The sequence below is a fragment of the Netta rufina genome (assembly GCF_964035555.1).
Source record: "Netta rufina genome assembly, chromosome: 5".
NCBI lineage: Eukaryota > Metazoa > Chordata > Aves > Anseriformes > Anatidae > Netta > Netta rufina.
The window spans coordinates 8018267-8162445 of NC_140128.1; the positions used below are offsets into that span (position 1 = coordinate 8018267).

General features: G+C 41.4%; 2 protein-coding genes across 8 annotated transcripts in view; one reads left to right on the top strand and one right to left on the bottom strand.

Moving 5' to 3' along the window:
- Window positions 1-9726: 9726 nt before the first annotated feature.
- On the top strand, window positions 9727-108374 carry MPPED2 (metallophosphoesterase domain containing 2). Of its 2 annotated transcripts, none has more exons than XM_084287636.1 (7): window positions 9727-9844; window positions 14021-14264; window positions 43850-44031; window positions 65726-65951; window positions 102607-102722; window positions 104848-104961; window positions 108192-108374. In XM_084287636.1, exons 2-7 carry the CDS (start codon window positions 14137-14139, stop codon window positions 108308-108310), a joined length of 885 nt encoding a protein of 294 aa, XP_084143762.1. In that variant the 5' UTR covers window positions 9727-9844; window positions 14021-14136; the 3' UTR covers window positions 108311-108374. The 2 variants fall into 2 exon arrangements, with proteins under 2 accessions (XP_084143762.1, XP_084143763.1); XM_084287637.1 differs by lacking the exon at window positions 9727-9844 and adding an exon at window positions 10399-10439.
- A 32791-nt stretch (window positions 108375-141165) lies between these two features.
- Window positions 141166-144179, bottom strand: part of ARL14EP (ARF like GTPase 14 effector protein) — a 6362-nt gene continuing 3348 nt past the window's right edge. For 5 of the 6 annotated variants that reach the window (XM_084288441.1, XM_084288439.1, XM_084288440.1 and 2 more), the window contains 3 exons: window positions 143853-143983; window positions 142874-143097; window positions 141166-142108 (listed from right to left, as the gene is read on the bottom strand). In XM_084288441.1, the coding sequence (XP_084144567.1) occupies window positions 142026-142108; window positions 142874-143097; window positions 143853-143983 (438 nt within the window). In that variant the 3' untranslated portion in view covers window positions 141166-142025. Of the gene's footprint in view, window positions 143098-143852; window positions 143984-144179 lie in introns of all 6 variants that reach the window. The other variant, XM_084288444.1, reaches the window with a different exon arrangement.

The following is a 144179-nucleotide window of genomic DNA, read 5'->3' on the forward strand; positions in this document are numbered from 1 at the left end:
AACAAAACAACAGTAATAAACCAGTATAGGTATGGCCTGGGGTGTTTTAAGACACCACCTTTTGGATCACTTCTTGGGCAGTTTACGAGCATGTTTTTATGTGGTTTCCATTTTGAAATCCAGATTTTTTAAAATCCTGAGAGCCTGACTCCTTTTTCTGCGAGTCACACAAAGAAGTAGGTTTTTGATTCCAACATGTGGAGAATCCAGAGTCCAAAACCTTGGAGATCTCTCCTGCCAGAGGCTCTAACACCTGCTATCAGAAGGGAGCAGCAGAGCTCCCCGTGGTGCCATGCTCTGGTCACTCTTGTGCGGGAGAACAGAGCTCCTTCAGCGGCAATGCCGCTGAGCTTTCCTGTAAACACGCACACACGTTCTGATGTGAATATAATGTAAGGGCATAAGCACTCTTACAACAGTGTAGCAACAACAAAATGCAAGAAAAATGAAAAAAAAAAAAAAAAAAAAAAAAAAAAGGTTAAGCAGCTTGCAGACTGTGGCAATCTTGTTGTTTGTGAGCTTTAATCATTGATTTTTGCTTTGTTAATTTGGCAGTATTGGACGTAGTAATTAGCGTTCTGATCCAACAAGTATTTGGGAAAGAGCACCCCGACGAAAATCCATCAGATGAGTGAATGTTGGAAAATGACCTGTGCACAGTTACTCAGCTTCTGAACTGAAAGTACTAAAGCATGAACTGACAATTATGATCTCTTCCTTTACTGCTTTTGGCTCACAATGTTAATTAAAATGGAGAACTCCAGATAGGAAGAATAATTTACCCACGGAAGAACTTGCGAATATGTTAATTTTCTTTTTAAGTTGATAGTACACCACAGGTAACTTACATTGGAAAGAATGGAAAGTGTTCCTGAAACCAACAAGGAGGGATGAGGTAGTACGGTTTAATAGGCTTTGTTGCATAGAAATGGCTGGCTAACTGCTTGTTCTAAATAGGAAAGCATAACTGTCAGGCTGTTGGTTTATCTGGCATCTCGGCAGACACATCAGCTACTCTCAGAATGTTTTCCATCCAGATTTGTTTTAGAAACTGTAGAGTTTTGTAGGCTTAGCCCCATGCTGAACATGCCACTGGCCTTGTGGAGAGCTGGGATCTGAATCCCTTCTTTTTCCTTTGTCTTTTCCTCTGTCTTTTTTATGTTTTTAATTTTTTCTCCTCATTTCTCCTTTCCAGAAGTGAGACATCTCCATGGACACGTCATTGTGACAGCGAAGGTGCTCCAAAGAGACACTGTGACTCTGCTTCTCTCAGCCACTGTCAAAAGCTGTGTGCAGATCTGAAAGTGCAACAGGGATCAATGGGAATCCAATGTGGACAAAAAGGTACCCTGGTTAAATTCAAAGTGAGTTTCATAAACTGATTTTAGAAACTGTGTTTCTTTTAAAACATATCTTTCAAACAAGATCACAGTTTTGAATTTGCAGTAATGACATCACGAAAGATAGAACTGCAGCCAATATTTCTGATAGGGAAAAAAATATATGTAAATGGTAAATTTAAACTACCCTGACAGAAGAAGGCTTCTCAAGTGCAGAGTTTGGATTAACAGTAACTGACAGAAAAAATGACTTTTTAACGCACAGATTTTAAGATCACCTTATGGGAAAAGATGATACTAAAACCCATGGCAATCATGCATAGATTACTTCTGAAACTTGCATGTATTCCCAGTAAGTCCTCTCTAGATTCCATTTACCCTTTTTCTACTAAGCTTCCTGTCTGTATATGCCCCAGTAGAAAGAAATCTTCTAGACATTTACTGGCACAACTTTCTAATTAGGTTTATTGATAATTAATCTGCATAAATCCATGTGCAAAAACATCTCGTTATCATTCCTTTAAAGCATGATATAGGGTGTTTGTTTATAGATCTTTTTCCATTTCATGTTTTCTGCTCTGTGCATGCTATGGTGAGATTGTGGGTATAGCTTTGTTAAATTTTCAAGTCAGTCTGTGCTTTAAAGAAATTAGTGCTTGATATATATGGCTGCATTGATGCTGACATTTGCCATTTGTACATAAAGATGTTATGACTGTAAGAAATATTTTGACACAAATATTTTTGTTTACAATGGCACAATTTTTATCATTTCTGTGTCTTTTTTTTTTTTTTCCTCATTACTTTCCGATTCTTGTCCAAGCACACTGCTCAGTGGCAGGAGGAATAACATATAGCTTGCAGACCATCATCTGCATTCTCTTTGCATTAGGTGTAACACTGGCATGAAAATCAGAGCCCTTGCTCCAATTTTTCCAGCTGTCTCTGTCTCCCTGTGATCTTTTTGTACAAATCTTCTGGCAAATCTTTGAATATGCAAGCTTATGTCCCTTTCTTGAGAGTGCACGTGTCTCAAAACATGGGTACAACTGAACAGAATCTTCATTTATTTATTTCCAGTACTTCAAGTGTGTTTAGTGATCTAAGCAAGTCCTTAAAACATGTATCTTCCTCCTGTGTCCTCTTGTTCCCAGATTTCTATGTTTGTCTGGTTTGTTTTCATTCAAAATGTACGAATAAAGCGATATCAGGATCTTTCCACTGCCATCTTCAGGTCTTTATTTATAGAGTGCTTTCACAGCTTCAGGAATTGTTAACTTTTGGGCAATAAATGTCATCTTACTTCTGAGGTTACATTTGTTTTATTTTTCTTAGCAATATTATTGCTTGAAAACTGTAATATGTTTTCTATTTTGGTCTTTTTCTGTTGCCCCGAGGGACTTGAGCTATTACTAGGATTTGCATTGGCCATGGTGCTGTTCTTACTCTGCACATGGTTACGGGTAGACAGGCGGGAGTGCCAGGGCCAAACATGGTATTCTATTGGAAGAGCTCGTGCCAAGATTCAGGCTTGAACAATTTGGAGGAGACATGATGTCACTGTCTCCATAAAGTGAATTTGGACAGGAACAGCGCATTGTATTTTGGGTATGTGTTTCAAAAATAACAGTGAAAATAACATCTTGTATGTTTCCCTAATTTCTGCATTTAGTCTCTGGTTTCACAGCCCTTGCTCTGCATTTCTTGTGTCCTAGTAATATTTCTGTTTCATTATTTTTCAAGCAGAGTTTGATGACACCGATTTAGCAGTTTCTCACAGTTCACTGCCTCAGTTTTCATCAAATTATACTTCTAGTTATACTAGACACCTTCATCATCAATTTCCATATGCCTCAAAGACATGCAGGGGCCAGTTTGCCAAGGCTGAACTCAAATGCTAGACAATAACTGGAATAGAGGATTTTTTTCCTGGGGCGTCTGAGTGTAGAATCCAACAGCACAGGATCTTTCAGCAGTGAACAAGCAGTTTCAGCCTGTACGCATTCAAAATCTAGACAATAGCTGCTATGCAATATTGATTTTAAAACATCAACTCAAGTGACAAAAATGGTCATTCATCAGAGATTATGCCTTAAGATCTTATCTGTTTCTTTCCAGAAACCTATCTTACACTAAACAGACCTGTGTGTGAATTCAAGCTTCGCTCTTTCACCATAGAATTTGGGCTTCATAAGCATCCTGTGTGAGTATCACGGAATTTGATTATTAGGGTAGTTAACACATAATGAAGACCTTGGCTTCAGGCTCTAGGTTTCCATGTGCTTTCAGATCAACAGTGTTGTGGACATTCAAAGTGATGAGACTCCTGAAAACATGAAAATGTTTTCCTTCCTTTAGGAAGTCTTGTTCTTAGCTGCATGCTCAAAACGAAAAAGATCTTCATATTGGAATGCCTGTCCCCTTCTAAGGCTTTTCACTATAATTATCCTACAGTTCCCTACAATTTTCTATAAAGGGAACACACTCCTGGCCCAAAAGTAATTTGGAGTCCATAAACTGGAACTAGAATTAAGTGTGCTGGAGATTATGGTTGTAACTTCTGTCAAAAATGTAAGTTAATTATGCAAGGCATGAAGTGAAGCTGTGGTGTTTGTTTGTTTGGATGTAAAGAGGTTAACTGTGAGTAACTTGACAAAAGTCATCAGCAACAGCTGAATTAGCAGTTGGATCTGTAGTTTTAAAAAGAAAAATTCAAGATAGCCTAGGAGTGATATTCTCTTTTCAGCATTGCCATGTAGACTTCTTAATTTGTGCTGTGAGCTGAGGTCTGTTTCAGTTTTGCAATTTGCTTTCCATGTGGAATTTTGACCGATGTTGAGAATTTCATAGGTAGCTTTCAGTACAATGGGGACCTTCTCTCAGGAACAGAATGATTTTTCTCCATCGACAGAGTTTCTACTCATCTGTAGAATGATCTGTAGATCTGTAATTTGCAGTGTGCACTTCATGTGATAGAAACCCACTTCACTACACATTGTCTCTGAAATCAGAAGGACATGAGTAGAGGGAGGGTGTAGTCAGGAAGCTTCCTGATATTGCCTTGACTACTCAGAACTCCTGGGTATGAAGTTCATCTTACATCTCTGACCAGAAATGCACTGTGGACAGTCTGCCACAGGACGAAGCAATGTGTGTGATGAAAAGGGACAGCGGTTGTTGAGTAAGCGAAAGTTCAAGCAGAAGAGAGGTTCATCATTCTCTCTGCTGTAGTAGCGAATGCCTGTTTCCTGCCAGAACCTGAGGTTTGGGAATTATTTGGTACAATGGGATATGAGTGGCTGAACTGCAGTAGGAATAAACTGAAGACTTTCTGATGCATTGGCCTGGGCTGAATACATTGTAGACCAATTAGCTGATAAAAAGATCACTTGAGAAAATGTCATCTACCTTCTCCTAAACAGGTAAATCAATACCCAACAAATAGGATGTTTGACCACCTCACATTGCTTTCCTTATTTACTGCCACAGCTTGTTGACCAGAAGGTGAACACCAAAATCTTTTCCTTGTAGCGTGTCCTGAGCCTTCACTATCTGGGAGCAAACCTAACTGTTCCCGCAGTAATATCTTTGTAATAACTGCCATGCATCAAACAGTACTTGCATCTTTATGTACATACAAAGCTGAAGTCGCTGCCTGCTCTGTTATGAAGGAATAAATCACCCAGACATCCTTCTCAATTTTGAAAAATTTCAGATCCCCCCAAAACTTAATAGGAATGGTTTCTTCTCTAGCTACCTTGACTAGCAGTTAGACTGGGAGATTTTAGAAGGGCAAATGATTCACCTACAGCTTTTTTGCATCAGTTTTTATTTCTACAGAGAGCAAGTAGGAAAGTTCCAATCAAATATTTAATTTAATTTAATAGGGGCAAGGCGGCAGACAACCATTATCCTGTGACAATGTTCTGGTCCATCGAATATAAAAAGAATGCCCAGGGGACAACTGATGATATTTCCTTCAGTAGTCTTACTTGATGCTCTATCAGCATTATAATGATGTGTTCCTCTCTGTCTGCGGATTTCTGACAGAAGGCTTCAGTTGTACTTCCTTAAGAGAACTGTCCTTTTGCTGAAAAAGCTGGGGCACTTCTTTGGAGGGGCCATGGTTTCTTCCTCAGGATGTAGTGTTTGCTGGAGTGCTGAACTGGTTAGTGTACGGGCCCATATAGTGAGAGAAAAAGTCAGATAAAAAAATGGTAACAGCAGAGCCTACAAAAATCTAAAGCCAAGGAGTATTGTATTTTTTTTTTAATTTTTTTTTTAGGGTTTAATTTTTTGCTAGTTCTATTCTTTGATTTTCTACGTGAAAGCAACTCCAAGTGATACAAGAACAATGTGTATCTTCAAAGCTCGAATCCTGGTTTTGTTTGCTTGGTTTGGTTTTACATCGGGTACTGTGTTCTTCTGTTGGATGCCTGGTGTTGGGCAGCAGGCACACCAAATACTTGATGACTTTCAGGCTACAAATGGAGGAGGAGAGCAATAGAGAACTGTTCATCTATCCAGCTACATTGTGCAAGTTTGAGATGTAGTATTTGCTCGGTGGGGCATAAAGGCTAAGCTAACATGGTGTTCTCCAGTTGTCTTCTGTTCTGTACTTACTGGAGAATTGTTGCTTCAATGAGGGGAACGAGCCTGTTAGAAATCCAATTTTTGGCAGAATCGCTGCAGCGTGTGGTGAAATACGCTCAGTCTAGTGACTTCAGTGTAGGCTGCCACCAGTGGATGCCCACTGGATCAATTTCTGCTTTCTTAAAATATGTATTGTCTAGCGCTGTAGGTAATTTACTAGTGCACCACCATGCCCCAGTCTCTGAAAGCTGAAACTGAGTTCTCTCTGCAATACAAATGAGAACCCTCATTGCTGTTGTCTTAAACTGGCCCAAAATCCAGGTAATGCATGTACTGAAACCAAACCAAACAAAAAAGAAAAGAAAAGAAAAAAAAAAAAAAAAAGGCAAGACCAAACAAACAAAAAGGTTGCAAAAAAAAAAAAAAAAAAAAAAAAAAAAAAAAAAAAACCCTCTGATACTGTGTCCAGACTCAGAGATAACGTGGATCAGTGGCCTTTTTCTGAAACCATAACATAGTGTGCGTCCCTCTTGCTCCTGCACTGCTGACTGGAGTGCCCCGTGTTATGGTAGTGAAAGCTTTCAAGAGACTGTTTTGAACTGGGCTGGGGAAACTGAACTGCTTTAAAAGCTTATTTGGAGGAGGCTTTTTTGAAAACATTTTTTTTTTCTCATGTGGTTTGTGTCCTTAAAGAATGGGAGCAAAAAAATAAATGGTAAAGGAGTGGAGGAGTTGTGGAAACAACCTCGAAGTAGCACTGTCAGTCATTTTATACTGTGAAACATGGGCTTGTAATCAGCTCTTGCTTCCTTGGGTCAGATGTTGGAATATTCTTGAGATACCTTACTCTGTGAGTAGCTTCAACACATGATATGCAGCAAACCATGGAGCACAGTAAGGCACCACATGATAGGGTACATCCTAACCGGGTAGGATCTCGGTCAGGCTAATACTGCAATCATAGACTGATGTCACGATGTGCAGTTGGAAAGTTGTGTGTGTGTGTTTTTTTTTTTTTTTTTCTTTTCTATGTAAAAGATTAAAAGGTGTCCACAGATATTTAGGGAAGGTTTGTCCAAAAGTGAAAATCAAAGTGAGACAGGCTTCCCTAGTTCACTCTGAACTGCTGTGTGTGTATCTCAAAAGTTTATAGTTTTTTTCTTGTGCTTGGCAGAAAGTGGAGATGATAATACCTATGAAAGTACTATCAGAGATTGCAGGATAGGTTTTGGAGAATCTGTATGCTTTTCACGACACTGTAGCATTTCATAATTTTTAATGTGCATCAGCTGCATCTGTGCATTTGATGATGCTTGCCTTGGATTTGTAAAAGAGAAAGAAAAAAATCCAGAACAAACTGAACGTGACTGCAGTTTCATGTATAATACACACTTGAAACGTTATGAATAGGAAGTATTAAAGTAAACAAAAGCTGCTTGTTCACTATTTTGAGTTTCACCCAACTAGAAAAATCAGTCCTGTGACACAATAAACAGCTTCTTTACTTTTTAATTTTCCAAATTTCTTTGAGATCCTCTTGTCAAGTGTGTATTTGTTAGTAAGTCCATGTTCCAGCCACAATAAAGACATTTTCTTTTTCTGTACTTACATACTTGCATTTTGAGGCTGCTCTTTTGAACTAGAAAGGAAAGGCAGCAAAATAGAACTTTTTTCCTCAGAAAAGCCTGTAATCAATTTAAGGAAACAATTTTTCCCTCTTGTAGCAACTCCACAGACAATGCACTGCTAAAAGTGGGTAGTTTGGAACACACAGTGTTCTTGGGGAAACTGAAAACAAGCAGTTTGTTAAAAGGAAGAATTTCGTTATGTGCTCTTGTCAGAAAATGTTTCTGAGTTTGTGGAGTCGCTTATTAGAAACAGTGCTCCCAGTGCCTGTGTTACAGCTGAACGTGCAGGATCGTGAAAAAGGTGTGACCTTGGAATCAGGACCCACAGTTGATTCATGGTGGCAAAAGCCAAGTGAGGCTAACTTTGAAGCCGTACACTTTATTTTATGTAAGGACTAGTAAATTAGGTAAATGCTTGTTTCAGTATGAGGACACCGAGACGCTGGGGTAATGTGTCTGATCTGTCTCTGACTGTACAAGCTATCAGAGAGGAGGTCTTTGAGCTTTCAGTCACCTTACCCATACTTCCTCCTCATTCTTCCTTCTGTGTCAGAAGCTCACATTTGTAGTGCTGAGGGCTGTGGATGCAGTACGAAGGCAAACACAGGAAAAGTCCTGCTGCTGCGGCTGCGGAGAAGGGGCACAGCCGGTTCTGTACAGAACCCGCTCACCCTCACTCCCCATATTTTTATATTGAAGCAGGCAGTGGCACCAAGGAAGCTATCCTGTCCCCTTTGTGTCCTCAGTTGCTCATCCTGCCCCCTGCCTCGTTGCAGCACAAGCGTGTGTGCAGTCGTGAGGTGGAGGGGTTGTGGAGACGGATGGGTGAGGAAACGGGCTGCGTTTCCCCAGCGCTGATCTCCGTCCCAGGTGGGGTTCCTTGTTCTTGCACAAGGGCTCATGCAGGGACAGAAGGTGGCTGAGTGCTGGATATTTTCCAGCAGCATCAGGGGCAGGCAGTTAAATATATTTGTGAAACTATGGCCGCAGCCTCCATGCCAGGCAAAGATTCCCTGAAAACATTGCTTCAGTTTGGTGAGGAGGACGAGTAACTGTGGGCCGTTTTGTCTGAACCAGGAGAGGAGGAATTTCCCTTTGCTGGTTCACAGCGTTTACTTCTATTAAAAGGGAAAATGGCAATAGAAGGTCAGAAAAATCTGATGTCAAATTGGAAAAAAAGAAAAACAAACCAAACCAAAACAAACCATGCAATGTATTTTTTTTTCCAGGCTGATTTTTCGTAGTTTGCTGTGCTTCTAGAGGGGACCATCCATCCTCGTGGGTTTCTGTCTGACAATACCCCGGACCCTTCTCATTGTTTTCAGCAACAAAGGAAAACCTGCCGAGTTGCCATGCATATCCAAAGGTTGGTCAGAGTCAAAATTATTTATTTAGCCTACGTAGGGCACAGCGTGCTTTGAGCAGCCTGCTAGGAGCTTTCATTTTTTTTCCGTCAGCTCCTTTTGGCTGTTTTTCCCTTGCCCTCTGCGGCTGTGGAGAAGTCTCCCTTCCCATTTGTTTCTGGGAAGTAGGAACCCCAACACGGCTCCTCTCCACTTCTTCACTTTGTCCCTGTTGCGGCTCTTGCCACAAAATGTGGATTTTGAAAGGAAAAAAAAAAAAAAAAGGAAACAAACAAACAAAAAAAACACCAGCAGGCTCCCTGAACACGCAGAAACCCCCTGCTTACCCTCATCCCAAAGGGTATCGCTGCCGGGCGCTGCTTTTTCCCTCCCGGCGGCCGAGCTTGGCTCAGCCACCTCAGGAGCCGGCTGCGGGGAGGCGCTGCCCGCCCGGAGCCCCGCGGGGGGCTGTGGGGCCGCTGCCCCTCACCCTACATCGCCCCCCAGGGTTGGGGCTGGGGTCGAGCCCCGGGGCCCGGCCGCTGCTCGGGGCGGCCTGTGCGGCCGGGCTGGGCGGGGGGAGGCTGTGCCGCACTTGGGAAATGGAAATGCAGCAGCGATTCCTCCCTCCCTCCCTCTCTCCCTGCCTCCTTCCCTGCCTGCCTGCCCGGGGGGGTGAAGTGCAAGGCGGCGGGAGGAGCCGTGTGTGTGTGTGTGTGTGTGTGTGTGTGTGTGTGTGTGCGTGCGAGCAGCGCTCCGTGGCCGCCGTGTTTCCTGGTGCCTGCTCCCTGACCCCAGTGGCAGCCCCGCTCACTGCACCGCGCCCGGCCCCGCTCCCGGCCTCCTCCCTCAGCCCCGGCCTCGGGCAGCGCCGAGGGCTCAGCCCCAGGCTCTGCCCCCGCCGCCCCATGGAGCGGCCCCGCCGCCCGCAGGGAAGAAGGTGAGCGGGGACCGGGGGGGGGGGTGGTTGGGGCTGGGAGGCACAAAGCGCCGGGTTACAAAGCGGCGGGGCCGTGCCACCGGCGGCTGCGGGGGGGCGGCTCCAGCCTCATGCACACAATGACCGGGGCGAGCCCGGCGTGACCGCCCCCGAGCCGGGTCGGGGCGAGCCGGGGGTGCGCGGCGGCGCTGAACCGGCCCTGCCCGGGCCGTGCCCCCGCTGCCCTCCGCGCCCGGAGGGGAGGCCAGGCCGAGCCGAGCTGGCAGCCGGCCCCCCCCCGGTGTCCCCGTCCCCCTCCCCAGGCGGTGCAGCCCCGCTGTATGGACGGGGGGACACACACACACACACACACAGCGCTGCAAACTTTGCTCGCAGCAGCCGGCGCGGAGCGGAGCCGCGGGGATGGCGAGGCGGGGGCAGGGCAGAGCCCCGCAGAGCCGGGCTGGGGGCGCGGGGCGGGGGCTGCGGCACACGCCGGGACGGGGCCGCGCCGGAGCCATTGGCCGCCCGCAGCCATCAATCAGCGGGGGGCGAGCCCGGAGCCCCGCGGGGCCGCGGCCGGGGCGGCCCCGGGAGCCCCAAGCGGCGGCCGGAGGTGTGGGGAGCGGCCGGGGCCCGGCGGGGAGGGCGGGGGGGGGGGGCGAAGCGGGGCCGGCCCCCCGGGCTGGGGGGCTGGGGAGGGGGGAGGAGAAGGGGAGAGAAGGCGCGGCCCCCGCTGCCGTGCCCGGGCGGCCGGGGGCTGGAGCCCGGAGTTGGGCGCTAAGTGCGGCCGGGGAGCGCCGCCGGGGCGAGCGGTAACGAGGGGGGGGCGGCGGGGCCGGGGCCGGGGCTGGGGTTGGGGTTGGGGCTGTGCCGGCAGCCGGGGGGGCCGGGGAGGCACCGCTCTTGCAGCCGAGGGGGGTGCGGTGCTCGCAGCGTGCGCCTCCATGGCTGTGCGCGGAGCCTGCGCGGGCAGTGCGCCCGGGGATGCAGCCCCGCGCTCCGAAACGACCCCTCGGGGCATAGATCGCCTTCGGGTCCCGCTAGCCTGCTGTAAAAGGAGCTGCCCCTAAGTTTGTGCCGGCCCTTGTATGGGGAAAGAGGCTCGCAGCGGTTCGCACCTCGAAAAGCGAGCGGATTTATACAATAGCGCATCTCGCTGTCAGTCCAAACCCACGCTGGAAAATGATTGTTGCAGCCGGGGTAAGCTGTGCGTGGGGAGCCGCAGCGGGCTGCGATTGTTTACGTGGGGTTTCAGGCCGGTTGTTCGTAATCCAGCGTTAGCATATCGAGTGTGTAAAATTGTTTCACTTGACAGATGTGAGAAATAATGCGACTTCCATTCTTTGCTACTCGTCTCTTGCATGTAATCGTCGAAGAGTGATTGCCTTTGGAGAAAGAATGGTAGCGATGCAAAGTAGCCTTTTTGGTTGTTTGTTTGTTTGTTTTTAAAACCCTGGGCCTAAAATATATTTAAAGTTGAGAAACATTCAGGTCCTTTTTGCTATTTTCTTCAGAGAGCTCATTAAAGAAGGTATTAATTAGGCACTTCTGCTAGGTGGGCTGTAGTACGAAATAGTGCACTACAGGGAATGTAGAGAATTGACACAGAAGTCAGCTACTTTTTTTCCAGTCCGGCGTTTGTTGTTGAATTTCATTTTAAAAAGATGCTTTGCTTGGCTTTGTCTTGATTCAAGTAGAGAGGTTTATTCTCAAGATTAAAGACTGGCATAGTGGGAAGCAATTGTAGCTTATATGCTTAAAATCATACAAAAGTCAACTTTAAAGTATCTAATAGAGCTATTCGAATATCCTCTTATCATTTGTTTTATGCCGGCTGTGGTAATTTCCTTCTGTAACACAAAGGTTATAAACCTTGTAAAAACGCTTATTGTCTTTATGTATGATTCACTCTTACAAACAAATTGGATTTCTTTTTTCCCAATGAGTGAACTATAATGTAAAACTTAATGCTCTGACCTTTCTTACACTAGATTACTGAAAATAGTGTGATTTAGCTTTTCTGAAAGTCCAGGCATATTTTTGTTGTTGCTTTAACATGTTATTCTATATAGTAGCTTTTAATTGCAGAAATATAACATGGATGCGTAATTTTCATACCACTTAATTTATGCAAACGCTGAAGTTCTTGCTGCCTAAAAGAAAAACTTATTTTTTTTTCCTGGGAGCTTTGATGGCGAGCATTCTTGTTAATGACAGTCATTTCTCCAACAGGAAGATGTTTTCATTTGTATTTACTTTTCAGTGCAGGGCAATTATGCTGTTCTGTGTTGCACACTCCTCGTAGTTTGTATCTCAAAAGAATTACAGTGCTTGGAACAGGACTGCAATTTGAAGCAGGTGTTGTGTTTTACTGTTATGCAAAATAACACTGAAATATAATTGTAAGGGAAATTAAGGAAACAGCTGCAAACCTGGTATGGTAACCACCACATTACGATTCGGAAGCAGTTGTTGCAGATATCTTAAAACACGGCCGAGATTTAGTTGAATAAAGCTCACCTTGCTGATTTTTTCCCCCTGAAACTATTGTGCTTGGTTTTAGGAGAGTGGGTTAGTGCAAAGGCCAGACCACAACCTTAGTTACTGAGATGGACTGACTGGCTCAGCAATGGCTCGGTTTTTAAATGGGAACTTCATGGCTGAGTTTCATCTTGCGTTAAAAAAAAAAAATAATAAAGAAGATGAGGAATAGAACCCAATTACTGGAATGAAGGTTGCCGAATGTCTTAACCCAGCTAACATATGGAAGCCTACGTAGGCCTGAGGTTGTAAAATAATAAAATAAATGGCCTATAGCAGGCCATCTGCCATTTGCAGGGCATTTTTATTGTACTTCATGCCAAACTGGAAATTAGTCTTTGTATTAAAAATATATTTTGAGTACAAATCAAAGATTCCAAATGTTTAATGCTACACATGGCAAACACATTTCGATCTGGGAGCTAAGAGAAGTCCAGGAATATCACACTGGAAAAACATTGCTTAGTTTGATGCCCAGGGATCAAATCATCCTCTTTTTCTTATCTCTTTGTCTTTCCAGCAAGTGCTGGCTTAGTTTTATAAAGTACGCGCTAGATATAAAAATGTTGCTATTGTGTGAAGCAACTAAAGAGCAGATCGAGTGATATGGGGTGCGATAATTTCACTGAAGTCGTGGCAGCGATGGTAGTGTGCAGCAGCTGAGGGTCTACCTCATGAGCAATGCTTTTAAAGAGTTGCTCGTCTTGAAAGTATTCTTCAAATACAAGCAGATCAATTTTCACAAAGTCCTTCCGAAGGCAGGCAGCTGAGGTAACCTTAGTTTATCGATTCAAGAAATTGAGACTCAAATTGTGTGTGGGGAACTCGACAGAGATCAGATTTGGGGAGTTGCTGGCTCTTCAGCTTATCCTTTTATTGTAGAAGGCTTCCAGCCATAGTGCAAAATTATATTTAAGAGCACTTGGAAGAAGTGAAAGATCAGGATGCCTGTAGAGGCAAAAAACCTTTCTTTCATCGTATGCAGAAATAGTTGTGCATGAAATTGCTCTGAAATTTACTGGACAAATCATTTCTGTCTGATGATGAATCCAAACCAGTTTCATTGCTAGTGGACTGTAACGTGGTCATTCTGTTGGGTGTTGCCTAGATGTTAGCCTTGCTGCAGGCAGATAAATACATTGATGCAAAGGTATTTGAATGCACCTTTTGCTGTGCAACTGTAGGTTTTTCTGCCTTGAGTCGGCTTCCCCAAAGTCCGTCAGATGTAACTCATTTTGTAAAGCTAAAACAGGGCCTTGAAAACAAGTGTGTGTATTTGCGGAAAGCCATTTGTCCTTCAGGAAACTAGGTCCACTTGTTAATTTTCATGGTTGCAATTAGCACAAGATGTTACTTAAAATAAAGGATAGTAAATACAGAGTACTTAAGTGGGGCTTTCCACACAGATGGATTTCTAGTAAATAAAGCCTTATTTTAAGTATTATTATTTTTTTTAAATCTATGTAATAGTGATGGAGTTAAACGATGAAGGGGTGAATACAGTAGTGAATAGTAACGCATAGTGTTGGGTGGTGTGTACATAAAAATAAAGAAAAAAAAAACCTCTGGAAAGGGGGAGAGGACAGAGTAATGGCTGTGCCTGCTTATGTCTCCTTCAAGGTTTTAGCAGTATGCGCTGTTCTCTCCTCACAGAGGTCTGCGGCGTTGATGAGGAGCTGCTGGGATTTGGGAGCTGCCGGGAACACAATGCCCTGCCCCGCTCTTGGCCTTGGGAAGCTGTGAATTGCTCATGTCCATAAGGAGGAAGGATGGCTCATGGAATTCCTTCACAAGGCAAAGTTACCATAACGGTGGATGAGTACAGCTCCAACCCAACGCAGGCGTTTACACACTACAACATTAATCAGAGCAGGTTCCAGCCTCCACATGTGCATATGTAAGTATTACTAACGTTGCCTCTGTGTGTGTGTGTGTGTGCGTGTGCTTAAATGGAGAACTGCTGCTGAAGGAGTGGGCTGAAAACTGGAAAAATTGGTTAGTCACGTTAGCTCATAGGCAAAATGGCTATCGGCTTTCCGCATAGCATGCGGGAGAAGTCCTGCTCCATCAGCTCCTGGAGGAAAGCTGTGTCCCGACTTCCAGAAGCGTCCCTCGGCGAGGTTCGGCGGGGTACTGTACGGTTTCTGAAACTTGGCACTTCGCTGATCGCACTGTAACTTGCCTGAGGGACCCACGGCTTGAAAATTTCAGCTCCCTTCCCCCGCCCCTTACACTCAGCTGCGAAATAGGCCTAATTGGGACTAATTGTCCCCCCTGATCACTGAGCCCTTTGTCCTCCTGGTTGTGAGGGGAACGTGTGCCGCATGCTGCGCTCCACGCAAGCCAGGGCACAAAGGAGTGGGAGCCTGCTGAACAATTGCTCCCAAGAAATACAAATACTGTGGTAAAATAACGGGCATGGCCTGAACTGAAACCACCACAAGCATGGGAAGTGGCGAGCTCTGGGCCGCCTTACCTCACCTTGTTATTCTTGGGCATTGTGTGACTGGCGAGATCGCTCTGCTGCCCGCACCTAGGCACAATGGTTCCTGTTAAGCTAAGCACCGGCTTTAAGTCTGAATTTCCTTCCCATTGTTTCGTAGGTTTGATCTTTATCAGTTATTTCTGTTAAGGTTCTTTTTCTTTTAACATTAATAGAGTGAAAAGCACTTGAAACTAAAACAAAGAGGACATCTCTTGACCTCCTGTGTGCCATTGTTAGTCAGGATTTTGAATGATGTCACACTATTGAATTTGATAAGGATTTTGCATAATAAGAGTGAAAAAAGTTGTAGGGTACTTCATTGCATTTTTGTTATGTAGAAGCCTACCGGAAGAGTCACAATGTAGGAGTTCAGCACCTTCTAATAGGATTTCATGTGGTTACAATCTTCCGTAAAGGAATTTTCCCGAGGAAGGATGCTGGAGGCTCTGTTGTGCATGTGACTGAAAAAGTTTCTTCATTAATTAATTTGATTTATTGCTGCCGAGATGCTGTAACTCTGCCTTTAGGAATATTTCCATTTCTTATTCACTGTTCAGATCTTTTGTCAGCAAATTTCTATTGCGAGTTTTGCACTCCAGACTGCACTTCTGACTGACGTTAAGCACAAATTCTGTGGAGAGAATGAATTCAGAGCAAACAATAGAGATTTAGAAAGCAGTTTTAAAGAACCCCTCCTTATTGACAACTGACTTCAGTGGGAGCTGGTTTTAGGACCAACTAAGTGTGGTGTTCAGCATTTGAAGAATTATTTGCGCTTTGGTTCAAAAATGCACAAATAACTATACAACCACCTCCCTAATAACTTGTGTATGTCTTAAATGGTATTGATTTGACAGACATTTTCAAAAATGTTTTACTTGTTTAGAGAAGTTGTACACTTGACAAATGCCGAAGCTCTAAAGTACAGCATCGTGACACTATTTAAAAAAAGAGTAACTGAAATACTGCAGCATTCTTAAATTCCTTAGTTTGGTTTCAAGGGTGTGGCATATGATCTTTTGGTCTCCCTCTCTTAAAAGAGAGATGAGAACTTGAATGAAAGAAGATTAGTCTGAAAGAGTTGGATCAAAGAAAATGTTGCAGTACAGGAGGTGAGTTGGGGTGTAGGTCTGGATAGCAAATTATGGGTTTTGGAAAACCTCTTGAGGAAAAAGATGATAGGATCATATTGAGGGTCTAGAGTTACGGGCAGACGAAAGCAAGAAATGAAGATACGACTAAGGGTAGGGGTTTGTGTGATGGTAAGAACAGAGTTATTCCTGAGTCGGAAAATTTAGAGCATGTTGTACGTTCAGAGGGGGGACAGGGTCCTTACTTGCTCCCAGTGTTTTATAATGGAAGAAGCATTGTGCATATTTCTGAGAGAAGATACCAAATAAGAAACTCTGAACAGAAAATGAGTAAAAGCAATATTGACAAAGAAACCATGATCTATTTTTTTATCATGTTGTACCTTTGCTAATGCCACATTGCTGCAGTTGCCAGGATTGTTTTCTATTTTGCTATCTGAAGGTAATGCATGCACATTTATTTATTTATTTATTTTTTAAGAAGAAGTTTGAGGAGGTCTTCTTCCGGTGAAAAAATAATTTAAAAATCTCGGAGTATTGAGAAATGAGTAAAACAACATAGAAACCGAGTGCTATGACATGTATGTAAATAGTGGGGCAATCTATTGCTGCAAGGCCCTGTTGCAAACCATAAATGAGTGGCTGGATGCAGTTTAAGGACATCGTTATTTCCTAAAGGAATTAATTTCTTAAAAAGTCTTTTTTTTTAATGCATATGCATCTTCACATGCAAAGGCAGGAACTGGATTCTTGGCATATATTGAGTCATTTCTGTCTCTAGTATTCATTGGGCCAGATTCTTATCTCACATGAAGTAAATTAAAAGTCTTGGAATATCACCAGTGTAAAACTGATGTTTAAAGAAATCCTGGAATTAGACTTCCTGTTCCCTGAGGCGTATCCTTTCTCCTGCTTTCATTTAGTGCCTTTCACATGATAGTGTCATGTAGTTTAATCAGCAGGGATATGGTTGTCTTTTTGCTGTCTTTATATGTATTTTTACACTAGCGTTTCTCTGTGAACCCCTTTAAGCGTGCCATCAGGTAAATATCAGTATCTTAAAGCTCCCTGTGCTTAGCCTGGCAGACAGTAGTTTTGTGAGTTACTTGGACTCTGCTGTAGTACAAATTTTATATCATTTTGTCCAGCCTTTCTATTTTATTTCTGTACTAATTAATGTTTGAGCAGGTGCTGTGAAGACAATTTTTACTGTAAGTTTATTTTGGCTAAAGAGATACCATCTTAAATTTTTGAACGTCTTGAGGCGATGCCCCCACCCGCAGGTTTCCCTAATTGTCTGAAGATGTTATTAAATGTTTGCATTTGAATATTTTCACTTAGTTTTAATTAACTGCACTACCTTAGTTCCCTGTTTTAAAGGGCAGGTGTTAAATAATAACAAGGATAATGCACCTTTCTTGGCTTCTTAATGGTTAGTATTCTTCAGGATGTCTTTGTACTCCCCCATTTTTTGTTAGGAAAATGCCTCTTGCTCCTTCGGTGTGGTGCTGCCCTCTCTGTTCTGCAGCACGACTGACTTAGAGGGCTTCAGAATGAGACTCTACAACTTTCCAGTAATCACCACAGTGGATCTTTAAACCATTTTAATTTAGCAGAAATCAGTGTGGCTTGGTTTTGCAGAACCTTCCCATCTCACCTTTTCCTCCTCCCCCAGGCCAGTGGAAAGAAGCTGAGACGAAAATGGGACAAACCTGAATTGAAAATAGTTTGCTTAAGTTCAAATCATAGGGAAGAACCTTCCTGTCGGGTACAACATCTAATCACTTTCAGGGAAAAAAGGGGAGAGTGAAATAAACATCTTGGATTTGTGGTAGGAAACGCCTCTTTTGATGGGCTCTGCTGCTGCTGGTAGGCGTGCTGTGAAGGTGAGCCAGCTGTAGCCCAAGCTGCTGCAGGCCCATCCATTTAGAAGTCTTCTAATTAAGTTCATTAGCTTTCCTCAGACTTCACCAGAATGGCTTAGTGGCTTGTTTTTAGGATTCTCTGAGTGTACGTTAGTACTCCGGGACGGTTTAAGTTCAGTGCTAGGGGAGTAAGAAAGAAAGAGGTTTCAGTGCAAGAGGAAGTCTTCGAAATGAGTTTATTCACGCGCGGAGATGCGTTGAACAATCTGTAACTATATAATTTTATTGCCTTTTCTGTACTAGAGCAATTCCCTCCGTGAATATTCTTACTTTAAAATAGAGTATAAACATAGCATTTTATGTTAGTAGAACTTTATATATAGTTGAATAAAGTACATAAATGTGTGAACGTATGTGAACGTGAGATATAATAATGGTAGTAATATAAAAGTGTGGCTGTATAGTCACAGAAGAAAAAACTTTCAACTGTGGCAAAGCCTTAAACAGTTAAAACTCCAAGATCTTACCAGACTACTGACCTTGACAGATAGGATCTTGCAGATTTTTTTCTCTCGGGGAAACCATCCTGCATTTAATGGGTTTTATAAACTCCCAGTGAGATTAGCAGAAAATGTGTGTGTTCTGTTGGTTATGTTCTTAACTTTTCATTCATAAAAGGTGTGTGATATTCGGGGGGCGTGGGGAAAGACTGACACTAGTAGAACATGGACTTGTTTGATGTTTATAGAATAGCGGAGTCTGTACATGTAATAATATTGGTTGAGAAAATACAGATATTCAGTCTAAGCTATCTGTCTATTACCTTGTGTGGCTGGGCTCGTTATTTCAGGTGATATTGAGGTGATGAGGGAATCACAGCTTTGGTGCTGACTGTTGCTCTCAGTAAAATAACGTTTCTTACAAAAGCATATGTAGCTTCTGAGCACTGTAGTTGCTTTTCACTGCTTTTCCAAAAAAGTTGAAAAAACTTTACTGCCACCAAACAAATGATATTTAAGCTCTGATACTGGAAACAGGAGTACATTGAACAAGTGTTGTTAAAACTTGAGCCTTACTTCTGTTTCACAGTGATTTTTACGGGGCCTTTGGCTCACCATTAGCTTACCTTGGTGCAGATTGAGTCTCCCATCCCTCGCTGGTCCCTCGGTGGATGCTGAAAAGCAGCAGTTCACAATGTGGTGCATTAAGTAAAACAAACCTGTTTTTCTTAGCCCACCAAGCAGACAGCAGCAGCCATTCAGCAGCTGCCTCTGAAGCAGCTGAGCTCTCCCTGCGCCAGTGGGGATTCCAGCAGAAAAGAGGGGAGGACAGCTGTAGGTGAGAATCCTTACAGCTGTCCCAAAATAAATAGTCCCCACTCAAGAAGAGGACCATTAACTGATTGCATTTTCTAGAACAATGGAAGCTGAGTTGCAAAGATGCTAATTTTAATTGTCATTAAGAAAATGTTTCGCTGGAGCGTGTGCATGTGTCTGTGTCTCTGTGGGCTTAAATAATGGAAGATTTCTATTGATCTTAATGATTTTAAATGACGTATTTTGCAAAATCTGAGCATAAGATACATTCTCAATTTAAATTTCAGATGCAAAATGAAAAACTTATTTTCATGGGTGTACACTTTAATTACGTGTAAAGCCTTTTGAGATGCTTGAGTGGAGCATGCTGAAAGTGAGCATTGTGCAGAGGTGACGTATGGCATGCAGTTTTGTAATTAAAGCTCAAATTTAGCCCCCTTATACAGTGTTTATACAGTGCAGTCATATCATGCTAATCTCTCTTGAAGAATTGATTAAGTTTCTGACCTTTCTTTTTGTCACTGTAGAAAGGACCCATACCGACCTACCTTTAAAAATACTTTGACGTCCCTGGAAGACTGATGCTCTAAAAGTGCCAATATTATTTTAATAAATGTAGGACAGGTTTAAAATAATGTTTTGTCACCAGCTCTCTATCGGTTACTGTATTCCTGACGTAGGTTGTCCTAAGATGGAGGTGAGATCTGGTTTAAATGGGTGCTAAAGCCGCTGACGGCCCGTGCTGGTCTCCACACCTACTGCAGTCATCCAGGGTCGCAATCGGGCATTCCTTCGACTTCCTCATTGACAAAATCATGTTCCCAGGACAGCACGTTGTAGGGTCAGTCTAGCCCCTGTGGTAAACCCTGAGAGGGAGAAAGAAAGCGGTGTGTTTTTTATGCACACGTACGTTAACATTCTTTCATGCTGTATTAATTGTGCAAAGAAGCCTTTGGTAACAAGGCTGTTATTAGTAAGTCCTCGTTCCATTAGCTGAGCACTACAAATGGAAATTTTCATTATATGGTCTGATTCTACATTACGGTCTTTCCCATGTCGTTGCTCCAGTGTTCAGTCATAATGAGTGACAGTGGGCTCTGGGAGTCACGGTTATTCACAGCACACAATTAGTCCTTATCTTCCAGGGGGTTTGTGGTGTGATCTGACCAAGAATGCTTTTTGCAGTAGTGGTACCCCGGGATCCTGTGCCTGAGGGGAACTGCTCACCGAGGGAGCGCTGTGAGGTAGGTTGACAATGTTGTGATTAAACACCTCATGATCACAACATTGCACTGTCACGGGCAGCGTGTCAACTTCATTTAAAAATGTAGGGCAGTATGGAAATGAAGGCAGCGGGCTGTAGGTTAACACCTGAAAGGTGAGGGTGTCACCTGGTTGGTGAAACAACCTCGAGAGCATAGATTTCTTTCCAGTCAGGGAGTCAAGACTTCACAAACTTTTCAGGCCCATCTTTGTTTTGGCCTCATGGTTTTCACCTAGTGGCAGAACAAGGCCAGCCCTGCCGTGTTCCCGGTGACAGGTGGCTGTTGGAAGCCCAGGGAAAGTGCCACACCTACCTGTGACACATCTTGTTGGTTTATTTTACAAATCCTTGTTTGACTATCCGGCTAGACAAATAAACAAAATGAAAGCCCTGCAAACAGTGCAGATTTAGAGGTTTATGTTAGATGTTAAGTGACTATACGCAGCTTATTTGCTTATGTTTGATATGGGAGTATGTCAAATAACGGTGGTGAACATGGACTTTGTACTGAACGTTGCACAGATACCTTGGAGTTTCCATTTCTGATCTCGAGCTGCTGTAAGTGGCTCTAGGAGTAGAGTCAATTGCCAAGCATGGGTATGTGTACAAAAATTTGGGAACAAAGGAGTCAGGGGTCAGCATGTTTCCTTCAGAAACAGAGCATTTGATGAGTTTTGGTTTAGAACTCTGTAAAATGTCTCGGCATAACGTGAGACAGTAGATGCACTTCAGCACAGCTGAAATTCAGAGAGGCAGGGAGATTTCTTTGAAAGATGCATCTCTTACAGTGAGCTGTGGATTTGAAGAAATAATAAAGTTTGGTGTAGGGGTTACCTGTGTAGTCACAAGCAGTGAGTGCTAGCTGAAAGAGCTGAATGTCAGTCTGGTATGGAAAAATCATTCCCTTTTATTTCACACCAGGTTTTTCCAGGTCCCTAGAAATGATTCCAGTGAGTTGTCAGCTTTGGTCCTGGAAGCGTTGGCTTGTTGTTCCCAGTGGTTTGAACTGTGCTTGGCATCTACGGTTGTAGTTTCATGGACTTCATCGTGACTGCTTCTGCTTGCAGAAGGCCTCCTACTGGCTTTCTCATCTTCTTCTGTGTTGTGTATGTGCAGAGCAGTGCCAAATAGAAGAAGGAGATAATTTTGCCTGCATATGTACCTTCATGTGTTTCATAGAAGGTATTTCAGAAGATACAAAGAGCTTTTTTTTTTTTTTCTAATGGCATTTGAAGATTCAGGTCATGCCTGTTTACTCTCAGTTTTAATATGGGCTGTTAGGATTGCAATTTTTAGGTCTTGTTTATTGCAGAGGGCAAGTTTTTGTGATACCGAGTTTGGTTGTTTTTAATTATAGAGTGAGGAGGCTGGGGCTAAAATGTGTATGTGTATAAAACACTGCAGTCAAAACACTTCTATCATGTAATAAATGTGACTAGACTTCATTTAATGATTTTTATGTTGACGTCTCTTTCAAACAAGAAGTCAGTGTATGATAGATAATCTTATACCCAGTAACGTGCACGGTGCTGGTGACATGCCAGGAGCGGTACCAAGTGGTAAGAGCAGAAAACTGCAAGCCTGGATTCTGAACAGTGAATGCTGGGTACCTCGAATTGTACCTTTTACTTCTCTCTTGAAAGGTTGACCACAAAGCTTGGTTTTATCCTCCACGCACCCGGAGGTTCCTCCCAGCACATCAGCTCTCTGTGTCCTGCATGCTGTGCAGCATGAAGGTCGGCCAAAACATAAACGCTGGTGGATGAGCATTGGTGTTGTATGCTGCTGCTGAAGCTTGCTGCTGGGGGCCAAGGAGGAAAGAAATGGTAGAGAGGATGGCTGAAGACCAAGTCAACCCCTAATCCCAGAATCTGGTCACCCTCTTCATAGCTCAGAGGGATCCAGCCCATTTCTTGTCCCGTAGTTCAGGCTATCAGCAGATAGGTAGCTCGCTAGGTGCGTACTCCCCATGGGCAGGGAAATGCCCCTGTTTTTATAGCGGGCATGTTTTCTACATACACATTATATTGAGGGGAGAGACAGGTAAGAAAATCACAACTCTCCTGTTTTTTACCAAAAGATTATTTAAACGATTGTGCTACGGTATCTTGTAAGATTTATTTGTGTCACACATCGAGGACTTCATATAACAAGAGCCCTTCTTCCTTGCATGCTGCTTGATGTAGGGCTGCAAAGATTCCAGGAGATGTTGGCAAGAAAAACCAGGACTCGAGGCTTGCTCATAGCAGAGTCCCCACTTACTGTACTGGGCATTAACTTCTCTCCAGCACATTAGACTTAAAAGCAGACAGCCATTAAGTGTAGCACTCCCTTCCCAGGAGGGCAGCAGATGGAGAGAGGATGGGGGAGGGAAGGAGAAAGGAGTATGATAGCGGGACTTTATCTGATGGATCTGTAAGCCAGGAAACTTGCTATTTACCACGTTTACAATTTCTCTGGTATAAGGAATTGAGTGTAGTGACTGGGAGCATCAGGGTCAGCACATTACTCCTAAATGTTTAGCTATTGTAGCATTTTATGGGAAGTAAAAGGTGCTGGTCCAGTTTATCTTCCCTCATGCTGATTTTATATAGGGAGCACAAAGGAAAAAGTCATTACTTTTTAATTACTCTAGGTTTCTTTGTTTCTGTAAGCACGTTCGCTTTTGGTTAGAATTACCAAAGGGTTCTCTTTCTCTCCTTTGAATGGTGAAGTAATTTTTGGGAAAATGAGAATTGGTCAGAATTGTAATTTTGTGCGGTCCAGCTTGTTAAGTAAAGTGGAGCCCAGTCCTATACTTTTTAAATGCAGGGCTCAGTGACGCTCTTACTGCTTCCAGAGGGGCAGTACCAGTTTCTTAGCTGCCAGGCTAAGTGACGCCCTCAACTTTAAGCTATGGTTCTTCAAGGATTACATTCCTCTGGTTGTTAATGGTGTGTAGGTATAAGATTGTGATAATTAAAATATATTAAAGAGAGAGGAAATTTTGTCTTTATGATTTGTTTGTTTTGTAAATTACAAATCAGCCAGGCGTTCACTTTTCCCTACTGGTGGAAAGGAAAGAAAAAATTAAAACTAAATAAACACAAAATTGCAAACATTTTATAAAGAACTCAGGTATAATCTCTGCAATTACTCTGAAGTTATGTATTTTTTTCATTTTTATTATATTTCTCTTGACATCAATGGGATTTTTCCATCATCCTTTTAAGCAATGCTCACAGCTTTGAAAGGAAGGCTTGTTTATAGGAACAACAAATTTGGTTCTGTTGTTATTATTCTATACCTTGAAAGTAAACATGTTCCCGCTTAGGACATGCTCTTTGGGTTCCTGAGGGAGAATTACGGCTGATACCGCATTCTTGGATCTTTTAGATGGCATTTTAATTGTTTGTACAAAGTTCTTGGATGGTTTTTCTGCTAGAAATGTTGCAGTATAATGAGGCTACACAGATGAAGTATTGCAATACAAGTTTCAGGCACCCTGCGAGAATTAAAATGATGATGATAATCCTCTAGGGGTGGTACGCGTGCTGTTTTTTTGTTTTGCTTTTTTCACTGTGACCTTTGACGTGTTTTGCTAGGCTGCTTTGCATTGCAGCTTTGTGAGTGCCACTATGTTAATGGAAGGATCACACGTACTGTTTGTCTCAGAACCTGATACATCAGCTTGGCAACAAAATGAAGACCTTTAGCTCTTAGAGTTTTCATCATTTATTGTTAGTTGTCTATTAGCATAAATTCTATGCCTTCAAGAAAAGAGGGTGTTTTTCAAGTGGATGTAAGTCTTGGTTTTCTCTGAGCCAGAGGAGAAAGGAAATCCTGATATCGGTTTCAAGGAAATTAAATGGTCTATTAGGAGGGTTTCATTTTGTTTTCAGGCTTGTTCATTTCAGTTGTCATTAATTCAGGGCATCTTTTCCAGAAAGGAATCCTTGCACTCAGGCTAGATTGGCAAGAGGAATATTAAGTTGAAAATTAACTTTGGATCACCTGGCTTTCTTGGTGGTCTGTTCATAGCATCATTTAATGCTGTGATACGCACGAGTCATCATTTTCAGTGAGTACTTCTCTTAGAGGGTTTTTAAGCCATCACTCTACAGAATGGGAAAGACCTTTTATGACTCGTCTTATTCAGCGTAGAGTTAAAAGGGGTAAACTGAAACACTGAGTGAGGAAGCTGGTAGAAGTTTTTCTGATTCAAATGAAATTGAGGTCTGGATGAGATTTGGTACAAGAAATGGTGATTTTTTGGATATCCAGTTATTAAGAGGCAATGCAGTTTCTTTAGGATCCAGACACTTGTCCAATAAAATGCAAGACAAATGTACCGGAGGTGACTAATGCAGTGGTGGTAAGCAGGAAGCAGAATAAATGGAAGACGAGAAACAGATAGCTGATCTCAAATACTCGGGACTAACCAGAGATAAGAAGTTGGCCTAAAGTATAGTTCTCAGCACACCTTGCAGCTGTATCTCATTTGCTACGATTTTACTGTCTGCGTATGTGTTTAAAGGCAATCTTGCCCTAGCGTGAAACATAGAAGTAATGCATGACACGTTATTGCTACAGCATCGGTATCAGAGCCTTTCAGTTTTGTGTGTTTTATTATTTTCCTAACAAAAGCTTTTTTTTAGATTTTGAGCTTCTGGTCTTATGCCTTGTAGTTGTTCAGAAGGGAATCTCGCCGTCCTGACCGAGAGGCTGTACGTTAACGTACTGAGGCAAGGTCACCTGAACCTTTCAGTACTGTGCCCAGACACTGATGGCTTTAAAGACGCGTCTTTTTTTTTTATTATTCTTTACATTTTTTCTTCTGCTGGGCTTCATGCGCTTGTGAGAAGTGTCAGTGCACTGAGAACAAATTCTTTCTCCACGTATGCACACAGAGCTATTGTCGTTGCTGTTGAAGCTTCCCTCATAAGTTCCCCGCAAATGACTCTCGTTCGCCTCTCACCTGTAGGGACTCGCCGTGGAACCGAGAGGGAGATTAGTGTCTGTGCCCGTTCAAACGAGAGCTTCTTCAGAGAACATCCATCACAGTGCTGGTTTGTGTTATGTGAACGTCTTTACATGAACGAAAACGGAGTCCTTTGTGGGTTTTGTTTTTTTAAGGCAGCAAACAGCTGTTGAGTTGTAACGTTTCTCTTGTCTTGGGTCAGATTAGACAAAAAGCTCTAAATGAAAAATCAGGTGTCCTGCTATACCTATCCCGTGAGGCACCTCATCTTAAGCTGTATGCTGTGTATTTGTAGTGCGGGGACAGTGCTGACCACTACTTTCAAGGAATGTATGGATGTTCTCCTGTGTTTTCCAAGCAGAAAAAGGCAGAGAACTAGGTGTCAAAACAGTGATTTGCTACCGATGGCATAATTAAGTATGTTATATGTTAGCTACAATGGATGGCGACCTGGAGTCACCATCCCCAGCTGTCAGAATTTGGCACCCTCCTGAAGACAGGAGCGGATGAATGGAGCATGAAGAAGTTTCCTGAACTGCACGAGTTCATACGTCAGTATATTAATCAAAATGAAGGCCAGCTCTAGTTTACTCGAATAGCTTGATGTGAAACAGTGATGGTCCAGAACCGTGCTGTATGGGCAGCTGTATCTGAGAGAAGTATGGAAGAGAGAGGGAAACTGAGGCTGTCCTTGTTTAACTTGCTGCAAAACATGGCTCGGAGCAGGAAATGCCACTTGGTAGTGTCAGTGCTTGGAATACTCCAGCACAGAAGTTGCATTGGGCAGGACTTAAACAAGTGTTTTTAAATGCTGATCTCACCTCTGCTGCTATTTTTGGTCCAGTCCACTACTGTAGCAGGGTTTTGCTACACACATGTGACTACAGATGTGACTGCATCTGTGTTTGAGCACGTCAGGGTTCTGGCCTGCTCTTGTTCCCTCGCGCTGGGGACGTTAAGCATTTTACCCCTTGCCACTTTGCTGCAGTACCTCCTGGATGTAGAAGGCATTGTGGCTACTGCACTCAGTTGGAAGCTGAGATTTTAATGATGTTGCTTCAGTGGGTTGCAGATCTCCTAAGTGAAAGGACCTTCAAAACCAGGTGGGTATAGTATTAAAGCAGCGGCTACATGTGACACACCAAAAGATGTTTTCTATTTGTACTCCTCATGCTGCTGCCTGTGTTTGTGAAATAAAGTTTTCTGATTCATTATGCAGCTACACTTCTGTTTTCTCCAAAGAGCCTTATGACTGTTTCTGGGATGTCTTCTGTGATGTGTGATGCAGCTGTGATCTCACAGTGACCTACCTGGCAGCTTAACCAAGTTAGGAGTTCAACCGTGCAAAGCAAATAAAAACCTTACTCATTAACCCCCGTGTATCTTCTGATAATTAGCAAAAGTGGCATGAGTAATCACCAAAAGACTTGAGGCTGAAGTGAGACGTATTAGCAGGCGTTTCCCTCCCTGTGAGCATCTTATTTTGGGATGTGATGGGGAGACCCCAGCCCACATGTGCAATTCAGCCCAGTGTATTCCGCGTTATAAATATGCGCCGGATGCAGGGGAGAAACGCAGCGCATTCTCTCAGGATGCTGTTAGGGCCAAGCTGAATCTCATTAGGGACAACTTCAAAGATCAGTTCCTCATGTCCATAAAAACAAGTGTAAATTATCTTCTGTGAGCCTGCTGTTAGCAGTTGCACTGTTACATTATGCATGATTCTAGACTGCACATGGTACGAACAAGCTGCACTGTGTGCCATTAGTGTTTTTCATTTTCATGTAAGCCTTGGAATTTTGCTATTTATTGGTGTTATTTTGGCTAATATACTATTTGACTTAAAATCTCCTGTTATATTAGCTGTTAGTAGTGACACAACGCCTGGAAAGGACTTCTAAGGTTCTCCAGTGCTTGTGTTTTTACAAGGGGGTGGCACACAGACAACTCTGTATTGACAGCTTTACTTGCTTCCTCATTTCCTCCCTGCACTCAGTAGGAAAGTGGCTGCTCCTGACTCCGGGAGTGAATGAAGAAGCTTTCCGTGATGCTGCTCTGCAGCACTTGACCTAAATATTTATGAAAATAAAAAAATAAATAGGGTGGAATTCATTAACGTAATGTGTTCACTAAGCTACTTACCCCCTTGTATGCATTCAAAAGGCTACTTTGTTGTGATCGCTGGGGAAACATTTTGAAACTGTGAGGTGGGACCTCTGCACGGAAGTTCTGAGGCTGGTTTCATTGGACTGAAATTTGAGTTGAAGTCTTTGTTATCTTTGCAGAAACATTCAGATGTTGTGGAATATATTTTTAACCCGAGCTGCGTTGATAAAAAGGGCAAAATCCTCCCTCCCGCCACATGCCACTAGCTGCGTGGTGCAGCCAAGCTGGCGAAGCATTTGCTCGTCTCTTCTTTCCCCACCTAGCAGCTCCAGCACGTCCTGCAGCCAGCAGCCCGCTCTGCTCAGCGCTGCGGCACCACAGAGCTGCTCTGCTGCCTGCAGGGTGCAGCTGGGGCTGCGTTAAGCTGCTCAGAATAAAGTCCCAATAACATCTTGGCACGTGAGCTGGGCCAAGCTGGCGCTTGCTGGATTCATTACGGCGGTGGGTGTGTGAAGCCGTGGTTTTCTGAGGGCTTTTTTGCCCCCCGTTGTTCTGCGGTGGAGCTACTGCCAACGGGAGCACCTCTGCTCCACCTGCGCTGCTGTTCTGCTCTCGCCCATCCCTGCCCTACGTGTGGCATGGCCAGGAGCTGGGAATCATCCCTGCAGGGAGGGGAACACACGGGAAGCGAGGCAGCAGGAGGGGCTGAGTGCCTTGTGTGGGTGCCTTGTGTTGGGCGGCCTGGAGTTCGGTGTGTGGGTGAACGGCCAAGCTAAAGTGAGGCTTCTCTGTAATTCCCAAACACGGCAGGTGAAGAATTTCCCACCGTTGTTCAAGGCTACAAGAGTAATCTGAGGTGGTTTCTACATGCCCCGACTGGAGCTGTGGGGTGGCCACCCTGGGCATGTCCCACTGTGGAGGTCCCCCGGGGCGAGCTGCAGGCAGCCAGCATCGTTCCCATTAAAGCTAAATCAGCAGGATTGAGTGGGTGACAAATGGCTTTTGTACCATGGAGCCATGCACAGGGTGATCTCGTCTCCGTGAAAACCTTTAATCCTCATACAGAGCTCCTACCTGTGGCTCCCCTGGCGTACAGGGCAGTTAGTCTGGACAGAAACCAGATCTATTTTAGTGAAGTTTGCTAGTGGAGTTCTACCGTTAATCATGTTAACAAAGCCATCTAATTCAGGACACAGGTTATGCTGGTAAAAAAGCTTTTTTTTTTTTTTTTTTTTTTTAATAAATTTATTTACCAGACCTTTGACTGTTACAAAAACATTGCAAACATAGTTTTCTCGAACTGACATCACTTTCTAGTGTGGTGTGAGAGAGGAAAATTTGACCCTCCTTTCTTTTTGTTATTAACAAATGAAGAAAAGTAAAACAAACAACAACAAAATCCCACACCGTATATTTGTTTCTATATGTGTGTGCGTATATGCATACACGTATATGTTAGGTGATGCTTACCTGTGGCCTGGAAAGGATGTTTACATGCAGTCATGCCTTTGTAATGTGCTGTGAGCTTGCTTCCTTCTGACCTTCTTTTGACTTTGTTTTGGAAGCCTGTGAAATCCGACGTGGTTTGTTATCTCGTGAAGGAGTGATCAGTTTCATTAGAAGTTCAAGACTGCCGTGGGAGGAAGTCTTCATTTAACATCATTGTTTAGGTCTGACTCTGTCTGACCACAGCAGACAATGTTGGAAACGACGATAAGATAAGAAGTGGCAGTGATAACCGTGCTGTAGGGTTACTGGCAGGGCATGAAACAGCATCTGGCTGTGGGATTTTAGGGGTCTGACTCTTACTTGTAATGGTTGATTGAAATGTTCTTCTCGTGGAGTTGTCAGTTAATGGGGCATCCCTGGCAGTGTGTCCCCCTGGAAAAAAAAATGAAGTGGTTGTAGGAAAACAACAACAAAAAGGAAAGACTGTAAAGTTGAGCTGAGCACAACTATATTTCATATACAGGATGTCCACTTGCTTCTTTTGAAGCTCAAATAAGTACATGAGGTACAGGGATACAATTTAGTTCAAGGAGGATAAACAAAATGGATAAAAAGGGAGTAACAGAAGAGCATAGGTGGTTAGAGCTGAGAAGATGGGGGGAGAAGTGATGTGTGAAAAAGGTTGCAAAATACAGCACAATAAAGAAACTGGTCAGGGCTCGTTATCTCAATATATATTTAAGTTAATTGCTTTTCTTTTTCCATTCATTTTGTTTGTTTGCTATTAATTTGTCCGTTTAGGAAGTCTGTTTCCCATCCAGGCCTAATGCTGTCTCTGACAAAACGAGCTGTCTAGGATTTGAACATGCACTACAAGATTAAACAGCGTCTGGAAGTAGGGAAAATTCTCATTAGACCAGGGAGCTTCTTATTTGAGCCTCAAGAGGAGAAAAAAAACACTTGATTAGCGCTTCAGAAAATGGCTGCGTCAGTCCACCACGGAGCTGCTGCCGCTGGGACCAGCCCACAGCCTTCGTGCCTGCTGTGCCCAAATGCTCTCGTTGCTTTACTCGAGTTTGGGCTCTTCTGGCAGCCCGGTGAGCTGAGCTGGCTGATGGAGGTGATGGGGATAGAGGTGATGGAGAACTTCCAGAGCTAGTCCACGGGTGGTGAAGGCGATGATCTTTACAGGTTTCCTGGCACAAGTTGTCCTCTTCCGTGCATCAGGGTCTGGTGGGACAAACGTGAAGAGAGAATCGTGGGCTGGGAGCCACCAGGGAAAATCCAAGAGCCACTGGGCCCTCTTGATAAACGCTTCCTTCTGTTTTGTGTAGTGACTTAGTGGGGCGTGGTTTGTGTGCACATAGAGCGGCCTGTAAGGAAGGGTGTCGTGGCACAGTGTGCCACTGCCGTGATGTTCTCTGCATCAGTCAAAACGATCATTATAAAAAAAAAATCTCTAACGTTTGACACCAAAAACTTGTGATCCCTGTCACTGTAGGTAATACCAACGAGGGGGGAAGCAACTAGAAGAGATGGCTTCCAGTATAAAAGGCGTTTTTACAGGAAAGCCTCTGAATGTGTTCCCGTGTGGTTCCTGTCTGTGGGCCTTCAGACAGAGCCGTGCTTAAGGCTCTGAATTCTAGAAGGAGCCAGTCGTGCCCATTAAGGATGGAGTTTGTCTCAAGCCTTTACAGCCAGCAGAAGATGAAGGAGCTGAGGATTTTGTAGGTCACAACACACCGGTGGAGTAGAACTAGATCGCATAATCAATTGCAGAAGGGGTTTCTGGAACAGACTGAAGTGTCTTGCCAATTTTGCCCTTAAGGGCAGTGCTTGTTATGAAGCAGGCTGTAAGTCTGGTCTTGATTGCCAAAAAGGTTGGAGGGGGGGGGGGGAAGGAGGAGAAAGGTTGCAGGAAATTAGTCACTTCAGTCAAAGAACTGAGAATCTTAACTGCTAATTTTGTTTAATATAGATGACTGCTAAAGTACCGATGTGAACAAAATAGTTTCTCTTAGCTCACATTCCTGTACCATTACGGTCACTGTGAACTTTGGCTTCATTGACTTCAGTAAGCACAAGCACAAGCCCTTCGTGCTGTCCAACTGGAAACTTCAGTGACGATGCCAAAGCACAGAAACGTAGAGAAAACTAAAAAAAGAAATGGATCCAGATGTAGAAGAAGAAATGGTTAAAATACAGCTGTTCGCAGGTTTTAACACCTTGTTCTTTTTGTCTCCGTGAGCAGCTTCCTGAATTAGCCTATTTTCTCACTTAAAAAAAATCCCCAGTTATAAGGCTGTCAACGATGCTGGGAAACTTTAGTTTGTTCCCTTCTCCAAAATGTTTAGCAATGATATATATATATTTTTTTTTCCCTGAAAACTTGCACAAATGTTTTTGTTGATGTATTTTTTTCTTCAATTCTTCATAGCCTTGCAAAGCCGTCATGGGATTTTGTCATATTCTGTGCCTAGAAGGTATCTCCTCCTGCTCCATAGTGACAGGGAAGAGAACTGGTGCTCCATTTTGCACGCTCAGAGAAATTACTGTGGATGGGGAAGTGTGTACAATTCTGCAAATGTTCTTGGTCAAAGCAGAAATGGGTTTGGTTGTTTAAAACAACAAAAAAAATGCCCATTAGTATAGCTGACAACGATTGCACCCTGATAATACTCCATATATTTATGTATTTTGTTTTTGACAGCTTTTGCAGTTTTATTGTGAATTCTGAAGCAGCTGGAGCTCTTCTGAAAAACTTATTATCAAAACACATATAAAAAAGATTTAAGTTTCTTTTGCTTGTAAGTACTAGGAGGAGAATGAAAATGAAAACCAAGAATAAGCGTGACCATGTAAGGGAAAAATTATTTCAGTAGTTCGAAGAGAAAAGGCTATTCTGCAGCTGCTATTCTGGAATTCCTCCTGGTGTGGACACTCATATTCTCTAGGAAAATTACTTAAGCTAAATCAGAAAACCGGACTGTGCCTAATAAATAGACTCCCTGGGGAGTCATATAGGAAAAGCTACGGTACTTTCAATTCACACAGCCCGTCTTAATTCAGGGAAACCTCCTCACGGTCTCAAACTTTAAGAAACCAGAAGATGAATAAAAACAATGAAACAGACCCTTTTGCATATATATATATATATATGTATATATATATATATATATATATATATATAAACTCATGGTTTGGAGGACCTGAGATGTATGATTTCTCTGTCTTGGGCTTGTTAATGACAAGTTTGGTGGAATTCACCCCCGTGTGTGAGACCTTACGTATCACTGACTGAGCTTAGATGTTATGTTGCTCAGTTTGTGCCTCACCAGCGCACACAACAACAGGATGAATTTCACCCACCGAGGTTATTGCCATCTGAATGTGAAACAATGGCTTCTATTTGAAAGGAAAGGAAGTTTCATGATTTTTCCATGTCTAAAGCGTTGGCTGAAACAATGAAATTCCCTCTTTTGTTTCGGAGTGTAATCAGTGAGATTGCATTTGCATTGCTTGTAACTGAGTCGCCTAAGTGAAATTACATTGCCCACATCTCATTTCGTATCGTAAAATGTTATGTGGTGCAGCCTGTTTGCCTTCTTCCTGGAGCTTTTCATGGTGATATCCTTTCTCTAAATTTCAAAGCTACAAAACATTTGCTTTTTGCATTTGGCATAGGAATTACTTTCTGCAGAGCACTTCTGTATCTGCCACATGAACCAAAATTTTGATAGTGAACAACATATGGATTTGGAAAGCAGATTGCAGCGTTTTCAAGGTCTCATGTTCTGTTGCATGTTAAATGGTTCCTGAGCAGGTTTGTACAATTAACAACAACTTCAGTCATGCAGGGTAATACCTTACTCCCATTCACAGATAGAAACAATATATTGAAGGGGTTTGAGCTTATTTGGCTTTAGAATTGACTTGAGGATAATATTGAAATGGAAATAATTCTGTAGTGCTTCCCTCTTTTCCCCTGCCTTTGTTACTGGTATAGAAGCGAAAGTAAATGCATTTTTAAATTGAGTTTTCTGAAAGTATCCCTAAGGTAGATTTATATCTTGGCTATAATTTGGTTTTGCTTTTATTTGATTTTTAGGAAGGTACATCTTTGAGGGGAGAAAAAAAAAAAAGGCTTAACACGGAAAATAATTGGTAAATGCAGAAGTCCGTAACAATTCTGATAAATATGAGCAGCCAAATATTTCCACTGAGGACTTTTAATTCATTGTGTTTTTTATGACAGAAGTAGAAGCAAAACAAAAATGTTCTTATATAACCTGTAACACTGTGGTTACCCGCAAAACCTCTGCTTGTTAACTATGCTATTGATAAAGGCTCCTGATGATACCTATGGCAGTACTTCTCATAATACTCCTTGTTTAAGTGTTATACATGTCAAATAAATGCCATAACCAAGTTACAGTGGTGGTGAAACAATGCTCATTGCTGGGTTTTATCCTTAAGAATTTTTCATTTTGTGTAAGAAGACATTGCTGCTGAGTTCAGCAGCATCTAGCACAGAGGTTCTCATTGCTTGGGAAAGTGTGTGAGCACACCGAATAATGAGCAAGGGTTGAAAAAGAAAAGCAAAAGCGTCAGAATGAATCGCGCAGTTCTAAGGAATATCTTCAGCTGAAGCTGCATTCATTCAGTGTTCTGGTAGTGCAGACGTGAGGTTTTATTTCTCTCTCCCTCTGCTATAACTTTTATCTACCTAGCCTTTTTTCCCGCAGACTCATGTTTGTATCTCGAGATATTGTGGAACGTACACTATTTGACCTGCGGTTTCCTTGTCATAAGTTGTTTAATCCTGGGGAGAGAGAGAGGAACTTATCTGGTACAATCTTTTTGAGCTGGGAATGTATTTGGCACAATCTTTTTACAAAGAAAAGAACTTGCTTTCGGTATCTGCAGCACGGCGGGCTACAGCCCTCTCCATCGCAGTCACCCAGGAATTGCAGGCTTTTCTTGACTGAATCCAATTCTGCCTGCGACTAGGTTTCAAGCTAGACATGTATTTTAGGGAGATGATGTTAGCTGTAATGAAGACAATTAGACAATTGCCCTAGAAAGTTAAAGACAGATAAAAGTGCAAAAATATATCCAGTAGGATTTGGTGCCCAAAGTCTTCTTGCATGTTTCTGTGTCTCCAACAAAGTTTTGAGAGCGTGCTTAGGGCCAGAACTGAAAAAAAAAAAAAAAAAAAAGTAAAGGAAGTAAATATGAGTTTTTCTATACACCCTGGGACTGATGGAGTCTAAATCTGGAATTCCAGTTGAGACTGAGATGACCGGTGTCAGAATTTATGGCAATGGAATTGGTAGCAGCATAGGAATAATATTAGGTCAGCTGTGCGACTATATACCATGCAAGCTTATGTAATTTCAGTCAACCGTTTTATTGTGCGGAGTTTTTTGGCAACCAGGATGCTGAACGGGAACTTGTGTTTTAAGGTTCTGTAGATGTTGGTAGAAGTTAGTTAGTAATCTCCTCTCTCCATTCCTATTAAGAAGAAAATGACTTTAGAAGGAGAGCTGAATTGCTGTCCATAGTGTATCATCTTCCCTGCAGAAGAATCCTTAAAACTTAAGAGGGAGCTAAAGGCTGAAATCTCTGACAAGGGCTGAAGTAGCTCATGAATATGAGTGGAAAAAAGCCTTTCAGGACAGCATTCTGAAGGGTTTACTTAATAGGAATATGGTGTTAGATGCCCAGATTTAAATGGAAGCATTTCATTACTAAAATCTTTAAAAAGTTTTTTTTTTTTTTCTCAAGCCTAGGTACAGGAGGGAGAATATACATCCTGGTGGAGATGGAATTTTTGTGTTGGTTCAGATCCACAAATGGATTTTGTGGATAATAGATTTTGCCAGTTTAGCTCCTTAATATACTATCTCATGCTGCAGGAAGACTAAGAAAGCGCTTAATTGAGTTGTTCGTGCTGCTCTGTTAGTTCACAAATGTACTAACGTCAGTGACAATTTCATAGGCACGTTGATGGCACCATATACCTTTAGTAATTTAAAAATAGGAACTGGTGGTGTTTGCCCAGCGTGAATTGGCTTTCCTTTGAACAGGCTCTTTGGACTGGGCTCCGTTGCCCCAGTGGGCGTTATATAAATGTGTAAGGCAGAGTAGCAGAGAGACTCGTGATCAGCACTTCATTTAGGAGAGGGCTAGCGCTTTGCTTGCATGGAGGTTGAACTGCATCCCTGGAGAGGGTGCTGCCTTCAGGTCAGAAAGCAAAATGATTGAGAAGGCTTGGAGTTTCTTCCTTGCGTAGTATGCTTAATGTGTGGATTAAAGGAGGATCTTTTATTTCCTAAATGTCGGCGAGATTTCTGGTAGCTGCTATATTTCAGACCAAATACATATTGGAAAATGCATACATAAATCAAAACCAGCCTGAAGTGTTTTTTTTGCAAACACTCTATGCTCTATGCTGTCTAACCACGGAGTATTCATTTCTGGAACACGAAGATGGGCTTCGGGTTAGGTGGCTAATTCTACAAGGTGATCAGTTCTCCTTGAAGATTTGTGTGCCTTCAAGTCCAATTGCCTTATTACATAGGAGTTATTCTCTATCGCTGAATTTATCATCTCCAAGAAAAAGCACTGAGTTGTGCTGGTGAGTTCTCTGCATTTTGGGACATTCTGGATTTCACTCTTAATGTGAATGGTCATCAAAACCTCAGTATATGCTTCAGTATTTCTTCTGCAGTAATTCTTCTTACACCAGGCTTTTTTGACAGAACCTTGTAAAAGTAAATGATCTTGGTAGTTCTCTACATCTGTCCCTCTGATGAAAATCATTGTGATTTTGAAAAAAAAAATATGGCATTTGCAATGTGTCGTGTTAGAGCAAAACCAGTTAAATTTACTCTATCCTGGAGATTTTTTTTTTTTAATTTTATTTTTTTGCATTTCAATGTGGAAAACTGACTTATGGTTGTATCAAGGGCTGAAGCTGTCTCTGTGGTTTCTACCCTAGAAGTAAGTCCACCTTGTTTTATGACTCATGCAGCTGAAAGAATTGGTGGGGCACCACACGTTAATTTAGCGTCACTCTTGCTGAGATATAAAAATGTGAATCTTTCAGATCTCATTGTCCTTCAAAATGGGATCTAAATTCGCATCTTTTGGGGGTTTGGGATTCCAGATTATACTTTGTGTGTGTAATGAGTCAGTGTTTGTAGAGCTTATAGTAGGGAAGAAAAAAAAAAGGCTTCAGTGTTCAAAGCTTCATGGTATGTCTTCCTAGCAGGTGGAGTTTTATCATCAATTGAGTTCTTTCAAGGTGAAGGGAAGGTATAATTTATAGCAGTCCCCCAACATGAAAGGAATGTGAGAAAAGTGCTTCTTAATGACCTGAAACCATACTTGGGTAAAAATAGCATTTTACTGTTTTATTTAAAGTAGAAATTTCTGCCTGGGCCTTAGAGTGATGCTGATACTGGTTTTGATATCATTTGGAGCTCTGTTTTGCTTTTGTAACCTTTCAAAAGCCACTTATGTTCAGATTTTTAAAAGTATTTCATTGACTGAAGAAATCTTGTTTGCAAAGACATGATGAACAGGACTTTCAAAACTGCTTAAGTAATTCAGTTTCTGAATTCCCATTTATACCGTAGGTACTTCAGAAAAAAGGCTAGGTGACTATTTGCACCTGAAAATCTGGATTTTACCTCCTGGTTTTATTACTGACCAGAATCTGGGATTAACTGATTTTAGACTCTTAATTAGTTATGGGTTATTGTATCAGGCTGTAACTTCCTTCTGCAGAGGGTTTTCTTAAGTTTGCCCAAGTTATGGCAGTGGTTAATACAGGTCTTCTCTGTTTAATCTCATAAATCTCACTGGAAGGAAAACAGCTCCAAAACCTGTAATAAAAAGATCCATCATTTCCCTGCAGCTATAATTGTTGGAAACATTAGCAGTAAGCTGCTGAGTGGTGCATTGAATCCTCGTGTGGGTTTGGAAATGTAATTTTTTTTTTCCACATCGCACCGAGACACAATTAATGGCATCTCTGAAAGAAATATCAGCCCTCTGTTTTACAGTTTCCAGAACCTCTCTAAGGTTTTGATGGGTGACATATGTACATGGAGGTTTCCAGAAAAGTTTTTTTTTTTTTTAACTCATTTGAGGTATTCTGCTCTTAAGATATGTGTGCCTGTACAAATTAGACCTGGCAATGAGAACATTGAAAGGTATTTGCATCCCTTTCTTTTTAGTCAGAGGAGAAAGCAGATGTTTTCTTGGTGTTTTACTATACTAGAAGATAGAGTCAAGTCAACAAAAGCACAAATACAATATATAATTTAATTAACATCTGACAGCGGTCAGCTAGCATAATACTGTATTTTGGCATTCCTTGTGTTTACCGAGAGGAAACGAGTATTTAGCTTTGTGTCATTCTGCATGTGTTGTATCACAAAATCAGCTCTGCTTATGTATATATAGTTCTCAGGCCGGAGATGTCAGGATATGCGTATGATGCACTGAATTTATACTGCAAGAAGCTGCAGACTATCCACCTTTCCTTTCAGTGGAGGATACAGCTAGACAGGCCCCAGATAAACTGCTTTTCCCTTCATCACAGTTTTTGTCGTTCACCTCTCAAAGTCAGGAGATGAGTTATAAATACTGAGAAGTTTATCCATTTGCCAAAGCATTAATAAATAGTCACTACAACTTAAAATATTTGTTTGAGGCCTGTTCTGTTTGGAATTTTGAAGTTTAAGTTAAAAATGACATAATTCTTCACTTTCTAGAGGAAATTTTCAGGACTGCAGCTTCTTTACACGTTCCTAGACTTGGATTGAGGGCTGGAAATTGTGGTTTCCACACTACCACAGGAGAGGTCTGTAGGACTGACAAACCAGAGCCCAACTGGGCCAGGAGAGGGCCAGCAGGACAAAACCCCTGGGACATGGGTATGGCGTGGCTGCTGGCATCCTGCATCTTCAGTGTGTGTGTAGGGGAGTGGTAATGCTGGGCACCGTCAGGGTGCTAACTGGAAGCGATAAGGAAATGCCTCAGTCTTCCAAGCTGCCTTACAAAATAAAATTGGGGAATCACGCCCAGTGCATGGTTTGAGTGCTGAAAGGAGAAGGGGGCAAGGCAGGGCCAACAGGGTGGCAGTGGACAGGCTGTGGGGGAGAGTACAGGCACAGGAAACCTGACCCACTGAATGAAGCAGCTTAAAGATTTTGAGTTAAGTTTTAATGAGGAATAAAGGCATTGTATTCATTCTGCACTTAATGCTGTGGTTTCTGTTTTTAATCAAACAGGGTTATCAAGTCTTCAGTAACACATCCCTATTCCTATCAGCCTGGTCAACTAAATGGGATGACGCTACGTTTTAAGGTTCATGTTAAAGTTTTGGGCCGGAGATTCTAGATTCGTATATTGAGTTTTTGTTTCAAAATACAGATACCCCGTTTGATCTTGATATAGTTCTGATGGTCTGTAACATGAGAAATTATGAAGTTGGCCTAATAGCCCCAAGATTTTGATTTTTAAAGAAGAACAATTGCACATCTTTTATTTTCAGTACATTTCTCGAACCTCTGCGAGGCATACAGATTGATTTCATGCATTTTTCTCCAATGAGGAGACTGATTGATGTATTTTGACAAAAATAATTAAGCCACAGGTCTCACATGATCACTCAATTCCAGGACTTGGGATGCACTCCAAGAGAAATAACAAATATTGCAATGTAACGAAGATGGGACTTGGCTACAGTGACAGTGCTGTAAGTAGAGTAGCAAGGGTTTTTTCACAGAAATTCCCTTTTTATTCCTCCAAAATTCACATACCAGAGTTAGTATGCACAGAGACAGAGGACTGAATTCAAAGAAAGAAAACGCTGTAGATGTAGAGGGTCTGTTTCTTTTGCTTTCCAATTTCAACAAAACTCTTTTGTTACAGCAGCTGAGGAGGGGGATCTAACAGCACTTAAAACCAAGTTTTTTGTAAGCGTTTTTGCAGGAAATATTTGGATTAAAATCCAAAAGTAAATATACTGAGCTAACTGGCTCTTTGAAAAAGTAATTGGTTTACAAATTTTGAAAATAGGAGTAGCGGGGAGGGTATGAAGATTTTGCAAGAGGAATCTATACTGTAAATAAAGCAAACCATGACTATGCATAGCAAGGATGAGTAGGTGATTTTATTAAAAAACTGATAATACAGATGTAGAACAGTTGCTAGATGGTGTGTCTCCAAATGACCGTAAACCCATTAGAGTAAGTGCAGTAACACATACAGATTTTATATGGTCTACAAACAGGAAGTTTGTGCTTTAGTTGATCTATAATGAATGCTAATTTACAAAAACCGAACTCATAAATTCAGTCGCAGGTACAACACATGGAGAAATCATTAACAGCTGAAAAACCAGCACAAGTGTGACAAAATCTGGGAAGGACATAGGCACTGCTGTCATAGGACTATTTTTCTATTTGCCGAGCCTGGGAAAGAGTCAAATGATGTGGTCCTTCGCAGTGACCTCTGACTTGTTCACCTGTGGCAAAGCCAGTGGTGGCAGGTTAAAAGGAGTGGGCTGTAAGCAGTAATCCTGCTGCTTTGAGGCTGGACGGTTCTGCGGAGGAGGATTTTTGTGCATCTGTGAATGTTTTATCCGGCATAGGTGCTGCATTCATCTGAATGATTTATTCCACTTTAGGAACAAGAAATTCTTCCTGGCTTAATGCTTAAGATTTTTATTTCGCTTTCATGGATGGATTGGTTTCTCGGGAATTATTCTATGGGAGGGGATTTGGGGCCTGCATATCTCAAACACCAAGAGAGCAGGAAGGCGAACAGGCTGCGCTGTGTGCTCTGCGCTCCGAGCACAGGCCTTGCAAGGGCTGGCTCACCGAGGCAGAGCCCGGTATTCTCAGCTTTCGTAGTCACCCATGCAGAATTATGCCTTGGAATCAAAACTTTCATTTCTCTGAGAAAAATGGTGCTAGTGTCTTCCCGAAGTTTTCTTTGAAAACAGAATGGCAGTGTAATTCTCCCTGCAGCTATGTCTCCTGGAGGGCCGTACTGCCTTGGCTGTCTCTGATGTACTCGCTAATTCTGCTGATTTATAAGACATCATTATGGGTAACTAGCGAATGGTTGAGCTGAAATGCACAGCTGATGTATTTGTTCCATAGCTTGACATCCTAAATCATGACCTTTGCCTTCACGCATGTGAAAGGCCCAGTGTTTTCCTCCTGTGTGTGGTTTTGAATTCAGCCCTCCTACCTCGCTGCCAAAATCTCCTTGATAACTTCAGTGTTAACGGTTGGTGTTTAATTATTGCATTTCCTATCAGTACCCGCTCTTAAAACATAAAGGCGTGACAAAATGAGCTGTGTGGTGGAGGAGCACTGCCTAAAACCCCAAGTGTTCATGGCGGTGAGGAGCAGTGCCACAGGTGGGCTGCTGGTGCCAAGCTGCTAGGCCGTGGGGCAGCACCGAGCTCTCTGGCTTTCAAGGCCTTGGAAGTGCCGTGATAACCGTGGTTTGGGAGGAAGGTACTGTTTAGTGACAGCTGATAAGTAAGCCAAATCGAAGTTGGGTTCATACCATCCCTTGGTTCGATTGCCGAGGTGTGTGAGGAACTGGAAAGCTGAGGGTTTTGTCTGAGGGACTCTCATCCTACATTAGAACAACTGATTGCAAACGCAGTTTGGTAAAGCCAAGTAATTATCTGATAAGCAAAGTCCTTATAGAAGTATATGAAGATCCCATTGTCCCTTCTGATTCCTAAGTCCTTATAAATGCATTAAATGTGACATCTTCAGTGACTGTCATGATCTTAAAAAGCAGTCATCACGCAGATGCTGTAGGGGCTTCATTTTGGGTAGTATGTAAACTTCTGTAAAAAAAAACAAAACACCTAAAAACGTTATTTTCTAAGGTGCAACGTGCCTTAGGGTAGATAAGTAGTTATTATCAACTACTTATAAAGGATGTTGGGTGCCCAAATTTGTTGACTAACTTCAAGACAAAACCTCATTTGTATTGGTACTTCTATTTTGTTCATTTATTTTCCATTTCCCGGTTGTTGTATTAATGTTTTCAATTACACTCAAGTAACTTTCACGACATCTTTCTATAGTCATGCTTTTCCAAATGCAATGATAGAATAACCTGTAAAGTGTTTCAGTCTGCCATTAAAACAAAAAAGGTGTTGGTAGTGAGGGAGTTGGCTGTATGGTGTTAGGAGCAATGGGGACAAATCTGCTGGACTCCTTAGGGCTGTGCTACCCAAGTAGACACTGATAGATTCAGTAGAGACTGGTGTTGGGCAGGGCTGAACTAATTATTTCCTGTTGGGTTGCTCTCAGGGTCAGGTGCGTGACTGTTACAGAGCTTTTAGAAATGCCAACCTGTAATTTCCAGTCGCTGGGTCGTGAGGTGAGCAGACCACCACAGGAATAGATGATGCTCACAGCCCAGGCAGGGGCCTGCTAGTGAGCTGCGTGCTGCCAAAATCTGTGAAAGCACAATGCTTTGCCTACCGTGGTAGGCGATCTCTTAAATTCAGAGGCCAGTCCTCTCATGATGCAGTGATAAAGGCAAATCCTGCATTAGTGTTTCTCATACTGTAGCTGTGGATGAAAAGGAAACTTGGGCTTTTAGGACTGGTAATAACACCACTTTTATTAAGTTTCTATTGAAAGACTGTTTCGCGTAAGATAAATTGATGGGCTGAGCACAATAACAGTCAGTATCTCACTCTCAAATACATGGTGGGCAAGCACTACTGAGTAAGAGAAGAAATTAAGCTAAGATGTACAAAAAAGGTTACTTGGCAACATCATAGAGTATGTAAAGAAGAGAAAGAGAGGGGTCAGGAACTTAGCAAATTTTGATTATAGAATCTCCTGTAAGTAAGTTGTTGCAGGATTGGAAAAATCCTAAACCAAATGTTGGTGTTATACTCCAGTACAGATTGTCTAAAGCAAAAGAGGGTTCATTTTGGAATAAACTGCAGAGAATAGCAAAAGCAGAGCTGCTGTGTACGAGCAAGCTGCACTCCCCAGAGGCAGGCAGCACTGATCATAGCTCATGCAGAGACAATCTGAGTAAGGTATATGGTGGTAATGACAGCTGGTGTTCATATTTTGTATTGTCGGGAGAAAACATGCTTGGCAGTGTAGAAATACCGATTTATAGAACCCATGCTTACTGTGTGACGCGTTTCTAAAATGCTTCGAGTTACCTTTGGTAACTGGGAGGAAGACACCAAATACAAGAATGTTATGGCCGACTATTAAATTTCTGCCCATCTTGCTAGCATAATCGCAACGGATAAATGAACTTTCCTCTGGATGGTAACCTTATTAATATCTAACCATTCTAGAAAAGAAGATTTCATTGATGTCTGGAGTTCAGATTTTACACTGGGTCTCTGTAGTGGTAACCGGTTGTGTGGCTCAAGTAATCATACGTGGTGCTTTGGGGAGAAAAGGAGGTGCAGAACCGAAAAAGAAAAGCTACCTACCAAACTGAACCTTTCCACCCTGCCCAGCCTACAGTGACATTTCATTTTTAATATAAAAACTGTATTAAAATAAACATAATTTTGTAGAGCATGGATTTTACAAATGAGCTCAGCGGTCCATGGCAACCAATTGTGGTACATCTGTGGGAAATACACTTCAATTTGAACTGTTATGGTACCCAGAAAAATGCAGTCTTACTAATGCATGGAGCTGAAGTTAAAGACATCAGTAGAAGTTATCACACAACTTGGCAGATAGTAAGTACTAACTTACTAAATCTAGTAAATAATGTTCATCAAATAAAGGAACACATCTGAAGTCTGAATTTTCTTGTTTTTCTTCCCAGCCACTATGGAGAGCAAAACAAAGTCTGTTTGATTTTCTTTTTACTTTCAGGCACCAATTCTTGAATGGTTACTGTTGTGTCAGTTTGTCCCAGTAAATCCTGGAATACCATTATTTCGGGTGCTTGAAAATACTTGGTTTGTTTGTGCTGCTGCAATGATTGGAGATGTTAGCAGACAGCTGTTGTTCCAAAGTAAGCAATGGGTTGCCTTTTACATTTTAAGTTATTATGATACAAATTAGAACTTCTAACAACTAAATATACATAAAGCACTTGTCTCTTAAAAATAATATTTTTTTCTCTGTTCTGCTTCAATTAAAATAAACAAAGAAACTCTCAAAGCCAAACTGCTATGCTGAATCATAGGTAGTTTATGAGATCACATTAACAACTGTGTAACTTGCAAATAGCCACTTGAACTAAATTTTTAACATCATTGACTGTAGGAAAAAAAAAATGTTTGCTTAGTGCTCTACCACATCAAGCTTGTGGCTTTATAGATTTCTGAAAGATGAGCTCAGGATTTTCTGCGAGAGCAAGAAGTTGTCACTAGGCTCAGTGCTGTAATTGACAGGCTTCATCAAAGCACTGTACCTCGGTGAGTGTAAACAAATACTCCTGCTGGAATCAGGAAGAGTGCCCATATCCTTGAACAAAATTTTATGCTAAGCTCAGCTCAGGTGAGAGCCTGTTGCTGGCCCACCTGCAGGATTTGTTATTTAATGGTCCATGCACCTGCTCACTTGTAAGGCAGAAGTTGGGGAAAAATCTACGTGAATTCAAAGTATTCCCCCATATTTTTCCCAGTGCTTTATTTTAACATCAGAAAAGTAGTTGTATCTGTGTAGTTTTTAATCTCCTGTCTTTAACCAGGTAAGTATTTGAGAAGCATTGTGATTCTGTCTGGATTTTTGGCCTTGTTACCAATGTCATTCTTTCAGCACGCTGTGTGTAGAGGTGTGTGTGTGTGTGTGTGCGTGCACACTGATGTAGAGATTGATTTGCGTTGATACTTGAAATAAGAGATGTGAGGGTTTTAATCTTGTAACTGTTACGAGATCTTTGTGTCTGCTTCAGGGTCGACCCTATCCCATATGACACTCCAAAACCAGCGGGCCACACGCGATTTGTCTGCGTCTCAGACACACACTCCAGAACAGATGGCATCCAGATGCCTTATGGGGACATCCTTCTCCACACGGGCGATTTCACCGAACTGGGACTGCCCTCAGAGGTTAAGAAGTTTAATGACTGGTTAGGTAAGGAATTACTGCGTTTTGGTGACCCCAATTAACCTCTCCTGTCCAAGTGTCAGTCACTGCTTCCTAATTGAATTAGAGCACTTGAAAATCCCCCCTACCTTTGCTTCACTTGTCTTCGTGTGATGTGCTCTTTCTACTTTCAGCATGATTCTGTTAATTAAGACAATTTTAGAGACTTCACTGTATTTGTGCATTGTCTTGGGGGAAAAGATTCTGTCATTCCCGAGCAACAACTGTGTAACCTTCTGTGTGCACTAAGGGCCTGGTGACACCTAATGTGAATGCATTCCGTGTCCCATTAGTTGATGCCGTGGGCTTTAATGTGCACATCCAAAGCTATCGCCTGCTGCATTTCAGGTTTATCGTACTTTAAAGCACAGCTGAAAGCTACAACGTATACAGAAATGGTGAAAGTCCTTTTCCCCACAGGGTAGGGTGGCAAAATCAAAAATCCTATTTGAAAGAGGAGAATTTTACTGCGGTGGCAACATGATTAGCCCTTTGAGTTAGAGTTCTGGTTCTAATTTTGAACGCAGATACTCAACAACTCTTAGGCTGAATGCATTTTGTATTCTGCTGTGCTTGACAGCACTGTCTTGCTGGTGTGCTGCTGCAGATGAAGGCAGTTAGATTGCAACAGCAGAAGACCGAAATGAGGGAAGGGAACTCACACACTGTGCATGATGCTCCTATTACGAATGCTGCTGGTAGGCTGGCTGGGTACTGCCATGTCACCATTTGTGCTAGAAATACTCAGAGGTGAAAGTGACTCAAGCAGCTGATCTTCTCAAAATGGTAAAGTGAATTTAGAGCATTACATAAAAACCTCTGAAAGCATGGCTTTGTCATCATGCTTTACCTCAGTCACTGCAGTCTTTTTTGCATGCTGTATGATGGCTGCATCTCTACATGTCTTTAATAGCCTAATTTTATTCCATTGGAGTTCGTTGGCTGACCCTTCAAGAGCTAAGTAAAGAATATTAAAGATTTACAAAAGCAATTTTTAAATAAAAGAGCTTTCGTAGTCTGTCTTTTTCACCTACCTTTGCATTTTCTCCACACCGTTCTTTCTGTCTTTCTTATGACCTCCTCTGATTTCTCTAGCCTAATTTTAAAGAATGCTTTTCCATCTTTTTATGGCTGTGCATGCAGGACTGGGGCTCTCAGGTACTGCTGTATTACCGTAATTCCGTTTTACTGATCTTATTTCTAGAAAGCAGTACCAGATTTTATGGCCTCAAAACTCTCCTTTCTCTCGAATGTAATCACAAGGCTAGGAAAAAAGAAGTGGTATGGGAAATAGGTGGGTATGTGCGTAGGTTGAGGGAAGACACAATAGGAATCATTTTCCTTTTTATGCGTTCTTTGTAGTGACCTGGAAATGTTCAAGTACTGTGAAAGAGGAAGAGAAGGAGCAAGCAACATAAGGACTGTGGGAGGCTGCACAGCTTCCCTGGGGTCGGGCAGTGTGGTCTCGACTGAGTTGCAGCCCTGGTAGAGAAGGTGGGCAGCACTGCTCTGCAGTGAGGTTCAGTTGCCACAGATGGGTTTTGTATCAGTCAGCTCCAGGAAAGGAATTGCTTTCTGGAGAGTGTAGACTTATGAAGTCTGCCCCTACCAAAGTTTGTCTTTGGACTTCAGGTCATTACACAAGTATTTTGGTACAGCCAGAGCCCATGTCCCTTGCTTTCTGTTGGAAAATGTTAACTCGATACTTACTGCTGAAAGCCAGAGCAAGAAAGCTGCTCTTACGTTCTTAGTCTTTCACCGGGACTCTTAGAGTATCGGTAGCCACTTGGCATTCCCCTTCTGTTTTACAGGTATTTCATGATGACGCTGTTTTATCATACATTCTTGGTTTAACATTTGCAACAGAAGGATTATAACCCTTTAAATAGGTTTTGTTCCAGCCTCAATAATTTATCGTGGGGCTTTCTTAACAAATATATGGTTCTTGCAGAAGTCAGTGTGGTATTTATCTGAGAAAGCAGGTTTTGCATTCCTTGGCAGTCTGTGTCACTGAAACTGGCTGGAAGCTGTGAGAGAGCCTGCTGGCTTCGGCCTCAGGCTTTCGTATTTCAGGTACAGAGAAAATCTCTTCTGGTATTTCATTGTGGTGTGTGTCTGTTTTTTTTTAATTTTATTTATTTATTTTTTTACATGCACAGTCTACTCTTGCATCTTCATATATAAAACAATAGCGGTTATTAGGTTTCTGGTATGAAGTGAGGCTGCAAATTGATTCCCCTGTGGAGTCATGTCATAATGGTGAATATTTGCTCCGGTGCTGCCCTCTCCTCATCCGGAATCAAAACACTATGAATTCATGCACGTCCTCTTGCCACTTTATTTCAGGCTCCTGTCTGTAAGCTGGGAGTAATCACATATTACTATTTGCTGTGCATATTGTGAAAATTAATACCTTCAAGGTTGTGAACTGACATGTAATAGCATAAAAAGTACTTACCAGTGGCAGGCAGGGACGAGGAGGATTCCTTTTTTTGCTGCCATACAGGGGAAAGCATCATCGTATTTGGTAGGAACCTTATTCCAAAACAATGCACTGAGAACTCCCATCAAACACAAGGTTGTCCTTACAGAAAAGGGTTTCATATCTTTTGCATGCTTGGTTTTCTTCCCTGGCAAGCCTATTGTAAAGCAGTAATAAAGACAAGGCATTTCTATCACTTTTACCTTTAGGGAATGAAGCAAAATTAAAGCTAGACTTCATTTTACAGCTTAGTTTACCTATTGGTGGTGAAACAACAGGGGCTCAACTCTCCACTAGGATTATATAATGGGATAACAAAACCACGATGACAGTTCCCTAATTTTCTTAACAGGAGAAAGCCAAGGGAAAATTTAAAGGGTGATGATTCTTAACTCCTGTCTCGATTTTATTTCACTGGCTGTTACATATGTCAGCGTTGCATAGGATTGAGAGCAATTCCATCAACCCTGTGACTTTACAACTGTGGGTCTTGCATACCTTTGCAAGTCTGCGTATTTCACCTGGGCAAAATGTACTGCATCTTGTCCATCCACTTTGTTAACATCCATTCTTCTTCCTCCTCTTTGCAGCTGAATCACAGAACGTGCTTTCATGTCCTCCCTCCTGTTTTTCCTAGCTTTCAGCCCATCGTGCAACTTTTTACTAATTCTTATGTTTTGTTTTTTTTTATTTTTTCCTTTGCCTGATAAATTTTCATTATTGGTTTTGCATGAAAGTCATCTAGGCTCATACACTGAGTAACCTCTGTGGTCACTTAGTGATTGCATACACTGGCTGAGGTAATTTATTCACTTTGTTTTGGTGTGAACACGTCCCTCGGGTCTTGTAACTGCTGTAATCACTTGACCTCAGTGACTGTTAAATGCTTTAAACACAGTTATTTTAAATTTATAATTGTTTTCATTAAAAATCTCTGATAGTAACTTAACTGACCTTGCAGTAAACACAACAGTTTGTGCTGAGGAAGAACTATGACATTATTATACCACCGTGTATTTCTTGCCGAACGTATTCAACGTAGCATTATTCTCATTGTTCATATTTCCCTCAGCCATTCTCATTCAGTCACATATGGGAATGAAATACAGGAATGTCTAATTATAGCTCTGTCTTAATATAATACTTCCTTTCCTGTGTGATGGGAAGGGATTGAATAGCTCAGAAGAAGTGAAATGAAAAGAAAGCCAAGCTAAACTCGGGTAGATGTATCTTTAATGAGTGATAGGATGCTTATTGGGCTCAATTAGCTTGATTGTGCAGGCCCTTACTTGGGTGAATAATTTGCATCCATTCTAATCATTTTTCTCAGAATGACATTTTTTTTTTCTTCAGATTATCTTTTCCTTGTAGCTCTCTCTTACTGTGTTGTGTTGTTGTTGTTTTCAACGCAACATTTCTAATATAAGGCATATTACAGGACAAACCAGGCAAAAACTCTGCAGGGCCAGTGGATAAATCCAGGAGGTGAAATTACTGCCAGTTAACAACTTCTGGCAGTGAGAGTAAAATTTGACTAGATTTTTTTCTCAGTTGTTTGGGGATTTGGCAGCCTAATGATATTTTTTCTTTCATGTTTTGTTTTTGTTTTGAATGCACGTTTGGGATTTTATCCTATCATTGCCCTGTTATCCTAGGAGTTGAGGAATTCTGTGAACGCTTTTGTGACCAATTACCTATGGTTTGGACTGTAACAAGTTCTTATTTACCTGTAGCATATCTTTGTGTTTAGTGTTGATACAACTAAAATAAAAATTCAGCTTTTTTTCCTGTGGTGTAGCTCCTCTATCATGTTATTTAAAGTGAGGAGAAAAGAGTGGCTTTACTATTTTAATACGGGGTTTTTCTTGCTGCTTGTGTGGACATGGTCCTCAGAAATGTACTGTCGGTTCTTTTAAAGTTTATTTTTGTGTTAGTAGGACTGATGTTACAGTCCATGTTTCTACTCATGGATGAAGGTTTAGTTCTGAAAACAGCTGCTTCAGGTTGGAAGTGTTGGCTGTAACATGGAAAAAATGGCAAGACAAGAAGCTCTGAAATGTGGTGTGGAGGCACGGACAGGCAGGTTTTGTCTACGCTTACATTTCTTCATTTAGCTCCTGCAAGAACTTGAAATTATATCCAAAATTGTCTGCTAGGACCTGCCAAAACAGTCTTTGATCTTTAAGATAATATACTTAATGGGGGCGAGGGGGGAAGAGCTGTAACAAAATAGTATGATAAATTCAAGCGCTTTTCTTATCACCATTTTAAAATTCAGGGTCACAGTCTTCATATATTCTTCCTCACTCTGTCAGGCTCAGTTGTTCCCTCATCTTACCAAGGCTTGATCTCCTATGCAGGGAAATTCCACGCGGGGCTTTGTGTGACTGTGTTCCTTTAGAGTCTGTGCACTGAAAACAATTTCACCGTGACCAACTGTTTGTCATTCAGAACTTCTGCTCCTTACAAGTGTATTTCAGATGTGAAAATTATCTTAGCATCTGACATGAGACTTTTTTTTTTTTTACAAAAACAAATCAGCTCTTAAATTTTTCAAAACTCAGAGGGATATTAGCTCAAAGTATTCCAATCTAATTTAGATCCAAAAGGAAGCTTATGCATATTTTAAAGGAAAATTATGGCAATAAAAACAAATTTTTTCCTATTTTTATAAAATGATTTATTTCTGATTTGTGTTTTTACCATCTGGAACATATTTTGAACTCTACATTGCTCTACTTGTTTTAGCCAGAATGAATAATTAAGTGACTAAACATAAAATACCGTTTTGATGAACAAAACTCTTTTAACAGTTGGAAAAAAAATTGCATTCATTGCAAGTGAAAGAAAATGCTGAGGTAGCTTTAATCCTGTAAGTATGAGTTTAGCACAGCTGTTCTGGGAGAGAGGGAAGCAACTTCCTGAAATGTCTATTAGTCTGATTTTGAAAACAGCGATGTCTTCTGGCAGGGGTTTCAGCGAGGAGCTACTTCAGGCTTCAGACAGCGGAATGGGCTGCGTGTATTTTAGCAAGAGGTTGGTACCTGCGTTCCTCTTTACATCTAGAAAAGAAAGCTCCTTTAGGAGCTGTGTCTGATTTGTAGGGCCAGACCAGGTTGGCTGCCAGCTTCGGGGATGCTCCGAACTGGAGACTAACAGACTTCGTGGTGTACCAGCAAGCCTGCGCAGACAGTTGTACCACGTCAAGCTGCTTAGTAATTCTAATAGGCGATGCATGTAGAGTTTTATGAGCATGGAATATGTTGATGCAATTTCTTTTAAAACACCAGCAACAAAAAAGCATTTATATGATGAAATGTAGAGTCTTAGGCAAGTTTTGGTTTTCCTTGCTTAGTTTTCTGGAATATGTATCTCGTTCCATCTTTACGCTAAAGTTTTATAAGGATTCTTCCAAGTTCGTTTAGATTTTATTGCCATATGAATTCTTAAGACTATTACCTTTGCTTTTGCTCTAACTTGAACTGTTTAATGTCACTGTTAAATTCTTATTTGTACTTAGTTCTAAATTCCCATGTGGCTTGAACAAGGTTAGTCATCAGTTCTCAGCTTTTGTTTGCAGAGTAGTACTGATCTTCATTTTTTTCTTCTCAGCGGAACACAGAAGTAATTTCCATGTTGCATTTTATTGTATTTATAAAATAACAGGAAAATACAGCCAGGTGCATTTTTTTGTAATAGGCTGAATAATGTTTTCCTGATGTAGCAGCCTGCAGTGAAAAGGAGAAAAATGCAAGAACCCTAGTTTTTTTTTCCTACATTTGTTCTGTGTTTCTTTTAGTTCCTTCTTTATATTTATCCTCTGCTCTGAGTCAGATATTTATTACGTGCTTTGTGGGCAACAGATACCTTAAAGTATAACTTAAAAGATCAAATAAAGTGCTATTATTTCCACACAAACTACTACTATTTCCACTCAATAACACCGGTGCTTATGCAGAAGTTGCACGTGAATTTATTCATATCTCATCACTTGTTTCTCATTTTGCTCTTGTTACTCCTGGCAACTTTTTGTGAAGAAATTTCACAAGAAGCTACTTCTGCTGTCTGTTAATGGCACACAAAGAAACTTTGAGCTTTTTTTTTTTCTTACATTGTAGTCACCTACTTACTGGAGATACAGCGTAAAATGCTCTGTACAAGTTGTGTATTGCTAAACGCAATCAGCCACGCCAAATCCTGAAGTGTTACTTGACAGCCATTAGGAAATGGCTCAGGTTAAATATGCTTTCAAAGCGAATAATGTTCTAGATGAAGTAGTTCTTCATGTGTTCAAATCTAGTGTATTTGCTTGGTAATTTTCAATGAAGGAGAGGAGCAAGAGAGCATTGGAAAGTATTGCACAAGTCTTGAACAGGACTTTCAGTCACAGTAATTGCTCAGTCGCTTCTTGGATCTGTTTCCCTGGTCTGCTGTTGTCTTAAAAGGGCAGGGGATGATCAGGTTTCAAATAGCAGGGCCGTAATGAAAACAAAATTTTAAAGGAATCAAAATAATTCTTTCTTTCACTTCCTTCTTTCCCCCGTATCTGTGGCTGTTGCAGTGACCAGTTATCAAGCAAGTAACGCTATCCAAACAGAAAGTTTTGTGGGCGTTGTCACCAGCTCGTTCCCGGAGCCTTGCTGCAGCAGACACACAGCAGCTGTGGGAGTGATTCCAGTGGCAAGCAGTCACCAGCAGTTTATTGTCACCGAAATTAATTGTTGCATCAAAATATGCAAAGTGCAAAAACTCCTGTCACTTACATTTTCACATCACGCACGGCGTATTAACAATACCTAATTAAAATAAGGAGTCTTTCGGTTAGCAGAGCAGCACATTCCTGCTCGGAGAGAACAATGGTCTCAGGGGGTGGAGGAGTTGGTTCGAGCAGAGAGAGGTTGGGGCTAGGGGGAGAAAGCGCTGCAGATTTTAGTATAATGTGTAGTGTTCAAAGAAATTTTATTTCATCATAAAGATTAGCAGGCTGTGTAATTCAATTTAAAGCTGGTTGGCAGTGTCCTGTCTATTACAGAGACTTTTTTTTTTTAATCACCACTCTTTTTTTAATGTCGTATGTGACTACAGAAGCTAACAGGCAGCAGGAATGGTTTCTGGGTTTTGTGCTTCGTGCCCCCCTTCCTCTTTGCAGTTTCAGTTTTCAGTGTGTGAGATTACCTTAAACTGAGCTACAAAAATGGTACCTCAGTGAAATGCCTTATTGCATTTTTTTTTTTTTGCTTTGTAGCAAATGATTTTTTTTTGTGGGCAGTCTGTGAGAGTGAAGATCTGCTAAACACGTTAGATTGAGGGGTTGAATCAAGCTTAAAACCCAAATGTTAGCATTTATTCACAGTACTGTGGACATTACTATGCAGTAGAAAAGCAACATGCAGCAATTTATGTTAATGCAAGACTGGCAGACCTTTATCTTACAGTAATTGCCAATACTAGGGGGTTAATAAATGTTCCAAGAATTACTGACTTTTTTTTATTAAAGAAAAATAGATGGTTGCTTCTTACTGGCTATAAGCAGCCTGTGTAGCCTGTTAATTAACCCTCTTGTTCCGGTGGGTGAAGCCGAGGCTTTGAGCTCTGACAAATTCTGCAGGGATTTTACGTACCGGGAGCGATGAAGTCCTGGCACAAAAGGACCGTGAAACAAAAACCTGGGCAGCACCGTCTCTTCTCCCCCCTGCTCCCCACCTCCCAACGTGCCTGTTAGAAGTGCTTGGAGCCTGCGTTGGTGACATTGAGGGGATGGTTTGATTTCAGGGGACAGCTGTTGTGTTCGTGGGCAATGTTGTACTACTGGTGGGGAGAAAAAGGGGAGGAGAACTCCTGGCAGAGCTCAGCTTGTGTTGGAGGAGGAATTTGTGTTTTCCGCGTCCTGTTTGTCACCCTGAGCCTGGCAGGGTGAAAAGCTGTGCTGCTGTGTCCCAGGGCTGGCGGCGGTGCCTTGCTTCCCGCAGCTGCCCTGTGTCTCTGTGCTGCCTGCCAGCTGCCAGGTGACGGCTCCTAAAGCCTCTCTTCCCATTGCCGGGCCTGTAGCAGAAGAGGAACAAAGCAGCACAACAGGGGATAGCACTGCAAGGAGAGGGGCAAGGAGATGCGAAGCCAACACAGGAGAGAACAAAATGACTTCAAACTGGGGGAGGGACGGCAGCTCCAGAGGAAAGAAAGACAAATGAGAACATGGGGACGTAAAGTAGCAAAGATTCACCTGCGTTTTCCAGAGCTTCATTTCTTCCCAAGATAATGAAATTAACAAATGAGAGCTCAGGAACACTCTGTACTTCTGAATTTCCTGTGACTTATGATGAGTGAAACTTGCAGGCCCCAGGGTTACACACGTCTCTCCTAATGAACCACAATCTTTAATATTACAAGCCAGGCACCAAGGTACAATAGCTCCTTTTCTCCTCAGTGTTGCCTTTTTTTTTTTTTTTTTTTTTTTGTGCGTAACTACCAAGAGGAAGGTAAAGAGTTTTAGATTAAAACAGAGCTGCACATGCTAAAAAGTTCCTGTGCTTCCTTACTGTCATCTGAGCTGCCCTCCTGTGTGTGCTACCCTTGAATCCCCCCACTTCGTGAGAGGCATTGGCTATTTGCATTCCCTGCTGAGAGACGAGCAGAAAAGCTGCAAGGCAACCATGAAGTTTTCAGCCTTTTTCTGCAAGGGATTTCTCCTGAGCATCATGAGGAAGGAGTTCATCCCTTCTGCTCTCCTGTGCTTTGGAAGCTTTGGAGGTCACTGGGAATTAAGTAACAGCGCTGGCTGTGCTGATGCTCCTGAGAGCCAAGGTCCCCGACTAACATCCCTTCGTAATCCCTGCTGAAGGAATTCCTGGAACAGCCCCGGTGTCTGTAGGGTGTGCTGTAGGGGAAGCCATTCCCCAGGAACAGTCACCTGGCTGCAAGTAACAGCCCTGTGGCATTTGCTAGACTTGGAAAGCGGGGCAGGATTGAGCAAGAGTGGCTCAGGGACACCTGGGCAGTCCCCATGGGGCAGCGCTGGGGGCAGAGGGGAGGCAGAGCTGCTGCTTTGCTGACGGACAGCTCTGGGTAGATGTGCTAAAATGAGGGCTGACATTTGACTGAGTTCCTAGAGAGGATGGCGTGTACAGTTATAGTGGAAGCAATATAGCCATTCATAAACAAATGCTTCCGTGAAGCCAGCTGTAAAAACAATGATGCTTGCCTTTGAGGTGAAAGGGCAAAACCTTAGCAGAAAGGAGTATAAATAAGACATAAATTGTTACCTTTGTGTAAGTGACTGAAATAGCTGTTCTGGTAGTGCTTTGTCTTAATGACCAGCTGTGATGAACTATGCTGTGTTATTCAGCAAAAGTTAAGATCTGCATATCTTGCCTTTTTATGGCATTTTTTTCTTTTTTTAGTCTAGAAACGGTGACTAAAATGGGTAAGCCGAGAAACACCCTGCTCTGAAGAAAGCACAGTCGATGAAAAATTGCAAATGCTGCATACCCCAGCAGTTAATGATACCATTTAATGATAGAGAAATACTTACTCATCTACCACGGTCCTTGGTGTATTTTCTGTACACAAAGGGAAACTACAGATGCTGCATCATAGAGCTTTTACAACACTTCACGAAAATGTTACTGTAAATTCAAGTGCACAGATACAAGTACCATGAATCACACATACTCCGTTAGCTTGCTTTAAAAATATTTAATTACCTTAATATGTTAGGCACTTACTATTATCCTTATTTTAATAAGGAGCAGAGATGGCTGGGGCAGAGGGCCCAAGTATGTGTAGCAGCAGGGACAGAAAGAGAAGGCTTACCTGAGTGAGATCAGGCACATAGAAAGCACCTGAACTCTGATATTGCAGAATGAAGTTTATTTTCTGTACACTATTTCCATTCATTTCTTTTGTTACCCTTCTTTGGAAGGATGATTAGGAGGTGTTTGGGCACATAGGTTTGCCCATTACCAGTTGAAGAGTGACGCCTTGGATTTTTAAAAGTCTTCAGTCTGAACTTTCTGTCGTGGGGCTGTGGGGTGCCATGACATCAGTAACTCGGGAATTGAAATTCTGCGAAGCTGAAGAAGAGAGGAGGTGGAAAAAGTAGTACCAGAGGTGCGATTGAGAACTCAGAACTTGCTGGCTCCGATTTCCATTGGAATCCCAGTTTCACATTAGAGCTGCTTTCAGGCTTAGTGTCCTTCCTTATTTTATAATGTTTGGGCTTAGTATATGTGCTTAAACCTACACGGCAAATGTCTGAGGCTATGTGGCATTCTCTTCAGGCAACTGTGGATGGCTAAGGGAAAACAAAACAAAACGAAAGATGGAATATGAGAAATTCAGTTCACTGTAATAAGAAGATACAGCTGGAGTGATTTGGTTGTCTCCTTTAGTAGCTAAGAAATCTCTCTGTGGGCTGGATTATTAAAAGGAATTTCCTTACAGGGCTCAGGAGATCCCTGATATCCAAGATCATCTTGAAAGACTGCAGTGGAATGTTTAGGTTTATGGAGAAGAACAAATTTGAATGTGGGATTCAGAAGATAGTACTGGAGGATCGCAGAGATCTGCCTGAATATTTTTAGTTGACTGTAATTTCTGGTTGCGTTCTCTCAGTACTTCGTCTTTTTTTATCCTCTAAAAAATTCGGGGGCGGACTGTGAAGGTAATTGTGAAACGCAGTGCACGGTGCTGTCAGAAGCGTACTGGTCTGCTTCTAGACAGAGAGTTTAGTTCGGGTTTTAGATTTCTTCTCTTGCGACTTACAAGAGGAAGAAACAATTCCCAACCAACATCGGCATGGCCATCTGAAAACATGTTTAAAAATCCATTCTGAATATCCGATCTGCTTCCTACACTAAATGCTTACAAGTAAAACCACAACAAATGCACACAGCATCATGTTTCAAAAGCAGCTGATTGCTTTAGCACATTGGAAGACGTTACATTCTTAGAGTTACTAAAAAGCTGATGTCCTGCTTTTAGACAGCATTCTATGCTTTTAAAACCTTTATGATATTTTAAAAACACATTACCTTATTTTTCTTCTTCCTTTTGGTTTATTTTACTCATGATTATCCTTACTGTTCCTGCTTATTAATTCTTCCTTGCCGTTATTGGACTCTATTCACGTTATGTTAGTGTTTGGTAGTCAGGTGAGTCTGGGCACTGGTATGTTTTAGTGTTTATCAGTAGAGTGCTCAAAAATCAAAGGAGGATCACAGAATCACAGAATTTTCTAGGTTGGAAGAGACCTCAAGGTCATCGAGTCCAACCTCTGACCTAACGCTAGCAGTCCCCACTAATCCATTTCCCTAAGCTCTACATCTAAACGTCTTTTGAAGACTTCCAGGGATGGTGACTCCACCACTTCCCTGGGCAGCCTGTTCCAGTGCCTCACAACCCTTTCAGTGAAGAAGTTCTTCCTAACATCTAACCTAAAACTCCCCTGGCTCAGCTTAAGCCCATTCCTCCTCGTCCTGTCACCAGGCACGTGGGAGAACAGGCCAACCCCCACCTCGCTACAGCCTCCCTTGAGGTACTTATAAAGAGCGATAAGGTCGCCCCTGAGCCTCCTCTTCTCCAGGCTGAACAAGCCCAGCTCCCTCAGCCGCTCCTCGTAGGACTTGTTCTCCAGGCCCCTCACCAGCTTCGTCGCCCTTCTCTGCACCCGCTCAAGCACCTCGATGTCCTTCTTGTAGCGAGGGGCCCAAAACTGAACACAGCACTCGAGGTGCGGCCTCACCAGAGCCGAGTACAGGGGGACGATCACCTCCCTAGCCCTGCTGGTCACACTGTTCCTGATACAAGCCAGGATGCCGTTGGCCTTCTTGGCCACCTGAGCACACTGCTGGCTCATATTCAGCCGACTATCCACCATCACTCCCAGGTCCTTCTCTGCCTGGCAGCTCTCCAACCATTCCTCTCCCAGCCTGGTATGGATATTCATGGATATTCTGTACATGGATATTCAGTTCCATGTACAGAAATGGAAAAGGTATGTTAAAGACACTGCGATATCAGAAGAAAATTAAACTAGGTATCAGAAGTTTCCCTGTTATGTAGTGGAGATTTTTCTTCTCCTAAGGAATGTTCTGATCACCTTTCTGGGTTGGAGAAAAAAGGAGGCATTTGAAGGGATTGTTCAGAAATACTGACTTGGCTTCCCAGGCTGCAAGGCAGAGGGAGGTGTCTGCCTGTGCTTTGGCAATTGTAAGCCACAGAGACTCTGCATCTTTCCTTTAAAAATGAGGAAACAGTTAATGGGAAGGTGGTCAGAGAGGAAAGAAGAGAATGTTTCTGGCAATTAATTGCAAATCCTGATTAGTTTGTTTATGTATTTATTTTAAGATCGGTAGGTAAATATTGGAAATATCTTGGTCCAGGTCCATTTCTCAGCCTTGCTGCTCCCATGAAGCTGCCTGTTGGTGAGGCAGAAGAACAATCTGAGGCACCCTAGATCTGGGGCCTGTATTCATAATTCTAATGGATTTGCAGCAAGTTTCTTTCAGTAAGGAGTGAAAAATTGCCAACCAGACTCATTCATTTTTAAAAGATATTATTTTGTCTGGTAAAACGTGCCCTTAGCGCTTGCCAGGTTTTTGTAGTGTGAAAATACACGTACATGTACAAAGCTATCGTCTGTGATGATTATGATTAACTTAATTACTTTCTGTATAATTGTTCTCAAGATGACCTCCTTTTGGATGGCTTTTATTCATTTATTTTTTATAAATATATGAAAGACTTAATTGAGATTGTAAATTACAGAGACAAAGGGCATGTTATGAAAATAGGTCCAGAGCTGTTTGTGTCAGACAGTGACTGCTGGTTTTGACGTTCTTAAGATTCTCTGAGAATAATCATTTAAATTGATACAGTATGTGTGTGCACAAGGTAATATCAACTACCAATATATTATTGCAAAAACTGGTGAGTTTCCTTATAGAGGATTAGGTTATATGGTGTGTGGGGGGGGGACTCCAAAAAGAAAATAGAATTGTGTATTGATGCCTTTAGAAATATTATTTGAGGGCAATAAAATATTCGCTGAAATTCCCTCCTGAGTGAAGAAAATGGAGTTTGTTTGCAGTAATTGCATTTACTAGCATTTGCTTTCACACTTTCCAATATGAGTTAAGCCAATTGGAACTTGTGATTTCGTTTTGCTTATTGGCAAAAGTACCATGTAAATTGATCTGTGATGCGTTTATAGAGAATGCTTTGAAAATTTTGAAACAAAGATGGCTTTTTCATATTAGATTTAGGTAGTGCTAGGGTTCATTTCTTATTTTAGCCTAATACAATAGTAACCAAACCCATTCCTTTTCAATTTTGTCTTAATCAAGTTGAAGAAGAACATTTCTGTGTAGCCCTGCTGGCCCTGTGAAGGCATGCTTTGTTTCCATTTTCAGCACTGAGCTGAAATCAGTCTAAAACTCATTGGCTCTGGTGCATTACATCTTAATGCATTGATGTTTCATGTTCATGGTCACAGGAGAAAATGTAAAACTGTTGGACAAAATATGACACTTCTGTATATCTGCCTACAGGATGGATAGACCAAAAACTATAGGAGATAAGATGCAAATTTCATGTTAAGTGTAAATATGGGGTAATCCTGTTTAAAGGAATACCCTTCCACTCTACCAGACAAAAAGTAGTTCTTGGCTGAAAACCTTACGTAAGGTCCCAAGTGAACTCTATTTCACTTAAAACATCTCTCTAAAAGCATGCATGCAGCACCAAAGTGGTCGTGCTAGGCCTTTATGTATTGCTTTGTTTATAGGAAGCAGAAGTGGAGGAGGAATTACCGTTTCTGCAAGAATCCTTTTTAGAAATGAAAGGGAAAAATAAGGCTATTGTGATTTGCAGTGAGGGTGTTGTGTTAAGAATTCGCTAAATTTAAAGGGAAACTTCATAGCTGTCAGCTTTTTTGATTTTAAGTTACACGATTTTTTTTTTTTTTTGAAAGCTCCATCTTTTTGGTTATATAAATACAAGCCTGAAAAGAAACCCTTTCTGTGGACTCATAAACAGGGAAATCTGTGCTGTTTAAGTTCCAATTATGATAATTTTAAAGCCAATTTTGGGGACTTCTTACACCTACAGTTGGCAGTGCTGTGAGCTGCAAAATCCTGAGGATATTTTTTTTTGAGCTTAGACTAAACAAAACCTTCAGATTCTTTTTCAAAGCAAATAAATGTCATGTATTAATTGATAAAACCTTAGAGAAACCTTCTGTTTCAAGAAAAAAAAAATCAATAACAGAAGTCAGATGAAATCAAAAATGACTTTGAGATCAAAACCCAACGTGTGTAATGTCGGAATGCTACAGAAGCTGTGCAATGCTGAAGTGAAACAAAAGGTTGTCCTTCATGTTATGCTACTTTCCTTCTATTAGAGGAGAAGGATATTAATCACAAACAGTTACATTAGAATAATGTTATGGTTGAGACATAAATACATAAAAGCAAGGAATCTTTACGATGTCAGAGCTTCGTTAAATCAGACCCGTAGCTAACTAGGTTCAGCAGTATATATGGCCCTGTTCCAGGGTTCATGCTGTGTTTGGTGATGTTGTGGCCCAGTGTTGTACCAAATTCAATTCATTTACCTAGATGGGAGAGAGCAGAAGTACTTGGTATTAGGCACCACCAATTCTGCAGCCTCAGAGGGCTCATATGTGACCACATAGGTACAGCAGAGCCTGCATCTGTGGTCACTCAAAGTGGACCATATAGGCTGCAGCATCCTGGCACTGGGTAGCCGAGTTACAGGTGCTGAGGCAAGACTCACTTGATACTTCCTTGCTTTCATGGGTTTATGACTCAACCTTGGCATTATTGTAACGTAGTTTTTTGTGTTTAATGTTTCTTAGACTTGGTTTTCCATTGCCAGCATGGAAGAAATCCTAATGCATGAGTTTCAGAGGAGAAGGTAGCAGTCTGAACCTGCTGTGTGGCTCGATCAGCAAGTGTGAGTATTAACGCTAGAGCTGTCAGGCCTTGTGAAAATTAATGAAGCCTGACGGTTACAGAGTGAAAGGTCAGAGGCAGAGCTTGCACTTACGTAACATTTCTGTTTTGTTGTGTCTAACAGCGTTTTCAACAAAGGGGAGCTTTAATGTGCGAGCTTTAGATTTATCACAGGAACTCAAGGGTCTCAGCCTTTGCTTCTCCCTGCGCTGTGGTCTGATGTTTTCCTTGCATAAAGGCAAAACAGTTAAACTTTCATTCATCTACTCGCCTTGCTGCATTTCCCATGTGTGTTTTGCCTTTATTTTTCCTTCTCCAGATTTTCTTTTGGAGGAAAAAAATGAAGAGGCATTTGAACTGATGAGAGTTTAAAAAGCTGGTGGAATACTTTTCATCAAAAAGATTTTGAGATCGTGTGCTTCAGCTCTTTCTGCTTCTTTAGAAACTTGTTCTGTTTTTGTGCATGTTTTCTCTATTATTTGCCTGCTTTTTGTTATTTATTTCATTCTTTAGGTTTCTGCAGATACAAAGGGAAGATGAATAGAAATATATGGGTTAAGTTTTCAGATGGTGTATCAGTTGGCATCAGCATAGCTGTTTCGTTGAAGACTTTTTATGCGGGCTGTTTGATTAAAACAGCCAGAATATTTTTAAAGCCAATTGTTCTCATCCTAGAAAGTATGTTTTTTTCCATACCCAGTTTTGAATCTCCACACCTACAGTGAGTGGATGGTTTTCCTTTATGGTGAGAGAAGTCCAGCATATCATGTGACAGTTTAGGTCTATGTAACTGTACTTGTACAGTCTAACTCATTTGTTGCTGCTGATGGAGAAATCAGATCCTTTCTGATACTGTTCCTTTTAAAATTGTGAAAGGGGCTTGTGAGTGTTGTGATTATTCTATAAATGCTGGGAAGAAGAGTAATAACCATGGCCTTGAGATCCGATGGACTTTCCATGGGAAACCTCTTTGAGGAGTTCCAGTGCTACTGAACAGCAGTGATGGTGTTTGCTGGCTGCTGTCAGGGCACTTATGCAGCTGTGGTCAGACAGCTGATGGCAACCTGAGATGCTGCAGGGACTGGAAGGCCATAGGGCCACACAAAGTCTGCTCCTTCGGTGTTTATCTTTGGACATGCATAGGGTTGCTTGTAAGTGAATGTTTCAGAGCTAGTTATGCTCTTTGAAGCATATATGATACACTGTAAATTGGAGGTGATTGACTTGCACAGGCATCTGACTTGTAGAAATTTTCCTTCTTTTTGAAAGGACAAAGCTTTTTACTTCAAGGTTTCTCAGCACAGTTTTTAGGATATGGCCAAAGGGTCTATGTGAAATGGGCATGAAAGCACTTAATGCTTGATGGAAGTGTTGTGTGGTGTGAATAGTTAATGCATGTGTGTGCATATTCAGAGCTTCACATCAAAAGTATTTGTTTAGCGATGGTCTGCAAGTACAGGTTTGTACCACTATATATAGACAGTTAGTATCATGTTATTTCTAGCTCCCCTGCCTCCCAATGCATTTTGTAGATAACAGTAGTCAAAAAACAATGTGATTTTTTATTTTTATAGGTAGTCAGTAGTTAACATTCATTGACAGTCAGACTGCTTTTCATGTCTGGCAGCTCTATGGAACTTCAGTTGTGTGACTAAGCTGGACTTGTATGAAGCATGCCATTAAAATAGAAATGGTTGTTCAATGGATTAAGGATTCCTAGGATCAAGTATTTAAGGTAAACTTAAAATAAAAAACAACAATGTAATTTTTGTATTTGAAGTCAGTCCTTTCAGCTTCTGCTTTAAAGTGCTATACATCATTGCTGCCAGTGAAAGAAGTCCTGTCCTGCCTTACTAGCACGTGCATATACAGTCTTGTTCCTTATTTGCTGCATCGGTTTTCAGCGGGGTTGGTTTCCTGATCCACTGTGCTCTGTGGCCACCAAATCGTGCTGGCAAAGGGGCTTGGCAGAGGAGTGAGAACGAAGGCTTGTGGATCAGATGGAAGAAAGTATTGCTATGTGGGACTCTAACTTGACAGTTGACTGACAAACAGAAAAGTTACAGAAATCTTCTGAGGCTGCCAGATTAATGTGTTGACTATAAATTACTTTTTTTTTTTTTCTTTTTCTTCCAAATGATTTGCAGTTACCTATCTTTGTTCTTTTTGGAGCAAGAGTGATATTCACTTTTTGTCCTTCAGGACAACTTGTCTAGCTGCGACATTTTCTTAATCAACTACCACCTTCTGTCCTTGCTATACTCCTGCTGAGGGCAGATATTAACTGACATCTTGGCCAAAAAAATATTAACATATACTGAAGATAAACACCACGTGTATGTGCATGTGCACATATATGTATTTTATACCTGTTAAGATTTCAAGTACTTCTGTATAAGTGACTCTGCTTCACAGACTTAGTGCTCTAATCATTTTTAGAAGCTGTGATGTTAGCCTTTTGATTTCATCTGGAAAACAGTTAAGTATGTTTAATTTAAATTTAGCTATTACTTTGTGAATTGATATTTGGAGTTTCTGAAGTGTTTGTCCTAGTGAACACATCAAACTCCTCCTAGCTTGAGAAGTTATTCTTCTCTTTCTCAGAATCATGGTATAAATTGGAATGAATAATATTACTGAAATGTGATAGAAAACCTGGTAGATAGGAAAGTAGTTTAATAAAGACCAAATGTAGCTAACAGAAATTTAGTGAAGAAAATTGCTTCCAACTTGTGTATTGTGGTACAGTGGCTCTCTGAACTGACGGAATGGAAGTAGATAGAGATTAATCTGGCCAAGATGAAAACTAAAATATCATGGAGTAGGAGATTTGTTGTGTGACTGTTATGCTTCCATAAAAAGCACAAAAGGTCAGCAGATTATAGACAAAGGGCAAAATTGCCAAAGTAAAAGACACCGAAGTATTTCATAAATTATATCAGAGAGGATGAATGTTGTGCGCTGCCGCCAGGGCCTTTCAGGAAGGCAAAACCTGAATGTGATGAACAAATAGCTAATCTGATTGCAGGTAATTTATTACCATGATTAGTGCTATATAGTCTTTCCTCAGGGAAGAGGAAAGAAATGGATGAGACTTCCTCTGGCTGCTCTCCTTAGCTTGGGCCTGGCTTTTGGTGTGTTGGCATTTTTATGAGGCATGTTCCTCATCGCTAGCTCACAATGCAACTTTGGTTGTTTTTGCCTCCAGAAAAAGTGCAAAATGTGGCTGGTAATAAAATCAGGGAACTAAGCGGGGGTGCCAGGTGAGAACTCTGTGCCCATGCTGTGGTAAATAACACTGTGTGTACAGCTAGGGAGTGAAGCGCATCTTGCCTTGCCCCTTCAGGGGGGACTCGGGACTACGGTGAATGCAGCCCCAGCCTGCACTGGTTGCTCTTCGGTGTGCAGAACTACTAAGCTAGAGCTTGCAGGCAGATATTGATGAATTGTGGTCCCTGTAGGATTTCTCCTCAGGCACCCATTTAGCCCTGTTTCTCAGTCCCTGGTGTTGATCCTGGAGAGAGGCCTAGTCTTGAGCTCCCTGGTTACGCCTGGTGCCTGAGGCCTAGACCTGGGCCTTGAGGCGTTACCGGGCTCAAGGACTGACCAAGCGGAGCGTCTCCTTAGTCTCAGTAAAATTAATGGCTTTCTTGACATTAATTGAAGTAATTACTGTTAGATTTTTCCTTAGTGATTTCAGTTGCTTATATAACATGTATAATATTACATTTGTACGTTTTAACAATCATTAATCCCACTACTCGTTTGTTTTTTTTATGTGTGTGTCCTATGTGTCTTTAAAGTAAGCCTTGTTTTTCAACAAGTCAAGATAAAAAGCATTCACTTCAAACAAAACGTTCCAGATTTAATTGGACATAATATCTGCAAGATGTGCTGATTTTCAGATCTCCTATCAAAATAAGTTGGAGAAAGTGTAAAACCTGGGCATTCATCTAGTAAGATGGGAATTTTTCTCTGCTATCATGGTAAATGTTAATAACTTAGCAGAAACCTGAATTTAACTTTTCCATCCTACTGCTCTGAGAATTTAATCACATCTTTCTTGTTTTGGGGGATTGATAGGTATGACAAGTATATCAGATTTCATGCCACTGGTGTCTTTGTGTTTCCTGAGAGAGGAGAAAATAGCAATTTTACCTTGTGCCCAGGAGTGTCAAAGAGCAGGAATTTTTAGCACTTCTAGTATTCAAATAAAAATTAATTGCAGAGGAGCAAGTAGCAGAGATGGGGAAGGGAAGAGAGAAAGGAGTCAGGTATAATCTGTAGAGGAACATTTACCGTGTCTCCCCCAGTTTTTAATCTAATGCAGCAGTTCAGGGAATTATGGATATGTATTAACTGCATTTAGTTCAGGTGTGAGGAATCTATGATTTTTTTGTTTTTGTTTTTCCCCAGGGGATATATAACTGTTTGTTATTCTATCCAGAATTAATTTATTTCATGCAGACAGTGCCTATGTATCTTGTATAATTCCTGTTTCTCTGCTGTAAATACTGACAAGCAGAGAGCTTTGGCTGATTCCCTATAAGCCTTATTTGGGGGAAAGTTAATCTTGCTGTAGATGTTTACGGGTTTAGTTTAACACTTACTGTTTAAAACAAAGAGAAAACACCTTTGGAAGCTGTTTAAAACAAGTTTTGAACTAGTAAAGCTCTGTCTGTTTAGTAGGAGAACAGTATTCATGAGAAATACCTAACTTACAATTCTGTGTCCCTTGGGGGTGCATGCTGGAAGTTCCAGATCTGGAAGATGTACCCATGTATGTTTTGAGGACCTGTGCTTTATTTCTGAACCAGTGGACATTAAACATCTGCATGTATATATACGTGTGAGCATCCGGGCTAACAGCATTAACCATTACAGTGTGTCAGTTGTTGCTTTCATGGTTTGTGTAAATAACAAAGACTCATGAGCAATACAAGAAGTGAATATATATAATGATATATTTTATACGTATTATCCATTTGATTGTAAAGTATTGTGCATATTTGTGGGGAAAAAACTATTTTTTAAATGATTATTAGGAGTGTGCACTAAAATGAACAACTTGGTTCAAGACAGAATCAGTGATGGCAATAGAAGGGAGATGTGAGCCTGGTTTTAGCTTTGATGCAAACTTGGATGTGATTTTTGGCAAATCACAGTAAGACAGATTTCTTAAAAGATCTTGACTTCTATGAAGACACCATAGTAGAGGAACATATTTTTAAGGGAGCCCAATACGCAATATGTTTAATTGAAATATTTGGCACTGGTTGTTGGTACCAAGTGCTTGAAAAATCTGTCTCTGAACTCAAAAAAAAATCTGGCTCCGTGGGCCTGATCCATGCCTCGTTCCAAACACAGGAAATAGTTGCATGGACTTCAGGTGATCAAGCCTGTACTCTTTATATCTGAAACTCAAAATAAATGTGCTAGCCATGTTTCTTTTTTCCTACCTTATGTCTTAATTGTTTGGGTTCGATGGTTTCTTCCATGTATGTACTCTTTACAGAAATGAGATACTACCATAAACTGAATAATAATAAAGTGAAAGTCCATTTCAAATGAGTCAGAGCTTTGAAGAACAGACTGGGTCTGGGGATAAATGCCATCTTTTGAATGCTTGGGTTCCATACACGTTGACCTAAAAAACTGCACAATTCAAAAACACCTGTGCCAGCTAGCTGATTCAGTGCCCTGTAGCTGGTGTCCTCACAATGTGCTGGTGAGGCATCCTGGTGAGGCATGCTGCTACCTCTGCTGTACCCACCCACAGAGCACCCAGTTAAATCACTGCGGGTCGCTTCCATGGGCTAGGGCTCAGCACTGCTGACTGACCCAGTCCCATGAATTCAGTGGTAATTCACAGCTTAGGGTAATATAAACCAACATATAATCAGCTGAAAGCAAGGGAACACTGATGGTTTATGCCATGCTTGGAGGTGGTTCAGTGCCTACCAGCTTGTTTTGTTTAATTCTGCGCTACATGCAGAATTATTGTTCAGAATTATTACTATTATGACATTTATTTCTGTGTCGTTACGTTAAATTTTAAAACAGTTTCATTCAGTGGAAGGGAGGCAGCATTAATAGCTTCTGCTCAACATGGAGATGCACGCAGATTTTGGGTATTTCATTCTGTCACTGCTAGCTGTCTACTTATTGTGCCGGCAATGCTGGTGTGGGAGGAAAATGTGCTAATTAAGTCCTTTTTTTGTTATTTCAGGAAACCTGCCATATGAATATAAAATAGTGATTGCTGGGAATCATGAACTGACATTTGATAAGGAATTCATGGCAGACCTTGTTAAACAAGATTACTACCGCTTTCCTTCTGTGTCCAAATTGAAACCAGAGGACTTTGACAATGTTCAGTCACTCCTGACAAATAGTATTTACTTACAAGATTCAGAGGTAACAGTTAAAGGATTCCGAATATACGGTGCCCCATGGTAAGTCTCAGTTTAAACTTTCTTTGCTCTTTATTACTTAAACCACAGCAGGAATCATTCCTGCTGAAAATGCCTGAAGCTGCTTTGCTGTATTGCCCTGCAGAATAGTATCAAACTCAGCTGTTCCCAGCTCTGAAGAAATGGCCATTCTTTTGTGTGGATAAGTATGCTGTGTTTAGCCACGTATGTGAAAATAAAGAAAAAGTTGTAACTTATCTGTATTCTGCATGCTGAACGCACTTAAATTATGGACTCAATATCCATTTAATGCTTGTGGATTAACTTCAGTGTCATCTTAATATGTAATATGTATTAGGGAAGGAAGCACTGTTCTGTTGTATGCTATTTAGATATTTGTATCTACTGTTCTAATAGGTTAGTGTGGTGGCGTTTATCACCAACACAGCACAAGGTACAAGGCAGCAGGTGATTTAAGTGCTATTTCTGATCAGTTTGAGGCTTTTTTTTTTTTTTTTGCGTGTGTGTAAAGCTAAAATAACGTGATCTTGAGCTAGTTTTGTTTTCATTCCACCCCTGAGCCAAGTATATGCAGGAAGAAAATTGCTGTCCAGTGTTTTACTAAGGAGACTATTCCTTGTTTTCTCAATATGTTGTTAAATTGCAATGCCTGTTATCTCTCTGTGGAGTCTTCAGTAGCACTCGTTTTAAATTCTCACACTAACAACAATAACCAAGGTCCTTTGAGCCTCTACCAGAAAACTGAACTTCAGTGATCGTGATGATCATTATGTTACTTGGCATTCTCAATTATCAGCTGAAGTGATTGGATGCTAATTTATGCACACCTATAAAAAGGGTTTATTTTAAGCTTACAATTTACATTTTTTATGTCAGGCTTGTTTTACAGGTGAAAGAAGAGGAAGGGGGAATGGCAGGGTCTGAACCAAAGAATGGAGCAAACATATACAGGCATAATTTTTTTTTCCCCTTTCTCATACTTACCTTCATCTCATCTCTCCTGACCATTCACTTAGCCTGCAGTATTTGGTAGTTTATACACATATGTTAATGCTTCTGACAGTACTTTTTAGATAATTGTACTAGTACATGTGTACTAGTGCTATCTAGAAAAACGATATAGCTTGATCTAAAATTCTTTCTTTAAAATAGTTTTAAGTCAGCCCGACAGCTTGCTTAACTAAAAAATAACTAATTAAACAGCCTACCCTCTGTGTCCTGCAGTATCAGCTGATTGGGAAAGATGGTCTTAATTCAGGTTAGAAACCATCTTGAAAAGACATTTCAAAGTTAAAAAAAAAAAAATATTACTTTTTTCAGTATAATAATACATAACACACAGAAGAAATCAGGGCCTGTAAAAGTTCTTCTGGAGTATGGTAGATTTGTGAGTAGCTGTGTGGGCTGGAAGGTTACCTGCTGAGATTAAGATTTTGTTCAGCTTCTTTCATATGTATGTTTGAGACAGAGAGCTTGCATTCTGCAGGCACCCAATGGTTTCAGTGTGTAGGCATCTTTTCAAAATCTGTTGGGACAGATTACATTTATGTGTGCTGGCAAAATGTAGTGCAGTTTCCCCCTCCCCGCCCTCTGTGGTTTCCAAAATTCATAATGGTGATTAGTTCCCCTTTTCATCCAGCTGTGTCGAGAAGTCCTTCATTTCACTGGTACACATGTGAATGTAGAATGTTTCTTATGAAATTCCAAGGGACAAGCCATCAGAGTTGATTTTAACCATGAGTGGCATATATATTGTGACCTTGTGGAAGACAAATCTTGATTATTCATCCTTATAATCTATTGATTAATAACTGAATTTCTCCAATTTATGATCAATGGGAGATTCGGCTAGATTTCTGAAACGGCAAGTTGAGCTCCAACCAAATGCAGACTTCTACTCTCTTGTCAAAGATGTTTCCTTTGTGTTCAGCTGTGACAAACTGCTGTCAAAGCATGTTTTCAAGCAACTGGTGATGGGAAATGGAGTTGTGGTTATCAGTTTAAGTACAGCTTTTTAGATCAGTATATGTAATCCGAGTCCGAGGACAGAGATAAGTATCTTCATTTCTCTCGATTTGTGTGGTTCCCACCACCACTGCCACCTCACCCCTGAGAAGATGAATATTAAGCTGGTGTCCAGGATTTTACTTGGTCCTCAAGAGGAAGAAAAAGTCGCATTAGATACTGGAAAAATCTGTTCCAAATCTGATCTGTGCCTGGAAACTAAGACAGAATGATCAGATAAGCGTTTGACCGCTCTTAATTTTTTTCTCCTTCCCTTCCAATTGCATCTCACTCTAGTAGAATAAATCTTCTGATTACCCCAAAGGAAGAGAATTTGTGGGGGGTTTGTGTGTATTTATGGCCTCCTTACCCCAATTAGTTCTGTCACAGATGTGGAACAGTGGTCGTTAACCCAGAAGATGCTCCAACCCTAAAATGAGATAAGTTGGCATGTTCAATTTATGTGCATTTCTGTATTTCCAGAGGGAAAAAAAATTCTCATTTGCTGATAAAGCTACTGGTTTTAATTTAAAAAGGGGGATCAAACCAAGAATAACAGCTGTGATTCTGGAGGCTTCAGCCTGTCAGAGGTTTCTAAGAAGTAATTGCCAGAAGACTGGGAAAACTGGCTATAAGTCATCTATCTATTTAGAAAATGTAAATTGCCAACTCAGTGTAACTACAGAAAAGAAATATCAGTCCATATTCATTACATGTTATTGCTCATGGTACATCTGAAAGCTTTCTAAAGACCTAAGAGAATTCAAGTAGTGCCTGCTAACTTACAATTTAGAAGAATTTGTATGTAGAAAATAACTTACAATACACGGGAGCATTCATGTGTATTTGCAATTGGAATGTGCGGTGGTGCATATCAACAGCCTCTAAGGAGCAGAAAATTTGAATTTAGCCTGATGGTTCTGTGAGTATTAAATGGCATTAGCTGGAGGGGAGTTGAAAACAGAGCAACAGCCCCTAGAAGAGAAAAGAGTGAGGGTGAGACATGAGTCACACCCTGGGCTCTGCTCACTTTCAGAGGAAGATCTAACTGATGTTTTCACACCTTGAGCAGGGGATTGGAAGATCTTCCATGTAGTCTACAGATAACAATCAACAAAAATATTTCCCTTCTTTGTCTTTCTTCTGACTTTGCCTGGTGAATCTGACTTGTTTGGTGGAAAAATGATGAATAGTTTATACTTTGGATAGTCAAAACTCTTCAGGGCTCCAATAGAAACATTTTTCTCCTTTGGAAATTTGAGATTAAGGCTAGTTACTGAATGAGACAAAAATACAAACAGTAATGGATGTATGAATTTCTACATCCTAGGACTCTCTGTCTTTATATATAAGTGTAACTCACATATCAGCGTGTCTTTAAAAGGGTAGGGGGAGATCATTTGTTTTTACCGGACCTTGCGGTACTGAATATATGCAAGTGAATTAATGCAAGTCTTCTTTAAATTCAAATGTACTTTGTGTGTTCAAGTAATATTTGAAATTGTTCATCCATGTTGAGGGGTGAATTTTCTGTAGCATGCTATTGACATTTGAATACAAATATTCTAGCAACGTCTATTTTCAGATGAAGCTCTAAAAGTGTTCAAACCACTGGAGAGCTGCAGTTAACTGGAGGCAGAGTTTGTTTAAACCACATTTTGACAGGAACAATTGTTCAGGGAGAATATTTTCTGTTTTATTTTGTTCTGCTCTACAGCTAGCTTTTTTTTTGATTTGTTTAAAAGGAAAAAGTTGAAAGTGTTCTGATGATCTTCATTTTATGTGCTTAGAAATTTACGGTACATAATTTCATGAATAATGAGGTGATAGGTTTATTTATGGATTTTAAATCCTGTTCTCCATAAAATTTCAGAAAAATGTCACCAGTCATAAGTATAAAGTAATCTCGTAAAGCAATCATGTACGTTAGTTTTTAGCTACTAAAATACACCCATATCTAGCAGAATGAAAAATAAAACTGAAGACCAAAGGCTTTCAGCATATATATTTGTTTAAATCACCATAGAGAGAGATGAATCATTTTAAGGAGTGAAAATGTTTTATATAAAAGCTAATTTTATATAAATCAATGTATTTTAATGGTTAATTGAATCAACTTTATGGAAATAACTGAAAAGTGCAAATGTAAAAGACTAAAATTGATTATTTAAATAATGACTCAAAATCTGTGATTTGCATCATTGTGATTAAAATCACTTCATCCTGAATGAAGCTGGGAATAAAGCTCTTCTCTTCTGACAGGAACAGCAGCATTGTTCAGCAATATCCTGCACATTTGTCAGGTTGTAGCTTGCTCAGGTCTCAAGAACAGCAGCACAAAGCTGGCCTCCCAGTTGCTTTTAATGAATACTGGTGGGTTTTTCCTATGTCCAAGAATTTGATCTGTAGGGTGATCCAGAGGTCAAGAACAAACAGCTCACTATCGTTCACCTCTGAGAAGCCAAGGCTTTCAAGGTTTTTTTTTTTTTTTTAGTAACTCTAGAGGAAGTGCCTTAACTTCTTTTTCAGAAGCAAAATTTTAATTGGCATAGATAATGCAACCTTAAGGAAGTGTAGAGAGGTTCAGTCATCTGCTATAGAAATAATTTTTTTTGAGATTTTTTCTTTTTAGCACACTGTAAATTTTGTGGGTTTCATCAAAAGATTTTGTGTAAGTTTGAACTTATTTCTATAATAAGAAAGTTCCTTTCTTTGCTTCATTTGCAATTATATTTTAATCCGAGTGGCTCCAAGTTAGTACGTCTCCCGTCTTCTGATCAGTGTTTTCAGACTTTGTATTTATCCTGTCAGAAAAGCATCAGATGTTGTTTTTTCTTTTCAATTATAAGTTTCGTAATGCATCATGGATTTTGCTGACAGTCTTCAAGTTCTTGAAATAGCAAGCAAATTAACAGCAGATATTGAGTGTGAGGACTGGAAAACCAATTGGCAACTCACATGATAGGATTCAGACATACTGATGGGCTAGAATGGATCTCATTTCTTTTATTTCATAATCTTAGCTGGCAATTAACTTGTGCCTAAAAAAAAAAAGGAGGAACAGAAATTGGACTACTCAGCAATAAAGTTCTTCATTGCTATTTTAGCAGCGAGGGAACCAGGAGGAGACTGGAAAAGAAAATTGGTGATGTACCAGTTTTTGTATGAGTTCCAGCATTTATTCAGGAGAAGTCAGCAACCGAGCAAAATATTGGCAAAACCTGAAGTCCTCTGGTCCTCTGTCTGTGTGTTAAACAAACACGCCACCACTGTAGCATGCTTGTGTTTAAGGTGCAGGCTTCTGTTTCGTTTTTCTTGGCATCTGTCCTTCAAGCCTCTCATTTTAAGTTCGAAGAATGTGTTCCCCCAGGTCCAGGAGTGCAGCGGTTTGTTTACATTCTTTGCCTTGTTGGGAATGTTGCTGATTTTTCCTCAGTCTGCTTGATATCAGATTTACTTGAAGTTGAATTTTTTTTTTTCTGTTTACTTTTTAAAAGTTTTTTCTCTAAAGAAATAATGGAATGTTTGTAATTTGAAATATATTATCTCGTAAGTGATTTTTAATACTCCAGTGCTATCCTGTCCTAGCGAACTAGGACATTATCCCATCTGCATCCCATTATTGGGACAAGTCATAAAGTCATAACTATTCATTCAGGCTCAACTTAAACACGAATTTACTAGTACACATGAACTGCATCTATTTGTGGGTGGAAGTCTAGGCACTTAAACAGGCAAAAATGGTGATTCTCCTAACTCTTTTGCATTTTTCCTGGTGTGGAAGCAGGGATTTGAACTCCCTTAGAGCACTCCCAAGCAAATGATTGAGGCAATAATGTGCTGTATGTCTCTAATTCCTGCACCATTTTCCTGGAGTTAAGTAGGTGCTACACAAAAAAAGCAAAGAGCCACAATGAGCATCACCTGTGCTGCTCAGGGGTTACTTAATTCTGGTGGTCTCCTATTCACAGATTAAAATAAGGTTTGCTCAACAGCAAACAGCAAACCCTGGGAGGAGAAACTCTAAAGAATGGGAGCTGGGGAAAGAGGAGGGAAGGGGAGAGTTAACCCTAATGTGTGGTTACTTTGTTCCTCGTGAGGCGAGGCTCAGCACCACATGTTGATTACTTAAATAAATTCTCCTGGGTGGCTTCTGCGCACCTCATGACTTTTACATTTTGATTTTCTTCCTGTATGTGTGCCATACCTCTGTGGTGCGTGAGTACAGGGGGTAAGACAGATAAAATTGAAAATACCGACCTGTTACGGCTGACTGAAAGATTATCTGACTTGAGGACAGCCACCTTCTCAATAGGAGACTGGAAAAGTAAGAGGGTGTCTCGGGCTGTGTCTGGATTACATCAGACCAGAGTTTACATCCCAGTTTCCACACTGGATGGTGTGCTTCAGGTCCCATTACTTTCTTGCCTTCGTTGCCCCTGTGTGGTGTACCCTAAACACGAGGAAGTGGAGAGCAGCAGAGTGCTTTGAGTGAGAGGCAGAGAGGCTGACGGAGGACTTGGGGGCAGAGTGAGCTGGTGAGCCTGAGAAACCAGGACCCCAGCAAGGAGCTAGGTGGGAGACCAAGACTTTGTTGCAGGGGAAGCCATGGGGGACTGTATCACTGGGAGAGAGAGGCCCATTGAGTCTGATGTGCGTGGAAGCACATATATTTTCAGCAGGATATTCAGATCCAAACAGCTTCTGGTGGGGAGTTTAGTCAGCAATGCTGCTGCTTTAAAAGCACTGGATGAGTGAATCTTTGCTAAGTCAGGAGTTGTGACCCTGAGTTAGAAGAGACATACGGGGGTCAGTACCTTCGTAGTTAGTGGTTAAATATGAATATTTATCATTATTTAACCAATTTATACGTACATATTATAAATATATTGATTGGTTAAATAATTGTTTGTATAAAATTGAAATTACGTATGTAAATAAAGGGTAGGAAATTTGCTGAATTAAGTTGTAATTGGAAATACAGAGGACACATTCAAGTGCATTTTAAAGATTATTTGAAATGAATGAGTTTGAGGGGTGGACAGAAGGTCTTGCAGGTCTTGCCCTGCATTGTCCTGCACACTGTCTCAAGGAGGGATCAGGTATGTGAAATGGTTAAGTGTAGTCTCACTTCATAGTTCATCTATTCTGGAGCAATATGAGGAAAGTGTGTAGAAGAATGTACGTTGCTTCATATGGAGGCGATGATGAGACTCACATGATGTGATAGTGATAAAATGAAATAGAAGAGAAACTAAGTTTGAAAAATAGCGTTGTGGATTTAATAAAAATAAGTCATGTAGCAAGTGACTGGATTTTGTTAGCTCCCAATGAAGGGTAAGATTTCTCATGACTATCTTGAAGATGATTTGGGTCATATTTATCTAATACTTATTGATCAGAATGCTAACTTTAACCAGTTTAAAATATTTAATGGAATTCACAGAGGCTATGAAATAAAGCAGAAATTGCACGAGCACTCCAAATAAGAGAACACTGATTGTGAATCTGAGCGTGGATGTAAAGGTCAGGAGTGACAACTGCATTCATCAGATTTTCATGAGAGTCCTTTCAGTAGAATAGATTTGGCATCTAATCACAAGTGGTCAAGACTCATGGATTTAGTTGGAAATCAATGAGACCACTGGGTATTTATCACCTCTAAAATGCTTAGGTGCTTGTCAGTTTTTTGGCTTGTGTCTATCTAAGGTAGGGGAGTTGCTGGCATTTTGGACTCTACTAGTTAAGCATTAAAATCTTTATAAGGCTGAGAACTGTTTGTATTTGTGCACGTGGAAAAGGCTTAAGTGGTGTTACAAGCACGAAGGTGACGACAACGTATCACCATGCCTTGATGGAAGTGGCTGAGTAGCATCCTCCCCTGTGTGTCTCCAGGAGGCCTTGCCATGGTGTGGTGCTTGCTGCCTCCTCAGTTAGCTCTGGGTTATCCACAAGTGCCTCACCTGAGGTAGCTCCAGCAGGTAGGCTGTACCTGCTCATCACAAGGATGAGCTGCTTTGCATGCTGTAACCAGGCACAAACAGGGGCACCATTGTACAGCCTGGGTGCACAGCATGCTGGGGCAAAAAGGAATGGGAGCTAGCAGCTAGAAACTCCATTCTTTTTTCCTCCTCTTCTAGTGTTTTGGGTAAAGCCATCTCTGTGAACAAACCTGCAGCCTTTCATGCATGTGCTTCGCTGGTGGCCTGACATCCTGATCTGCATGTCATGTTTGGGAACCTTGTGCCTACATCTACATTGTCAAAGGAAACAATACTTCCTCGAAAATGAGCCAGTAGTGATGTGAAATCACCTGCCAAGTGTGTCATAATGTCCTTTGCCCTTTATTTTGCAAGTAATGTTCTGAGTACTTGAGTATTGTATCTGTGCACCTGCCAACCTGGCTATCCTCTGCTCCCGGAGAGCCTTCCATTTTGGTGTTCCAGCAGGGGTTTCTGGACGGGTAGGACTGACAGAAAGTTGTGTGCTGCAGTTCCTCAGAAAGCCTCCTTGTTTCTGTACACACGAAAATCCGCGTATCTTAACTGACAGAGGCTGCTATTTGTGCTGTTGCCCTGGTGAGAAAGGCTTTAGGTTTGTACCCTGCAAATACACTTATGGCTTGTGTATTGCCTCAGACTTCATGTAAAAAAGCTTTATGTAAGAAGGAAGGAGGAATCTTTCAGTCTGCTTTTCTTGGCACAGATTTTAATGCATCTTGTTTCCCAAACTGGGAATGTAATAAAAAGAAACCACAAGAAAGGTGTTCTCTTTAACACCTCTCTTGGTGTTCCATCTGGGCTGCTTAGGGCACTTCCATATTCTCCATAGCAGGAAATCATAGGAAAAAGGCAAACTGAGCATTAACCTGAAAGCTGCAGTCCTAAAGTGTTTCCCTTTTTAATAGGGAATGCCCCGATACACCGTAATCCAGGACTCTGTGCATCTGAATTTTTTTTTTTTGTTTCCAGTGTTTAAAAAGCTTGTCTCCTTCTGCTTGTGAATAAAACTTAGGTTTTGTATTTGCTGAGAAATGTGGAAAGTACCACTTTAAGGAAGAATGTCATCCGTTGCCTGACCTGAAGATCCTTTTTAATTAACTCCTGGATTTATAAGGTTCAGGAATGATATTGCTCGTGTTCATGTGCACATAGCTTTTGGGAAGAGGCTGAGCTTTTGGGAAGGCTTAGAAAATGTGGAAATAAGTATGAATCACTCTAGTAGAGTTCAGTGTATTGTTTAATCTTCCTGTATTTGAAGACATACTTTGAAACATAAAGGATGAAATCTGTCCTCTCTGTAGTTAAAAGGACTTAGGTCATTCAGGGTTTTGGACAGCAGCTTCCACGTGTTTCATGAAGTTCACAGTGCAAAGTGGTACCTGGAGCTCTGAAGCAGGCATTTGGTGTTGCCATTTTCATCACTGAATTTTATCTGAGCCAATCCAATGGAATATTTTGAAAAGCAGAGAAACTGTTTTCCTCGGAGGTGTGGAAGTCTTTTCCATCATTTTCTGTCTGGTATTTATACAGCTGCTATGTACAGTTAATGCATAACTTCTAATTCTTGTTTTATGGTAGCATTAGTTATCTTGCATCTCCTTTCAGAGAGGTTTATTTGTAGGACTTTTCTCGTGAGTTCATTTCCTTCACGAGGTGGAATCCTGCTCAGGGCCAGCAAAATCTGCTGGCCAGAACAGCGCGGCAGGAGCCGCACGCCTCCTTGCAGGGTCTGAGCATCTGCTGCCATGCTGCAGTGGCAGCAGCGCTTGAGTCCCACTGTATGCCCACGTGGGATTTGCTGAGCTGTGTGTATGTGACTGAAAAGTGTACCTCCTGCAAGCTTGGTAATCACCTAACCTCAACAGCGATTTAAAGGGGAAGAAAATATGCTTAGCTTGGGAGCAAGGTTTTGCTTTGATTTCATAAAGTTTGGAGTTAAAATAGAGATAAGACATTCAGAGATGCGTAGGCAGATTGTCCATCTGGACGTGAGCTGCTTTAGCACAGAAGACTGGGACCTCGTGGTAAGGATGTGCTGTTAGCTGATAATTACTAGCAGTCAAACTGCCCAGAGTGTACACCTTTGCTTATTTATATTCCAGTCCTGTAACCTTCCCTATTCTCTCGTGCCTTTGTTCTATTAATCTACAAAACAGGGCTCGACTTGTGATTAGTCCTTAGAGGTTGTTTCTATTAATCAGGCTGCAAAGCAGGTCTACTTGGATGTTCTGTTGCAAGTGCTTAATGTGCTTTCCTCATCAGCCCGCAGCGCAGAGCTGCCGGGCTTGTCTTAAATGGCAATGAAATCAGCGATGTGTCTGTTGCACTTTCTTTGTTTTTACATCTTGATTGTGTTGCTGTGGGACGGGGAAAGCAGAAAGAGGAAAATAATTGCAGTCCTATAGAAAATTGCTCAAGTTGGTGACATTTGTGGCTGCGTGTTGCTAGAGAGGTGAGCGGCAGCTGCAGGAAGGAGCCTGGCACAGCGGAAGGGCTTGCTAGGTGCCTTTTGAATGAGAAGAACCTCACATCTTTAAAGGTGAGAACTGGAATTTCAGCTGTGATTACAGAAGGAAGGCTGTGTTTTCAACTCCATTTACAGAGTATTAAAGATACTTCTAGCCCCCTAATATTCAGAGTCATTTAAAATAGCCTGTGTTTTTCTGGAGGAGGTAGAAGGCCAGACAGATTTATGCTGATATTAAAAAAAATAAAAAAAATAAAAAAAAAATAAAAAATAAAACCTAAAACCACACACATAAAAAAAAAAGAAAAAACAAAACACCAAGGAACCGACGGAATATAAATGGCAAGCTGAACTGATCTGTAACACTTCCATTATTAGAACTTACTGTAAAATTTGAACAATAAACAGTATATGTGGTGAGAAACTAGTTTCATTATATAAGATATTACTAACTATAAAAGCTTAATGATTTATGATTCCAATTAAATGTACTATTTCCTCCCTGTAGGAGGAAAGTATCTATTTTCAAAATGTATTGGAAGAAACAAAACAGACCCCTAGTTATTTTTTTCTGTTTTGTCCCTTTGGTTTGATTCTTTTTTTTTTTTTTTGAAGTTTCCATTATGTTTATTACATATTTTCATGTCAGATCAAGAATGTCTGTCACTGAACTAAGAGCTTGGGTTGTTGGCTGGAAAATAACCCGGCAGTGAGGCAGTAGGGTTTGTCTCGACTGCAGTGCTGCTCTCTCACCGTATGCGTGTCCTTTTTTTTATTGTTATTTCCACAGCACATGCCTCAGTTTCACTAGCACGCGAGCTTAAATCACCACCCTTTGCAAAACTGGACCAGTCTCAACTTCCAGTGAAGTACGTACCTGAATTCTTGTTGGCTGTGATAAGACCCAGCTCCGTTATCGCTTCTTGCCGTGATTTAACTGCTAATTTAAAAGGCTTTGTGCTGCCTCACCCCCCCCCCCCCCCCGATACAAACTGCTTCATTAGGCTATGTTTTGTCCGGTTTGACCTTTCGTGGCCTAACGAACAGCGTTAAGTGCCAGCGTTCTGCCTCCCTCCCTGCTCTGACACTGTGCAGATGTAATTCTTTCGGTTGCGTCTTATCGCTGACACGATCCTGGCATGAATAGCCGCACGAGCAGCTTACGTGCACCCCAGTAACCCGTTTCACAGCAATTAAGGCAAACGGGTCCCCAAATGCATCAGGCTTTGCAAATCCATCGCACCCGTTGCTTATTTTCTTGCGTGAGTTGAGGGGGGGCTGCTGGGATTCGAGGTTACCTTGCTCTTTTCCCTGTGGCAGACCTGCAGCATTACAGCGGGCTCACTGTTTGAAGGTGCCATATAATAAAGCCATTTTTCACAGGCTCGCAGAGCAGTGATAACAGTCATTTAAACAACCAAATTAGTAATAGTTTATACCGCGGAAGGTGTTTTTCTTCCTAAGTCTTGCCCTTTTGGGCAAGGCTCTCTAAAAGCCACCATTGTGAAGTATCACCTATGTTATTCTTATTAGGGATTCAGAAGAAATAGAGCCCATAATATGGTTTTCTATAGTCCCTTTTTTGGTCATTTCATTTTCACCATCTCTTTCTACATTTTTTTTTTCCTTATCATTTCCCAGTTATCAGAGAAATCGCTCTTCCTGCATTGATTCATTTCGACTGGAGTCTGGAAGGCACAGAGAATCAAATTAACTAATATTTTACTTTTGCATGTGATTAATGCTAATGCTTACAAAGAAGAAAATACTTTCCTGTGATTTAATTTTCATTCTCCGGTTGATTCCCAGTGATTTAATTTTGCAGAGGGTTGTCTCTCTGCTTATTGTCTCTTATGGAATCATTGAAGCTAGAGATGGAAAAGACCTATTGAGTCATTCTGCCATTGCGGGGTTGTCTCCTGCGCTATAGTTTTGAATGTTTTGCTCAATTTTGATGAATAATAAAGGGTGTTCTAGTTAACTCCTTTCAAAATTGTTCCTTAGTTTGGTAGGTGTTACTAAAGGTAATTGATACTCCACTTAAATCTTCCTATATTCATTTAATTTCTTTAAAAAATCCAAGTTGTACCATATTTGATGAGCCTAAAGGTTTCTTTTCCTTTCCTGATGTATATATTCCTGTGCCTTTCAGCTCCTGTCTCTATTATATTATGTATTCAGTCTTTGTAATCCTTCCAGGTTTACCTCTTTTGCTCTTTCTTATTTTTTTTTATATACATATTTCCCAGATATTATTTTGATTTAAATCTTCACAAGAGGCTGCGAAGCAAAAAGCCAGTGTTTTGCATGGATGTCACTAACATAATGTATGTTGAGTGGAGACACTTGGCTAGTTGAAATACTGATTTAGTATGGCAACTCTATGTTTATTGCTTCTGCAGGAAGCCTGGACTTGCACCGCATTGTCTCTTTGATGTCTTGCGATACATCCATGTGTGTAGCCTGCATCATTTTATTCTTTTTCCCCCCGTTCATGTTGCGAGCTCATGCATAATGCGCTGTCAAGTGCTGCCCTAAGGTCTTTTGTTTTAGCTTAACGGTTTTCAGGTTGCTTCCCCTCCCTGATTATTTACATTTTTAAATTCTTCTCCAATGTATTAGGCTGCATTTTTTCAGAAGGGATCCCGTTTTTTTTACTTCTGCATTCCTAACCTCCTTTTGCATAATTTCTTTCCCTACTGCCGTGTTTATAACACCTCTCGCTGTATTGAAATCTGTGAATTTAATTAATGTGCTGTTTACCCGTTCTTCCAGATCATTAATAAAGATGTTAAATAAAACTGATCCTAATACCAGTCCCTGTAGCAATCCACTAGCACCTCCCTCGTGCTGCTGCAATCTATTTGTTTATAGCCCTTTAGCCACTGTTCCTCCGAGTGGTACTCCTACCAGGCAAGCCAATTTTAGGGCTTTTAAAAAAGACTGTACAGCATTTTGCTAAAGTCTAGTGTGATACAATCTACCAGGTTATTGTTACATTTTAATTTAATGTAATTAATTTTTTTTTTTATAATACCGTATTAGTACAATAGACAGAATTTTTCCACTAATATTTAGATATTTGAACTACCTTTTGTTTGTCGGCAGTCATTGTGGTCAGAGCTTTGTTACTTTGTAATGACAGGTATCTTTGTTTGAATTTTCATTCTTCTGTTTGTAAAAGCAACAGCAAACTCCCGACTTAATTTTCAGTGCGCACTTTTACCCTTGTGAAACTTGTAGGATTTATGTACTTGCTTAAGTTTAACATGGACTTGAGCGCTTTCTTGTTGTGCGGGTTGGGGGAATCACTTGGTTAGTAGCCCATTTGAATTAATATTCCATTCAAATTCTAAGTTGCAATAGGAAAAATCTTTTGCTTTATTTTTTTTTTTCCACATTTGCATTGTGTGCACCTATATGAACTTGAATAGCAAGTTGTGCTATCAGCAGTTGAATCAAAACAATCTTGGGAAAGTTCAGTTTCTTTTATGTATGTTAGGCTTTATTTTACAAGCTCGGTGCAAAAATTGATTTTTACATTATAAAGTGCAGTGTGGAGAGTGTATTTGTCACAGCTTGGTTGGAATGGCATGCTGTTCAAATCATAACCGAATCATAATAACTGGGAGAAGAAAAGGTATTAAAATATGGGTCACAGCCCTGATTTACGACTGTGCTAATCCAGAACTATGGTAACATAAAACCAGAGCACTTGTTGTTACGTTCTGGTTGGTAAGGGCTGGGGAGCAGCGCAGTCTAAACAAAGAAATCACACTCGTCGGGCGTGTTGCTCATAAATCACCCGAGTCCCTGAGCCAGGGCTTGGTACTTCTCCCTGCTGAAGGGAGCGACTTCTCCAGTGACACTAAGCAGGAAGGTGCTGTATTAAATGACCTCAGGCACGGGGGTTTTGATGTCACCCTGCAAGCATTTAAATCCCAGAGAAACTGGGGAAGGGAAGGGAGGCTGGGGCACAGTGTGATCTCAGCCCCAGTTCCGCAACTGGTAATGCTGGGTCTGAGATCTGCCGTACGACCCCTTAATGCAGGCTTCGGCCGAGTTAGACACGTTTCTCATTCAGTATCCAGAGTACAAAAAGGGAGTCTGCGCTGGCTGCAGCAGGGCAGAGCTACTCCTTTGGGTGCGTTCAGCATTTTGAACTGGGTGAATGCTCTGCAGCTTGTCGCTGCAGTGCTTTGTTCTGGAGTTTGTTTGGGGTTTTGATCTAGTTTTGGCGTAGTACTGGGTACCCTGAAATGGGATTCACTGTTGTGTTGAACCACGGTTCCAGAAAGAGGGAGTACTTCAGGAAGATCTGCTAATAACGAAGAGCAAGAAATGGAGTGGCAGGTCTGGTGTCCACGTTTGTACTCTAAATGTAAGGGTGTTTCATTTAAACTGAAGTGCTTCATGAATAAAGCAGGCATTTGGAATTGGACATGATATATTTTTAAACAGTGTTGTTTGTCTGGCTTACGTTTTTAGTGGGTTGAGAGCTTGAGGAGAAATCCATTAGGAAGTTAGTGTACCCTCATCAGAAATCCACGTGATTTGCTGTTATGTGTGCATCTGAAAGCCAGTTGCACCTAGGTCACCTGCAATGAAACAATTTTAATTCAGAGTTTTCAGAAAGCTAAGTGGGTAAGAGGGAAACATGGTTGGTGCTCCTTAGCAGAGCACAGGGGGTTGTGCTGCAACATGTGCATGTCAGAAATGCCTGTGTCTTTGAAATTACTTGGTAGCACCATTACAATCTATTTAAAAGAACGCATCTTCGAGTATGTATCACACTGATCTATATTAATGGTTGTAAAATAATCGGTGGAACCAAATCTTTCCATTTTGTTTGTAGCACTGCAGACTGGCAGGCAGCTGCTATGTATGCTAACCATGCTTTCAGCTAAAGAGCCACTTTATGCCAGAAGGACTGAGCATATGGGGAAGGAAACGGAGTGGGAGTCCCAGCTCTGCCGCTGCCTGGCTTCGCGAGGAGCAGGAAGTAACTTGTGTCTTTGCCTTCATTTCTTTATCTGCAAAACGAAGCTCGTGATAGTTACATGTGCACCTCTGCTTGCTGTTTGGGCAGTAGTTTCTCCACACAAAGTACTGCCAAGTGCCAAGTATTACTATTAGGTATTTTTAGCAAGGTGATCCGGGAAGGTACCGAACAGATTCAAGCTTACTTTCATGAGTGATTTCAAAGAATCCAGTGGGACTGTTTGCCTGCCTGAAGTTTGTGTACTCGCTTAAGTACTTTGCTGGATTGTGCCACTGGAAAGCTAAGTAGGTGTCTGTATTTTTGCAGGATAAGAAAGGACATATCAGAGCTACTGTTGGAGTGGTATAGATAGCAGTGGTACTTGGAGTGAGAGCTGATAATGTGTCCTTTCAGGACACTTGAAGCCCTCTTCTGCAAAAAGAGGAAGGTTAATAAAAACTGGGCACTGAGTTTGCTTCCTGACGTTTTTGTTTGGGCTGGTAAATGCACGTAAATGCATCACTCAGCACTAACTAGTTTGTTGAGAAAGAATAAAAGAATACAGACAGAGCTCAATCTGTACTGCAGTGCAGTGGGGTGAGTGAAAGCTGGAAACACGGTGCCCCCACTGTCCAAACCAGCAGCGAGCGGCTGGGCTCGTCCTCTTAGAGCATCTCCACAGTGCCCTTCCTAAAAAGATGTGGCCACCGTGCTGGGCAGGGACCCGAAGCCGTCACCAGTGAGGTACAGCAAGGACGTGGGCTGCCCTCTCAAGGAGCTCATCCCCTCTTCTTGCAGCTGACCCCACTGGGAGAAAAGCAAGAAGCTGGCTCTGTTTTAATTCCCCGGAGCAAAGCCTGTACCCAAAGGCCTGCTGAGAACTTCTCCCAGGGAGTTCCTGAGTGGCCAAAACCTGCAGCAGCCCCAGCCTCCAACTCCAAGCCCGAGCCACTTGTTTGGAGCTCTCAGGGTGTTGCTTGTTTTTCCCATGGACCCACCTTGGCTCTGAGGTCTCGCAGAGGGGTTTGGGCTTCAGAGGGCTTTAGACCTTTCAGACTTGGGGCTCACACATAAGCACCTGTGGGAAGAAACGCACCTTTGTAATTCCCAGCTCCTATGAATATTGGTTCCTGCCTACCGATACCACCTCCCGCTCTGCGTTTCAAATCAAAGTAGGAGAGTCAGGCTGCTCTGAAAGGCACTTCCCAGGTATTTGAGAAAAGAAAGCTGCAATCCGGGCAGTGAAAACCGACACTTCTCCATACCTTCTATCAAAAGCTGTGTTGAAATGTAGGGCCTGTTATTGTATATTTATTCAGGCATCAATCACAATCAAGCCTCCTGCTAGTTCATCTGTAAGGGCATTGTAAGCCTATTTTTATCAGTTCCTTCCTGTACAACAGCCAGTTAAAATAGCAGGAGTAGGGGGCAGAAATATCTTAATGGATTCGGTTCCCAGAGATATCGGTGACCAGAGGAAGAGTTTGGCCGAAATTTCTTCCTGAGCTGATAAGGTGGATAAACAGCAGCAAGGTGCAGAAAGAGGGCATGCTGCGGGGAGCACGGCGATGGGTGGCACCGCGAGGGAGCTGAGGAAAGATTCGGCAGACAGCGTTCCTCAGGGGAAAGCCTCGGGAGCAGGGGGAAGCGTAGCACTGCCATTCACCCAGTTACCTGCTTGGAAAAGAGAGTGCTTAATTGTGTTTTTCAAAATGGCTTGGTTTAAGTTGCAGGGATATTTCTAATCAGCTTTAATCTGGTTTTGCTTTTTGTGCTATTTAAAATACGGGTAGTTTTTTTATTGGAAGAAAGCTCGAGTTTTGCTGATTAACAATATTTCTTTAGTGGTAACATCAGAAGTTACGCTGCTTGTTCTTATTTAAATAACAGCATAGCTTGCTATATGTTGGTCTATGTTAGTCACTACTTTTTTTTCTTTACATTTTAGTCTATGCATTTTAATTTTTTCTGGATATACCATGGTAAATTAGGTTTTTTAAACTTTTTTTTTTTTGTCATTACTTCAAGCACTCTTTGGATGCAAATTAGAATTAATTTATGAATAAACACAATGTTTAAATTGTTTTGCTTGAACAAAACCACCTTACAACTGTTAAATACCTAAAGTAAGTTCATTTCAGCAGTTTTTTTGTCTCGTTAGACAAAGTATTACTTTTGTCTCAGCTTCTAAACTGAGCTATTGTTCCTGGTCAAGCTAGTCTTTCAAGATCGCAGAGATAATGGACACAGTCCTCCATTCTTAGATTTTATTCATAAATCGCAGGTGGCACCTTTGCTTTTCCAATTCCCAGTCTATTTTTTTCATTTTAATTAAACATTAATGTGAACTACTTGTATAGGCTAAAATTAAAAATAATTCTCTTTGCTCCAAAAGCAGAGACTAATCCTATGAAAACCTTTCTCAGCAAACTGTGGTTCTGAGAGCTTGTGCGGGGACCTCTGCCAGTTCAGTGGTTTGACTTTTAACTTCAGAGGCAATTAAACAATGCTTACTTACTAAGTTAATAATGACTTTAATGTATTGTTGGAAGTGTAGATTTCGTGTAGATAGTCATGGATTGAGGGTAAATGTTAAAAATAATTAGCTGTCCAAAACAGTAATAATGTATTTAATATAAACTACAATTCATTATGTAAAAAATCGGAATAAAAATCCATATTAATTAAATCAGAGATAGAACTTTGTCTCAATGCCACCATTTGGTGTTGTGAATCTTAACATTTTTCCTGCATGTCTATGATAAAATTGCAGCAGAGAACCGAGTATGACTTGTGTGGCTTTTGCTTTTCTACTTAGTAAATTACAACACACACGATACAGCTTTTATGCTAGCGACGTTCTGAGGACGGAATGGCACTTCTCTATGTTTATATTTTTACTTGTTAATTATTCCGGTTATGTATTCCAAAATATCCTTTCCTATGGAAACGTATTTAAGATATTTTGCACAAGGAATCAACCAAGCAGTAAAGTAAAAATAAATAAATAAATAATGTGTATATATGTATTTTTTTGAGACTGAATGCCTTTTGCAGGGGATAAAGTGAAGGCACCAGCATTCTTGCATGATGAATAGTGGGGGAGGAAAAAAAAGGTAACAATCCCAAGTCATCTCACTCTCACAGCTAGAACGGCGTACAGAGTAAGCTAAATGTTTGTATTTCTGTACTCCTGGAGTTGTTAGCTGCGTTCCACAAAGCGCCCACCAAGCTGAGATGAAGTTGGTGAACCAACACGCTGCAGCTTGTGGAAAGCCCCAGTGCTCATCGCAGAGGCTGCAGAAGCTTGTGGGGACAAGTGGTGCTTTGGATGATGGGTTCAGTCCCTCGGGACGGATAGCAAGCACTGCTGGCAAGTATTCCCAGTTACCTTTTGCATGTGCTCTTGTTGCCCTTTTTAGTTTCTGTAATGGAAACTCTCGGCGTTTCTCAGCCAACCTGTCAAAAGCACTGCCCTTTCATACAGAAACATCACGCTGAATTGTGCACTGAAAATCTAAGTTAATCCTAATTTTGTAGTACTTGACTTTACAACGTGAGTAACTGAATCTTACTGTTTGAGGAATAAACTTATTGCAGTGTAGTTCAAGAAGAAATTCAGTGTAGTTACGATGGTCTGGGTTTTTATTTTGTTGCTATTCTTAATTTTCCTTTCAAGAAATATTAATCATTTCTGGAGGCATGGTACATAAGTTCATTAAAAGTTGGTCCAGCACAGCATTTTTTTTTCTTTTTTAATGACAAAGGTAAATGGTAGTGGGAGCAAAAGATGTTTTCCTAGTTACAGTAAGCAGTGGGGGCCAGCCAGGGTGGTAACTTAACATATCACAGCTTTAATGTCCTGCCTTTGATTGTAATGATATGTTGCACCTTCCAGTCTTCCTCACTGGTAACATTTCAGGTGAATGCATTTTACTTCAGCAAACACTGGCAACAAACTTGGCACGTGTATCCAAACTGCTTAGTGTTGGTATTCTGTTCCAACACCTCAACTTTCTCAGTAATGTGGTGATTCGTTAAAACAGCAGCAGGAAATCCATGCATTGTGGTTTCTCTGCTCTCTTTTTCAAATAAGCAGTCAGGTTGCTGAAAGTAAGCAGAGGAGCCCAGCCTACAAATTGCTGTCTTGAAAAATTTCTAACAAACATCACCCCGACTGCGTGTCAAAGATTGTACCTAAATGATTGTGGAAATAGTCTTCCTGCTTCCTCACCATGTATTCAGCATTCATATATTCTCTACACATTTTTTTCTATAGGGAACTTGTACAGATGATCTGTAACATACCTGTAATTCCTCAGGTAAAATTTAGTTAGTTGTAAAGAAGATGGTGCTTCGTAAACAAGGTGTGATCCAGAGCTGACTTCATCTTTCCATACGCTTCAGTGGGCATTTGTTCTGCTCCTTCTGATGCCACTTTCCTAGATTTCAAACATTTTTCTAGCATTATCATTATCAAAATACGTTTTGCAACAATTGCACAGTAAATTATTAGATCTAGTCCATGCATGCATAAAACAGCAGGGAAAAATGAAATGCCTTGGCAGTAGTCACCTGGAATTAAATCCATAGGAAAACTTCTGGTTTCAGTGGGAGCTGAGGTTGCAGTCTCTGTAAATGAGCATCAAATCGAGACATCAGTCTTGTTAGGGGTTTAACAAACATATGCTTAAAGGGTAAGTGGTGAATTATAAAACGCAGAAAATGGCAAATCGTATTTACGAATGTGCATGCACAGCTCTTAAGTCAGCAGACTGACCTGAGTGGGCTTTGGACAAGGAAATGGATTGTGGTAGCTGTGCAGTATCAATACAGCAAAGAGAAATCTGTTTGCTTGTTAACCATATATTTGTACACCAAGTTGCACTGATTTTTAGTCTGCTGGTGCCAACGGAGGCTTTTTTTGGCTATGTAGCAGTATGTGGCTTTGGTACCACGTTATAAAACATGACGCTTATTATAAATAAATCTCCTGTAGTCATTGTAATGAACTATCAAATAATTATCTCTGATAGTTACCCTGTGTGAACCGGTTTTCATAATTTAGTATCTTTAAATATGCTACAAAAGTATATCTGTTCCCATGAATAGGGTAAGTAAAAGACTCTGATAATTAAGTCATTTTCTCTTTGGGAAGAATAGAATTACCATCTAAAATATTTATAGGAAATATCTCAATGACCATATCATGTATCAAGTCCAGTTTGAAGTCACCATTTCCTATAGCTTGAGTTCAACAGAAGTTAAAATATCTTTGCATAACATGAATAGAAGTTAAAAGTGTTATTAGCCTCGATTTTATCATGAGGTTCTGTTGTCAAGGAGAAAATTCCCAAGTGTACCAAACAGAGAGAGAGGGGAAAGGGTAAAAAAAGAGCGAAAAAGAGGCACCAGATTTCCAGTGAAACAAAGAATAAAGAAAATGTGAGTTTACTGTAGTTCAGGGCAGGAAGGTGGAAAAGTTGAGAGAAAAACTAAGATAACTAGAAATTTTTGTGCTGAGCTGGCAAAAAAATGGCGTGGTTCAACCGAGAATCTGTTTGTTTTCAAAATCTATGCTGAAAGCACTCAGTCGTAAAAGTGTTTTCAGCATCTGCATTAGTTCTTTGGAAAACTTACTCGATGCCTGCTTGCATTTGTAGGCCCGACGTAGCTTCCTGCCTGTGGTCCTCTGAGCCTGATCCAAAGCTTATTGAAGCCAGTAGGATTTTTCCATTGATCTCAGTAGGCTTTAAATTATGTGCTTGATCTGAAGATCTTAGTCAGACAACAGATGAGAAAGATTTAAATGCCGCACTTGGATTTCTGCCTGATTAAGGACTGCAGATTTCCATTCCGAAGTGCAGCATCCAGGCTCAACCATATCTCCATCTTGATGCCAGCTTCGGCATCTAAATAGCTTAGAAAAATATGTTGAAGTCTCCAGGCCCGTAAGAGTTTGGCTTTTGCTTTATGGCAGCAAAAGTGTCATATTTACACTGAACTGATACCTGCTCATTATGCGGACAGTAAGGAAAGATCAGGGAGGAAAGCCTACTCCCTCTGAAATCAGTATCGCTGGCTCCTCAGTTCTACAAAGCCAGAATTTCATGTCAAAAATCAATTCAGAAAGCAAAACCCTTCCCATAAAAGGCATGGCCAGTTTGATACCAGAGGACCAAATATATAGGATCCTTACAGCCCCCTCTGCTTTTCAGCTGTACCATACCTTTGAAGCAAATGTGAAAATTCCTTCATAGCAGTTTTCTTAAAAACTACTACAATTTTTACCAAATAATTCTGAAAATAAACTGCTTTGGATTTTAGCTTGTGTTTGTGATGCAGTCCAATACTATTACACTCGAGAAAGGTATCTGGGAAGGGTATAGGAAAGCACAGAATCCACGCACCGCCTTTAGAAGAACCCTGTTCAGAATGTGGGCTGAAGACTGAGAGCATTTTAAGTTAAATTGTGTGGACCTGAAAGCATCAAAGCTGAATATTTTATGTGAAGCTTGTCAAGGGCCTTTACTAAAATAGCTTAAAAGCAGTATCACAGTTGCCTTCTTATAAGCATTGCACACTTTGAAAGATGAAACATGCTGAAGGGTTTTCAGGATTGCCAGAAGTTGGTGTATATATGTTCTTTCTTTTAGGTGTCAAATTTTATATGCCGTATATATACACGCGCTCCCATGTGAACAAACACCTTTCTTACCACTATTTTCTGCAGAAGACTTATTGCATATATTCATGATGTTCCTTAAGGTACAGTAAGTGGGGTTGTTGAGGGTGGTTTTTTTTTGCATTTAAAGGCTGAGAGTGTAAGATAAGCTAAGTTCCTCAGCTACCTAATTTAGTTAATGGGGAGAGAAAGCAGCCCCTGCATTCCATCCCACTGCTTTAAACATCAGCCTGTGGACAAGTTGAATTGCACTTTGCAAGGCTTGGCTCTGTCCGTTGCCTATAAAGGAGCCCAGCCCTGGCTTGGACCAAACATTTGACTTTCAGAAGGCTAAATTTAGCTGACAGGAACTCTAGTATTAATAGACTTGCATTCACTTTACGTAACAATAACAGGTCACATTCGTTCCTGATGCATTGTAGGAAATAAAGCTACAGCAGGGATAAACTTACCTCCGTAAGGATGTTGTGCTGCTGGTTTAGGTGGTTCACTATTAAGCTCTGAAAATACACTCCTAATATATTGTAGGCTTCACTCTCGTCATTTCACTCGTGGAAGATTCAACTCATTTGGGGCCTCAGTTGTACTACACTTGCTTAAGTAAGTAGTTGTACAGATTCCCGTCTCCTGGGGACTTACTGAAAATGCAGTGGAGAAATCTATTTTTACCCTGTCTCTATGACTCAAAAGTTCATTTCCTAATGCCTACAAGAGAGTCCATGTTGACCTCTGATGTGTTTTTTTTTTTTACACAGAGTATTGCCGTAGTTGAAATGATTTCTTGTGAGGATAAAGCCAGATGAAGGCTGAAAAACCTCTTGTATCAGAGAATGGATAGCAGCAGAGCCTTATAAAGAGGGTGAAATGTGAAGTTTTAAAGTGGATGTTGCTAATAGAAATGCACCTTTTCATATCTTCTGTGCTCTCAGAAGGAAAGCAATATAAAAGAGCAGAACAGTGAGAGATGACTTATTGAAAAATAGATCATGGGTGAAATTTTGAACGCTGACTTCAATGAGAGACCAGCATTTCACACGTTGATACAGCTGTTGGATGTTTCTAGATGGAGGTTGCTGCATACAAATGCTCACTGCTCCTTTTTCTCTTCTTTTTTTTTTTCTTTTTTTTCTTTTTCTTTTTGATATTGCTCAGAAAGAGTCATTGCCATGCGTGGCAAGTCTTTTGATCTCACTGAGGTAAACAGGAGTGTTGTTCAGAGCGTTACTCACCTGGAAGAGAGGGTAAGCAACATTTAGGTGTTCCTTGGTAACGTAACCCCATCTATTTTTCTTTTAGTGGTTAGCAGCTCTATGACAGGGACAAGCCTGAAGAGAGAGGTTGCTTAATGAAGGTTTCATTACAACGAGAGAGAGGTCTAGGAATGAGAAACCCAAGTTCAGAGTTTGATCTTGAAGTCATCCTTGAAACAATTCAATGCAGTCAGTAGAAATACTCAGCTGAGGTGGGACAAAGGTGGGACACTGCTCAGTGTGCCATGGCCTTATCCCCACTGTCACCGAGAGGGAAGTCTCCACAGATTCTGAAAAGCCACCGAGTTGGAGGCATTCATCTCTTAAGCAATTTTTTTCTGAAGGATGTTTATTTTTTCATCAATACCATCCGGGCCTCAGTCTATTAATCCACCTAAGATATGTATTATGGCCATGTGGCTCGAGCCTTATAGTACAGGAAGTTTATTGCTCTGTGTCTCATTACCTTAGTGAGATACAGTAAAATAAATGTATAAATATATACATATATATTTGCAAGGTGTGTCCTTTAGTGCTGTTCTTAATAATGTGTGTGTATATAAATACATACGAACGTATATAAATAAATACTAACTGTATATAAATAAATACTAACGGCTGATCTATATTTCAGTCTGCATGAAGTCCCGTTCCAGAATTTACCCCAGGTGCCATTAATACCTGCCTGGGTGTGGACCAAGAAACTGGGGCAAGAGTAGATTTTCACATTTACCAGGCATGATTCATTGGAGAAACCAGTTACGTTGCTTTCTTGTGCTTTTGCTCATCTGTCACTGTGGCAATATGTAGTGACAATTCAAACTGCTAGCATGGAAATAAGATAAAAAGTGTTTAGGACAACTGGGAAATTTCATTTAGACAGAATGTCAGACCCTAGTCTCCAGCGTAAATACTGTAGGTTTACCATGTCCAGCTTTGCGATATCATTTTATGTGAAATTAAATCAGAGGCCAGCCACCAACAGGAATGCAGTTGAGCCTGTTCAGTTTTAGTTTGCAGTGTAATTCTGTTGCTCCTGATCTCTGTTCCTAGCTAGAGCAAGTTACAATTGGTAGCAGCTTATAAAGTGTTTGGAAACCACAGTTCCTATAGAAATGTCTTTTAGTTTCTTGCATTACACTTTAGTTTGAAAAGTTTAAGTCTCTGGAAAGCTGGTTCTGCTCCTCATTGTTCTTGTGGATCAAGTTCATGCTGGCTAACAGTTATTTTGATTTGCACAGTAACCTAACACTGATATTTCGGGACAAATAGGCACCAGTGTGGCTCCTGAAAGGGTGAGTTGCATGTATTCATAAGCCATTCCATTCATTTCTCTGACATGGAAAAAAGGGCAGGGCTGCTTTCATCCTGCTGCCAACCCTTTTATCTCTAAAGAATCAAATTTCAGGAAACCTTTCTGCCTAGGCCGAAATTTCAAAGGGATCATGTAATACTTAAAAAGTTGAGCTGCTTAATTCTCATAATTTTAGGGGGAATGTTATTTTTCCCACTGACAAAACAAAGCATTCCCCCAAAACAAAACAGAAACCATTGGAGGGGAAAAAAAAAAAAAGCAAAAAGCTGGTTTGGTTAGTAAAAATGTGTTCAGTATTACTTCACTTCCTACTATTCAGGACAGCGCATTGTTCAAACCGATGCAGTGTTTATACACACTGTGGTTATGACTGTAGTCGTGGCTATTGTTGAAGGATGTTACACAGACGTTTATCACAGTATGTCACTAAACCCATTGTAAAAATGTCCTAGTAGTTAAATGAGGCTTAGATTTAATGAGTCCGTAAGAAAAGACTATTTTTAAAATCATACTGTAAATAAGGTTCCTATCGCGATGTTATTGGGATCAGCATACAGATTTTCTTTTGTTTCATAACAGCAGCAGTATCTCTGTGAAGTTAGGCAAGCAATTTTAAGCACACACTTTTACAAAGCTATTGAAGAAACAGTTACTTGGCCGTACTCAGACAACACCAGAATAGTAAATGAAGGTGTGAGATCATTAAAAAAAATAGCATGTATATATATACAAGTACATGTCGCACACACACACACCAGTAATAACAGTCTAGGTAATGAAATCCAAAAACTAATAAAACACTGTGCTAATCGCAATGTAATAAGTTGTCAAAGGCAGAAAAAGAAGTTGCTCAGTTAGCACAGTTCTGAATTAGTGCTACTTTCCCCTTCAAGTGCTAATGCTGGAACAAATCTATGATTTTAAAAACACTACTGCACTTGAGAAACGTAAAAATGATGCTCATAGCCATTATTAAGATTTTACTGAACAACACACACTTTGCTTGTAGCTGTGAAAACAGCCATTTAAATTTCTAAAAGGTAGTCATTTGGACCTCATTTTATCTTCAATTGTTTATTTTCAACCTGACATGTTTACTGTGGAGTACAGAGCTGTGCCTTATTTTGTTTAAATTAGGAAGTATGAAACTGTAAGGGGAAAATAATATAATTTTAACCATTCGAAAGGACATTGTAAACAACAGAACGTGAGGAAGTGTCATTATTCTCCATGTTTTTTCTGCAGTAGGAATGAATTGGTATCTCTAAAGCTGTAGTTTGATGGTAAAACATCAAGTAAGTTTTGCCACCAAAGAGGCAGTGCATGCCCTGAATAACCAGTCCTGTGCACTGTTCTACCATTCTCCTGTCCTTTATTTGTGCCGTGGAAGATTTGAGTGCTCTAAATCAAGTAACTGAAAAGATACGCTTCTATTTATTTATTATTTATTAAGATGTGATGTGTCAGTGACCCCATCTCGGTCTCAGCAGTACCAAGAAGGTGGAGCGGTGCCTGTTTGGAGAGCAGGGAAAGCTCAGGAGAAAGGCAGGTGGTTCTCCAAGTGGTTCTGCCACCCAAGTATCTTCGTACACCTCAGTGCTCAGCTCTATCAACCCCGGTCAGGATGAGTAAGCAGCTATCAGAACCAGCACCAGCTCGCCAGCTTACTGCAGAGGTTTCTCCCTAGTCTCTGTAGTGTGAGCTGTGCTAGGCCACTCGCCAGGGACAGCAGTCCACGTCGCAGATGGCACTTCTGCCCTGGGCAGCGGCTCGTGCTTTTGTGGCAACCTCCTGAGAGCTCGGGGATGGAGTGCGGTTGCCATGGAGGCTCGAGTCATGAGAACGAGGGGCCACAGAATTCCCTGCTGCAACATTTGATTCCAGTTAGAGCGCTGCTGGCTTTGAGAGGAAGATCCAGACAATGGATTATTCTCGGGGCAAATGAAAACAAGATCGTTCAGGATGAGGATATTTGGATCTGCGACAGCAGCCGTAAACATAACAGCGTTCCTCTTCCACCAAGAAAGGTTTTGACTTCGCCAGTTACTCGTGTGTCCCGTTGGTGTCCGAGGCTCTCCTGGGGCAGCTCACTTCCGTCCTGCTGCCACATTCTCTGCTTAAACCTTCCTGGGGGCATTACCAGGGGCATGATTCTGAGTGCTTCATCCTACGGGAGTAGATTCCTGCAGCACTCTATTTAGAAGGCCATTTAATGTTAGCTCTCTCTTCATTTGGAAATAATGGTGTTGGGGAAAAAAAAATTAATTAAAATGGCTTCAGAAAGTAGTTAATTATAAAACCTACCATGGCCTGAAGTATAAAATACATTGCAGACTGAGAAATCATGTAGGGGTGCATTACTAAAATAATTAATTTAAGATTTTACATATATCACCCACACAGCAAATGCCGTGGCTGCTGCTAAAATGAGTCCAGTGCCCTTCAAAAACTGTTAGCATCTCTTGTATCTCCCACTCACTCCCTTTTAGCTGCGCTTGTTTTATTCTTTACTATGGGCATGCCATTCGTGTTAAGAATATCCATTTTGCAAAAAGGGCTTTCGGGTAAGAAATGAAATCCTCGCCACATTTGTGTTAGCATTATTATTGTGTTTGGGGCCAGGATTAACTCACTAAGTGCACAGCCTAATACAGGCAAGGGGCGTGTGGACCTCACTGCTACCTGTGCTGTGCATCCTTCGTCTGCAGCAGCCTCTGCAGTGATCTGGGTCAGTGTTAGGTGTGAAACCACTCTGTGCTGAAAACCTGACACTTCTCTCGAAGGATAACCGATGTGGGGCCAGCATGCTGGCCTTATATCACCACGGGTTCCCATCCAGGCAATCCCTTAAGCTCTGCACCGTTGTACCGAGTTTAGTTAGGGCTCTTCTGCCAGTGTGGCTGTGCTTGCTTACGTATGCTGGGCTGGAGTTACACAGAGAGAAGTCTCACCTCTCAGTGCAGGAAAATAGCTGCTGGTTATTGTTGTTTGGGGATGGAGGGAGTGGTTTTTTTCTTGGTTTTGCTTTTCACAAAATGAGTGTGGCCTGTGGAGGTTCAAGTTTAGTGGTGCTGTCCAAGCTCCATCTCCTCTCGCTAGCTATCAATATGCTGAGATCCCTGCTGCTTGTCAGTCTAATTTCTAGTTGGTGCAGGTTCTTGACATTCAGCACTTTATCAAACATAAGCTGCTTGGCACCTATTACCACTGATCTCAGCATTGCTAATAAACAGCAACATCAAGGCCATATTTTCTGGTTCCTGTCAGACCACTGCTTTCCTGGGTGAAATAAAAGTCCTATTAACATGCTCCTCCTCATTGGCTCTGACAGTTTGATTAATTAGGCCCCCTCTTTAGATGACCTCTGCACTGACACGACAGGGAGGTGAATATAAAATGAATAGTTTGCCCACATAATGGCCTACTGCAAGTTTCAGATTTTTATCGGATCAGACTGAAAGTCCGGGGCCTGTATTAAAATGGAGAGTACAGCAATATATGGCTGTGGGTTATGAACCGCAGGTTTTACAACACGGTTAAAGGATTAAAACCAAACCAATCCTAGCCATTCTGATATATTGACTTCTCCTCTAAGAATTAATCTTTCCTTTACTCTTGTGACCATACAATACAAATCTAATTCGTTTACATTATCAAATCAAATGACCTTTTGTTTTCAACAGATTTTTTTATTGCTAGAAAATACAGTATGTTAACTCTGTGGTTATTCAGCCTCCCATAAAATCCTAATGTAAAGCCATTATTCTAGATCCGCTCTATTTAAATGTCAGTCTGCCTTTCTATTATAAACCACCAGTTCGTAGGCTTGTAACTCATCAGGAAAAATTTACTTCAGGTGGAAACTTGGAGTATGAGCTCACGTCTTTTCTTTGAAAATGTGTTCTGTAAAAATGCAAGTGTATATGATCCAGAGGGATGAAGAGGTGATGGTGAACCTATAGCAGCAATGGGAACATCTGATGGTGTCAGCATTTTGGCCACGGCAGGGTGCCCCTGGCTGGGGTCGGGCTTTGTGATTGCAGGAGAAGCAGCAGCTTGCTCTGGCGGGCATGCAGAGGGCTTGAAAGCAGCCAAATTGAACTTACAGTATCCTCCAACCAGGAGGCAACTCCGTCTCGTCATAAAATCAGGAGTTTTGATGGGTTGTTCATGAGAAAGAGGTCTTTCCTGACTCATGTTTTTTTCCTGTTGCTTGCTTGCACTTAATTAAGTGCCATTAACCCTCTTTTGAGGGGAATTAGGTGTTGCATGTTGCCTTGGATAGATGAAAAGATGAAAAATTCTTGTGTCAGTCAAGGTGAGAACTGGATAGAATATGAGGAGCATTTTGTTGATCCGTTGGAGTCATTGATACAGAGGTAAAGACTCTACGACATCGGTTTCTAATTAAAGTTTTCATGTTAGCTTTTTTCGCCAGAAGAGCCAAATTGACTCTTATTCAGTCTGTGGTTATCTGCATCCCCCCACAAACCTCTTTGAAGGGGCGTGATGAAGGTGGGCAAGCCTAAAATTAAATGTTGTGTAAATTGACCTGCTTGTAATCTGAGATCTTTGCTTAATGATCTTGAAGCCGACAAAAGCGAATGACCCATGCTTAAACAGATCCTTTTCAATTAAAATAATGCTCCTTTTACCTCTGTAATGCTGAGTGCTCTGCAGTCTTTTCAGCAGCTCCTGCTTCTTTTATGATCCTCATTTTTTTTTTTTTGTCAGCCTCTTCTGTCATTTTTTTTCCCCTTTGTGTTCATCTGTTGATCAAGTAACTGCATTACTTTAATTGATTTGCTAAATTGGCTCATACATAAAACAGCTCCTCCAGGTAATAACCTGAAAATGTTAACGTAGGTTACTGGGTTCATGCTTGAGTGCTAGAGTACTTGTAGTTTTCGTTGGGTTGGGAGTGCCTTCTTCTGTTTCTTCAACTTCTGTGCTAGCTTCCTTGTCACAGGCAGAGCAACAGGAGACAGATGTATTTATATACATCTATATTACATAGGTAGTGTGTATTTATGTGTATATGCACACGTGTATACCTGTGTAAGTAGCGTGTATGTAATATCAGCTGGAGGGTTTTTGTATGTGCCTACAAAACAAGTACATGAGGTTGCCTGAACTGAGGAGGTATGATATGTATTCAGAGAGCCATGCTCACCCCTTTCCCCTGACGAATTTTTGTAGTTCTTGGGTGACAGAACTTGACAGAGGAGGTGGCAGTGTGTTTGGGTGAAGCTACCAACTTCTCTGCGGGCTCCGAAGTAGGATCACAGTTTTCAGCAAAGTGAAATTTTGATTGCGTCAGGTGTTACTTCTCAGCACAAGGCAAAGGCTACAATAAGTGAAGAAAATGAAGAAAACGGGCATGGTTTTTAAAGAAATGACACCTCCTAACACAATGAAATGGTGAACCAGTGTTACTGTCTAAGGTCTAGCCATGATGTTTTATGCAGTACTTAAATGCCAAATAAGTGTGTGTCGTCACTCGGGAAACTTTTTGATTGTTTCGGCTGTTTCCATAAGGCTTTGGAGGGTAGGTGGCTTTGCACCCAGCTTAACAAACAAACTGTTTTTTCTTTCTTTCTTCCTCCTCCTGCCCTGTCCCTCAGAGTGGACGTTGATTTTACATTGTGGAGAGCTTCTGGACCAGTCAGCTCCTTCCTCTTCATTTCCACAAAAATCAGAAAATCCTACCATCAAAAACTGAGAAATTAAAGCTCTTTTCACTACTGCAGCATCCTGTGATGCTGGAAGGGGCACGGGTGCAGTACGGGAATGAAGGGGACAAGGTGCCCTTTCTGGAACAAGCAGCAGATCATCAGATCAGTCCCCATGGTGTTTCACAGGCCTGACCTGCTGCCGCAGCACTCCTGTAGCAGTTGGGGAAATGCAGCGTGGCTCCTCTACGGCCCCAGATGACTTTATAGGTCCCGTACAGCCCCAGCCGAGCCTGGCGCTCCCTTTGGCCCAGGTGTGTCCGTCAAGCCATCCTCAGCCACACGCAGCGGCTACTATGTTCTTCTGTTAGTAGGTCTGTGTAGTTCTGTGTGTTTTAAAAGTAGAATGAAATTAGCCCTTGAGTCAAGTTTGAATTATTTTCAGATTTGGGGGATATTAAAATATCTCCCAGATCTCATTAAGTAAAGCCCTCAATAAAATAATTGCAACACAGCTGGAGATTGGAAAACCTCAGAAGATTTGGAGGAAATTTCCTCTTTGATGAGCGATTCACATACTTAACCAAAGTTTTTCTGAGTCATAAAGTTGAAAATCTCATCTCTTCCCTACCTCTCCAGCATCCACTACCATGCCGGTGTCATCCCCTTCTCTGCTTCACTGCGTGTTCTGTCCCCCCTTCCCTCAGGGAGCCCCATGCCCTGTCTTGCTGTCCTCTGCCTTGTCATCCTCTGTGATCCTGCTGGTGTTTTAACCTCCTGACTGTCAGCTTTATCATTCAGAGAACCAATAAACGTTTAGAAATTGTAGCATGTGAGTTGAAAGAGAGAGAAACTGCAAAAATCCCAGCCGTTCTTGCAGCTTCAGCTTTTTGTAAGGTTGGGAGAAGAGCAGAACCGTGTTCTGGACATTTGCAGAGGTGCCTAAAACGTGTGTACTTCTCTGATTAGGAGAGGGATACAGCCACGGCGTCACAGTACTGGTAACCCACTTCTGTAAGAGCTGTCCCACGAGAGCTTCAGTTGTTTAAAGATGCAGGGTAAGCAAAACCCCGAGGAGCTGGGCTCTGTGATACTTTTTAAGAAGGTTGCGTGTTACTGTCCCCACTTTCCTCAGCGGGACACCGAGGCACAGCATGTAAACGCGGGTGGAAATGAGCTAGGACAGCCAGAACCATTTAACTTTGTCCTTTCTGCTATCACAACGTTATGAGCAATATCACGATGTTATAACAAGCACGTTTAGGAAATTATTTAGCCTTTAGGATTTCCTAGTTGTTGTTACATTATATTAAAAAAAGGGGTTTTAATATTCGCTCTAAGAAAGAGCTTAATCAAAAACGCTTTTGTGGCACCGAAGGCAAGTGTCAGAGTCTGCCCAGAAGCTCTTATCTCGTAAAACACGCTTGCTTAGTACGCCGTGCACTTGCCCTGCTCAGCCCTTTGTCTTCGTGGTTACACAGGCTCTGGCCTTCCCCTTCTCCCCTCTCCAGCCCCGTTGTTTCCCCAGCAGGCACGCTCTGCTCTGCCCATTGCCGGAGCAGAGCGGAGCGGGCGCGTGTGCTGCTGCGCCCTGGCAAACGCTGGTGTGCGCCTCGGGACGGAGGGTGGAGGATCGGATGGAGGGTGGAGGATCGGATGGGAAGGCTTTTCTGCGCTGTGCACAAAGGTCGCTTTTGTTTTTCTTCCCTCTGCGGTTTGCTGTCAGCAAGCGCTCTGCGCCGCGGCAAGCTTTTGCGTCGGGTTGTGGTGAATATTTTGGGGCTATGCTAGTGGGCTAGTCCCAAACCTCAACGATTCTGGGAATGCACATGCAGTGCCCTGTCTCATCCCGTCTTTGCTGCTGCAGGAGCTGTCTGTCTCCTTCCAGGCTCGTGTGTGCACCCTGAATGCTGACAAAAACACCCAGCGAGTGTCTCGTTCCTGCTGGTCGTTGCGTGGAAGCGCTTCCTGCTGCGGTGTGGGCCAGGCGCTCCTTCGGCTTGGTCCTGTAGGAGGAAACAGCCCCAGATTTTTGCCTCCTGTGCACTTCGCTTGGAGGATTAAAGATCAAACTGGAGCTTTCGTAGGGTGACCGGTTAGCCTTAAAAATGAATGAATAAAGGAAATAGAAAAAAGAATCTATTTTTTTTCTACTTCTGTTTAGACGTAGCTAATGAAATAATTGGATTTGCTCATGGGTTAAAAGGAAAAGTTTTGTCTAGGTCTCATTGTAGGTTTACCTTTTGAGTTGTTGAACTCTGAGGATTGTGTAATTAAATTGATGAGCCCCTAGCCAGAGAAAGAATGGAAGTAGATGGTGGGAGATACCGTCCTTTAAAAACATCAACCTTCCTGAAGGAGTCAAAACTCTTGCATCACTTGGATGAGCTTGGCCATAGCTGTGTGTCTTCTGTTTCCCTGCGTGACTGCTGCTTCTGAGATGTACATGCCATGGAGGGGTTGTGATTTTGTTTTCTGAAGCTTATGCCGTAAAGTAATGCTCCCTCGCTGTATTTTTTTTTTTTAATAGCAAAGTAGTAAGAACACTTCAGTTATTTGGGAAAAGGGAGGATGCGATCACCTGCTGAAGAGTCAGCTCTCTGCCTCTGAAGGCCGCTGGATTTGTTTTTCTTGTCAGGCAGTTCTCCCACAGCACCTGTGACGGGAGGGTGAGCCTTGCCCTGAAGTTTAGGATCGCCTCCTCCTCGCTCTGGTGGCGAGTGCCGTGCGCCCCTCCTGCAGCACAGGGTGTGAAGGCAATGTGCAGCCTGCTGCATAAGCACTCTGTTAATTGCAGACAACGTAAGCTCCAGAACGCCAGGTGGGGAGGGATCTGTGGGGATTCCTGCGCAGAAATGAAGAACCGGAGAGGGTACAGCAGCGGGGCAGGTGTCTGCCTTTCATTAGGATATTCCCCGTGACACGTCTGGTGCCGGCAGAGCCGAAATGCCTAAACGAGAAGGAAGCTTTGCAGTCAGGGGAGGGCCGAGCTGTCAGGTGAGCCAGGGCTCAAGACTTACCATGACAGCTTCATGGCACGTGAAGGATGCTGTGGAGCACAGCGTGGCTCTGACGAGCGGAGGCTAAATTAGGTTCTCCTGGCCGTGGGCTGCCACGGTGCGTGAGCGGGACCCGTGTCGTGCCGTGCGGTGCGTCTGAGGAAGTGTTCTGGTCCGTCAAACGTAAAATGACAAAATCATTTGTTCTCTCTCATTACGAATTCCCACGGTTTTTTATGGCTACGCCTCCCTTGTGACATTTCAACAGTTGATCGCTTTCTTTTCTTTTGACTATTTAGAAATGAGGCACGCTATTCACGGCGCTGGTGGTTCACAGAACTCTGTTACTTCGAACGTAATAGGAAGGAAAAATATGTCAGGTCTTAAATATGATTACGAATGCCTAATTAGCCTCTGCAGAATTATTTGCACTGGATTGCACCTTATCATAGGCGGGTGCAGCCAAAGGACATCACAGACACATCCTCTTGGAGCTGAGGGGTCTTCTCCCAACAAGTAATCAGCTCAGGAAGGCGTTGTATGTATCTGTGTGCATGTTTTTTTTCCCCTAGATTGTTTAAAAGTTGTGTGTGACTCTGTTTAGCTCTTTGGTATGCAGCGAAAGGCAATACCTGGAGTGCAATATCCCCGTCCAACACGTGCTGATAGGATGCTACCTGCCTGCAGTGCGGGCTTTGCCTCTCCTCCACCCGTTCAGCGCTCGCTGGGGACAAGCAGCCGTTCCTCTGGCCCCTCAGGGGATTCGCAGCACATCAACTCCATTTCGCCTGCACCACAACCCAGCATAGTGCAAGCACGGGGTGACCTTCTTCCATGGGATCTCATCCCAACATGACCCTGTGCCGTTTTTTCCTCACGGTGCTGTTCCAAATGTGCCCTGTGGGTTTCCCTGCGAGGCCCGGAGCAGGGCCCCAGCGAGGCCTGAGTCAGGGAGCGGAGCCTGAACCCTGCTGTTCTTCCAGTCACGCCCTCTCATCTTCCCGATTTATTAAATTTTTATGAAAAGATTTGAGTGTAATAAAGATTCCTGCCTTTTCCGTGCATGGGCTGGCTAATGGGGAAGGCATCTCGAAAGTTTTCTTACAAGTGGGTTCCCATGTGGTGGCTGTTAGTCACAGCTAATTACAGAGGCTGGTGAAGGAAGAATATATTGGAACTCGGATTCCCCTCCTCCTCCCTCAGTGCTTAAGAATAACATAAAATAAAAAACCTGCAGACAAATGCAGCTTTTTCCGTGGTTGCAGTCTCCAAAGAGCTCCAGAGAGATCACAGATGTGGTTTCATGTTTCAGGTTTAACTATGGTATAATAAGTACAGTACTATCTGCAGGAGGAATGCAAGTGGGGAAAGAATCATTAATTGATAGTGAAAAGTTCAACCTATGTGCTGTGTGTTTGTTTTTTTTAAGCAGCTGAATGTTTAGCCAACTGCAGCCCTGAGGGTTTTGATAATCTTGATATGTTAAAACGTGGGAACATTACAGGAAAGGAAACATTCGTACCTAATTTAGACGTTTCAGAAAGGTGAGTCATGGCAAAGCAGGAGCAGTTGTGATTTAGCTGAAGTTCAGACACGTTTCATTTTTAATTCAGTTGCTTGCAAACCTGCTCTGCGGTGCACTGCCCTCACTTAACAACTTAAGATCTTTCTTCAGGTTTTCAGATGGTGCAGAGTAAGCCAACAGTGAGAGCTGGAGTTTCTTTGCTATGCACGAGGAGCCCATAGCTTATATAAAACGCTTAACTAGCATTAATTTTCCTGTCTTTTCTTGCCATTCTTCCAACGTCCAGGAAGTCTATTAGGTTGAACGAGTTCCTATGTATGTGTAATATAAGCATTAGCTCAGAAGGACCACATGGGAGGAGGATGTGTCTGTGATTTGTAGCTGTGACCTTCCTGCACCTGTACTGGTAGTGCCTGCTGTTTGCCCTTACTGCTGATTGTCAGGAACTCTGAGTGTACTTAGAACTGGGTAAACCTTTCATTGGTCAAATTACTTTCTCCGGCAAGCAAAGTATGTATTTTAATTACAAAAAGTAAAATAAAATAGAGATGTAATCTCCACGGGAAATTTCCACTTGAATGCGTATTTGAGATTGAACATATTCGTAAGTTAGAGGGTGCAGAAGGCAGATTCCATAATGAAGTGATGTAGGACTCTTAATGATCTTTCTTATTTAACAGGTATGCTTTTCCACGTTTTTTTTTAACGTGAAAGTTTTCTTTTCACAACTGCAGTACAGAGAAGACTGCAGGAGTAGCTTGAACTCTGAGAAGGATGGCCCCAAATATCTATGGCTGGTACAGGGAAACCCTCCTAGAAAATGAAGCAACCCAGTCTTAATTCTGTTGCCTACACTCTAAGAAACACGCACACAGATGAAAACTATTCCAAATACCTTAATTCTAACAGCTACCCAAAATGTTTAAATAACATCTGTAAACACTGCCTCTTAAGAACAATTGTGGATTTACCTGATCAGGAAAGACGTTACTGTATTAAAATTGCATCAAGACCACTCACTGTGGTATTATACCTTGACAAAGTACTCTAAGAAAGTAAGCTTTTTATCATTACGTGCCTGGGTTGATGGATAAACAAATGTCACAGAACAATGCTGTGCTGTGATGGAGAAACCTGAGGATCTCTTTTTCTTAAGAAATACCAAATAAGTTTTAAGTGATAAGATCTCTTTAAAAAAGTTACTGGGAGGCTAAACATTGATCGAGGCCTCCAGGAGGCTCAGGGCTTCAAAGCCAAGTTATGTGCAAACGTTCTGATATTAAAAGTGCTAGACAAAGGAAGTTTGAATTTGGTGAAATATTGTAGTACACAGTGCTTATATCCACAATGTTACGCTGTCTTCCTGATGAACTGTTACCCACTAGATGCCTTGTGCTGTAATTTTCCCTTGCCTCCAAAAACTGAGGGTTTTGATTGTTTTGATTGGATAATACAAGTTAGGAGTTCTTGTATTTGAACATCCCCAAATGTGAGCTTTAGATTGAGCTTGTGTTGTTTAATTTTTTCTCCTTTCTCTTTGTTGGATAAATGCCCCCGGAGCTGAATATTCCTGAGGTACAAAAAGATCATTGGATATTAAATTCAAACATACAGATCAGTGTGTACTTGAACCAGTTTGTTGTAGAGACATTCCCTTCGAAAAGGCTGTCTGCAAGTAGTCTCTGTGCTGCAGAAGTTACTGTAATTCAGAAAAATTGGAGAAGGGAAGAGATTTTTATTTTCCACTGATGCACTTCATCTTATTTTTCCCCAAAGGACACCGTGGTTTAATGGATGGGGCTTTAACCTACCCAGAGGTCAGTCTTTGCTAGACAAGTGGAACCTTATCCCTGAGGGTATTGATATACTAATGACACATGGACCTCCCCTTGGTAAGTGAAACAAAAGCTGTTTGTGATTTTTTTTTTTTTTTTTTTCATGAGAATTTTACCTTCCAACTAAGCAAAATTAGTAATTCCATAACATGTGCTGTAATTGCACTCTAACTCAAAGCTATGAATTAAAAAGCCTTTCTGAAAGAAGGGTAAAGTGATGATTAAGGTTAGCAAAATCTGTTGAGCTTCCAGGTGTTTTTTTCAATTACATTTTTTGTTTAGCTCAAACTAGGGAATATCATATATCCAATTCCATGGCCATTTTGTTTAAGTACAATATTCATCTGACAGTTTCCAATCCCATGTGATTTTTCAGAGGTTGGCTTAAACTTCTAAAACATTTCCCCCCCTACTATGACATATTTCTTTGAGGTTTTAGTGTATGCAGTCAAAAGTTCAAGAGCTTGTAGTCATGTTTTCTCTTTTACAATTCCCTTTTAAGCATAACATCTGTAAAACCACTGTTACATATTCTAATTGACTTAAAGTAAATTTGTGAAAGAATGAATTACGCCCTCAGATAATTGTAAACTAAAGACAGCTATGTAAATGTGTAAATTTTTTTCATGAGTTAGGTGAAATTTTTCCATTTAGTTACATTTTGCTTGTCCTGAACGTGTGTGTAATTCACAGATATAACAGATCTCACAGTAATTCTGCAATAAAGTAAATTCTGGTTGTCTCAAAAAGATGCTAAGATGAGGATCGCTCAGCAGAGGTAGAAGTACTTGGTTTGGGGCATATGTTAAGTGCTCACTAAACCATTTTAAAACTTCCACTATTTTTTCCAATCTTTTACCCTACAAGATACTATCACACATCATGTGTTGCTTTTCTTCAAGACACACAGCAAACAGTCTAGGATCATATTTTCGGTATTTCAATCAGTTTTACAACTGAGAATTGCCTTTTTTCAATGTTGCTTATCAGGCTGAAGAAGTGCCAGCTACTTATTCATTACCGTTACCGCTAATAGATGGTGATTTTGCCAGGCTTTCAGTAAATTGTTTAGAAATACAAGGGGTCAGATCATCGCACGATCACATGAAGTCATTGACTTTTGGGATGGTAGTGAGTTTAAAAGAAGAACGCCCCCAGTTCTCAGAATTGCACGGTGCCAGTATAAAGCAGCGTTCAAATGCCACCAGGTTGGCTCAGTGCTCTCCCAGGGACCGTGGAGTCAGGAATTAATGCCTGTTTTGCATCGTAGTAAGTTAAGAGTCAGCAATCGAAGCAGAGTTAAGAGCAGAAAAAAAAAAAAAAAAAGTTTTTGACCAATAATATACTTATTGCTCTTCTTATATCCTGGTTACTAGGAGCTCTTTTAATAGTGCTGCAAATTCACTTTAAGCTTCAAGGAGCTACCTGCCTGCTGCTTTGATAAAGCAGCGCTGCACCAGCTGCTGACAGTGGAGCACACCGGATATTGCAAACCAGCGCTCTGAATAGCACTCTTTTAATCTGTTTATTTTCCCGAAGAAGCAGAAAACCCCACAAGCACTTTTATGATGTTTCGCGGGTGCTATTTTACATGGGTTGCTAATCCATCTGCTCTCAATTGGGTTCGTGGAGAAATACAGTGATGCTGCAGATGCTAATGAATGCTTTAATTGAATATGCATTGCTTCTTGTTGCTAACTGGGGGCTCAGACATTACCTGATGCTCGCAGCCCTCTGGAAGTTGTGGAAGGCTGTGTTAAATCTTTGGGGTGGCAGAGGTGTCAGGTTGTAGAACAGAAATTCCTCACGTATTTTGCTTCTGGAGGGACCACCTCACTGAATTGGGAAGGTGACCGCTGTGAGAGCCAGGGGAAAGGGAAGAAAAATCAGCAGTGCCGGGAAAAAATGTTCAAGGGTTTGAAGGTGGAAGATGAGTTGAAGCCTATAGTTTAAAAAAACAAATCACATCCAGAAAAATATTAATGCATATGGAGAGGGGAAATCTTAAGGAAGACGAAGTGACAGTGAAATGTTGCTTAAAAGCCATTGTGTGCTTTAATGGAGAGGTTATGAGTGTAGATAATGGTAATAAACCTTCAGTGAATTATGACTTCCTGAAAGACTATGTAAAACCTTACCTGAATAGAGAAAATTAATACTATTGATTGCATTTTGCCTTCAGGTTTTCGAGACTGGGTTCCAAAGGAGCTGCAGAGAGTTGGTTGTGTGGAACTGCTAAACACAGTGCAGAGGCGAGTAAGGCCCAAACTCCACGTCTTTGGTGGAATCCATGAAGGTAAGGACCTGTGCTACTCCTCTTGGATCTGAGGCTAATTCCAAAGGAGCGCATCTCGATGACGCATTGCAAAGGGATGGGTATTGGCATATTGGACTAAAGTAGAGAGGGAACTGAGGGAAGTGATTGCATGCACAGCACTTTGTAAATTTATGCCAGAATTAAAACAGGCTGTTTCAGGAATGTGTGCTACATTTAGCCACCTACATCTTTCACTGTGCAAAGGTTGTTCTACACAGGTTAATTGAAAGCCATGTAAATTTTGACAAACTTTGTTAGAGAAACAGATGAGATTCACCACACATGCAAGCCAAAATTAAAATTATTCCAATTATTCCAAGTGCGGGAGCCAAGAAAAGTGCTAGAAAATTGAAGACATCTTACTGTCTCAGCTTACCTCCCTCGGCATGCAAGGAAAAGCAGAAAGGAGGACAGACATCGGAAGGAGAGATTGCCAGAACTCACTTTGCATACATTTCTAAAAGCATCCTGTAGTACAGTTCATACTGTGTATGTTAGCTTCCAGCAGCCTCATATTTTAGAAGAGATTTGCCCATTGTCAGTACCAGATCAGAAATGAAAAGCTCTGTTTGTGGCAGTGGGAGGGAATGAGAGATTAAGTATATTTTGGAGATATTTAAATATTTAATACAATTTTGTAGCTTTCATGTGGCTGTGAGACAAATATTAGGAGGTCTGCCAGAGAGAGAGTGTAAGACTTTGTGACCCTAGAACTCAAAATTATGCATTAAATGCTTTATATTTCCCCCCTGGAGGTTTCTCCATTGACTCTAATTAGCTTCTCTGTAAGCTCACAGATTTGGAGAACTTCTGAAATGAAAAAGGGAAAAAAAAAAAAAAAGAGAGCTTGGTCAACTAGTATTGTTGGTTTTTCCAAAGCCCTCATGACTTCATGAAATGGATTTTATGCATGGTTTATAAAGGTCTGTAAATAAGGAGTTAATAATGGAAATACTGACTTGACCTTAAGTACAGCGGCATGGATAGCAGTATTTGAATACAGCAAGACTTCCAGCTAAAACACAAAAATGCAGCTTTTGTAGTTGCCTGGGATGCTGAAACTTCTAGTTGTAATATTCTTAAGTAATGGGAGAGAAAGGAATTTTAATGTGCGAGATGGTTCTGAAAAAGCACTGTGGAGCCACGTGCAGCACCTCGCATCTAAATCTCATAGGAAGGGTGGTAGCACGTGTTAAAAGTGAACGTGCAAATGCATTCTTACAAGAATACTAAAACAAGTTAGAATCCTGTTTTAGTACTTACACAGAAGACATAAGAATTACCAGTTCCTGTACAGAAACAAATGGTCAGCTCTTCAGAGCAGCACCTCGCAGTACAGTTAATTCTCATCCAGCTCTAGCTCAGATGAATGCACACTACATTCTGTTAAATCAAGGGAGGCTATACACACATTTTGATCGTGCAGGCTTTTTGTCCTGGTTGATAAGTAAAACCAACCACAAACAAGGTTTTCCCCACCGTAAGATGATCTAAATCAAAATTGCCAGTCCAAATAAATAAAGTGCAGCAATTCTGAAGTGATTATTCTTTGTGAGAGACGCTGTAGGTAGCTGGATTTATCTTAGCTCTCAGACAGCAGTGAGCTGTACTGTATCACGTTGGTTTAAAAGAAAAACATTTTTCCTTTGTGGGTTAGCAATGGGAAGTTCTCTTTCTCCATGAAACTCTTAATAATAAGAATAAAATAAAAGGTACATTTTGTGCCAAATTCGTCCTAGACTTTTTCTAGTTTCTTTGTGCGCTTTTGGTGGATATCAGCTGAAAACAATGGATCTCTTCCACCGATGGAACTGGAGCCCCGTCTCCATGTCCTTGAGAGAATGTCTGTAAGAGGAGACGTTTCTGTGCTTTTATTACCATTCATTTTCTCACATAGTAGAATCCCATTGCCTGAATGGAGACGCAGGTGTGATTCAGTTCACAGGTCAATAGTTTGCTCCACTTGCCCAAAATTCTTTGAGTGCACAGCCCTGGGCTGTTCCATCCTATTCCTGTGTGGCAAGTGGAAGAGAAGATAGAGGCCAGAAGTGACGTGGCATTACTGCTTGGTGCTCAAATTTGTCCTGAACATGGCAATTGCTGGCCAGATGTTCAGGAGGTTGAGAAGAGTCTCCGGCCTCCTGAACCTGACGCCGTAGTGTTACTGAGGAGTCAAGGCCTTGGCATGCTGAAAAATCCCATGATTAATATTCGCTAGTCCTTCATTTATTTGGGAATGAGCTGTCAGGATCCCTTCATAGTGAAAAGCAGTCATCTATTAAACTTTAACCTCAACTTTCTGCTTAAGCCAGTGCTTATCCAGTGACCTCCAGTGCTCTATTGTGCTTATAGCAAGAGATTCCTTTCCTTAGTCATGATTTTCACTGGTGTCTCCTTGTAAAGAACTTAATCTCTTTAATTGTGTTCTTCTTGTCAAGTCTATTCCTACATTTGGGTTCAAATCGCCTGGCCTGTTCAGGCTGCCGTAACTGCAGCTCCCCTTTGAGTCAATGAGACTCCTCTTTTATGCAAAGACCTCTTTAGAACCAAGCAGTACCTGTGTTTTTCACTATTGGTTAGACCCACTTACAGACTTTCAAAGAAATACTTTGCAGCAGCTTTTATGAGTAGTAATGTGTGTGTGTGTGTGTGTGTATTTTTAACCTGCTGCTAATGGGTTTCTGAGGTTTCACAAGCCAATGTGAACACCATCTTGGCAGTCCTGTGAGAGGGACCTGGATGATAAAGGCTAGCATGGGGAAAGCTTACCAAGCTTGGTTCATTGCCCAGAGACAGCAAGGATTTTTGTAGGTAGAGCTGAAGGTACTTCTAAATCTCCTGTTCCTGATCGGTCTTTTATTATCTGACAGATACTACAAGCATGCAAAGTACAATGTGCTAATTAAGTAATTAGGAAAAGTACGTGTGTGATTTTTGTCTCTGGTTTTGCTGTAATCAATTGCAGCAGAGGATTTTCCGTGGAAAAATGTGTGAAGATAAAACAAAAGCATCAGTTCTGATTTCAAATCCAGTCTATTGCGTTTTTTCCTTCAAGTCTTTGTGGCAGCTTTCAAGAGCTTATGTCATTTTGAAGGGATTAATTCAATTTTATTCCAAAGCATTGATCCCGCAACAAGCTTTCAGTGCAGCTGCCCATGGGCAGCATCGTTTGTTTATATTACAGTAAGTGTGACACATTCTCCCTACAGGTTATGGCATTATGACAGACGGTTACACAACCTACATCAATGCTTCAACGTGTACAGTCAGCTTTCAACCAACCAATCCTCCAATTATATTTGACCTTCCAACCCCTCAAGGATCATGAAGCACTACTGCACATTTGGAACTGGGGAAGGTCTATAAACTGCCATTTTCTAATTACAAAACTTACATTCTGTTACATGTTTATTTCAAAATTACTGGGGCGGGGGGGGAGCATTTTGGGGGAGAGAATTGTGGTTGTTTTTGTTTTGGGATGGATTTTTTTTGTAAATTGCTGGTACAAAAGAAAAAAAAAAGTTAGAGGGTTGTGCTTTTTGGAAATGCAGCATCCATTTTAAATTGATAAAGCATTGTGAATTTGTAAAATGAATTTTGTTTTTCAATAAATTTGCCATTGTAAATTGTTATAGTGTTCTCGAAAGGACAGCCAAGCTTTCTTTTAAGAAGTGAGAGACCTTATTTTAATATTATATGATAAGCTAAAAAAATAGGCAGCATTTAAAAACACCCAAATTTGCACAACTTATGTTACTGTCGGGGTTTTTTTAAGTGTCTTCTTTTTCCCTAGGTCTAAATGTTAGCTTTTCATCTCTCCATTTATATCATTTTTTTTTGTAGTAGTAGTACAGACAAGATTTTGGGGTCCATTTTTCTCTTGATATGTCTACACGTCAACTTCTTTCTGTTGGCAGTGGAATGCAGCAAGGGGAGAATAGACTTCTCAGTTGTTTGTCTCTACCTGCTTTATACGTTAAAGACTGGTATAGATAGCCGCAGCCTGTATGTGGTATCTACCTTTTATTGTTTGTTTTTAAATTATTTTAGCTTTAAAAAACTGGGGGTGAAAGCTGCAAAGAGCAGGCATTTCACGCAGTAAAAAAAAAAATAAAAAAATAAAAAAAAATGTAAATGCGGACTCCTTTTAAATATGAATTTATATATATATATGTATTTTTTGTGCATTATAACTAAGCTAGGATTTAATATTGCCAGTATAGCATCTGCAAAATTATGCTGTACAGCACATCTAAATTATGAAGGATGTGACACATTTTCCAAGTGCTCAAGGCCTTCAAGAGCCTGAGTTAAATCTTTGTCATAGTTCAGGCATGTATAGAGTCAAATGGATACAATCAAGCCTAACTAAAATAAGGCTTAGTTGTCCTTTATATTTAAATATTCTTCTCGTCTTTTTATTTTCTTTTTCTTATTTTGCACTGTGTGTAAATGCAATCTTGCTAGCACAAAATATTGTTGCAGATAGTTATTTCTGTTCTACCACTGTAAATGCTATTGAGCTTTGTTCTGTTTTATGTTACCTTGTTAATGGAATTTAGAAAAGCAGTTGTTTCTTTAAATTTATTGTGATATTATATCTAGCGGCCTTTATATGCAAATAAAATTGCAAGATTTTTAAATATGTGGTTTAAGAGAATTTTGCATTTTTCTTTGGCATGAACGTTGGGGGGGACAGCAATAAGATTAAGAAACAGCTTTTCTAATTTTCCATGATTTTTTATTGTTTACCATTCATAGGATGTCAGTTGGGCCAATAAAGCACTCAGACTTTTTACTTCTGTTTCTAAGCCATCCATCTTTCCGTTCTTTTTAGAAAGAAGAGATTTTGTCTCAAGATGATGTAATTCAGTGCGACCAAGTTTGTGCAGTTAAGCCTTGTAGGATCCCATTCCAGACAACACGAGGAAAAATGGATTAGGCAGCAGTAGTTCCTCACTTGTTTGTACCGAGCTGCAGGTACTTTAAGCTCATCCACTGTGGGTTAAGAAATGAATAGTCATAGATGAAATGTATCTTTTTATTCGGATCTGTTCTTAGTTCTGTGGCTACAGCAGAATTCACCACTGACAGGAGAACTGCACGGGATTATGATTCAGTGTGTGCCAGCAGAACAACAAATGAATCAGGACCTGCTGGTCATGCTGCAGTACAGTTAAGTATATAATAACAGAATCTTCTTTAAAAATAGCACTTGGAGCTGTGAAAATCTAGATTGAAACATAAGAAGATACAATGGTGTTTTCATGATTCTGAACCTGCAGTGAGCAGAAGTGGAGTAAGATAGAGTACTCCCATTTATCTTAGCAGGTTGTTAGCTTTTAAGTCTCTTGGTGATACTGAAATTTCATTGTCACTAAATATCAGTCATTCATTGTAGATGTAAATTCAGAATTTTTTTTTTCCCCAGTTAGCTGTAGATTGCCAAAACCAATATTCTAGTCACCTGCTTACGTGCAAAGAACGTGGCTATATTAAAAATGACTGTCCTTCCTCAGGTGAAGCATTTTCTTGGAACACACACAAAAAAAAATTATAATGCACTCAGAATTATTCTCTTTCATTGGTCTTTTGCTTGTTGTCACCACACAAGGAAGAAGGATCCGTTACCTGGAATGCTTCATAGTGCCATGAACTTCTAGAAGAGCAGAGAATAATGCTTCCATCTGAATTCCTCTCCAGCCTTCTGAAGGACCTCCTACCTTTTCACTATGTGCATGGTAGTTAGGACAGGAGCAGTCCATGACTGCTCATTCTCCTCTGCAGGTATTTTTCCATAGTGCAAACTGGGTTATTATTCCTAAAGCAAAAGTTATAAGTCAGCAGCTTTGCTCCAGAATGTGAGCAGCCTGAATGAAGCCTTCTGGCAGCAGACAGAGCCAGATGAATTGAGGCTGGTGTAAGTGCAGCCAGGAGTCTGCCTTTAGACAGCTGGTAGTGAGAAAATATCACAGGCAAAATTCCTTGAATAAGCAAAAGTGTGCACCAGACTGCAATCAACAGAATTGGTGCGCGTCGTTGTGTATGTCTTCAAGGTGTGTGCCTCTTGGTTTCAACTATTTCCCTTACAGCTTTTAGGCCCTGTAGTGCAGCAGGTGGAACCAAGCGGTTCTGCACTGGAATGTGAGGGCCTGTATTTGTAACAGACTGAGACTTCTAGTCAGACAAGCGTCAAGGACAGTCACTGCTTCATCATCAGGTGGTGTTGACGGTGAATATGTGTCCATTTAGAGAAATCCCTAGTCTTCAGGGGGTACTTTCAAAATATATTGTTTCTCTTGTGTTTTTTTTTCTCTTTCTGGCTGTCAGCTTCACCGTCTTTACCACCATTTGTTCATCACAGGGTTTGTTCTGCGTGGCAATATCTTTTAAATCGTGTTTCTTCCTTTCCCATCATGCTTTCAACAGTTACCTATCCTTTTCTCCTCTCCGAGAAAGCTAACATTCTGGATAGCAGCAATTACAAAAAGGCCAGGAAAACATTTGCAGAGATAGTTTGGCTTTTTTTTTCGTACTCTTTAGAGACCTTGAAATGTATATGTGTCTGTCTGCTGTCACAGGCAGGTAATCTTCCTTTGCTGGATGTCAGCCATATCTGACAATCAGTGTAAATAGGGCACAGTATGATTTGAAGAAGTCTGGTTTCACTGGGAGGCAAAATGGCGTTAAATCAGCTGCTTTTCAAGGATCCCTTACTACTAAAAGTAGCTCAATGTCTGTATGCAGAATAAACCTCGGATAATAAGTCTTTCTCTGAGGTCTGATCCAAGTCCATTGAACTCACTGGGAGTCTTTCTATTGACTTCAGCTGGCTTTGGATCAGACACCTGGCATCTCTCTGGATTGTGTTTCTGTCTATTGCTCATCCTTCAAACTGGAGGAGATGGTCCCTGGTTAACATGCAAGAACCTCTTGGCAGGAAGAGGGACCTACCTATTGTAAGTGCTGAATCTTTCCAAGTGATTGATTAACAGCGGTGTAGTCGATTAACCTTTCTTCTTCTGAGAGCAGCTTTCATCTAGTCGTCTTGCTGAGGCTGAAAGCAGTCAAGGCCTTTATCAGGGGAGGGCTGCAGAACAGGATGCTCCCCAGAGGAGATTGGTTCCCAATTCTCTCTGCATAGTGAATTTAGTGAATTCAGCAGACCTTGAGGTCAAGCATTTATTAGGCTAAGAGACTGTCAAATCAATCTGGTCTACTCCAGGCAAGTTCTACCAGGAGAATGGGTTTTGCCAAGACTGTGTCTAAGAAATAGATTGATGGCTAACTCCTGGTTGAAGCTGCCTTTCTCTTTTCCATTTTCCGTGAATCAGAGGTTTTTTTTTTTCCCCTCACTGACATCAATATTTTCTCTCTAGACAAATTTTATTAAGGAAACTCCTGGAAACCATCTATAATTTAAGTCTCCGGGAGACATCCAAACTCTGCAGTCCTTCCATTTGGTGTTAAATTGACCCAAGGGCTTTCTCTAAGACCTTGCTTTTGACCACACCTGATTGAATTACACTTCTGGAATTTTCTTTACTTCCTTTCCCAATTCCAACACCCCTCCCCACCCCCCTTTCCTTTTTTTTTTTTTTCTTTTTTTTTTCAGGATACTTTCTAGTAGTTACAGACAGGTAGGGAATTCCATTCTCCCTGCCTGCTGTGACCAACTTCTTATCGGAAGGAGAAACGCATGATAAAAGCTGTGTGCAGCCAAGCCTGCAACACAGAGCAATGTATTCTGCCGTGTCTCTCTTTTGAGGTATAGATCCTAACTTCCTTGCAGATTCTCCATTTGTAGTAACCAGTCTTTTTATGCACTATCACTGTTGTAATTGACATTCAATCATGTTATGATCAGGCTTAGACACCTATTCCAGCTGTGAGCCCTCACAGGATGATGCCCTGTGCACTTTTGCAGAAAGTCCCAGCCATCAAAGCACTGTCCAACCTCCAGAAGCACAAAGAAAGGGACTCTAATAAATCAGCGTAGCCTAAGTGCAACATGGAAGACTAAGGCTGGGTTTTTAACATTTTCAACTTCAGTTACTGTCAGCCTAATCAAGAGAAAATGCAAGAGAAAGCTGAGGGAGTTTTAGTGCACTAAATCGGATTTCAGTCATCCATATTGATTTATTTTTCCCCATCTAGCTATTGCTTTCCATACCTCCATCTCTGGCTTGTGCCAGCCAGTTTTATAATGATTCATTCATGATGTAGCTGTAAGGATACATCTTGTTTTGTTCTACCTCTAAATTTTGCTGAGGAAATTTGCTTGTTGGTGGTTATAGCACAGAGTTGGGGGAGTCCTTCACTTCTTCTAGGCAATCTCTATTACACGGTTGACCCACTTGCTTTGTATTTAAGGCTTACATTCATGGGAGAGGGTCTGACAAAAACACTTACCTGGGTTTAGGAAAACTGAATGAATGTCCCACATTCATGTCTTCCCTAAAATGTGCTTAGTGTTTATCTAGGTAAATGGCTTAGTGGTACAATAGGATTTGTCAGCTTTATGAACTGAGGAGCTAGGACTGCTAGAGTTCTAGGAGTTTAAGACTTCTAAACTACAAAACATGAAAAAAACAAAACAAAACAAAAAAAACACTTTAAAGTGCAGACTTAAAGGTCTAAAATAAAAGACTGAGACTTAGTCTTCCTCAAATTTCATTATTTTTATACAGCTGTTGCTGTTAGTGTGACTCAAACATGCCAGTCTATTGCCAAGGGCTTTCAGCGATGATTTTCCTGTTAGAGAAGAAACAATGCAAAATATTTCATTTTTTTGCATATCACGTACAAGCCTTTTCACCGTTCACTGTCATAGGAGTATTTCAGCAGAATATTTTTACTGCCTGCAGAGAGTCAGTCTACAATTGGAGGAAGAGAGCAACTTCTCTCTCTCTCTCTCTCTCTCTCTCTCTCTCTCTCTCTCTTTATCTCTTGGTCTTAATTGTGAACGTAGGTAGTATTGCCCAAAGTCAGCATGGATCTGATTTGTTTGGGAACTCAGTGCACATGCTGTAAGGCTGAATCTAAAAGGACAGGATGCTGAAAAGGTGGGAGAGGAGTCTCTTGAGTAAACAGATTGAAAACTAACTGACTTTCCCAAGATCACACAGGAGATCTCACAGAGGTGAATCTGCATCTTGCAAGCAGTGTTTTAGCTCTTTGTTTATGATTTTCTATTTTGTACACTTTGCAAATAGGTGGAGATACTAATTCCTTCACTACACCCAAATACAAAGCTGCTGCTGTGATAATCATCCCTGGATCCTGGAACACAGGCTGACAGGGGAGACTTTCAGCTAGATGGAAGAGAAAAATCAAAGCTGATTCCTGCATTTTTAATCAAGCCAGGATAGAGTGAGGATAAACAGGTAAAAACAGGCTTTTAGTAACAGAGCAAGTAATCTATGTTAGATGCACAGCAAAACCTTTATCAATCATCTTAAAGTGCATCTTGTGTTTTTTCTTCAGCAGGCAAATAAGTGATGAATTAGCTTAGTTCAAACTCTCTGAAGATCATCACTAGCATAGATTCTTTAAAAGGTCTGAAGGAAGTACAAAATCTTTACATTACTGTAAGGTACAGATGACTACAGCTCTGTCAGTAACACCACATTGTTATTGGCTTTGTGTTACGAGGTATCTAGAGAGTTTTGGAGACAACGTATTTGAACATTGTATTGACACTAGGAGGAATCTGGCTGAAGCCCAACTCAGGCTGGGAGAGTGGCAGTTCCTAAGAGGAGCTAAATTGTATTGATTAAGGTTTCCTAATCAACAGAACAACTTCTACTACAAAGTGCTATTGAATTTACTGTAGACTTAAAAGTAAAAAATATGCAAAATTCTTATTCATAATCATTTATTCGAGATATAAAACTTTGAAATTCAATAGGCGTATCAGCTTAAACTGAAGCTCAGTTTATTGTTGTCTTTGATTTTGGGTTTCTATTAATGAAATCCGGACAGCTTTTCAGATACCTTTGTGAAGTAGTTCACAAAGCACTATTAGTTGGGCAGGGAATATTCTTTGTTGACACCTTAATCCCAGTTTAATTTTTTGAGACCAGTCAGTCACCATGCTTTTTTCTTTTCTTTAAGCTGTGTTTTGATAGATGTAGTTCCTTGATGTAAAGACTTGCTCGAGCAATGAGGGCAGGTAAGCAGCTTGGTTGCTCTGATGATTTAGAGTTTGTCGGCTTTTATACAGAGCAAAAGGAAAGCTGGTCTGGTGTCAGCAGTCATTACGTTTTTGTCTGTGATGTGCTTTCCCAGCACATTGGCACTTGAGAGACTGCTATGTAACTATGAAAACAGACTTCTCCAAGGAGTGAATTATCTATCCAGAGTCTAGTAACCATATGCAGACAACCACAACTGTAGCTGTGGCTTCAGTAGTATCATGCGTATGGGCCAGAATATTCATATAGTTGCCAGTTAAGCTGTGGAGGCATTATTCATCACAAAAAATTGGGCCATATGATGAAAGTATGAGAGTATGGCAATGGAAGAAGTACTGGAAGTGTTTAAAGGGAGGTAACACAGAATTTACTCCCTCTTCCAAATATATATTCAAACAAGAACATAATGTCTAAAGTAAGTTTGGCCAGCAGCAATTGCAAAAACCAATTTTAGAAATGAACATTAAACAAGATGCATGTGCTGATGAGTCATCCTGTGTGTTAATTTGTATATTTAGTTATTGAAATACTTGTTTATTTTTTTTTCTGGTCTCTAAAAATCAATGTGTAGCCACGCTTCTGTTATTAGTTACTATACCCATAGGCCAATGCTGTGGTGATAATTTGATACATCCGCAGTAAGAAGCATGTGTGCTGCCATCTAGGTCAGCTGGTTCTTTTTCCTTTGAGACAAGATAGTAGCTCTTCGTAGCAAATGAAGCCTCTCTAATCTTCAACCATTGTCCATTTACACATGAGTAAATAGGTTAAACTGTTCATAAAATGATAGAATCATACCAAAGAGTAATACAAAGTGGCAGCAGCAAAACTGAAAAGCAGTCCATTATATTCTGCTCTGCATAGTACCTGCCACCATACTGAAGACTGAGTACAGCACTGGATAATGATAAAGGTAATGAATACGGAGAAACAGAGTAATTCAGGGTAAAACAGAGTAATTCAGAGAAGAGTCTTGTCCTCATTCCTCCTGCCAGGTGACACGATGCTCTCACGATGGCCCTCCAGAGAGCTCAGTCCAGCAGTTCACTGGTTTTGTGCGAGTGAGGGGTGGCCAGCAGCACGAAGGACCCTGCTCCAACAGCTAAACGACCCGATTGTGCCAAATGTGTCTGACTGCACCAGGACTGTGTCTCTGCATACAAGAGCAGTGAGTTTCATTACATGATTAGTGTTTCTGCCTACTTCTTGGTGGTCTAGACAATACAGTGTCCTTTTAACCCTCCCAGCCTTTAGCACTGCAGCACATTTTCTCTCTGCAGCTGTGCTTCTGAGGTTCCCTGCTGCTGCTGGGGAACGCTGCGACTGCCCCTCGCCCTGTGGGGCCACGTGCAGTAGTGGGCATGAGAGGCGACAAGTGGTATGTAGTGGCAATGTGCTTTAGAGTACGTTCACACCTACAGCAATGGCATTCTTCTAGGATATAAATAAGCACAAAAGAGCATCAACGTTACTCTATCAAGCAGGAATGATTAACTGAGCTAGGCAATTTCCCAAGCCCATCATTGTCCCTTACGCTATAGAAAGCTGCTATGATCCTGTAATAATCACTGGATGTTATCTTTCCATTTGGATAGTTTGTCCAATATAATTCAACCAGGACTTACGGCTCATCCTTAAAATAATAGGTCACCATATGCTTCACATCTGGTCCTACAAAAAAGCCATATTACATGCGTGATGCCAACTATTTTAGGGGACAGCCTCCAGAGACCCCTAAGTGTTACTAGCAGTCTTGACAGCTTAGTGGCTTCATTAATCAGCATTAAAACTTCATTTTACTATTACAAGCATAATTGCTACTAGTCCAAATGACAACAAAAATAAGCAATTTCACCAGTTTTGTTATTTAGTGAGCTGATATAGCCATTTTTTCCCCTAAGATAAAGGCACTTGAAAAGCCAACAGCGAGTCCACCATTTTGCCTCGTCAAAACTCATTGGACTGAATTAACCCAAATTCTCCAGTGCTGATAGAGCAGAAGTTTGTTTAATCAGACATCAAGGTAAGATTATAGACTTTAATATATGAATTTATCAGAATTCAAATATCTCTAGTTTGTCATAGGAGAAAGTGCTGTGTTAGAGTTGCCTGCAATATCTGAATATTTGCTGTCAGCTGAAGACTTCAGTTTACAGTCAGGATCTAATTCTAGCTTTTATCTGAGAGGGAAATGGGAAAAAAAGAGCTTGGAGGCAATAGTATGCAGAGAAAATGTCTTCTTGTCTCACATACCACGTCCTGGGATTTGCTGGTATTTAAAGCTTGAAACATTTTATTTTCTATAGGTTTACTGTAGAGGATTGAAACTTGATACAAATACGTTATGTTAAATACTTGAAGTTCTCCTTTGAGAATAAAACACAGGAGCCTGGATTAATCACTAACTGCCATGCACAATTTTGTGCACGTCTTTTGTTCTTAGCCTATGTCCTAACAGGCTTTTCTTAACATACCATTCCCTAAAATATTAATAAGAGGAGAGTATGCAAAGCAGAGGAGTACACTGTAACTTGCAGTGGTTCATAATGTCAGGCAGCTGCCTGCAAGAAGTCGGCTTGGCAAGATGAGAAAAAGGTCCTTAAAAAGAGCCAGAATGCAATAATTTGGTTCTCTTCTCCATTACTCACCAAAAGGAGATTCATCCTGTGCTCCATACGCTACGGCTGGCAGCTTTTAACGTCACCAGCTCTGGGGGTGCTTTTGAGAGCACTGCCTTGTATGCCACCACTGAATGGGCTGGGAACAGCAGGCTTCATCCTTTTCAAGTCAAATGCTTTCTTCTTCCCTACTGAAAGTAGAGTTACTTTCCCTTACATTTAGAGAACATTCGGGATTTCTGGACCCCAGGTGCAATACAACAGCAAGGTATATGTACTGCCTTAAAACCTTGGAAGGATAAGGGCTAATTTCCAGGTGGTTCATTATAGCAGGAAGTCATCTAAATATGTTCTGAAATACTGGACATGCCATTGCTCTGCGTATGTCTGGTGGGCCCTTCTTCCTGGAGCAATGAATTCCTCCTTCAGTGCTTGCAGCCAAAGTTTCTGCTTTTCGTTTGATGGGCAGAAAGCTGTTTCATTCTTCCAACACAAGTGTGGCTAATTTAGTATGGGTTTGGTGAGCAACTTGGAGTACTTTGCATTGCAACTGATGATGTACACAACTTAAATGAACTATGTTAGAGCTACAAAGGAAGGGAAGGTATTTATTCCAGTCACTGCAATAAAACTGGATTTATTCCACACCCCACCTTTAAACAAGCTAGATACTGGGGTGGATGAGCGTGGGTCCTGGCCCGGGGCTGCACCGTGAGGTCCCTTTCAGGGCTGTCGCTGTCAGTGCTGGCTGGCTCCCTGCCAGGCTGGAAACTGGAGCAGGAGGCAGCTGAAATGGTTTGAAAACTCATTTTTCCCAGCAGCAAGAACTGTGCTGCTAATCAAGAAAAACACAGGAGATGTCCTGGATTCCTTACGTGAGCAGGTCTCCAGCGCTGAAATTGTATTTTAAGCTTGTGCTTGTTTTTAGCGTGTTGTTGTCAAACCTATGCTAAAGCAATTACTGTCAGTGAGGGTCACCAGGAGTTCAGTGTTACTGAAAACCTTACAGCACTGCTACGAAGGGCCTTGCACAGCCAGGCAGAGCAGTCTGCACAGGCATTGTCGTTTAAAGAAACAGCAGATTCTTGCCTTCCTTCCGCCTGTTCTGTTTGTTTTTAACGAGAAGCACGTTTGAGCCCTTTTCTTTAATTACTCCAAGTCACCCTGCTGAAAAGCCCGGCCTGCTGCAAGCACCCCAGCACAAACCCTGCCCTGCCCTAGTGTGCCCTGACAGCTCTGTCCTGCGCTCAGCTGGGTGGGCAGGGGCCGAGCGAGCTGCTGGTGCCTTCCAGAGTAGCCCACTGAGACAGGCTCTGTATTCCCATCCCTTCTGAGGTGGATGATGTAAGACAGAAACAAGCTAAAGACAAAAGAACCAAACCCAGTCACCTAAGGGAACCCCTCTTGCGTGTCTTTCCCCCTCAGTCAGCTGCTGGCTTCAAGCTGCTCCGTTTCTGTCTGGCCAAAGCGGTAGGTGTGAGTTTGTGCTGCTCTAGTGCTCCTGTTGCTACTTTGTGAGCATGGTCCCAGGGAAGGACCGCTGACTTCATGCAGCTTCATGTTAATTTTCCCATTTTCTAACTGATAACAAACTCATTTCTTAAATAACATCATTTTTACATTTAGACGAGTTAAGAGACTAATTTTTCTACTCAGTCCATTGGCTGGGGAATTAGTAAGTAATGCAAGGCAGCTGTTCCTGCATTATCATTTTAAAGCGCTAATGCTGAGAACTTTATACATACAAAGACAGAAGCCTGTGCTAGGAAGGAGTGTGGCACAAACAGTGGAGATCCTGCCTGTCTCTTCAAGGTGAAGATGAGGACTTCTCTGAAGGTGTGGCAGAGCACCACAGCCTCTCCACCACAGAAGGACTCAACAACCAAAGTAAGTACTGTATTCCTTGTATTAAAGCCATGTTCATTTTTCTCCCAGCCATAAAAAAGGCAAAATACACATGAGGCCATAGCTTCCCCAAAATGCTTTATATTTTGACAGTTACACTCCAGAGAAGAGCTGGACAAATGTAGTTGTTGCTCCAGGCAGGAAGGAAAGATTTAAAATAAAACAAAAATAAAAAAAACCTGCCTGCTTTCCCTTACCTGATTCATTTTCTGAAGCAGAGCATCTGCTGTAAAACTACAAGTGTTGCTGAAACTGGAGGAGCTGTACTGAGTCAGGTGGAAGGCTACTTAACATATATATTTGTGTGTTCATGTATGTATTTTGTATATATGAAACATCATCATGTTTTCAATTTTATGTGTATGTATGTACCAAAAAGTGAAGGTGTGCTGATGTTTTGTATGTTGACAAGCATCCACAGGAGCTAAGGCACCTGGGTTCTTGGGATATGTGTACATATGTGCACAGGCACTGACTTCAGGCCTGGTTTTATACTCAGCTAGGGGGAGTTTTATTAACAGAGCTCAAGAAGCTGCAAGAGAGATTTGTTTTCAACTTCTCAGCCATTCACGGAAAATATCTGCTCACAGATTAACCTATTTGTAAGCTCAGAGAGTTATGGTTGTAGGCAGTCTTCAGCACAAGCTCCTAAAACAATACAGAAATATTGCAGTTCTCATCGCAAAATGATTTTATCGGGTACCTGGGAACTGTACCCAAAGAGTCTAAGGTTTTGCTGGTAACTTCAAAACTGCAGGTGCTTTTGGTGAAACTAGGGTATATTTTGTTCTATGATTGTTTGCTCATATTTAATAATTAGAAGTATGGGTACTAGAAAAGCACTGCAAAAAGAAAATAATTTCCTGATGGAGACTGGCGCCTTCAGGAAAGGGTCAGTCTTTATTGCCTGAGAGGGTGCTGTCAGCATAAATAATTATCATGAACTTCAACTTCCAGCAATCAAACTTCATTGTATCGAAGGAGCCCCATTAAATGCTTAGATTGTTCTTAATTTGATCTAGTGCAGTCAATTCCCTAGGGAAACAGAGACAGGGAAAAAAAAATCAATACACCATTGCAAAGGAAGCAGAGGTGTTCTGGCTATGTCTAGTGGAGGAAGGGGAACCATCTAAAGAAGGCAAACATGTCTTGGTCCTGATAAACCAAAAGGGTGATGAAGCTTTCTGGACGTGAAAGCTGCTCATCAGAAGCCCTGGAACTGCTCGCAGCAGATGATGACAAATTTTGAAGGCAACTCAGTGGCGATAAAGTAGCATTTCTTCTACAGTTGCACTCAGACAGCATTATGCTCCTCTCTTGCCTTTTGCAGTAGTTCTTCCTTACCTAGCTAGCTTGTGTGGCAGTGTCTGGTCTGCCCTGCCGATGCTTTTCCACTGCTTGCTGCATGCAGCTGGCAGGCGGCCACATCAGGTACCGCTGCCTCAGGGGAAGCTGTGGTGCAGTTTCTGTTCCATTTCTTTGTATAGTTCTGCTAGGCATTTTTTTTTTTTTTTTTTTTTTGTGCCTGTTGCAAATATCGCTAGAGGACATTTAAAAAGTTGAAATAATTGGCACTTAATTATTAGAACTGCCTTTATTTCTTCTGACTTAAAAATTATCCTCTGTCACCCTGTAGTTATTCTTTTAACCAAAGTTTGTATTGAAATATTTCTAAACAGTTTTTTTTTTTTTTTTTTTTTGCCTAACATTTTGACAGAAGGGCTGTGGGGGGAAAATAACTTCACAAAAGCACACGTGACAGAGAAATATTAATAAACTCAAGGCGATTTTTAGAGTGAAATGCCTTCTCATTCGAAAGCTTGTACCTGCCCACTTACAGGAGTGGGGATTGCATGTGTGCATAGAGCTTCTGAGGTCTGAGTTTTCCCCCAAAAAGGGAATGAGAGATGCTTCTTCACAATTGTGCTGTGGATAACCAAATTAATTTTATGTCAAAGATATTGCAAGTGGCGCTTATGGAGATTATACCGAAGGATATCACATTTCCCGTTCTCATCATTGGTTGAATATTAGGAAACTTGACCTCATTCAGAGCAGGAACAGCAACCCCACTCTTTCATGTTGGCTTCAGCAGACAAAAGACATCTTGCTCCTTCTCCTCCGAGGTAAAGAAAGACAGCAGGCTTTCACAGCGCTTTGGCCTTTCCCCTGGAGCGAGTGCACGCTTAAATCCGCAAAGAGCGGGTAGCCAGCTTTCCTTTGCCTTTTCAAAACAAATGAATAAAACTTGTAGCTCGCTTGTACCAAACAGCCACCTTTTTGTGTGGGAGAAGATGGCTTTTGACTGACTGACACGGCAGGTGCCGCGGGAGCCAAGACAATTCTGCATTTCAACTGATTGTTGTCACTACCAAAGCCTATTATCTAGGGTAATAAAGTTTAAGATTAAGGGGATTCTGCATGTTTGTGTTATTCCCCACAAAGCTTATCTTCTAATAGACCAGCTGCTTTATTGCACTTCGCCCACCCTTTCTCATTGTACGGAGAAGCCGCGTGTACAAATGGGAATGCAGCGAGGCAGGCCTTGGCTACCAGCTGGGAATATCGTATCGCCCTCAGCCTCCATCTGCGGGTATTAAGTTACCATCGGTTGCCAGCTGGGAACATCACATCTTCCACCTTGCCCAGCAAAGCACATCACAGCGTTCTCAGGCTTCTGCCAAGACTGGAACCTGGTTGTGTCCCCACTCTTCCTCTCTGGGACTCGGGGGCACTGTGTGCAAATCTTCTGGCTCTGCTGGCCCGCGGTGAGCACATCCACTTCATGATGGAGATGCAAGTATTCAGATGAAAAAGTCTCCTCATTCTCTTCTCTGGCATATGCCCTTGGAAAAAAAAAAAAAGTTAAATTTCTGCAGCAGAAAGTACTCAAATGAAACTGCCAGCCATTCATCACTCAGAGAATTTATGGATGTCTTTCCCTCAAGTCTTAAACCTTGCATTTGCTGAAGGCCACAACATTAAGATATTATTGCCACATACCTTATACCAAACAGGGAATCAACTAACCTCAGGTCGGGAGGGAGTGGGGATGGAGGACTACTCTGTCATCCCCCCCCTCACTTCTGTTATTTTCTCACCCAGTCTGTCGTGGCCGTGCTTCCCAGCCAGTCTGTGGTAGTATTTTTCCCTTGCTGTTCTCACACTCGTTCCACTTCTGTTATTCTCACGGCTTTGTACCCGCAAAGCCCGGTAGTGCTGTTGTAGCAGATTCTCATGGGATGTGATTGCCACCAGCATGAGCATCGCTCCGTCTTTCCCACCTTTTCTCATTTGGTTGTAGCTTTGGGTTTATGTTAGGAGCCCAGATAGTACACAGACATGAAGCTAAACAGCCAACAGGGACTTTGAGCGGGTACAGATGAAAACTATGAACTGCAAAAAAGATGTTATCTGGCTTTTGTATTATCAGTAAGATTCTGCAATAAGAGGGTCCTTAACAGCCCCCATGGTAATGTATGGGGAGGAATGCAATAGCACGTCAGCTCAAGCCCCTGTCCTTCATCTCAAGGCCCTCAGCATCAGTTCCTGTGATACCTTCTAGCTTCAAAACAAAGACTAGGGATGACAATTTTGGTCTTTGGGGATGGCATTACCTTTAATTAGCAGATAAGACTATCCCTAATTTAGAAACTTAGGCATTTTGGGGATTGACATGAATAAGCTCTCTGGAGGGGTAAGAACAGTTTTGAACATGACTTATTTTTGTCCGTGATTCAGATGCACTCTCTTGATACAGGCTCAAGAAAACTACTGCTTTAAAGATCAATATACTTCAGGGAACAGCTTGAAGGAAGAGAGAAAGAGTAATGGTGAGATGATTCTCATATTTCTTTGAGGCATATTAATATTTCCTTGGTCACGAAACAGAGATCACGTGTGACCTAAACTCCAGAATAAGGTAGGTCTTTGCTGCAAAATGCATAACACTTTTATGAGCTGTTAGCTCTGCGGGTATCTTTAGCAGGTACCAATCATTTGTTGGGAAGACCAGAAGAAAGAGTGGCAATTGTGAGCCAAAGCACTCTGCATGGACCTGAGGACTCAGGCTCTTCTCCTGCCCTGGGACACCCTAACAAATACAGGCAACAATGCACTTCTCTCTCAAAACTCAGAGAGGCAGATAAAAAAAGATTTAAAAATAATAATAAAATAAAGTAAGGATTAATCAAATATCAAAGAAAAAAGGATGAAAGAATATCAGACAGGAGATTTTCCCATTAGTAATTTACTTTCTAACCAGAAAACGAGTATAACCAGAAATTGAGCTTGGAGCACGGAGTGTACGTACACTACAGTGACAATACCACTGTTAACACTCCTGTAAGCTCCTTTATCATAAGGCAACAGCACTTAATTTAGCTCTTAATAAAAAGTGTCAGAAGATTAAGACCAGGCTGAAAATTTCTACTGCCATCCTGGGATTTAGAGGTTATGCTGAAATCATTAATACAACCACTATTTGAACTCTTTTGATCACCCAGCATTAAATTCATCCATAAGTACATAAATCCTAGGACACAGAACGCAGGGCTACCCTGAACAGGCAGTCCTTTTAAACTTGCTTTTCTCATCTTTGCCAGTGGTTGTAATGTTTTTCAGTCACCTCCTGAACTGCATAAAAAAACAAAACTATGGTCCCTCCCCCTAGAATGCTGTGCTAAAGTATCTTAGAAGCTCGGTTTTCTCTTTTTTCAAGGTGTCAGAGCATGCATTAAATTCCCAGGTGGCTTATTTCCCTCCCTTGGGCTCCCTGACGTGCTTTTGTACCACTCCTGAGCACAGATGAGCAGGCCTGACTTTGTCCCTGCTCTTTCCAGCAAGCAGCTACCTCTTAAGTCCATTTCAATGATGCGGATTTGCAGTGTCCCAGAGCTGTGATATCTCAGAAAGAGTCGGGCCAGTGCAGTGTGCTGAAACAGGCTGTGACAAATTTCATGGGTCACTGTAGGAATGTACCTCCCCATTCCCTGAGGGAGCTTAGGTGCACTATATATTCCTGCATTAAAGTTTGGATGTGTGTTAGGGGTGATGGTGAGATCAGGGCCTCCTGTCCCTCCTTTCTGTCTGTACAGGCAGGAGCAGACGTGGTGGTTCAGAAGGGCAGCATCAGTTCCGCTCTACGTTTTTTGTCGAACATCAGTTGTTTTTTTTTCCTGCTATTATCTTTCTAATGTGTACGGCTTTTGGATTTCTCTGTCAAGATTCTAGTCTGTATTTTATTACGGTGTTGTCCATGGCTATGAGTGCTTGCCCACTGGCAGAGACGACTCGATATGCTGGTTCTCACTTGCACGTGTCACTCTAGTAGGTCTGGTTGTAGGTCTGACGACCTGATCTCTGAGCTGTAGTGCTAAAGAAGAAAACAAGAAGAAAACTTTATTTTTTTTTAATGAGCGGCTAAGAGAAAATCACCCTGTAAGGCCAAGAGAACTCAACTTATTACAAATGTACATCAGAAGAGGACAAGTTAGCACAGCAGTCAGGGAACTCTAATAGCTTTTTTGTGTGTGTGTGTGTGTGGGGGGGGTTGTTCTTAACAAACGTTACTGAATCAGACAAAGGATTATGCTGATGAGCATGTTTAGTTGACTCTGCCTTCTGACAGCCGCAGCTTTTAAGACAATGGCCATGTTTTCTTTTAGGAAGAACTCACTCATTAGAACAAAGACCCTCACAACACACTGATTCTCAGAGAATAACGATTCTAATTATATTTTCTATTCCGCTTTAGAGAGTATTTGGAAAAAAACTGTCACTCCACAATATTATTCCATTGTTTCATCTTCTCTCTTTTCACATATTCTTTTTCTGCCCTTAAAATCGGGATTCACAGAAAACCTCTGTTTACCATTGCAAAAAACTGTTGTTTTGCTTTTTTCTAAGCATCCCTCATCACAGTGCTGACAGCTCAGGTTACATTGTAAGATCTCTTAGGAGGTGAAATGGTCTTAGTAATCCTTCCGACTTTCATTACTCAGCCAGATTGTGGAGTCTATCAATTATACCCCCATTGACAGTCCGGTGAATTAATTGGCGCGTTTGACAAGGACAGCTATTACCCCGTGTTGTTCTGACAGCTGGGTTTGATATCAGAAATTTGTCAACCTTCCCCTTCACGTGAGCTGCTGGATGAACAGATCAGCCCAGGACATTTCAAGATTTTTTTTTTCCCTGTGCAATCTCAACATCTGGCGATAACCTAAACCCTAAATAAAATCTCAGACATTCATAACATCAGTAAGCAAACAGCATGCCAGACCTGTGTCATAAAACAATCTACCGTCTGGGCTGACAAAGTGTTCAAGGAGTCAGAAAACTAATTTATTATCAGAAAAGTTAGCGCCCTTCAGTAATGACTTTCTATGTGTCCTTCAAGTGCCAGTTATACTTCTGGGGTGGAAGTATTTTCAGTTTATCTGAGTTCAGTGGACTGGTGGTTACAAGGCAGCTGATAACTTAAACTTTGCCTCACTTTCGATCAGTGGCAAGATTTGAGCTACAACTCAGTGTAAGCAGTCCTGGGTGTGGAGCACTGTCCCAGGGAGCTGTGCTGTGCACTGACTGCTGCTGCCCCGATTTGGGACAGGCAGCTTCTGACAGTTTCTCATTTTCTGTTGGTTTTGTTGTTGCTATTTTGTTTTTCCATGGCAGTTCACAAGAGCTTTTCCTTGCCTTTTTAAGACTAGATTAGAGAGTGACTCAGAATTTTAACAAAGAAAACAAGAGCCAGGAGCTGGCAGTGGCTCGCTGGCCTCGCAGCAGTGGTTGGTCTCATTCCTTCTTTCCTCCAAAGGAAAACACTCAGCTAGTCCCTGGGTCTGCTGGAGATCATCTTGTCTTGGTGACCACCATCCCTCAGCACCCTGCTGGCAACACAGAAAGGAAGAAATGCCCCTGCAGGTACCAGTACGTCCCTGGCAGCCCAAAGCAGCTTAGGAGTGAGCCCTCCGACACATAAATTCATTAGGTCTAGAATTTAGCACCAGTCATGCTCAAAAGTTAATTTGTAAACAATTAGTGTGTGTTAAAGCTATTAGAGAGTCAAGGCTTACAGCAGCTCTGTAAAACGGGAAGGAAAAAACTTCCTAATTCCCCAGCTCGGCAACCAAGCAGCAGCTAATTGGCTTTCGCAAGGCCATGTGGCAAACTGCATGTGTACCAGGGAAAGAAGCCAAGTGCTTCAGGGTGGTACTTCAGCCACAGAGCAAGTACCTTTTTCTTGGAATAGAATGATTTTGCTTTTTTAAATAATAATCTGGAGAATGAGTCGTCAGCATCTCTTATCCTAAGGATGCACACGTGTGTGGATGGATGTTGTGATGGGCTCTAAAGGGGACAGAAGTCACCGAGAGCTTGCGCTGTCTGACTGATGGACCTTAAAACCCACAGCCCAGGTTTGACAGCCAGCTTCTCTGGGCAGTGCTCCAGAGGTCACCGATCCCTATTTTGGAAGCCAGCATGCTCAGCACAGAGCTGCCCAGAAATGCCTGAGCTGGCCGGAGACAAAAAGCTGAGCCCCTGTCTCACCGCTTTCCTTCAGAGAGAGGTAAGTGTTTCTCTGCACTGAGATCACAGCTAGAAAGCCTTTCTCCTACAATCACATTTTCCCTTCTTGAGAAAACACAAAGAAGAGGAGATGCTCCCCTCCATCCACCAGCCAATAATCCGTGGGTTAACTGGCTCTTGATAGGATTTTAACACAAGCTAGGTATTGGAGTGCACAGCTCTCTAAAGATCTCAGCTAACTCTGACCATGCCAGGAACGTTTAGAAAGATTTATTGATAGACAATTAAACACCTAGAGAATTAAAGCACAGTGGCTAGGTGGCAACCAAGCAAGAGTACTGAGATCTTGTTACTTCCTAGGCAGTTAGATGCTCGATCTTTCATGTACTACACGCCCTCCCCACACTACAAAGCCTTCCAGTCTCTTGATACTGCACTTGCTGCTCAGAAGGCCTAAAAGTTTTAACTATTGTCAAAACTGTGGTGTGATGAAGTGTTGCTGTCTGCGATAGCAGTCAGCTAAAAGGTTCAAAATGTTGAATGACCACATTAGCATTAGCATCTTCTAAAAAGACCAGTATTTTCAGATCTAGTGCAATAAAGGTTTTTATTTATACTTACTAGCTTTGATAGTAAGTGCTATATAGTAAAGATGCAATCATTCAAAGTTTAGTGAAAAGACACATAAGAACTGTCACAGTGTCTATGACTCTGTTGAGAGGCAATAGCTGTAACCAGCTAGTTTATTTTCTTTGACCAGGCTGCATGTTGGTGGATTACAAATTCATTTACTCTAATGCACAGATGCACGGCTAAAACCAAATTTCCTTAGCAACTGAAAAAAGACTGGCTCAGTCCCACAGATCCTTGTAGGAAAACTTTGCCTCACACAAGTCAGTTGTTCCACTGGCATGACGAGGGGCTGATTGCATGTGCAAGGGTTTCCAGAGCTGAGCAGTAGGGCTGCTTTCTTTCAATTGGAACAAAAACTGAGATACTGTCCTGCCTTGGTCTTACACCATAAAGAAATGGACTCTTGGATTATTTTTGTTCTGCATTTCACCCCCCAAAAAATAAGAAGGGGGAAGGAGGCAAGGGAAACAGCTTGCTTATTTTTTTCTGCATCTGGCTGTAAACTTGGTGAGTGACAAACTGTACACAAGGAGCTGGAAATATCTCATGGACAAAACACAATGCAATCAATCTCCTGCAGGCATTACATGGCAAGTTTGGTAATATCATCTCTGAATTAAATGGATGGTGTAAAAAGAAGATTCAATTGGCAAGCAGAGGTGGTTGCAAAAATTAAATTCAATTTAATGGTGAAACATTTCAGTTTTGAAGGCACTACATTAAATTATGCAGCCGTACATCAAACTAACTTTCAAGTCAAAGTGACCTTTGCTTAAGGTATATTGAAATAATCTTAGTTTATGAAATATTTGTTAGGGGAAAGAAAAAAAAAACACACTGACATGTGACACCCATAGATTTTGCCATTTAAGATACTTGTCTTATTAAATTAAAACATGCATCCTGTTCATTAGCAGCAAAGGAAGCACAGGGGTGCATGCAGTAATTGTGATCACGCTGCAGTGTTAAATTACCTGAACTAGAACTGCAGTAGTAGATTTCTTTTAGAAAAAAAAAAGGATGCTCAAATAGACACAGGCTGTAAGATTACCTTTAAAATGTTTTACTGTAGACCTAAAATAGCTTCCTAGCTTAAAAAAAAGAAAAAAAGGAAAAAAAAAAAAAAAAAAAAAAGAAAAAGAGAAGGGGAGGGAAAAAAAGAAAAAAAGAGGGAGAGAGAGAGAGAACATAATTTCAAAACCCTTAGCTTATTTTTAATTTATAGTCCTTGGAAAAAAAATAAGTGGATAGCCCAATCATTTATATGCCTGGGCAAAAGCAATACATCTATATAAAAGTACAGTGATATATTTCTGTTGCTAGTTTAATGTGCTGCTCTGTGCCCTGCGTGTTCTGATTCATTGGAGAGCAGCAATCATGTCGACAGGAGCTGTTCTTCAGTTCCCATCAGCGACAACTAAAGGCCAATTCAAGGTTGTGGTGGGGTCATGAATCTAACACAGTCACTGATAGAACAATTTCCCTTCCACATGACACCGTCAGTGGGACACAGAGGGAATATACAGCCAGGACTGCAGCAGGTATGTCTTGTTATTCTCGTCCCTCCTCTCCTCCCCGTCCTTTTTTAGTTTTAATTTTTGGCACTGGGCTGTGCTGTTAAGATGCCTCTGGGGAATACACAATCAGGAAATAAGAAGAGGAAAATCTTCTCACCCTTTAAGAAACCAGCATCTTCCCGGCTCTGTGCAGGGCAACTCAGCAATACAAGCTCGGTTTGAAATCTGGATCTACCCCAAGACAATATGAGATGTATGTACATGCCAGCCTTATAAGTGAGAAAAGTGCTGGACCAAGCTCTGCAGTGACCTCACCTCTGGTACAGCACCTTCTGAATTAAATAAAAAGTCATTTTGATCTGGATTGAACCCCAGCAGAGTCCCTAGCCTTTCCCAGTATGAAACTTGGACCTGAATTTTGCCTGACACCACTATTCTTTTCACACATTCATAGATGATCCTTCCAGGGGACTTGGCACAAGCCTCTAACAAGCCCCAAGAAAAGAGCCAGCTCCCACTATTGTTTCTGCTGTACATGTCCCATGGAGAGCAGATTTTGGACCAGATGAGTAACGTTTAATTCTTGTACCACTATTAGTCATCACAGGAACACACAGATCTGACATGTTAGCATCGTAAGGCTGAGCCCAGCAAATTCTAACCATTGGGTGTGGGGCTCATGTTGAGGAGAAACTGCATTGCAGCTGGTAGAAACAGCGAATGCGGTAAGCATCACGCTTGGAAAAATTACTTCCAGTACCTTAAGTCTCCAGACTGTATGGATTTCTGCCTTCCATATTAGAAAAAGCAGACGTATAAAATGTGCATTTCTGGATTTTGTTAGAAAGAGACCACATATATTTTGTTCGCAATGAATGATGAATGTCCAAATGATGCTAGGAAGAGCGGCACAGCACTAGTTAAAAAATCTAAAAGCGTCAGCTCCAGCAATATGCTCAGTTATACTCAAAGCTTTGTGTTTCTCACATCTAGAATGTCAAGAGCCTAGTTATATCTGTAGTGAATACAGACAGGGTCAAGTGTTTTTGGACCAAATTTTCCTCCCTCGTGCATTATACTTGTTCCCACCCTGAGCAAGGCCATGCTGCAGAGGTCTCTGAGCAGGCCACAAGGGGCCTTGGCCTGGCTGGGGCTCAGCCTTGCCCGAGAGGGGAAAAGACCCAAATCAGCCTGCTCCCTTGGGACTTCTCAGGTTTTTAGTGAAAATAAGGGCATTCTCACCTTGTTTTAGGCTGCTTCAGAGTGAAATGATCCTAGTCTGTTATTTCCCTTTGATCCCCTAGACTGTATCAATGACAGCCTATATGGGAACATAAACACAATCCATTTTAAGTATCTAAACAGAATTTAGGCTGTCTCCTCGCCTCTTCTGCTATGGCCTTCGAGACTTTTTGAACCATTGGTATTTTGCAGATCAACATCTAGGACTTAAATCCAATTGGTTTGCAAGTCGGTGCCAGGATCCTTAGCTGGAGGAGCACGCTGGGTTCCGTGTCAGTCATGCGATGCACCCAGCAAAGCCTCACCCCCACCAAAGCCTCGGTACACTGAGCAGCGTTGTAACATATTCTGATGGTATTTCAGTGCCGTACACAAAACCAGCACGTAGTCTTGCAAACGTGCCCCTTGTACCACTGGCATCATGATGAGAGTCCACGTGGAGGCTGGGATGAAGGACCTTGTTCTGAGCACTTCTTAATCAGTAGCAAAGGTGTGAGGAGGGGGCGTTACTCTTCTGCAATGGGTGGTTTCACGGGCATTGCAAGTACATTTACTTACACCCTGATGCTAAACCAGGACACCAAATGAAGGAAGGTGTTGCTTTCCCAGTGCTAAGGACTCCTCTACAACTCTCCGAGTCCTGTCTGGATTTGAACACGTCTGTGAAGCTCCAGATAACCTTCTCAGTCCCAGAGGTGGTCCTCTTCAGGCTGATACTTACTGATAAAAGAAAGCCTGGGAAGTGACAGTGGGCCTGTGTGTGTGCGGGGTATAAATGTAAGGCTTCAGCACCCGGTGTTGTCACACAGTTAGCAGCTGCGAGTACTAAAATCCCTGCATTTCTGGGAAACACTGAAACTAAATTAGCAAAAAGCTCAAATCTAAAAATATAGCTGTAATTCACAATTCCCTTTAATAGAACTTCATTTCTACACTTGGTGCAACTGCAGATATTTATAGATAGGGTGAAAAGATGGAATGGAAATTTGTATTTATGAATAATAAGGAAGTGCTGTGAATGGAAAAAAAGGGAGGTTGTGTAACGCTCGCGCTGAAATGCCGACTTCTGCAGGGACGTCTCAGCAAGGATATTAGCTCCTGGGTCTGGCCTAGGCCCTGGCAGCTGCACACAGCTGTGTTGAAGTACGTGATGTTTTACTTTTGTTTATCCTCTTCTAGCTGACCCTGATCAAACTCACCCCAGATACGATCGCAGCACGCATCTGAACCCAGCAGTGACCGGACACGCCTTCCTGCTCCTGCTGAGCAGCTCCTGGTGCACGGGCGCCTCTGCCATGCCACGGTGAGGATCAAGGAGGGTCGGAAAGCCACCAACCTCAGGTATCGCGGTCGCACTCAGTCCTTAGCCTTTCTCTGGGCACAATGCTTTGCCGTATTGATCTCACTTGTGCTAAAAATCCTCAGAGAATGAGGATCTGTCTCATTATTTCAGATCGAAGCTGGCAACTGAATTAATATTAAAATGACGTACACGCGCAACTCGCGTTTCCTGCGTTACAAATAACTGGAGCAAAGCGAATATACTGACATTAATAATTCACCTTATGAGCTCAGCTCCTTTTTCTTTGTATGGAACTTCCAGAAGCAGATTGCAATTTCGTCAAATTTATTCATTATTCAAATTAAGTCAATTTAAAAGAAAATGTTTACCTACCAGAGAGCTTGCATTTTGCTTCCATTTTCAATACTCTGTATTTGTAACTTGAACTGTTAGTCACAATAACATAATTAAATCTCATAATATGATTTCTGTCCCCTGGCTAGATCAAAATACAAAAATAGTGTCCATGTGTGTATGAAAATCAAGTTTTCTACAAATAATCTTTTCTGTATCTGAATTTCATCTACACACATTCAAACTAAGAACTCAGGTGCTCAGATGTGTGGCAAATGATCATTAGATTAGGCAAAACATCTTCATTTCCTCACTTCTTTATAAAATAAGAAAATAGATTTTCTTTAGTAATGTTTAATCTTCCATGCTATACATTTCTTCTCCTTCTTCACTGGTTCTGCAAATAAACAATTAGCAAATCAAGGGCTTCTGACAACAGCGAGAGAGCTTTTACTTCTGGGAAGCCACCTTTGGGTTTCTAAAGGTCTGTGGGCCACAAGTGAAAGCCAGGGCTACAATGAAGAAACAAACCCTGCCAGGTGCCTTCAGCCCCTGGGCTGCCACAGGTAGTGTGTGTTACCCACACAAAGGCTGTGTTTGCACAAGTACCCATAGGACGTCCTGGGGAGTGATTGTAGTGGTAACAGAAGGCAAAAAACTAGCTCCTCCTGGTTATCCTGCACGCCGTTTTCACCTGCCTCTCCATGACAACAACCCTTCTATTGGCTGAGCTGCCTGCCCTGGCCCCTGACACGCGGGCAGCTTAGAGCAGTACCTGTGTATTCAACATGTGGAGCGGTCAAATATCCTGTGGGGGATTTCAGCCAACCTGGTCTTAGATGCCATGAAGCCAGTGTAAGACTTCTAACACCAGTTTGCACGTGTACAGCTTTTAGACATGAGCAATGTGTTTTCTGAAGAGCTGAGTCACAGCAGAAGCCACGCTGCCGTTCAGAAGTAGGTGAGAAATCAGGATCTGTGGCAGACATTTATGCTCTCGGAGGGCAGGGGTCTCTTTTCTTAAATCTATTCTGTCTTCTGAGCTGCACTGCTCTCTCTGCGTTTTTGGAGGAGACAGAATAGATTTAGAAAGTGGCTGCTTATCGATTTATGGTCTTTATGCTGGACATGGCTTTTTATTAAAGAAAGCAGATACTCAATACTGTTAACTAGTAATGGGAATTGACTTTCCACTAATTGCACAGAACCTGGCATTAATACACTTTAATAGAAAATGGGCCTGCGCGCCCCTGATCAATCACGAAGTTTTTCCTGCCTGTGCTACAGACAAAGGACTCCAACAACAGCAACGTGGCTAAATAAGATGTTTTATTTATTTATTTATTATTCCTCCAATTATCGAGATAAGGACGCGTCTCCAGGGCACAAGAGAAAGGCTTTAACTCAGCTGCTCTTCCTTGGTCTGTCTGTCCCACGGGGACCATTGCTTCCTGGTGTGCCTGGGTCTCCTGCTTCGGGCAGGGAGCAGGACTTGGTGCAGTGGGGAGATGGCACGTCTGTGACCAGATAAATGTCCTTGGAGTAAGGCTGGCACTAGAAACAAACAGGTATTAGTATCAGCTTCTTTTAAACGCTGATGTTAATGTTATGTTCATGCTACAAAACAAACTCTGTGTGTTCAGTTTCACCTTCCAGCTTCACATTACCTGAGCATGGGAGATTTTCAGCTGTGCTCCGCCATGCCCCAGCCCTGTGCCTGGGCTTGCAGCTCACGGGGCAGCTCTGGCCAAACAGCAGCAGTCCCCGCAGGTCTCTCTTCTTGTCCAGAGAGCTTGTGGCCGCCAAAGCCAGTCTCTAATGTCACCGAAGGCTGGTGGGTGTCGAAAGCAGCCCGGTGTTATTTAGGAAGCGGGGTGCTTGGAGGAGCCTCTCGATGGGATCCAGCTGTGCTCGGCATGGCAGAGGAAGGCCGCTTCACTCACAAGTGCCACAGGAGAATTTTTTGTCTGCTCCTTACCAGAGAGGAAGACAGACGAAATGGAATCCAGGCTCGCTGTCCCACCAAAACTGTCACAGAAAATGGGAACACTTGCTCCCTCAGAAAATAGTGACTCAAAGTGTAGTGAATGGGAGCCCGGGCCCCTTCTAAGCGCTATTGCCAGTCAAATAAAGCAAATAATAATAAAGGATTGCTGTTTTACTTCGAGCACTTAAAACATTGTTAAAACCTTGCTAATGGTTTTTGACGTTCAAGTGTTACACCAGCCAGCTCCTCGAGCCAGCCCCTGCAAATGGGCAGATTTTTCACCAGTTTCAGACTCTTAAATGGCCTGAGCCCACGGCTCCATCCGAAAGCTTGGAGCACCCTCGCGTTGCAACGACTTCTCGAATAGTCACAGGTGGCTTTCAGTTCTCCCATTTGCCTCCTCTGTGCCCAGCAGAAAAAAGCCCATTTTCTACCATCGGCATGCCTTGTGGTGTTCTAGGCACCAGCAATGAATGACATGGGGACAGACAAAGGGCAAAGCTAATTAATGCTTCATGCTAGTTAATGATGGATGTTCGTGTCATGTGAAAATCATTTTTAGCTCCCTGCAGTTCGCTCAGCTTGACTCCTCGTGCTGCCAGCCTGCCATCAGACAGACCCTGGGACGAGCCGGACACAGTAGCACTGCGTTTCCCTCCATAGACACTAAAGCAACTCTGCAAAAAGAACCTTGAATTTTTGAAAACCCCTGACTCCCACAACACCCCTCCCATGATGAAGCTGAACCACGGAGGTGAACTCCCTACCCTGAAATCCCTCTCTCGGCTGGTACCAGTGGCTACAGCTAGTTGTCATAGGGGGATGGCCAGGAGCCCGCCATCAGAAAAGACAGGGGCTTGGCCTGGCAGGCAGCTTGGGATGCAGCATGAACGTTGCTGATCAGTGGTGAAGCCACCTATATTTGCTTTTCTTTCATGAGATGGCAGTCATTACACACGTAGTCACTCCGCTGGTAGTGCCAAACAGTTGGCTGCTTCTGGATACCTGCAGCTACGTGGAGCAACTTGCCCCTCAGGAATAGTTTATTTAGTAAGACAGGACTTAAAAGTGAAAGGGTAACCACTTCTGATCATAACCTTGGCTTTGCACTTCCAGCAATTACGCTTTAATTGCATTACCCTATTTGAAATAGAATGGTAATTGGAAAAAAACAATTTGACGTTCCCTGATGCGTACTCTGACATGCGTTATTTGCTTTTTATTCAAATATAAATGTTCTCTGTAATACTATCAAAGAAAGGGGAAAAATAAAGCAAAATTGAAATGTCAGTAGCAATTTCTGACATGTGAAAAGCATCATCAACTAGGCAAAGGTTTTCAATTCAGCTTAAAAAGAAACCCAGTTGTGAAATTAGCAGTCAGAGAAGAGAAAGGATGCGAGAGGGAGAAGAGTCACAGCTCCAGCCCTTCAGGAGAGCTGGCTGTTGCACATGTTGGTATCAAAATATCAGACCAGCCACCAGCTGTAATTGTGTGATAAATGGCCCTTTCAGATTACATTGAAGCAGAAGATGCAGAAGGATAATTTCCGACCTTACTGTTCACCACTGAATAATTGCTAGGGTCAATAAAAGTCGATGAAACACAGGTTCCCTTCAGTCATACCCTGTGCTATGAAAAGCATCCTCACGTCTTCCTTCTCAACCCCTCTCCGGGAGATCCAAGCAAATCTACTCTGATCAGTGGCAACTTACACCGCATAAGTTGTGCTTGGTCTTTCTATGAGGTCTGCTCCAATTAGTCTGGCTGGATAAACCACACACACGGAAAACCGTGGCTCAGGGTATCAGCCTGTTCTGGGAGAGGCACCCAGCTGGGAGGCTGGGGGCACGCGTGAAAAGCTGGATGCTGCAGTTCACTCGCACCTGGAGGAGGAGAAGCTGCAGACATCTTCTGCAGTGATTTTTATGATGGATTTCCTTTGTCAGCGGCCCTGCGTTCTCATTTGCTCCATAACAGATCCAGCCCTGTGTTTTACTTTGGAGAGTCAGCAGCTCACAGACAAGAAATCAACACGGGGGAGTCATAAACATAGTTGGCACAGATGAGGTTAGATAATTTGTGCCTTTTTTGTTTGTTTGTTTTTAATAATAAACACAAAACCAAAACATGACAGTAGGAAGAAAACCTTTCGAGAAAAATTAAATTCTGGGTTTGCCTACTGATATAATTGACTTTTGGCTGGTAATTAATTCCTCTGTACTTTGTACCCAGCTAGTTTATTACGGCTACATCCACCTCTATCTGTTCTACCTTGCTGTGTTTGGTGGTCTTGTCCCCGTCCCCAGGCCTGACACTGAACTCCAACGGGCAGTATACAAACTTTTTCACTGGTGTAGAATGGATCTATCTGCTCAGCCTGCCTACCCAGGTGAGGAATTTGATTGAAGTCAACAGGACTGTTCATGTGAGCTCACTGCAAAACTTGCTATTGCCGGAGAAATATACAGACAAGTGGGCTTGATGGAGCCTGTGCAATTTAGGAGCCTGGCATGAGGTTATGCAGACTACGTAAGTGTATTTAACAGACTCAGTCATGCTGATTTTCTCTGTTCTTAGACTGAGCTCAAACTCCCAAGAAGCGGCACAAAGATAGTAAGTGAAAAGTAACCTGAAGTATAATCACTCTGATTAATAAGGTTAACTGTTAAGGAGAGCTGATTGTCAGGAGAAAGATTCTAGCAACATTGAGGTCAGCTGGTAGGATTCAGCCCAGGTGATTGGAAACGCCCAAGGGAATCACCTGCCAGAGCAGTAAGATGTTATAAAACAGAAGGAGGAGGAAGGAGGTTTTCTTGGGATGGGGGTTGCCTCATTGGTCTGACTTTTTTGTTTGTTATTTTTGTGGGCTTTTTTTGGTCCTTCACATTTACAGTAGAAAATGGATGAAGTGGGGAGAGAAATTCATTTTCTTGACTACATCTGGACTGGTACTCCAGCAGATCAATCAGGTACTCCAACAAAAAATACTTAAGTTAGGAATTTTATTATACTACTGGAAGTCAGTAACATCTAATTTTTTACCTTTAAGCAGAGCAGCTGTGTTAATGGAATAGCTCTGTAGGGTCTGTATACCTTAGATTATGATGTTTGTTTCTTCTCTATCTGGACTAGACTGTGGTGAGTGTATTTTGATGATTAAATCTAGTTTATTAGAAGACTGGGGGGCCTGAAGGGCTGTGAATTGGGTAGGATCTTTGAATTTCTAGTGACTTATCTTTCAGAAGTTCTAACGATTCTGGTAAGTGGCTAACCTGGATTGCTTAGCTGGTGCATGCTGCAACTATTTTGATCTTGGTTTTTTGATACACAAATTGATGTTTTCTGCTTCGTGCTACTAACTTAGTAGCCAAAATGAACAATTTAAAGTTAGTAATGCTATTAATTAAAATTCAAGAACAAATAAAAGAATAACAAAGAAAATCAGAAGATGATTGAAGGGAATTGCTTTAGCATCTGGCTGCAGCCTGGGCTCAGCAGGGATGCTAAATCCCTTTCCCTGTTTGCTCTCCGCAGGTTAGAGGCAGCAGTGCTGTCACCTGTGGGTGAGATGGAGAACTGAGCTTGTTAATGGTGCACTAACTCGGGGGCAGGTCATGCAGTGTACCAGACAGATTGAACTTGCTGGTGAGCCCGTGTGCGGGGCTGCTAAAGGGAACTGGGGGAAGAAGACAAGGATTAGGGCAGTTTTCTCACCACTTACAGGAGATCCAGAGATATTTTTCCCTGTCCCAGCTGCCCCTGTTATCTTGTTCTACAGCAGCTGGTGCAGTACTTCTGGCTGCTGCTGTTGCCACTCTATCAACAGCATCTCCTGCAGGTGTGTGAGCTGGGGGGATATAATAGGGCAGAGCACAGGAAGGTGGCTGTGGGAAGAGATGCACAGTCTACCTGGAGGCTGTCCTTAATATTCTTGTATGCATGGTATGGTCACTAGCTCCTGATGAAACGTGAAGAAGCAGGTAAAGGGGTAACATGAGGCGAGATGCACAGTGTGGCAGGAGGGCTGTGTTGGGGTTGGGACATTCTGGAGGCTTGGGTGGCTATAGCTTTCCCATGGGTCAGAGTGAATTAGTATTTCATAGTAAAATACTGCACTGGAGTACAAACATTTCTCTGAGAAATGGAGGGTGTGCAGTTCTTCAGCTGCATGCTGGAAGCAGCAGCACGGTGAGTGTTGGAGAGACTCCTGTTTTGCCAGTGAGTGCAGAACCCTGCTATGAATGGGCTTCTCGGATACCTAGCACTGGATTTCTAAGAGCATGGTGAGATAGAAGCTTTTAGTCAAGTTTTCATAGTGAACATTGTAAATCATGAAACGTATCTGTAAAGAGTTGGGTTGATCTCTACTGAAAGAACTGACAATCAGCAAGATATACAGGGGTGGGGGAGAAGCCTCTATAAAGAGCATGAGAATATCCATTTCTCTTATGAAGCGCTAATCTTGTGCTCGAGTCTGCTATGTTTCAGCCTCACAGACGTGGAGGCTGTGCATCTCTTGTCTAGGGCTTGATGCCAAAATCTGTCCAACAAGGAAATCCTCTCTGCCCCCAAAGGCAGTGGCTACACCTCTGCAGCACACCAGAAGTGAACGGTGAGGTTTGCAGGGAGCTGATGCCCTCTGCTGGATGCAAGGAACTTTAAAAACGCTCTTTGAAACGCTGCTCTTCTCAAGCAGGTTTGTAAGTTTTGAACAGAACCCCTACAGAGTAAACGGGACATGTTAATCACAGTCGTTCACACCTACCTACAGAACTTTTAATATGCGCTTGGAGCAGAGCTGTTAATTGGAAATTTATACAGCCAATGAGTGAACATAAGAACATAAGTTTGGGCAGGGCTTCCACTTTGGTAGTCTAAGATGCAACTGAAGATCTTTAAATACAAGTACAGTCTTTTTAATAAACTGTTCCTCTAGTATTAGTGGGATTTAAAAGCATGTATAACGTAAAGTTGGAGAGAAGTGGTTAACCAATTTAAGTAAAGAAACACTGTCATTATGACAATAACTGATTAGAAGTCAGTATGAATGTGAATAGAACTTCAGAAATGTTTTCTTGAAGAATTATTGGGGAATACTATCTAGGCTGTGAGGGGGAAAGATGTTAAATCGGAGTTACTACATGTCTGTACATCCTCCATTCTGTTGAGAAATTAGTTGAAACATGCTGAAACTCTGTATTTATTGACATAAATACGACTAAAAATGTAACCTCCTAAAATTAGTGGGAAACAAACAAACTGGAAGCTTTGCTTGTTTTTTCATGAGACTAGAGGAACTCAAAGGCTTTAATGCTGATTCTAGCAAGGTAAGTAGTAGCTGTTTTTGTTGCATAAGACAGGTGTGCATGTGACCATTTAACTTCTCTGTAGTTATGTCAGTTTGGGATTTCAGTGTTTGCTCTTGTGCAGTTGCCTATTGGTCTTTTCTGGCTAATATTGATAGCACCTAGACTGAAAAGAGCATTCAAACAGGTCTAAAGTTGTCACCTTAACTCAGTTTCCTGCTTTTTCTTCCATGCCTCCTCCCTCACATTAGACAACATTAAGGCCTTGAACCTGTCCTCGTTCGTGCGCTCATTTGAAGCAGAAGTATTTAGTTTTTCCAATAAAAGCTTTCTCCTGAGAAAGCTAGCTGAAACACCCCCCTCATTGTATCTGTCTCATAGGCTTGGTTTCAGTCAGCCTCACTTCATGAAAGTAATCAATTGTTCTGGACATGCTTTGAGTTTTCTGTGATCTTTTTGAAGTATTAAGCTTGTTACATCAGCTTTTTCTGTAACTGATAATATAGGTGATTACATGTTCACCTTGCTCCTCATGTACTAAATTTGATGTGAGTTTCCCTGTGAGAAATAAACCAAAACAGTATTTAGCACTGTACTTGAGATCACATATCTGGAGCTTCTGTTTAATAAAAACAAATTGATCAATGGGACATGCGTTATTCACAAACCAGATTTTTCTATTGTCACTGACTTCTGTCTTTTGAATATGTGAAGTTTGTCTAGGCATTAATTTTTGCAATTAATATCCAAGGGCAGAAGTTAACTTCTCTTAAAGAAGTTCTCTTTAATGCAGGCAGAACTGCGAATGGTTATAGCAAAATTATGAACTGTGCCTTTTATGGAAAGTAGTTGTTTCTTTTGGCTATATTCAGTAGAACATACTGTTTGATAGGCTTAGTTGGAGTACTTCTGAAAGATGATATGAGTTATTGGGAACGTTACTTTCAGATCCCAGTGAAATTTCTGTATTAGGCTGTTGGAATAACTTAGTGTTTAACTTAGTAAAACCATCCAGGTAAGTCAGAAATTCATGGCTCTAAGTTTTAAATCTAGCAGGAGGGTAAAATTTGACTTGTAACAGTATGTCTCTAACAGATGCAAACAGCAGGGGGACATGATAGTGTATAAAGACATAATATTCAACTCAATACAGTGCTGAATGCTAGGCTTGCTAAGGAAGTACTCCGTAACTGAGAGTCCAAAATATGTAAGCAGGGCAACTGAACAGCCAACACTAAAAAACTTTATACAGGAAAAATCTAATGCTTCCTCTAGCTTCTGCAGCAATCAACAGTGCTCAGTACTTACTACAGGTTTTCTGTCAAATAGCAGCTCTACACAATTTGTTAGAAAAGAACTTGAGTGATTTATTTGGGAAAGTCAACATTACTAGTGTAAAGTGAGAGACTGACTGTATTAGCTTTTCAGAGACTTAATGGAGATGCAGAAAAATGTTCTAATAATGGGATGCTCTGGACAATTTAAGCTATGGGTGGACTTGAAAGCATTTCACTTCATTGAAATTCAACAGCCACTCAGCCATTCAAAAGCCCAACCATGGGATTAGGTGTTAATAAGTTTTATTCAACAAATGGAAGCTTGTTAAGAACAGCTACTGCTGATTCTGGTCAGATCGTAAAAAAAATAAAAATAAAAAAAAATAACCACCATCAAACTTACAAGATTGAACTGGCTTTCTTTCCCCCCTCCCTTTCATGGAGGAATGTATTAGTATTTTCATCTAATACAAAATCGTTTACAAGCTGTAACAGTTTCAAATATGGATCAAGCACGTGACTTAAACTACTGTTAGGATAAGCATGTTTTGAAGTCAACAAATTGAATTGTATTAAATGCTATTTGCATGTAACGGAAGCCACAGATATTACTTATTTTGGTGTTTCTACCTGGAAAAGAGTGAAAAAATCTGCAAAAATCTGCACGATGATTCTTGTGGCTGGAAACCAAGGCTAATGAGACAAGCATGCATTGTTTGTTCTGATCAAAAAAGAGTCTATTTATTTTCTAAATATATAGACTAACAAATAGTTATATTTGTTATATTTTTATAAGACCTAACAAATGTAGTACAAAACAATACTTCACTAGGACCAGCAGATGTCAGTAAAACTCAAAGCGTAACTTTGGATTTTGGGGTGAGAACCTTTGTGACAATTAGCAGAAACTAAAATACTCTAAACAACTAGCAAGATTATGTAACTTTACCACGTAAAAGCCTTAAGAAAGCAACAGTTAAGAGTATTCTTGAATAAATCTGATGCAACAAACATGCAGGTCTTCCAAGTCTGTCACAGAAGTATAAAGTTCATCCAGCACGTAACACAAATACCAGGGAATAACACATCAAATGTCAACTAATATTTCAGTTACAAAATCTCATTTCCATACATCTTGTAATTTTGCAAGTTTTAAAGTTCCTGAAGATAAATGCTGTATGAAGCAAAAATATTCAACTGTTTTTTGTAGCAGTCTGGATATTCTTAGTTTGGGAACAGATACTTGAATTCATTTCAGCTGCATGTAAACCTTTACCTTAAAAACAAGCAAAAAGAAAAAAGAGGAGAGGGCTGTTGAAGTACCCGTACAGTCCAATTATAGACTGATTACAAATACAGCAAAATTGGTTTCTGTGTAACAACTGAAACAAACAGTACCATAATGAAATACTTTGACATATTAAGCTGTCAAGGCATTGAAAAGTAACACTTTAAGAGTGAGGCTCTTAAATTCATAAGGATAACTCGATCACAGATCCCAGTAGCTTGGATGGGATCTGTTATTCTAAATACCCTTGAATCAAATGGAAATGACTGACTTTCAGATGTAGCTGGGGTAATCTATAGAAGATGTAGCATTCACTATTAATACTGGAGAGAGCTTTATTAATACTGCATGTAACTTCAGTGGTAACTTAAAATAGGAGAGTTTTTCACAAAATAATTCCAAACCATGAGATTCTGAAAAATGAGGGATACACGGAGATGGCAAAAGCAGTATAGAAAGTGATGGTGAGTGGCTAATGTGTCACGGGAAAATAGCACCTTTATATGTTATTATAGTGCAAGACTGTTCAATGAGAACTTAGATGACAAGACAGTACAAGATAGAGAGAAATGCAACAACAAGTAGTATGATTAAGAAAATGTTCATAATCATACTGGGATTGAATGTGAAAGCACACTAGTCGTGTAGATTGTGATAAATTCCAGTGGATTTCATAAAAAAATAATTAATTTGTTGTGTTTAAGCATGGAACATCATACATCCAGGTTAAAAAAAAAAAGCATATGCACTAACCAAGGTGCTTATTTCGAATGATTTCTCCTCCTTCAATCTCAATCTGCTCATATAGCCACTTGCGGTCACAGCGACATTCAGCTCCACACTTATTGGAGCCACATTTTGGGCAAGCATAGAAACACCCCAGGCAATCTTCATCAAGACAGTCACAGAGGTCCATCCCACTGTAAAGCAGTAGTCCCTGGCTATCGTAGACCTTACTCTTGGCTGGTATAACTTGCCTGTATGATGAAAAACAACACTTATTTCCTTGTTAAAAAAGATCCACACATTTTGATGCCCAGCAGCTAACAGATGTGGACAGAAGTTTGCTTTTTTGAAATTTTTTTTGAATTTTAACACTGCATTAATTTAAGATGTTAATGTACTTGACAATGTTTCCCAGCTTTATATAATATTTCCAGTATAGCGCTTTTGAACTCATTTCAGGAACAGGAAGCTTTTATTTCTTCAATACTTCAAATATTTATTAGTAATAACACTTAGGAATATTTATGAGGTTAACTTTTTATTACTTTTCAAATGATGTGAAGATCTCCCTTAATTAAATGTAAGGATTTGACTTGCACATTTTTGTTTCTGAAGTGCAATTACTGAGTTTATTGAAATATGACAACTCCATTATTTCAAGTGTACTTAACCTTACTGTATTCAAGTTTAATCTATTATCAGATTTTTATGCGTAAATTAATAGCTTCATCTATTATCTGTGCAGTACTGTCACACCTAACAAAAAGCTTGTTTGTATTTTAAGCATCTGAAATATGGACTGTCTGCTATCACTTTACCTTGTTTTGTTTGCATCAGTGAGTAACCTTCAACACCCTCAAAACAAAAAAGCTACCCCCAGACAAGCAAAACATCCTCTATACAGAATACATTAGTGTTATAGGGACATCAACTATCAATTTCTTTATTTTTAAGATAAAGCTAATTATAAATTAGGTAATTCCTGTAAATACAGGAAGCTGCTCACCTGTCTGAATTAAATGATGTAGTTTTTGATTGCAGCCTTCTTTTTTCCCTCTTACTGGTCTCAGGAGTGAATTCAGTCTGCCGCCCTGGATTAGCAAACTGAAGAGACTTCAGAGCCTTAGCTGTACGTCCCTGAACAGACAGAAAATCTCACTTCATTATGAATACAAAGGTAAATTCATAAGAAAATATACAGTTTACCCAGATTACTGCAATAACTTAGCGTTGAGGTCAACAGTTTACTAAGCATTGGAGAAGACTTAAGTTGTAAGTGTTATACTGGAGAACTGTACCAGTCTCAAAAAGTACTACCACAAGCTTTATAGTA

What these genes read in the sequence shown, in the direction of transcription:
- MPPED2 (XM_084287636.1), top strand. Translation starts at nt 14,137, where the DNA reads ATGGCTCATGGAATTCCTTCACAAGGCAAAGTTACCATAACGGTGGAT. An exon ending in CAGCCTCCACATGTGCATAT is followed by an intron (nt 14,265 to 43,849) that starts GTAAGTATTACT and finishes TGTCTGCTTCAG; the next exon opens with GGTCGACCCTATCCCATATG. An exon ending in GACACATGGACCTCCCCTTG is followed by an intron (nt 102,723 to 104,847) that starts GTAAGTGAAACA and finishes TTTTGCCTTCAG; the next exon opens with GTTTTCGAGACTGGGTTCCA.